The sequence below is a fragment of the Muscardinus avellanarius genome (genome assembly GCF_963383645.1).
Source record: "Muscardinus avellanarius genome assembly, chromosome: X".
NCBI lineage: Eukaryota > Metazoa > Chordata > Mammalia > Rodentia > Gliridae > Muscardinus > Muscardinus avellanarius.
Window position 1 is genome coordinate 120,363,432 of NC_137792.1, and position 144,179 is coordinate 120,507,610.

The window sequence follows — 144,179 nt, forward strand, 5'->3', positions numbered from 1 at the left end:
ATCATTAAGTCAAGCATGGGATGGAGGGATGGGGAGAAAATGGGCTGGGGACTGGGTAAGGACTAATTGGGTGATGTGTGCATGTATGTCTACACAAGTCTTTTATCCCATTAAGATGTATGACTACAATGCATCAATTAAAAATTAAAAAAAATAAAAATTATTGATAATCAACATTTATTTAGTATTTACTATATATGAGGCAACAAATATGCCTTAAAATATCATAACTTTTATCTTTAGAATGATACACTCTGATTCTTTATCCAATTATAAAGATAATACCAATCCAACTTAAAAAATATATGAAAGTCAATCTCTGAGCCAAGCATAGGAAGGAGGGATGGAGAGGAAATGGGATGGGGAAAAGGTAAGGGCCAATTGGGTGATGTGTACTTGTATGTCTACACAAGTCTTTTATCCCATTAAGATGTATGACTACAATGTACCAATAAAAAAATTTTAAAATGTTACTCTTTTGCAAGTATTGCAATTCACAGTAGTTTTATCATTCTACATAATATTGCAATCATAAATTTAGAGGTTTAAAAAAACCCACATTTATTATTTCACACTTTCTGTGAACCAGGATTCTGAGAATAACATAACTGGGTCCTCTGCAGGGGTGAAATCGAATAAACTGGACAGGACTGGATTCTTTTCTAAGAGTCTACTGAAAAAGAATTTGCTTCCAAGCTCCAGTGGTTGTGCGCTACATTCAATTTCTGGATGCAAGAATGAGAGCCTAGGTTGCTTGTTGGTTCTCAGTAATAGGTCACACACAATTCTTTGGTATTTGACCTTCCCCACAGTTTAGCTTCTAACAGATCAGGTTGGTTTCTCAAATTTAAGTTTATAAAGGAAGCGAGAGATTGCAATAAGATGAACACTAACAAATTATTATAAACTATAAAAATGTACATAAACTAAAATACAAACTACCACTTTTACTGTATTCTATTGGTTGGAAAATGTCACATATCATGCCCACTTTAAAACAGAATCATTAATTCCAGGATATAGATACCAGTAAGTAAAGATCACCTCAGATGATAACATAAAAATGTGTTCTTTATTTGCAGGTTTGTAAAATAACCTTTATTTTTTAAAGTTAATATGTGCATTGCAGGAAACAAAATACAAGTGAAGAACAGTTATCAAGTCACAAGCAGATTAGCTGTATATGGTCTTCAAATTCCTGACTGTACATATACAGCATCCCATTTTTGTTACTGAGACCATAGTATGCATTGTGCTTTTCCACACATAAAGAATATATTCACCAGTTCAAAATCCAAAAGCAACAAGAGTATTTCTGATAACCAAGAATATTGTAACTCAGTCTCCTAGAAAAAAATTGTAATCCTGCCTTTCTTGGGGGCAAAAATTTTTATTGACAGAAATAGCAACAGACCTCTAGAGAGACATATTATCAGAGTTAAAATTAAAATACTACATTCCCTTAATGCTTGATTTAAATGAGACATAAAACAAGAGTACACCAAGCATGTTTCTAAGAGAGTTATCAGATTTCAACTACTAAAATATTAGCTTAAAAGCATGTTCCCAATGAACTGAAGTATTGCTATGGTACAGCACAGAAGATGCACACATACCAATAACTCACATCAAACTGTAAATTTGAGACACTCTTGCTCCAATTTCTCCTCGTATATTTCATTCTTCTTGCCCACTGCCAGCCTAATGAACAAGTCCTGATTCACACTGCCCAGAATTGTAGCAATTCCACGCCCGATTCATCTTTCTTAACAATTATAACAAAAAGGTAAATACAAGTCGACTAATTCACTAGTTCTACTTTTTACTGTACACTGTCACTTCAGGATATCTGTAAAGCGAAGGTGTTAGGACATAAATACAAACTTTGAGCACAATAAACTTAAGTGCTTTACTAATAATGCACACAGAGGCCTATGGCAAAAATCTAAATTTGTCTTCTAGGCACAAAGATATTAACAAAGAGCTGTAAGTTTTCTACATGCTTAAAACTAAATAGTACATGGTACAATAAGTTATGTTCTTCATGTCTTTTTTACTTCATAGGAATAGTTGCATTTTGGAAATCAAATTATTAGACTTCGTTGTCTTGAGGAGTGTGTTATTTAAACTATTTGTGGGTATAAATGGTATGTGGGTAAGAATGGTAGATAATATAAATAAAGGCGCAACACTAATTCTTCTGGCTGGATTTAAAAGCAATTATTCATTTTCTGAAGAACAACTACAATTTCTATTCATTATTGTTGGACATAGTATAAAAAAAATGACATTTTGATGAGAAGGTAGAGAAGACACTTCCTAAATAGATATAAAAAGAGACATACTGCTGGGCGTGTTGGCGTACATTGGTAATCCCTGCACTTGGGAGGCGGAGACAGGAGTATCCCGCAAGTTCGAAAACAGCCGCCCTGACTTAAGAGACCCTGTTTCCAAATTAAAAAGTATAAAAAATAGGTCTGTGAGTGTAGCCCAGGGGTAGAAGGGTTTCCAGGAACCCCAGTACCACCCCCCAAAAAAGAGAAATACTTTACTCTTACTAATTGTAGCTATTTCTCTTTTTATCCATATGTACTTCTATTTATTCATCTAGTATCTGCCCCAGGAGCTTATTTTCTCTGCTTCCTATTTAAATGCCCTTCACATCATAGGATTTTTATTTCATTCTGTATTCTTTCTTCCTCAGGCATAGAAATTACCTCTCCTCATGTCTACTTTCAAAATCATTTTTCTCCTTTGCTACTTGTACTTCCTGTCTTTATTTTTACTTTCATTATGTCTATCTCAATATTAAATTATAATCATTTTCTATTTTTCTCATATGAAAAAGGCATACACTCTTTCCTCTGTCTCTCTTTTTCATGTGTGAAAACACACATACACACACGCATGTAAACACGCTTGATCCGCTTTTTTCTTCTTTTCTTCCTTTTCATTTTTTGCAATTTCTTTATTCTCTTAATTTACCTTGATATCTCTTTCATTTTCTTGACAGCAAACCAGAGTAACAAGAGTTGACATCATTTTTCTTCTTCCTACCCAATTACATCTTCCAATCCTCTCTTTCCCAGAATCATCTCAGTTACAACTATGTAAGTGGCCTCTTTAACATCTATGAGTCCAAGATATTTTTTTTTTGGTTGTTGTTCAGAAAGCCAAACATGAGAAGGAGGGGAGGAGAAAGGGATGGGTGAGAAATGGGGATGGGCTAAATAAGTGAGGTGTGCATGTTTGACTCTCCTATCTTGTACCCCATTGAGATGTATGACTACAGTGCACTGATAAAAAAAAATTAAAAATAAAATTGAACTGCCTGACAAACATCTTGTTTAATCCTAAAATATTCATGACTGAAATGCTGGTTTTATATATTCCGACAAATACAGAGTGATTATATTTCCAACTACCACTTTTTTGTTTTCAGCATTTTTTTGAGACTTTCATTTACTTCCAAATTTAATCAACTGACCAGCAGATGGCATTACTGTTATTTGAAAATGTTAGAATTAAAAAATTAAAAAGGGAGGAATAAATTAATCTCATGAAATGTTGTTTTATTTGCATTAAAAATAGAAATATGTTCAATTTTTGCTTGTAATTTATTTTACATATATAAAAAGTTCTACCTTTCACATTATAAACATATATATGCATATATATGTATATATATGTATATATGTGTATGTATGTATATATATATATATATATATATATATATATATATATATAACTTTTGGATAAAGTATTCTGAACAATAAAGCTCATGGTATGCAGCTACACACCAAGCCATAATTATAATTATACCAACCATTAGACAACCACATTAAGCCATTAAGCATATGACTTCATTTAATTGCTACAGTTAGTGGTCTTTTTAATTTTTCATTGTCAACATTCAGAAATATGCTTACCATTAATGGTTTTCTGCAATGTAGAAATGACAATGGAAGAAAGAGTTAAATATAACTTCTGAATGAGCAAATATCTTCACTAGTTCTGAATAATGTGAACAGACTGGAAATAGAACACCTCTGCTGAGATTTATAAGGAATGTTGATTTTAGCTGAAGTTACAGATGTACAAATTCCTGATTAGTTCTAACTCACTGCCAGGTATACAACACATATCAACCTTTGATAAGTAACTTTTTCATGGATGTTAAAAAATAGCACAACAGTCACAATAACAGATCAGACTAGGTCTGTTCCTGCCTGGTCCTTGTCTTATCAATTCATAACTTCTGGCGCCTTTCAAGTCTCCTCCCTACAACTATTTTTGGAATTCCCAGAGAGGAGTCCACATGAGTTAATGAGCAGCCCTCCTGGTTGCCATCTGGATCTTCACGTTTTGTTTCTTGAGGCAGCAGATGCTTTGATTTGCTTATTTTGATGATCTGTATCAAGGTTGGGGTCGAGAGTCAGACATCAATTAACAATGTCTCCTGTGCAGATGGCACAGAATATAAACATCTAATGGTGTGTCTAGCTTAAATATCTAAAGTGTGATAATATTTGTTGCCAAATCCTCTTATTTTCATGTACATACCAAGAAGTTGTCCTATTGCCACTATTGCTAGAGAGTATTCCCAAGCCACTGGTTCTGATGGTACTACAAATACTAAAGGCTCTCTAATCATAGATGCCATGTTATATGCTGTGATGAAAGGGAAAGAATTCTTCTCTTTCATGTTTTCTTTATGACACCTGTTCCCAATGTGGCACTACATTTTGCTCATGGATTTTTCTCTGTTAAGAATTCTTTCAATTTCTACTTACTATACTTTCCATAATCTTGGGAGTACTTGGTAGAACAGTACATAAATAAGACACAACTTCTCCATTTAAAGTTTTCCCTGAACTTCATTGCCAGGGCAATGTTATTGATAAAGCTTGCATAACTGACTCTCTTCTGCTCAAAAAATAATGCCATCCTGGCTAAATTTGTACTGCTGTTTTTTATTAAGTATCCTATTAAATGATTTTCATATGTTATCTAACTTAATTTCTTTGAGGTTTATAAAGCTATATTTTATAGATTAAGAAACAGGATATAAGAAATTAAAGGATGATCCCAAAGATATATGGCTAGTAAGTGGCACAGCTGGAGTTCAACTCACTTGTCTACATATAGTGCCTATGCTTATGTCACTAGACAGGGAACCCAATGGGCCTTCTCTGACAAGTATCAAGCACACACCCAGTGATTACAGATGTAAAACATCATTTTTAAATTTCTTAATATAAAGGTTAACGGCTGGTCAGACCTTAGAGATTATTTATCCCAGCCCCTCATTTTACTCATATAAAATTCAGACCTGGAAAGTGAGTAAAATAAATGGGAAGAAAATTGTTCCATCTGTTTAGCCTATAATTTTTTCAGCAGTGCTATGGTTATGAAAAGAATTGTAATTTCCTTGATGTATTCATTTAGGTGAAGACAGAATCATTCTCTATCATACCACATTATAGGTATTATATGCCAAAAGAAAATGTGGCAGATGGGAAAATATATTTCTGAATACAGAAGACAAAAGAGATGTTTGTGACTAAATAGGTTCCATCTATTCTCCCCTACCTCCAAATCTACTTGCAGGAATGTCAATTCAGGGCTCAGTTTCAGGAAGATAGCTCTAACCAGCAGGGGATAATATGTCAGTATAAAAGGGTTTAGCATTATTTTCTAAAAAACACAGCACTCCACTATAGTTTAGAGAAACGTTACTTAAAATGGTTCACCATATTTTCTTAACCTGTTGATTATTCCTGACCAATACATAATGTGCAAAAATAAATTTGACATTGTCAAAACTTTCAATTCACACTCATAGGTATCTTTTGGGTTTTCCAAGCTAGTAGCCCTTTGCAGAGTCTAAAGAAGAAAACTAACATTTACTGTGCACTAATCATGGGGTGAAGTGTAGTGCATCCTTTATCTCATTCAATTTCAATATCATTCTAATACAGTGGGTAATATTGTTATCTCTACATATAAAATTATGACTGAGAGAATTTAACTAAGTTTTTGGAACTGTGATTTGAGCCAAAGCTGGTCTCAGCAAAAGTATTACTTGCCACACTGCCTCTTATGAATGCCTGATCTAGAAATTAACACTAATCAAAAAGAGGACAGGTATGACAGGGTTAACTCCATTTCTTTATTGAGTACACTATATAGTCAGTTCTGCAACCAAGCTCCTAATTAGTGGCATGCACTTGCATTTTTACAAATAGTAATTCAACACTGAGAATGTTTTTCTTGCTTATTTCTTTTCTTACAAGCTTTGCACTTCTACTGATTATGACTTTGGAACAAACAACAGCCCTATTTTAATTCTGTTTCTCAATGCTAAATATATCTAAGTCATAAAAGAGTTTTTCTTTGTTTATTCTTCATTTAGAAATTGCTTCCTTGACAATATATTAAATTTATATATGCCCAGAGCTTTAAATTAAGATTTATTTCTCCTCTTGCTAATCATGAATCAAACCTCTTTTAGATCAATTAAGCAAATCACTGTGGAGACAGTCTACTGCATTCTTTATAGATAAAATCTTTCTTCTTTATAGTCTGCAAAGCATCCCCCTTCCAAAAATATCCAATTAATAATATACTTGTCTCTAGAGTGAGTAGCTTTCAAATGTTTGTGGGAGGGAACAATTCATTTTTTGCAGTTTGCTAACATAGATTTAAGTAAAACATCAATATATAAGTATTTGTATTCTTGTTGCTAATATTTTGAATATTTCTACTGAACAAAAAAATACTTTCCATGAAGTGATTTATGGCACTCTAAACACTAAATGACTAAATTTAAAAAAAGAAAGCATCTACGATTCCTAGGTGGTTCATATCACACAAAGAAAGAATTCTTGAAATGAAGATTTTACAGTAAGTTGCTATTTCCCAAACATCTGTGCTTAAAATAGCTTTGGAGAGGTACAGGAATTTAGACTACTCTTGTTTGTTAAAAAATTATTTAAAAACCAGGCATGGTGACATATGCTTATAATCCCAGTAGTTGAGAGGCTGAGACCGGAGGATCATGGTTCATGGCCAATCTCAGCTACTTGGTGAGGCCTTTCTGCAAATTAGTGAGATCCAGTTTCAAAATAAAGAATATAAAATAGGTTTGGTGGTGTAGCTCAGAGGTAGAATGTCCCAGGGTTCCATTCCCAGTATTGAAAAAGAATTATTAAGAAACTGTGGTTAAAATAAAACTGTAGGTATAGTGTTAAAGGCATAATGTTTAAGCAATAGACAGAGAACAAAAGCCTCATTCTAGTATATGCTGTAATGATGTTTCAAAGTCAAGCTACTATTTTCACTGTAATTATGCTTTGTTATAATAAGGATTGCATGTTGAATATCACTGATGAGTCTGTCTGATTTACTCATTAGTATTTTGGACCTTTGAATAATCACATAGCAACCATTTTTATTTTAATGTGAAAAATGAAAAAAGTTCAATAGAAGGCAACATCACGTGCATTAAAACAAACAGTCCAGAAAAATTACTCCAAGATGCAAAAATAACTCCAAGATTACCTCTGTACGTAAAGTCTGTTCATCAGGGACATAGTAATTTGACAATAGCCAAATTATAGACTTCATGAACTAAATGACATTCAATTTTATTGTAAACTCTCTGGAAAATAAAGAAAGCAATACACATCTTCCCTTGTTATCATCAAGTGGGACAGTGTTAACAGTTACTCATTCCGTCTTTGGAGTCATTCCTAGAAAGCTATGACTATGGGAAATTTAACCTCTGTGCATCTCCAGTTTTTTGATTATAAGATGTACCATTAGGGGAGATATTATTTGTAACGTGCTTAGAATATTGTTTGTAAAGTTGTTAAAGCTCAATTTATAATGTGTAATTATTTTGCTATAATAATTATAGTCACTGTATTCCTATGTTACTTCCATGTATTAAGTGAGGTAGATAAGAAAAACATTCACTCTTATGGACCACTAAAATACCAGAACTTAAGATAACTGTTCAAAGTTTATTTCGGAGGCTGATAGTCATCAAGATATTTCCCTAATCCCAAAATAAGTGACTGTTCAAGAATTCAGAAATGTTTTCAGAATTGATCAACATTACCCACCATACACTGCCCCACCGTACATTATATGCCTATGGACACAATGGTCTTTTTTCACGTAATTTTACATCTACTTTTCATACTTGGAAATCAATAATTCCTTTTATTTTCCCAAACAAAATAATCTTACTTCAAATAAATGACATCATGTTAACATTGTTGTAAAACTATAAAAATTGACAGACATCAGATAAAGTAAACAAAGTAATATTTTAATTTGAGAACTTTTACTCCTTGGGTTACTGACTGATGCTACAGTTTCTCTGTTGGTTTGTTGTGATTTTTTTGCTACAACGTAGACAAATAATTTGTTAGTGTTAGTTTTTCTCTAGATTTAGTGAAAATGTTTGGGTCATAGAAAATCCTTAATATACTGGTGTAGCAGACCAGCTAGAGCATAATATATTACCCTTCCACATTCTGTATTTCAAAAGTAAACTACTCAAAGATTTCCATGAGGAAACAAGGGAGTGCAACAAAGTGAGTCAGCAACCAGGTGAAATCCAGAAATTCTGGTTCTTGGAATGAGAAAACACATGATTGAAGTAGTCTGCCCAGTCTGTTGCAACTTTCTTCTGGTTAGTTGAAATAGAACCCAGGTGAATGCAAGAAACGAAGGCTCCACTATCCAGCAGTCTCCCAGTGTGAAGAGAAAATAGATTTGGATCTTGTATAGTACTCTGGAAGGGCAGAATAGATTATTAATTCCCTATGGTTTACAGTGAGAAGAGCCATCTTAAAAGTTGTTCATTGTTTGTTGTTCAAAAGTTCTGTGCGGGAGATCAGAAACTCCCTTTTCTGTGTCCTCTAAACCTGATGGCCACTTGTTTTTTGTTCTCACTGGACCAGCAAACTATTGCCCCAAGTCTCTGACTTGTCTCAAGTTTGAGACTGCCATGGATCTACTAAGAAGATCATGGTCAAGAAAGGCAAAGTGGAATTGCACTTGAAAGTAGCAATCTAAGCTCTATAATAAAGATCAAGGCAGGCTGGTTGTAGAAGAAGGATGAGAACAGCTAAAGAATAAATGTTACTGAGTCTTGTGAAAATCTTACTATTTGTGGCACCTATTTTTTTTCAGACCCCAAGGATGTGATTGCATCTCCCATATTTAGAGGTACTGGAGAATTTAATGGTTCAACACAGTCTCTTGCCCCCCACAACACAGAATGTGAGCATTAATGCAATCTGGATTGGTGTACAGGCTACAACAGAGAGAGAACTGGACAGAGGTTTCTACTGACGTCAACCTCCATTCCAAAAGACAGTGCAATTGAGGGTGAATTCTGCTCTTCAGGGAACATTTACTCAATGCTTATTGGTGTAAAAAGATAGATAGGACTCATTGTACGAACTCTTCTAAGAGGTTTGGCCAATCAGCATAAGAGCTGAAAATGAAGATAAGAAAATTGTACCAAATCAACTTCCTCATAGCTGTAGGGTTGAAACTTGAGCGCTGGAAAGAAATGTCTGCAATTTAAATATCTCAGGTATTAGAAATTTAAATCTTTTTATGATATTCCTTTCATTTTGTTTGCTCATAAGTTGTATTGCTCATAAGTTCCATTATCTTTATAGGTTTATTGAATTTTATATATTTTAATTAATTTATTTTTATGGCTACACCCTTGCTCATTTTTATTTCTTTGCCTTCTCTTTTTGCTTCTTTCCTTACTTTTCTTGTCTTCATTCTCACCCTCACATTTGTTTTTATTCTTCTTTCCCCCTCTTCCAATATAATTTAGTAGTACATATTATATTATTAATGTTAAATTTCGCAGCATGTTCTGTATTATTTCTCACACACTTTGCTCATTTGTAAGTACAGTTGCAGAGGTCATGATTAATTAACATATTTTATGTATATGTTGATAAATGGTTTTCCTTAAGTTACACTATTAAAGTAAGTTACAGTCTCTGCTCAAAGTAGTGCTTGTGATTAAATATAGTTAATTGGTTACACTGATTAACTGTTTTGATACCAAGATATACTTCTGCCCTAGGGCATATTATAAAAAGACATATGATCAGTAAAAAGATTCTCACATAATACAGAAAGAGAAATCTATCACAACAACATAATCTATGCACAAGCAACATAAAGTCATGGGAAACAAAGAAGCAAGGCAACAAGACACCTTAAAATTTTATAAACCCTTCCAGTAAATCTTCAGATAGAAAAATGAGTGAAGAGCCAGAAAAATAACTCACAAAAAGTTGATTGTTAAAATGATCAATTAATTGAAAGAATAACTTCACAGAGAACTAAGGGAGAAGATACAGGCACTGTTGTCGATAAAAGAAACTGAGGCATTCATTCTCCAATGCATTCACTTAACAAATATTTATAGAGGAACTAGTGAGTGACTGGTAAGTATTTTAAGCGCTTCTCTTCTGCTCCCTGGAGATCATCATTTATTTTTGGTAAATGCTGTCAATGAACATACAGCTATTCCTAGAGAACAAACTATAGCACTAAAGTCTTGGAAATAAGCGAACATTTGTTTTTAAATGAACAGTTTTTGGGTCCTTTAAGATTTTAATGTTTTGCCGGGCGTGGTGGCACACCTTGTAATCCCTGCGCTTGGGAGGCAGAGACAGGAGGATCACGCAGGTTCGAAGCCAGCCACGCTGGCTTAAGAGACCTTGTTTCCAAATAAAAATATAAAATAGGTCTGGGAGTGTAGCCCGGAGGTAGAAGGGCTTCCAGGAACCCCAGTATCACCAAAAAAAAAAAAAAAAAATTAAAATCTTAAGTCTATAAATCTTAAGGTTTCCCAGTCTGGATGGGTCCCAGAGGTCAGAAAACATCTTTTGCAGGATAAAAGTCAAATATACCCTGTAAAAGAAAGCTAGGTGATTCAGAAACTAGGTGATTCCTTATTTGAATATGTTTGGCCAGTCTCTGTCTTAGTGGATTGAATTTCCCTGTAAGGAATGATTTAAGGTGCTTAAAAATTCCACACCAAATCTCAGAAAACTGAACAAGCATTATCCTCAAATGCCCTGTGAGCCTCAGTTTCTCATTCTATGAAATGAAGAAGTTGAATAAGGCTTAAGAACAGACCTCAGTCTAGAACAGACCTTGGAAGAGTGAGCTAAAAATTTTACATTTATCAGCAGTGAGGGAAGCAGAGCTGCTATTACCCACATGAATGGGACAGTGAACTGTGACTTCGGCCTCGAGTAGGTGGCATCACCTCCAAGACTTTAGTACCTCAAAGTCTGTTTGTCTTTTGATCTGCCAAGATGATTTATTATGATTATATAATTGATTCCAATGTACATAGTTGCTATGAATTTATGTATAGAATTAAATATCTCATTTGTTCATTTATAAACATAATAAAAACAAATAGCAATTTCTCCTCACCAACAGATTTTGTTTGGGAAAGGGAAAATACATTAATATGTGAATTTTAGCAACATCAGAAATTTCACTGAATCTCGATGGAGGCATAATTCATAGTAGAGTTGAGTGATGCAATGGAGGAATCAGTCACAGTTTCACTTCTAGTCTTTTCAGGTACTGACAATTATAGTCCTCGAGTTGCAAGGATTTTATGTTCATGTGAAAAAAGATAGAATGTCCAAAGCTGATAGAAACTATGGAGAAACTCTAGGCAGCCAAATGGTATTTGTGTACTGTAGAGAAGGGTTTGCCACTTTTATTGAATTATTTCCAGAAAACACTGAACTAAGACAGTGGTATTTCCTTCAAGAATTGAAGGCAATGAGGCCGTAAGCCATGAAGATAAGGAAAGGAGGAGCTTTCTTGACAGAGGAATAATACCTTCAAAGTCCCTGAGTCCTTTGTTTGAAAAACTGCAAATGCTTAGTCTTACTGGAGAAGGGTGAGCAATTTAAATTGGTGGGAAAGTTAAAAAACTAAATTAGAGAGGTAAGGACAGACAGATTGTGCAGGGACTGGTGGGTCATTGAGAGATTTTTTATGAGCAGATTTAGACTATGGAAAACAATCAAAACACAATTTCAGTCATTTCAAGAATACTTATGGTAATTGTGACCAATACAGGTTATAACTCATTATTATTATTCTATGTAAATTTCATACAATTTATGATATTTTCGGGCAAGGAGAGAGAGAGAGAGAGAGAGAGAGAGAGAGAGAGAGAGAGAGAGAGAGAGAGAGAGAAGGTTGTGTTATGGTTGGAGAACTATTCCGGTGACAGAGATGTAGCCGTGGGTTCTTGTTCTGAGCTAGGTATAGAAAACACGAGCACAAACTCTGTAAGTTTAAGCATTTTTTATTCTTACAAAGATGGAAAGATAGTACAGAGTTAATAAAACCCTATGCCAGAGGTAGTATAGGGGGGTGACTTGAAAAAAAATCACCAAAGATTTCTGGATACAGATTCTTTTTATACCCAGTCTTCTGACCAGACTAGATCTGCCCCTTCTGGGGCAACTCTTTTGATGTGGGTATTCCTTCCTGTAGGTCTGTCCTGTCTCCAGTACAAATCCCAAGCCTTTTGTTATACCCCAAAATGTGTTAATTGATCATTGGAGTCTGGTATCTCTTGAAGGTTTGTGACATCCTCCAACAATGATCAGAGTCTGGTATCTCTTGAAGGTTTATGACATCCTTTCACATCTTTGGGAAGTCTTATCTTTACAATGAAAATGGGCCCTAGGACTATTTCTGTTGTCTTGCTAATCACTCTTGGTGCCTGGAATTCTGCAGCCCTAATCTGAAGCTTCTGGCTTTTTTTTTTTTTTTTAATACCAAAGTTATTTTCAGATTTTTTTTTAAATATTTCCCAATACTGGTACATTAATACATTTTGAAGCCTTTTCCCAATACTGGTACAGTTGGACAGTCCATTTGCCACAAAGCTCAGCTGACTGTGTCAGAGCCTCAGTAGTATGACAGTTGTTAATCTGGTCTGGATCTTCAGGCCTGACCTAAACCAGTGGGTGTTCAACCAGAACTGAATGTGAGGACTTGCCTCACAGCTATCAGCAGAGTGCCTGGATCAGCATTCAGCCTTACTATCTGTGGTCGGCATGGTAAGATGGTAAAGCTCCAGGCAGAAGAAGCTGCAAATTTGCCATCTTAAGTGCTGACAGTCATAGTCATTGGATTGGTAGCGAATCCATATGGTTGTTAATGTGTTCCTGGTCAGCCTGAGAATGTCCTACTAGGTCTAGGCCTTTGTACCTTGTACCATGTGCCTGTATGATGCTCCTAATAACCTGTGTGTGCTGGGTCATGTCATTGTTTTCTCTGAGTTAAATTTGTCCACTGTGCACCATGCTGGAGGATGATGAGCCACATCCACGTGTGCTTTTGGATTTAAGTTCTTCTTTGGCTTTAATGGAACTTAAAAAAAAAAAAAAAAGATGTGAGCCAGCGTGGTGGCACACGCTTGTAATCCCAGCACTCTGGAGGCTGAGACCTGGAGGATCGCGGTTCGCGGACAGCCTCACCTACTTAGTGAGGCCCTCAGCAACTCAGTGAGACTCGGTTTCAAAATAAAGAATAAAAAATAGGGCAGGGGGTGTAGCTCAGAGGTCGAATGCCCCTGGGTTCCATCCCCAGACCTAAAAAAAAAAAAAAAAAAGACAGATGTGCTCCATATGAGATTTAAGACGAAGAATTAAATGATTTGATGCATACTTTAATAAGTTCATTACATGCTTGTTTGCAAATAGACTGCAAGAAAAAGAATGCAGACACAGAGATCTGTGAAATAATTTAGGGGAGATATAATAGTGGCTTGGGCTAAAATGTTAGCAGAAGAGTTACTGAAAAATGGCGTTTCTAGATGCAGTTTTAGGCAAAACAAAAGCACTTTTCTAGCTGGTTGCATTGAGTTTGTGACAACTGGAACAATAAAACTCACATTTAGAAAAATGTGAATGTTTTTATAAGTAATCTTGTACTTACAGGATGAAGAAAAAACAGTTTTAAATGTGTTAAAAGCAGAGATTCCTATTAGAAACCCCAGTGGAGTAGGCAGCCAGATATATTGGTCTGAAGTTTGGCAAAGTAGTTTGAGCTAGAAATGAAAACTTTGCCATTTTCAACTTATAGATTGTATTTCAAGCCATTGAACATGAAGTCTTCAAGAGGTTGGGAAAAGATATAAAAGAATAGATGTAAAAGAAGTATTTCAGTCCTTCAGTGTTCAGAACCAGGGAAGATTAGGTAAAACTAACAATAGCAAACTGAAAAGAAGCTACCAACGCAATAGGAGTGAAGCCAGGAAATTAGTGTCCTTGAAGTCAAGTGAAATGATTCACCGTGTAGAGTCATATGCTGAGTCATCTGCCATTTGAATCCTGAAGATGGAAAATGAGAATTAACCACTAGGTTTTGCAATGTAGAGGTCATTGATGATTGTTATGAAAAGATATTTTAGTACAATGGTGAAGATAAAATCTAAATGAAGAGTATTTAAAAAATAATAGGAAGAAAGAATTTGGAAAGAAGATCAGACTCCTTTTTCTAAGTGGTATTATTGTAAAGGGTAGCAAAAAATGACATAGTTATAGAGAGATTTAAAATAGAGACAGGATTTTTAAAATATTTTAATATGGAAGAAATTAAAGATTAGTGTTAAATGGAAAAAGGAATGTGGAATGAAAGGAGGGAATAGAAAGAATATGAAAAAGACACTGATGATGGGCAGAGATTGAGGAAGAGTATAATCTTAATATTACATAGAGCAGTAATTCTACCTCTTCTCATTGTTGACAATGAACGATATACCCACTGATTCATCAAAACAGAACTTTTCCTGCCCAGGCCCATTACCCAAAGATTTTTCTTTCATATTTTTTTCCTAATTGTTCACATTAAACACTTTTAGTCACAGCCAATTTACTGAGTAACTTGTCCCTTCTTCCTTGAGACCTCTTAGTGTGCATGCAGAACTGCAGCCCTAATGTGCTACTATGATCACATTTGTTTTTAGTGACTTCCAAACAAAGCTATCAGTGCTATGAATGCTTCAAACCAGGAGAGACAGATACTATTCCTCAGACTAGGCAGGGAAACTGGTGCATGACTCACTCTGCTGTTTGCATTTAAAGGATGGGTCTCCATCATGAGAGGTACACTTGCAGGTCACTGCACTAGGTTGTGTTATGGTTTAAATGGTGGGAGGTCTTTTTCTTATTCACCTAAAGGTTGTTGAATAGAAAAATTAAAACTAATAGGGAGTTTGGTGAAAGTCTTATTACAAAATTAGTAGGAAATAGAGAAGAGAAGGAAAGCATCATCCTGGCATGCATGCTGGTGAGCCTAAATATTGGACTCTGGCCCCTTTGGGGACCCCAACCTTTAAATAGATTTTGTATTGGTATCTTTTTATTAGCATTACCAAGGCAATGGGTTAATAACGTATTTCTTAGGCAGGTGATACCTCTTTGTCTCCAGACGGTGCACTCACTAAGTGCAGGGGTCAAGAATCTCCCTGGCCCTTGCCTCTATTGTATTGGACAGTATTGGTTCCTCATCAGCTAGTGTGCTTTGAAGCAGCACATGGAGTTTACCTTTCCTATACTCAAGCCAAGTCACAGAGGAGAGGAGGTAAACAGAGGCACTGATGGCCATGTAGTTTTAGGGCTAAAGGCTTCCATTGACTCTGAGGCTTTTATTAGAGGTTAATCATTAGAACGAAGGCAAAGAGAGAGGGGAACTCTGCATTATAACAGCTGCTGCCCCTCCCTGCCTGAATGCCTGTGCAGCACCCAGGGCCTGACTACTTTTTACATCTTGGAAATTAATAACAAAGCAATTTCCCAATACCGGCACAGATTGGATGAAGATGATATCAGAGATAAGCATGTAAAATGTCAAAGTCTCCTACTTTCTTGCTGAACTCCCTTCTTAGCATTATGTTCATCTGGGTGCTATGACTTTTCAATTGGTTTCTATAATTTTTATAATTCTACTATATATATATATATATATATACTATATATACTATATACTATATACTATATACTATATACTATATACTATATACTATATATATGTTATATATATATTTCACTTAGTGTCACTATTGGGAGAATAAGTATATAAAGATTCATAGTCTATCATCTTGGTAAATTAAATCATTTTGGCAACTTTCTTAGAATGATTCTTTTCTCTAGTCGAGTAAAATAATGAAAGGGGATTGAAGGAAGAAGGTGGGAAGGGGAATAATAATGTTTGATGAATAAAATAGTTCAAATAATGCTATGCCTTACATGAAGATATCAGTACCAGTCTCACAAACACATGCAGGGAGGAAGGAAGGGGAAGTAGAGTGGGATGCAAAGGGAAATATACCAAGTCAGGTGTGCCTGCATTTTTGTATCACTTTAAATCTCACTATGATGTATAATACAATGCACCAATAAGAACATATAAAATAGCTGGGCATGGTGGCACACCAGTACTCCTAATCATCCTCCTCCTCCTCTTCCTCTTTTTCCTCCTTCTCTTCCTCCTCCTCCTCCTCCTCCTCCTCCTCCTCCTCTTCTTCTTCTTCTCCTCCTCCTCCTCCTCTGTCTCTTTCTCTTTCTCTCTCTCTCCCTCTCTCTCCTCTCTTCCTCTGTGCTTTACTTTTCTGTATAGCCTTAACTAATACAACCGCTTTCAGAATATGTATGACATTGGATAGGAGTTATATATCTGGTTATATTTTTGTCTGGTGGGTGAAAACATCAAGATATATGAACGTCATTTATTTTATAGACTCAGAGATGTCTGTCTTACTGCTAATTTAGTAAAGAAGAAATATTCAGCAGTAGGAAGAATAATAGCTGACCACATCAAGTGACTAGCTCTTTCTTTTCTACACTGGATTTCATTTTAAAGTTGTGCTCTGCTCTGTGATAGTTTGGCTGGTGACTTACCAAAGGAGTGTTAGTCAGTGTCATGATCTTTATGGAATCCCAAGCCAAATGTGGTATATTATCTCTGCTCAACATAGAATATATCTATAATAAAATCTTTGATTTGGACATGGTGGTACATGGCTGTAATTCAGTACTTTAGAGGCTGAGACAGGAGAATCACAAATTGGAGGCCATAGTGAGCAAATAAGTCATATCTTAAGCAATTGATTAAGACCCTGTTTCAAAATAAAAATAAAATGGATTTGGAGGTATGGCTCAGAAGTAGAATACCACTGGGTTCAATATCCAGTATCAATAAAAAAAGAAGGAAGAGAGAGAGAGAGGGGAGAGAGAGAGAGAGAGAGAGAGAGAGAGAGAGAGAGAGAGAGAGAGAGAAGAAGAAGAAGAAGAAGAAGAAGAAGAAGAAGAAGAAGAAGAAGAAGAAGGAGGAGGAGGAGGAGGAGGAGGAGGGAGGAGGGAGGAGAGGAGGGGAGGGGAGGAGAGGGGAGAGGAGAGAAGAGAAGAGAAGAGAAGAGAAGAGAAGAGAAGAGAAGAGAAGAGAAGAGAAGAGAAGAGAAGAGGAGAGAAAAAAGAAAGAAATCTTTGTTATGGATTTTCTTTCTGGGTAGATAGAGAGTTTGCATAATTTGCATCACAGTCTGATGACTCCCAATGTCTAGTCTTTTTTGTTTTCTAAAGATGTCATTTTCCAATCAACTATTTTCAGTCTTAACTCTAGCTCAGCGGTTTATTTTACAGATGGAGAACAATACTCTATGGCTACTTATTCAGTTTATGCAATTATTAGCAGCAGTTGGTTTCAGAGCAAAGATTAACAATAATACCACCTTGCACATGTATTGCAATATATAAAAACTATTTTCACATTTTCTCTGTTGGAAAAACACTCATTTTCATTCATTCAGAAAATATATATTGAGCACTTATACATTGATTGTTCCTGGTACAGCTGAGTTCACAGTGACCTAAAAAAGTGACTCATATAATTCAGGGCCAGAAAGAAACTCCAGGTATTCTGACTCCCTGTTACAGCACATTTTACATTTTATTATATTGTTTCTTTGTTTATGATCTTGATATGACAGTGCTGCTTGGATTACTTGTTTTCATTCAAGTATGCCCCAAAGTCAATTACACATTAAACCTAGAATTACAGATACATGTCTGAACCCCAAATCTTTTAAAGAAACCTTTTTTAAATTTATTTCTTGTTATTTTTATATCTTATTTTAATAAAATTTAATTTAGGTTTTTTTTTTTAATTGGTACAAGAAATTGAACCCAGAGGTGTTCTTCCTCTGAAATAGTTCACTTTTTATTTTTATTTTGGAAACAAGGTCTTAAGATGGGAGAGAAACAAAGCCTGATTTCTAGAAATGAGGCATTTCTATAAACAGAGAAGCCAAAGGCAAAGGGACTGGCTTTGTGGGGAATTCTGAGGCCTAGTGCACTCACCTGTCCCCCTGCCTTGCAGCTTCAGAGCTAGTGGGTCAGCCAGCAAATGCTACAGGGGTCTGCAGGCACAGCCCAGTCCCTCCTCCCCTGCTATCCTAGTGCCCACAAGGTGGCACCAGTGTTCCTGGCATCGAGCAGCCCCGAGAGGAGCCTCAGCCCCACTCTCCCTTGCTGACCCAGCACCCAATATGACCCAAAGTTGAAAGGCGCTGAGCAGAGTTCCAGCAGTAGCAGCTCAGCGAACCACCATGAACTCCAAGAGTATTCCCAGCGCTGAGTATAGCCAAGAGGGAAGAAATTTAGACCTCACTGCCAACACAGCTTAACCCGAGCCACAGAATTAGCATCAATGGAAGCCCTTGCAGGCTGGAATTACTTCAAGGAAGCCAGCACAGATGGCTGCCGCCTCTGGTTGGTCACAGAGGTCTGGTGATACAGGCTCAGAGGAGTGAACCATCAGGCCTTTTCATCAGCACAGCCTATGGAACTGCTGGGGACTCCCACTTCTTCAGGCTAGCTGGTATGGGAAGCCTTTCTACCAGCAGGGCTTATCTCCTATCTGGAATCCCAGACAGGAAGTCCTGCTCAGAAGGAAACTGCTTCCTAGAGCTAGAATGAGCAGTGGCAGCTATGACATGCCACCTTAAGGAAATTCCACCAGCACAGCTCATGGGACTGCCCCCTGCAGACCAGACCACAAAGTGCTGCTGGGAGTTGATGCTGGCAGGCATCCACACTGGTATGGCAAAACCACAAACATGGAATTAGTGTCAGATGCAACCTGACTTAAGCCAGGGACCTCTGAAGAAGCTAGCATGGGGAACAATTTTGGAAGCCACCAGGTCTTACTGAGGGAAAAACTCAAAGCACCACCAGTGCCGGAGCCAGCCAGCAAAAGTATGGGTTCCAAAGAGAGGAGTGAGGATTAAAGAATTCAATCATAGGAAGGCCACCAGCCACTACTGGGGGACCCTGGGGTTTATTCTCTCAAGGTAATTTATACAGTTTCTAGCTTCTGGTTACACAGGAATATAAGACAGACAAGTAAAAAGTACATACCTTGTGGGTAAGCCAAACAATACCCTGGTACAACACAAACCTAGTTTTATCTGACAGACAGAACAATAGCATCAATCATTCTGAGAGAATCTTAATTGCATGACAACATATCTTATTGACTCTGGGCCAAGGACAGTCAGAAGTACTCTTTTAGTAAAGATAAGGGGAAGACCTTAATGGCTCCCCACAATGGCCAAGGACATGGGGAAGACCTTAATGGTTCCCCACACACCAGCAGCTAGCCCAGGGTGGATTTCCCAGAAGCAGGGCCAACCACGGAAATGGAATCAGGTCCAATTGGCCATGTAGACCTTGATATGTAATACAGTGTGGCCCAGTACCCTTGAGGATCCAGCAGCAGCTGAAGATACTGTGCAGTCCCTATACCAGCTGTGCCAATGGGAAAAAGAAAGCTCTCCGGTCTCCTGACAGTGACCCACCACCTCTAGCAGAATGACCTCAGACCCAGGGGTGCCAGCAACCAAGAATCCCTGGCAGGCTTTCTCAGAAGAACTGCTTGGCTCACCTGATAGACCCACTGGGAACCACACAGACTCATTGTGCAAGGGTTCCAACTTGAGATGTAGGGAGTCTGAGGGCCAGTGCAAGATGGAGGCCCACTCCCAGCACAGAAACAAAACCTGTGCCAAGCTTCTGTAGGCATGGTCCATGCCCGGGAGTGCCTCCAGGTTTTCTCACCAATGCCCCCTGACTTCTAGATATACCACAGGGGGATAGGACCTATCATCTGCATAGGCCCCATGTGCTCTTCGGTAACACTCCCAGGATCCCAGTGTCTGCAGAGAGGGAGGGGGTTTTCTTCCTTCCCCCTATCCAATAAACCATCAGCCAAACAAATCTTAAACTAAACCAGAAACGAGTTGAGAAAAAGATTCACATGATCTCAACCCTCCCAAATCTAGCATGCTAAAGGATATAGACTATACCATGCAGAAGCAATACAAGCTTACAACCATTTACAGAAGGAAACTCTTTCCTTAAAATTTCATTAAAAACAAGACCAAGTCCTCATTCAAAGTAAAAAAAAAAATGATGTTGTTGTTGGTATTTTGTGGGTTTGGAGTTATTTTTTTCATTTTTCTTTTACCCTTTTTATTTTTATTCTTTTTTATTTTGTTGTGACTTTAGTTTTTGTATACTTTTGTTCTGTATGGGGTTTAATCTTTTTCTAATTTTACTCTTTCTTCATGTGGATATGCCCATGTATGAGGAAGTCTGCAGTCTTTTTCCATCTGGGTTTTCACCTTTTTCTTTCCTTTTATTTTTTAAAGATTTTTCTCTCATTCTTTTCCCAAGTGTTTCATTCATTAGTGATGTCACATAATTATTATTTTCCTATCCCACTTACTTTTTTCTATATTTTAAACTCTCCCCCTGCTTTCTCCCCATCATTTTACAAAATAGTAGATTGCCCACCTGTACACAAACATCCAAACGTCGTGTGAAAATGCAGAACTCCAAAGGTAGGACTCTGAGAAATTTATACTCCACTTAAATTCGCTTCAAATCATGAACAAGCTGGAGGATAATCCACCAAATCCCACTCATACACCCTCAATATACCACCAGAAGAACTAGAATAAAAGACTCAACTTCTTACAAATTCAAATTATGTCCAAATAAGATGGGAGTTCTACACAGAATCACATTGAAATTGGACTATCCTCCTGAATCGACAACAATTCCTGTCAAACCCACATTCCAGTATAGAGGAGGTACTCAGCCCAAATAACAGGAAAATATCTTATATGTGGCAGGTAATATGCCCACTCAGAGTCAGTGAGGGCTGAGTTTAAATGTCTGATCATCAAAAGCAGATGCTCAGAGACTAACTCATTTCTCACTTCAGGCCTCACAATAAAAAGGTGGCTACTGTCTCTACTCTCCACCTTAGGTCGTAACATTCTGGCACTTATAAATTCCTCTTACAAAATAATTCAAAAGTCTCACAATTCACATGCTGAGACTTAGATATAGCTGTGACTCCACGCTCCTGGTACCAAATAGTCTTAGTCAACATTCTCACTGCAAAAAATCAAAGAACTGACCATACAACTTAGATGAAGTAAAATTTCTTTGCTCATAATTTCCTTAGAGATTTTGAGTTCATTTCATGTAAGGAAGTTCAGTGTAAGGCAATGGACTGTGGATCTCAGGACATGATAGTGGGAAGCAGAAATAGGGAGACTGAAAGGCTTTGTTCTCACATCATGGAGGACAAGAAAGACAGACAGAGAGAGAGAGAGAGAGAGAGAGAGAGCAAGAGAGCGAGAGTGAGAGTGAGAGAGAGAGAGAAAGCAGGTGAGAGAAAACCAATATATAATATAATCCCCAAGGCCATACTCCAGGAACCCCCTCTTTAGCAACCAAGCCCTGCTTTCAACATTGCTACTTTTGCTACTTTTTTTCATGATGCCTAGGGGGATCATGAAAAATCATGATCCAAATCATTACACTAACCAACTGAAAGAAATAGAGAGCAGACCCAGATTTTTTGGAGAAGAGATAAAAATTGACAAATTTATTGATACCTGCAACCCACCTAAACTGAACCAAAGGTATAGAGAAAAACCAAATAGACCAATAGGAAAGTAAGATATCAAAACAGCAATAAAAGTCTCCCATTAATGAAGAATTCAGGTCTAGAACAATTCCCACCTAAATTCTACAAGATCTTTATAGGAGAACTAAGTCCAATGCTCCTCAAATTATTCTATGAAATATAAAAGGAAGAAATACTACCAAGCTCATTCTATGAAGTCAACATCACCTTAATTCTAAATCCAAATAGAGGTATCATGAAAAAAAATGCAGATCAATATTATTGAGAAACGTAGATGCAAAAATTCTTAATAAAATACTAGCAGTGCACATTTAAAAGTACATAAAATAGTTAATCATAAACATATCACTTATTGTATGCCTCTACCACCTTGTGCCCCATTAAGAAGTATGACTGCAATGCACCAATAAAAACAAAATTTGTAATAAAAAATAAAATAAATTGAAGAAAAATGAAACATTAAAAATTATACATATTGACTTTATTCTAGGGATGCAAGGCTGGTGCAACATATGCAAATCAGTAAAATAATCCACCACATTACTAGCACTTATGACAAAAATTACATGATTATATAAATAGATGCAACAAAAGTATTTGAAAATATCTACTACTCTTTCATTATAAAATAAAAACACAGTGATGAAATTATGAATAGAATGACCCTACCTCAGCATCATAAAGACTATATTGATAAACTCAAAACTAGTATCATAATGAATGGGGGAAAACTGAAAAAATTACCCTTTATATCAAGAACAAGAAAAAGAATCCCCCTGTCACCACTCCTATTCAACATAGTATTTTAAACTCTAGCCAAAATAATAAGACAGGAATTAAAGAAATATAAATAGGAAAAATAATTGTTATTTTTGTTCACTGATGACATGATTCTTTACTTAAAAGACCTAAACCACTCAACCAGAAGACTTCTAGAGGTGATAGCTTCAGTAAATTAGCTGAATACAAAATCAACTTATGAAAATCACTAGTATTCCTATATACCAATCGTTAATCATTTGAAAAAGAAATCTGGAAAAAATTATGTTCAAAATAACCTCAAAAATATAAAATACATAGGAATAAATTTAACAAAGGAGATAAATACCTTTAAAATGAAAATTATAAAATACTATAGAAAGAGATAGACTATCTTAGAAGATAGACAGCTCTCATGCTCTGAGTAGGCAGATAAATACTGTCAAAGTGGACATCCTACCAAAAGCAGTCTACAGATTGATTAAGTGCAATCCTTATTAAAATTCCATGATTATTCTTCACAAATCTAGGGAAAGTCAGTCATAAAATTCACACAGAAAAACAAAGAACCACCCATAATAGGCCATAGCAATAGTTTAAACCCCCTAAGAGCCAAAATCAAGATGTCCAGCAATAAGAATCATGCTGAAGGCATCACAATACCTGATTACAAATTATAGTTCAAACAATAACAACAAAAGCAACATGACATTTACACAAAAACAAACACATAGACCAATGAAACAGATCAGGATACTAAAATACAACTCATATTTATAGCTAGTTTATTTTTGCTAAAGTTGCTAAACACATATGCTGGAGAAAAGAGATTTTTCAACAAATAGTATTGGGAAAAGTGGTTATTCATTTGTGGAAGCAGAGAATTAAACCTCCACTTCTTACCCTGCACAAGTTAACTCAAGATGGATCAAATACTGAGAAATTATACTAGCAACTTGAAAATGTTAGAAAATAGCATAGTAACTGCACTCCAACATTACATACTGGCATAAATATTCTCAGTATGACAACAAAAATTCAGAAAATTAAAAAAATAATTTATAATTGGGGTGGCATTAAGTTAAAAAGCTGTGAAGTAGAGGAAACCATCAAGAATGTACAAATACAGTCTACAAAATGGGAGAAGATTTTTACCACCTACTTTTCTGATAAAGGACTAATATCTACAATATACAAAGAACTTACAAACAACATTAAAGAGACAGATAACTCAATAAAATTGGCAATATAGTTGGAGAGATACTTCTCAAAAGAAGAAATATAAATGGCTAATAAATATAGAAAAAATATTTAACAACTTATCAGGTCAATGCAAATCAAAACTACAATAAGATTCCATCTAACTCTAGTTAGAATATCAATAATCAAAAACACATAGAATCTGAAACGCTGATGAGATTGTGGGGAAATAGGAATATTTATACACATTTGGTGGGACTGCAAACTATATAGCCACTATAAAGATTAGTGTGGTTGTGTCTCAGTAGATTGTAATGGGACTACCACATGACTCAGAGATACTGCTCCTGGGAATCTTTTCAAAGAAATTGAAGTCAGAATATTATAGCACTACATATATATCCATGTTTATAGTAGCACAGTTTACAATAGTCAAATTATAGAACAAGCCTATGTGGCATCAGCAGATAAATGGATAGAAAATGTGATGTATATATACACACAGTGAAGCTTTTCTGGCTATAAAAAGAACAAAATTATGTCATTTGCAAGAGAATGGAACTCAAGAATATTATAAGTGCTATTAGACAGTCTCATAAAAATGAATTGCTGTATGTTTTCTCTTATATATATATATGAAAGCTAGATAGAAATTGAGAAACAAAGGTAGCATCGGGTAGAAGAGAAGAGATTCCAATGAATTCAGGAAGGGAGTTTATGGGAGGAGGAGGCAGGATATGGGGACGTATAGAACTTAACAATTGAAACAATTATAAAATGACCAGTTCAAATCTCAAAGGCATGTATGAAGTTTTTGTCAGCATTTTCACTGCTCTAAATCCCAAAACCTGACCACATAATTTAGAGAAAGGAAGATTTATTTGCTTAGGGTTTCCTTGTGGATTTAGTGTTCAGGCCATGTGAGCCCAGGGACCATAGATCTCAGTGCATGGTGACAGCAGAAAGAGGAGAGAGGAAGAAAACACTTTATTCTCACATAATGGAGTCTGGAAACAAGAGAGAATGAGGGAGAGGATAAGAAACTATATATAATCCCCAAGACTACACCCCCCAGAGACCCAGCTTTTTTATTCACACCCCACCAGCTCAGGCCATCACCTAAATAAATCCATAGTGAATGTATTCACTGCTGAGTTTACAACCAAGCCCTGGCTTAAAACATTGCTACCTAGATTCTGTGAAGACTATGAAGACATTCTATTTCCAAACTATCCCATTTGTGGCAGAGGAGTAAGTGGGTGGGACCCATAGGTAAATGCTTTAAGAGTTGGGTAGGCGCTGGGGCATGGTGGCACATGCTTGTAATCCCCGCACTTGGGGGGGCAGAGACAGGAGGATCGTGCAGGTTTGAAACCAGCCTCGTTGGCTTAGGAGACCCTGTATATATGTATATGTATATGTATATATATATGTATATATATATATATATATACATATATATATGTATATATATATATATATATAGTGTAGCCCCAATGTAGAAGGGCTTCCAGGAACCCCAGTACCACCAAAAAAAAAAGGGGGTTGGGGTGCATGTATGTATGTTCCTATTACTCCATTCCTCAATATAATGTATAATTACAATGGACAGAATAAAATTAATGAACAAACAAAACAAAAAAGAAACAGGACCTAAGCTTCTGAGGGTCTTTCTAAGTTGTTGAGGTGGACCTAACCCACAATCCTCCTCTATCAGTGTCCAAAGTACTGGATTACAGGAATGTGCCACCCTGTCCAATTTTCAGTTTTTGTTACCTCTTTTTAAGGGTACATCCTTATAATGATGAGAATACCTAATTAACTTTTAGCCCCATTGGAAAAAAAGTTTGAATATTTTCATATAGGAAATGACAAATTTATTGGGACTTTTCTTTCACTCTACCCATTGCTTCCAGAGCAATTCCAAGTTTTCAAAATTGCTATTACTACCAGTGAGCAGCAGCTGCTAACTGTTTTTTAAAGAAATTTTAATCTCTTTTCCTAAAAACAGTCTTCTGTCATGTAAGATTTGGGAGTTCTTTCGAATACTCATTAATTTTGTTAATTCTTTTTGGAACTGATTCTACATTTTTAATGTAGAAGATGGTAGACGTTTCAGGATATCTCTCCTTTTGGGTCATACTATTTTGGCTGAGGCTTCCGTGACCTTATTTTCTTCTTTCCTTGTGTGTACTAATGTAGAACATTTTTTTTCCCTGCACATATAAAGTTAAATTGTTTCAAAGAAAAATGTAAGTGACTAATATGCTTTTCCTGGCAGGATTTTAAAGTTCAATGCCAATGTTTAGGATAATTTAGAGTACATTAAATGTCAACACAGGGAAATCAATTCCTATTACTACATAAACACTGATTAGATGAAAAGTATACATCTGTTGTTTGATAGGTAGCTAGGCAATTAGAGCTGAAAGCTACTTTATCATTGAAAACAACTAGTGTAAAATATATAGGCATAATGAGTAAAACAAAAATCTAGGTTAGACTGATTCTTTTTGGTTAGCTTTATATGAGTTGCCAGTTTTAACTGCGTTCAGCCATAATAGAAATAAATACAATTTATTAAATGCACATTGATACATACTTATCCGTTTAATGAATCCATAAAATTATTTTTAACTTACTAATGTTGCTATAATTTTGGCACAGTGTAATCTTCATTATAATAATGAATTCTGTTCATAATCCTAGGAAGTATATAAGTACATTACTAATGAAAATTTCAGTTTGTTTGAGGAAACTTTCAAGTGTTTATTAAATCAATATTTATAGAATATCTACTGGGTACCAAAGTATCTGTTAAGATAGCACATTTTGATAATTGCCTTTATTTTTGCCGTTCACATTAAAATTATGTCACAGACTTGCATAATAAAATATATAATTATTACCGATAGAATGCATCTATACACTTATTGAATAGCAAACACATAGCAGTTATGTTATATACCACAATCAGAATATATAAATATCAGACATAGTATACAAGTTCATGAAATGTGGAGTATATTTGAAAATATAAGAAAAAATTATATTTCCAGATATGGCATGGTGGAAGGCAGGATGTAACTAAATTATGCATTCCTAGCAAAGTCTACATTAACACTGGATAGTTTAGTAAGCTTTGTGACTAAATGGAAAGGCATATTTATTTATGATAGTGTTCAATGGATATCTGTTCAATACAGAAGTGAAGAAATGGGAGAGTACTTATTTGGTTAGATATTCACATTTGCATTGGTTAGATATTCACATTTGCATATGAATTTAATGAATGATTAGATAATGTTAATCTTTTCATATAATGTAGCAATTACTTTTATTAGTAAGCTATTTATTACACTAACAAATGTCCTTATTGTAAACATCATTCTAAATTTTTCAGTGTAACAATACTGCATGACATTAACTCTGAACACTTGCTGAATTCAAAAAGGCGTAGGCATGTTTAAAGAATGAAAGAAGTATATATTTGTTTCCATGAACAACAGGTACTTTGGGTTTCTTATACTCTTAGTGATGCTTTGTATTCTCACCCCATAATGTAGTTCACATTGACAGTGACATGCATGCACACAGCACTTGGTGAGATTTCCCCCGGGTCACATACTTTGTTTAATAACATTCACCAAAGGGATAGAGAAAATATGAACAGATTGATTCAGTCTAAGGAAAATTTTAGTATAATAAATAAGTTTCTCAAATTATCCTTTTCTTTCTATACTTCCATGAGTAATTAATGAGGATGCAGGAAAGGATACATATTGAATTTCTAATGCAGGCAGAGATACATATTAATCTCTAAGGCAACATTATGTTTTAGCCTTACAAGTTCCAGGAGATCCAAGTGAACAATGTAACAAGTATTGGAAAAACCAAATGAATCTGTGCAAGTGTAATACTACTATGGAGCACTGTAGTGCCATAATAAAGTTGATACCTATATAGGCTGTTTTTCTACTCTCTCTATCCTCACCTGAACAAACGTCTGGTGCTTGGTAATTAATAACCTGATACTTATATGATCAATATTAGGAGCAATAGAAAAAAAATAACCTGTGTGAAACCAGCTGTAATCACAAATGCCTATGAGACATCTTTATCAGAAGAAAGAAGCTGGGACTGATGTTTTCACAATATGTACAAAGAGGTTTGGCCTTAGAAAATAGCATTGGCAACAACATTTAATGGTTCATTGATTCCCAAAGGCAATATGACTTAGGAAAGTTACATTTTCATATGTGGATGAGGCAGTTCAGCTAAATCTATACGGATGCCTACAAATCAGCTTGAATAAATTCAGTATTAAAACAGTAGCTAATTTTCATCAGGAAACATGTTTGGATTTAAATAAGTAATAAATATTTCATTGTTAGCAGTGGATTTTGTATCATATATAGCATGGGTTAGAAATTTTATTGATGTGTTTTGAAATTTGAATTTCATACAACTTTCAGGTATCATGAAATATTCTTTTGATTTTTCCAAAAATTAAAAATTATGAAAACTATTCTTAGCTCAAGGGTTATAAAAATGAGTCTGTATTTGGTGTGTGAACCAAAGTTTTCAGGCCCCTAATATAAATCATTGCCATCACTAGCAGAAAGCTTGCCTATCTTTCTTTCCACCCTCTCCTTCTCCTTCTCTTTTAGCCACATTAATTGAATTAAATAAAATCATAATGACTTTAATTGCTATATCTGAGAAGAAGTGAAGCAAGGAAAATACTTGATACCTTGACAGGTTTCAGAACTGATCCCGTCATTTTCTGGGATTCAGGGTATTTTTCTACCTAGGAGAACAGTTTTCCATATGCATTTTAATGAAGGCTTTATACTTAGCATACAATGGATCATTAGTTAAATTTTGAAACTTGTGCTAATAGTTTTAGGAAATATAACATGGGGAAAGGAAAATAAATTACTTGAAATTGTACTTGTTAAGTGTGCTATTGTTAAAGCATGTTTTAAAGGCTTGTATACAGTACAGTATGCAATATAAATTGTACAGTATGTATACTTTAATTTTCTTTTTGGGGGGAAGTACTAGAGATTCAACACAGGGGCATTCTACCTCTTAGCTACACTCTTTACCCTATTTTTATTTATTTTTTTTATTTTGAAACAAGGTCTCACTAAGTTGTGGAGGGCCTCACTCAGTAGCTAAGCTGGCTGCAAACTTAAAATCCTCCTGCCTCAGCCTCCCAAACACTGGAATTACAAGTGTACACCACCATGCCTGGCTTATTTTAATTTTCTGAATAAACAAACAGGTCATGGTTTGTTTTGAATTATCATTTCACCATTAGTCTGTCATAAAATCTATATATGTAATGAAACAAATGGATAGCTCAAGGTATCTAATTAATGTATGTTTGGCTGTAGAAAAAAAGTTTAATATCATATTTATTTAATTTAATTATCTGAAATGAATGTATTTTTCGATCCATGATTTATTCAAAATATCAGAGATGCTTCCTTAGTTATAATGCCTGGGTTCAGAGATCATGCAAATAAAATTACCGATTTCAATAGAAAGCTGTGTAGTATGATTAAACATATCCAAACAACTTTTAATATTATTAAGTGAAATGTATTTCACCTTATTCAAATCAAGTGGCATATACTATCTAAAAATTATATTCTAAATTATTCTAAATATAGATTCCTTTAACTCTACCTGTTCTTTATATTAGTTCAAATAATTCTTCTTAACCTGGAGCCCACAGTCTTTGAATTTAATTCAGTTTGTTAATATATTTGGATTGAGAACTAATCACCTTTTTTTTAATCTCATTGAAATTTAGTATCTCCTTCCATTATATAAATCTCTAAAACTACAGTAATAGTATTTGATAGTAAATATTACCATACTAGCACACAAATGCTTTACTATGAATTTTACAGTATCTGTAAAAGATAATTGCTTCATTTTACTGCCTTATGTTTTTTTCATGCATTTAGAAATATTATTTTGAAAAGAAGTTCATAGCCTTCATTAGACTGCAAATTGAGTCCATGACATAACAATTAAGGTTACAAGTTAGTAATCGTCCAAATCTTAAGTTAGCTCAAAATTGTCTTTTGGAGACTTACAAATAAAAGAAATAAGCCTTCTTTAGCAGCATATTCTCTACAACTAGAATGATGTAGAGGTGATTACCATAGATACTAACAGCTTTTTTATTGATTCCAAGATATTCTCAGCTAACACCATTCTAAATTAATGTAGTCTGCAACTGTGTGACTTCAAAAGACATACACACATGGATATTGACCTCCCTTGACTAGTCTTTATATTTTACATAAATATTTCATCTTCTCAAATGAGAAAGTCCTTACAAAATAAAAGTTAAGCCTTTCCAGTCAATAAATGGTACATGTACCTCTTTGGGTATTTTGTTGTTAGCAGTTTCTCTAAATTTCTGAAAATGGGCCTCATGTATTTTATTTATTAAATAAGAAGATTGGTATACATTAACTTTAAAGAGATATTCAGCTTAAAATGTATATGATTATTTAATTAAAATATCTGGTAATTGACAGGATGCTTCTACAATAAATTAAGGATAATCAATAATTAGCCAGGTATACATCTACAATTCCAACACTTGGGAGACTGAGAAAGGAAGATCTTCGGTTTAAGAGAGGTTTGAGAAAGACTGTGTTTCAAAACAAAAAAATAAAATAAAATAAAAAGGTCTATGGGTGTATCTTGGAGGTAGAATGAACTTCAGTTCAATCCCCAGTAATTCCATAAAAAAATTAATAATCTACATATCATTGAATTTGATGAGAATATAAGTATGGAGAAAATGCACCAAGATGCTGCGTCCATATATAAATGTGTCACTTTGAATCTCACTATAATATATAACTATAATGTACCAATACAATTTTTAAATATATAAATTGCATAAAGTTTGACAAAATATAATTCAAAGCTGACATCATAGCATAAGTTAGCAATAGAAGGTCCCAGTTCAATTTCCAAACTTCCCACAAGAGTAGAAGTTATAACCAAACCACAAAGGCAGAGGTCTTCTGTGTGGAAGTTGTTGTAATCCTTTAGTACTGAGAAGTGATAATGAAACACTCTGGAGGGCTTCTATTCAAGTTCTTACCAAACCAAATGTGTGCATATTCTTGAATCATGGAGGTAGAAATAATTCTCCTAGAGTATGTGAGAGTTTGTACTATAGGAGGTGGCCAGAAGGAGGCTATTTAATTTGCTTGGAAAGATGAATATGATTAGAAGGGCAGAGTAAATCTACTCTGTAAAAAAAAAAAAAAAAAAAAAAGAAGTAGAAGGCAGCTTGCAACAGGCTATTTTGAAAAAAAAATTAAAGCAATTTATTAGACAAATGTTTTCTCCTTATATTTGTTTTTTGGATTTAAAAATTTATCATTTCTAGACCAAAATATTTCATAGACAGGCAATTTATCTCTTTCTCTATAGTTCTGCAATCATCATTGTTCATAAAGTGAAGAAAGTGGATTTTTTTCATCCTGGGTCCTAGGATTATTAACTATAGAAAAGGATATTCAGCTGCCCTTCAAAAATAAACATTTGTTATTGCAAATTACTAACATTCTAGTGTTGTTTGAATTTGGAGGATAACATCATATCCTGACTGATAGATGCATTTAAAGCTGAGAAATATTCAAAAAACTAAATGGCACATGAGATTATTAAGGAACTATTGTAATTAATAAAGGTAATAAATAAGATTGCTATACATTAACTTTAAAGAGAGTTTCAGCTTAAAATGTATATGATTATACATTGAGCTTCAAAAACAGCTTGTTATACTTTGAGCTGTTCACCAAAATTCATTTCTTCCTCTGGGAATTTTATTATCATTATTCTCTCCCTTCTTAATTATATATTGGGTAGATTTTTGGGGTCTGGTAATATGGCTTTTAAAATGATAGAACACTAGAATTTGAGGAATACCATCTCGATCCAAAATGATTGAAAATGGATTAGACCTAAATCCAGTAGCTGAATGTAACATGTAATTGCCACTCTTGAGGAAGGAGTTAGGTGACATTGGGTCTCTCTGTAGCTTCTAGCACAAAAAGTCTAACCATATACTATGTTTGGGGATGATGATTCAACAACCATAGTTGAGACAGAAACAGAATTATGAAGGAAAAGTGATATGTGTTTTAATCAATGTGTAGAGGAAGGATATTATTATGAGGGGAACTTTTAGAGCCTTCAAACATAAGGATTTGCAAACAATTCAAGGAATATGTTTTATTGTGATATATATTTCTTCAGCTTAAAGTAATCTAGGTTTTTCTATAACATGAGAAAATAAGAAAGACAATATAGATAATAATAAAGGATGGGAATTATAATCAAGTGTAATTATTAATAATCTCTCTGGCTCTAGTTGCTGGTGGTATCATGTGAATTTGAGCAGAAGAACTGAGATGTTGTAAAAGTTTTCTGAGGTTCTGTATTTGTGTTAGCCCTTAAATGAGGTTTCTATAAAGGCTTTATCTGGATAAACACACAAAGTAGCTTAAAGGAGTCTAAACAATTTTAAAAAGTTATACACATCTTCATAGTAAGAAGTTTGAAGTGGACAATTCACATAAGAGCCAATATATTTGTGCAAAGGGTACAAAAAACAAGTTTTATTAATTGTATATGCATATACAAATTAAGTATATTTAGTAAAAAAGCTATATCTACTGAGGAACATATTCATGTTCTTATGATAAAAAAAACTGGCAAAATTCTAATTGAATGTGTGCAAATGTGAGTCCTTCCAAGCTCCCCAAACTTAGTGAATGTTTCTCCATCACAAGGAGGATTTAGGAAAAGCATAAGAAATTAGTGGTGAAAAAGCAATAGAGGAGGCTCAGAGCTTGCTGACACAGTACTAAGTAGATTTCTGTGAAAAAGTTGCCTATTCATTGTGAATTTAAGCATATATAAGAGGAGAAAAAGACTTTAAAGCCAAGTTTGATTTCCATAATCATGAACAGAATATTTATATATTCATACCTCATTATATTTAGTTGAAGGCACTGAGGAGTAAGAGTATGGCATTAGGACTGATAGTGGGAGAAATACATAGGAGGTAGCAAAAGGAAATTTGGAGGTTACAAAGATGTATTTGTGAGGGGTGTATCATAAATTGTAGCCTTTCAGAAAGTTCCTTCTGATGGAAGAGACTTGATTGGCCTGAGGAAATGCTGTTGTATTTCTGACTCCTTCCCTTGTCCGGTAGATAATCAAGTGAGTGTGAAGGCTTTCCTGATATAAATGGATATATGCTTTAAAGTTTTACACTACCTAATATACATGAAAATCAGAGAACAGAAAGGAAATTGAGCATTTCTCCCTTCTTATATCACCGATCAATGTCTTTCTCCATTTTAAAATAATTCTTCTTTTTTGAAGAATTTTAGGACTTGGGAGTTGTGAGTAGAAACTCCTATCTACATAATTAGGTGAGATTTTAACTGTGTCATTTATTTTTATTTTCATTTACTACACATTATTATCACATATTCATGTCTCATTGTATATTTTATTTTGTTCATCTTTGGATTTGAATGGGACATACTTATATGCTATATTAACATATTTTTGATTATTTTATTCAACATTTATATTTCCTTGGCCTCTTTTTTCATTGTACTTTAAATGTTCACTCTATATTTATATTCAAAAGCAGAAAAACAAGAAATAGAAGGAAACCAAAATATGAGGAACAAAGGGAGGGAGGGAGAGAGGGAACGAGGGAGAGAGGAGAGAAGGAGGAAGGATGGAAGGGTAGAAAAAAGACAGCATGTTTTGTTTTTCTTTTTTGTTTTTGGTGGTACTGGGGTTCCTGGAAGCCCTTCTACCTCTGGGCTACACTCCTAAACCTATTTTTATATTTTTATTTGGAAACAGGGTCTCTTAAGCCAGCCTTGAACCTATGTGATCCTCCTGTCCCCGCCTCACAAGCGCAGGGATTACAAGCATGTGCCACCACGCCCAGCAAAAACAGGCATGTTTTGAATGTTAATAGTATAAAGAAACAGCTGAGATTGTTTTAACTACTTTAATAAAATCTGTGCACTTCCAAATATGCCTTTGTTTCAGTTATTTTACTTTAGTTATTTAGGAAGCTTTTATGTTTTATTACCTAGTTTTAAATTTGCTCCTCCTACTTCTGGTTGATCTACATTTTATATTTCAAGATGATTACTCCTGTTTTCCACTTTAGTTTACTTCTGGGATCCCTTGTTATTTACATGGAATCATCAATAAGCCTCTTTTGTAACCATTAATTCAGCAAGGACTCAATATTTTAAAATCTAGCATAATATCTATAAGTTATACCACTTGAAATGAGTTCATATAGTATGAGGCCACCAAAAGCCAGAAGTGCTAATCAGGTGGGAGCACTTAAAGTTTATTTCAGCTGTTAGACACACATTTTATCAAGCTTCAGAAAAGCCTGGAATCTGACTGAGTTTGTGCCTTCTTTTGTCAGGCTTGCCTCAATCTTCAATCTCTAATAGACTGAAGAAAGCAGGAGATGCCCTGAGAGTTTAAGCTTCTCTTTCAATTCTAGCTGGTATCACTCACTCACAAGCCTTAGCTGAACAAAACTTCAAGTGAAGGGAGTTAATGTGGGTTGACACAGAGCTGAGGGAAACTCAGCCTCAAACTAATGGAAGGTAAATCAAATTAAACCATAGTGTAGTGTCAGCTTGAGTTTGGGCTTTTACTAGATTTAATGCAGATATCTGAACCTTAGCTAATATCTAATTCATCTAAATTTCTGAGGATAAGGATATGAGGTTTATATATTCTTTTAAAAATCTGTCTACATTTTTTTTCCTCTTCTGTGTTCTTAATTCTATGGTATTCCCTTCACACAGGCTACTGCTACTTCTGTCTATCTTCCACGAAGGATCAATATGTACTCCAAAAATTTATACCGCCTAAGGCAAAGTTTTCTTTTTCTATATAAATTTCAATGCCTCATGCATCAAAACGCAGACTTGTATAGATAAAAGGTAGTGATAAAAAGATAACTGATGAAGGACATTAGCAAGACCTACATATATTTTCTTTCTTTCTTTGAATTATTTCCTCTTAGGTGATAAAACTCTTCTGCCAATTTAATTTGTTTGTGGAAATTGATTAGCTCAAGATTTTCCAATCTTATTTTACATACAAAATTATCTAGAATATCTTACTAAGAAAACAAATTTCTGGAACCATATTCCCCAAATCAGAAATTTTGAGGGAACACACACACACACACACACACTTCTTCAAAGTTACTACTGAAGCTTTTAAATCTAGGAAAAATTTGCTTTGCAAATAATTCAATTAAATATTAACATGTTTAGCATATTTTACCTATACTAGTATATATATAAAAGTATAAATATATACTAGCATTAATAAGAAATTTGGGTCCAGTATAAAATATTAATCATGTTTTATCTACATAGACCTACTGTACACATGGGAAGCCTATTCTTATTTATTTTGAAATGGATATATGTCTTCCTATTAAAATAACTTCATGAGTCAGGTGTGGTGACACACGCTTGTAATTTGGGAGACTAAGACAGGAGGATCACGGTTCCAGGACAGCCTCAGCTACTTAGTGAGGGCTCCGCAACTCAGTGAGACACTGTTTCAAAATAAAGAATAAAAATAGGGCTGGGGATGTAGCTGAGAGGTAGAATGCCCCTGGGCTCCATCCTCAGACCAACAAAAAAAATAATGATAATAACTTCATAATAAATAAATAACTTCAAAATAAATACTGAGAAATATGTTGAAGATAGTACAATTTTCTAGACTGAGAAGTCAAAGAATGTAAAATTGTAAGAACAGCAGTATTGTCGATTTATATTATTATAAAAGGTAGACAATTAATGCCAAATATTCAGAATTTTAATAGATAAGTTCATGTTTCTAGAGGTCCTCAAATAAATGAAAAGGAAATAGCATAAAATAAATATCTTCAGAAAACTTGGTATTGCAAGTAGGTTAAGCTCATTGAAATTTTAACTCTTTTAGTATTCAAGTAAAACATTTAATTTGTTGAAAAAATTTACCAAGCTAAAATTCCACAGCCAATGAAAGCATTTGTCAAAACTTAAGTCTTTCTCAGACAAAATTGAGAGAATGTATTGCTGGCATATGTTCCCTGCCTTTCATTATAGACATTAAAAGAATTTTGGAAAGAAGGAAAATAGAGTAAGTCAGAAACTGAAAGGTATATCGAGAAATGAAGACTATCAGAGGAGGGATAAATAGAGGTATTTGCTGGAGTCAGCCGGCAAAAAAGGAGTGAGGATTAAAGAATTCAACATGTGAGAGCCACTAGTCTCTACTGGGACCCTGAGTTTATTCTCTCGAGGCAATTTATACAGTTTCTAGCTTCTAGTTACACAGGGATACAAGAAAGACAAGTACAAAGTACATACCTCGTGGGTAAGCCAAACAATATCCTGGTACAACACAAACCTAGTCCTATCTAACAGAACAATTGCATCAATCTTTCTGAGAGAATCTGAATTGCATGACAACATATCTTGTTGACTCTGGGCCAAGGACAGTCAGAAGTACTCTTTTAAGTAAAGATAAGGGGAAGACCTTAATGGCTCCCCATATGTATTTTCATTTTTATTCATAATCTAAAAGATAACTGATTGTTTAAATATAATAAAGTATACTCATAAATGAAGTGTAGGACAGTGGTGATAATGGATTGGGGTTAGAATACGTTATTTGCACCACACATGAAGTATCAGAGTGTTATTTGAAGCCGTCTTCAACTTTGATCAGTTGAAATTCATCTCAATAGGGCTCAAAAATATTTAAAGGTAATCAATGTACTAAGAGATGAGTAAGATGGAACTGTATATGATTAAAATGAGAGAAAGAAAAAAGAGGGAAGTGGGAAGAAACAAAAAACAAAAGCATTAAATAATAATTTACAAAAATGATATAGAATTCAAATATATCAACAATCATTCTAAATGTGATTGATCTAAATATGTCAATAAAAGATAATTTTCAGAGAGTATTAAATAGACTAAATGTCATTTAAAAGAAACTCATTTTGATTCTAAAGTTATCAATGATATAAAAAATAAATGCATGGATAAAAACACACCTTACACTAATTAAAGAAACTCGAGTAGCCATATTAATTTTATATAAAGAAGACTTTAGAATGAGGACAACATTTAAATATAAAGAGGAAAATTACATAATGATAAACAAATCACATTACCAAGAAAACATAGCTCTCCAAGAGGAGAGCATTATTAAATATTAGGCAAAACTAATAAACAGCAAGATGAAAAGAATAAATTCACTATTATCGTTGAAGCCATCAACATCCCTTTAAACACTTTCAATACTTAGTAGATTAAGCAGGCAGAAAATATATAAGGATAGAGTTGACATGGTTAACATTATAAATCACCTTGATCCAATTTATATTTAGAGAATATTCCATGTAACACAAATGGAATACTCATTCTCACAGGATTATATTGAATAGTCATGAAGGAGAGAGAATTATATCTGGTATATAGACCATACATTAACAAATTTAGAAGAAATATAAATCAAAATGCTCTTAAATCACAATAGAAACTGGAAATCACCAAGACCAAAAATTGATTCTTTGAAAGGTCTATAAAATTTATAAAAGCCTAGGTATCCTGATCAAATGAAAAGAGAATAGGTACAAATTAATAACATCAAAATAAAAACAAATCCCCACTGTGGATCTCATTGGCATTAACAATAATGTAATGCAAACATGTGAAACCTAAGTTAAATGGACTTATTCTTTGAAAGTTTCAAACTACCAATATTTATATAAGAATTAACAATGTGAATAAACCTGTATGTATAAAAAAATTGGATCAATAATTTATTAAAAAAACTTCTTAACCAAATGGTCTCATTGGTAAATTCTATAAAAAATAAATAATACAATTTTCCCCGAATTTCTTCTAGTAAATAGCAATAAATAAAATACATGTGTTTTCTGTTTGTTTTTGTTTCTATTTTTGCAGTAGTGGATATGTAACTCAGGAATCCTCTACCACTGAGATATATCCCTAGCTCTTTATCTTTCATCCCTTTATTTGATTACTTTTTTTATTTTTAAACAGGATCTCACAAAGTTGTCCTGGTTGACCTTAAACTTGTCATCCTCATGACTCAGTTTCCAGAGTCACTAGGATCATAGGATTATATGCATGTGCCACAATGCCCAACCTGACTTATGTTTGATAATATGATTTTCTTAATGTTTAAACCAAATAAAACATCCCAAGAAAATAAATCTACTTACCAGTATCTTTCATAAAAATTGTAATAAATATTTAAAATATTAGCAAATTAGATTCAGGAAAATATAAAACATATGATGTATTAGAATCAATGCAATTCATTTCTTCCAGAAAGCAATGTTCATTCAACAATGATAAATTAATCAATTCAATTCATTATATTAACTGACTAAACAAGAAAAAAATGATTCTATGAACATATGTAGAATTTTTTGGTCAAAATGTATTACTCCTAAGAAAAACTTTCAAGAAACTAGAAATAGAATTGATTAGTTAACATTGCACATAATCGTTAGAGATTAAATACTTTCTAATTGGGAATAAGACCTAAATAACCTTTCTTACCTCTTCTACTCAACACTGTACTAGAAGTACTGGCCAGTGTAATAAGACAAAGGAAATGATTATACATATTGAGGGGAAATTTTAAAACATTCTTTGCTTAAAGATGACATGATTTTCTTTGTAAAACAAAACAAAAATATGATTACTTAAAATGAAAAAAAAACTACTGAAAATAAGAAGAAATAATAGGCATGATATTAGATATATAAAGATACAAAAGTCAATTGTTATTGTATACACTAGCAAATAGCAACTAGAATTTGAAATGTAAAGAAACATCATTTACAATAGTCCCCTAAGTTAAATTGTAATATATATAAGTATAACAAATATATTCAAAATCCATTTGTATGTAGGAAACTATAAAATTCTGAAGATGGCATATAAAAGTGGAAAGATATTCCATGTTCATGGACTGAAAGGTTTGACATCATGATGTAATTATTTAAATATATCAATTTAATGTAATCCTCATCAAATTTTCATTTAGCTATTTTTAAATATTGACAAATACATATAAAAGTTTAAATTGAAAAGTAAAAGGATTCATAGTGCTAAACTCAGCATTTGAGAGGAACAAGGTTAGAGGGCTATTACTACCCAATTTTAAGAAGTAATATCAAGACACAATAGTCATGACAGTATGGTTCAAGTGAAAAGATAATCAATGGAATAGTCTAAGAAACCCAGAAATAGATCTAAATGAATATAGCCAAATGATTGTAAAAATGCACGACAATTTAATAGTAAAAGATAGCTTTTTTTCACTAAGTATTGCTGGAGTAATTCACCATTCATGTGCAAAAATTACAAACCAAATCACAATGGGATTTTAGTTAATAAAACAAAAGGGATGAGCTATCAAGTAACACAAAACGATGGGTTTTTATTATTTGTTTTTATTAATGCATCGTTGCATGTATTTACCATCATAGTATCATAAGAATAGTTTTACTAACCTGTAAAATATCTTTGTTTCAACTATTCAACTTTTCCCTTCCTTCCAAACAGCAGATCTTTTTGCTATTTCTGTATTTTTATTTCTTTCAGAAAGTAATACAAGCCAGGTGTGGAGGCACAAGCGTGTAATCCCAGCATTTGGGAGCCTGAGAAAGGAGGATCACAGTTCACGGATAGCCTGGGATACTTAATGAGAACCTCCATGACTCAGTGAAACCCAGTCAGTAAGCCAAATATGAGAAGGGGAGGGAATGGAGTAGGATTTGGGGAAGGGCTAAATAGGTGATATGTACATGTATGCCTCTAATATCTTGTACCCCATTAAGATGTATGACTACAATACAACAATAAAAATAAATAAATAAACAAATAAAAAAAAGGGCTAAGGGTGTAGCTCAGAGATAGAATGGCCCTGGTTCAATCTCCAATACCTCACCCCAAAATGTAATATGAGTGGAATTATGCATCTGTGCCATATTTGGACTGACTTCTTTCACTTAGTAGCATGTTGCTATCGATTATAAAACCATCTCTTTTGAAAACTATGTTTGTACTTAAAATTTCAGAGCAATGTCCATGGTATTTTTAACCCTTCCTAGACAGTGGCTCATATGTATTTTGCTAATAACTTAGTGTCCTAAAAATTGACATTAAAAAGTCAATTGACCTATATCTTCCACCATCTATGTGGTGGTGATGAGAAGAAAGAGGCAGAAATATCAGGTCCAGGTACTGATTTTATATCTCTCAAAGTAAAACATTTTTTAAAATAACATAGAACCAGGAGATATATGTCAATTTGTTAGTATGACTATAGAGACTTCTAATAAGAAAAACAAAATAAATTCATTCTGTTGTTTTCAGATTCAAGAGGGCTTAGAAGGCACATTGTTAACTATCTGAATTGAATATGGAAGTAATGGATTTTTGCACTTAATATTCAAAAGGAATACATAGTTTTAACCACAGAGTAGAATTTTATAGGTATTAAATTTTTACCTAACTTCTTCACATTCAGTTCAATAAGGCTCTCCCCCAGCCCACCCAAGTACTCATTTTAAAAAGATTACGTGGCTTTAGCCTACCTTAATTACTTCTTTTTAAAGGGAAGCAGGAAATACCTCCTGATGGAACTAGTTTTCATGATCCTTAGGAGGCAATGGTAGGAGACTGAAATCTAATATGTGTCAGGGATTATTTTACTAAAGTGTTAAATCATGTGCTTTCAGGAACTCAGAAGCTGTATTCAACACCAAATCTCATTATAAGTATTAGAACCCCCGTGGCGAAGTGGCAAAAAATGATCAGCGACCCCCTAGGTATACGGAGAAGTTGACAGGCAATAAAATGAATAGAATCAGCATTCTTTTCTCCTCATGCAGAGAAACTTTGATTGACCCCAGGCTAGTGGCTATTTCCAAAGATGTGACATTTGCCTCATGATTATTTTCAAGCCACAACTTTTCTGCTCTTCTCATTATCATATATTTGGTTCAAGATGTTAGGATTCTTTTTTCAGGGGTGGGGGCATTTAGATTTCCAGTGGCACCTTTTATCAAATTGGGTGTGTTACTGCAAACTTTATTCAACTAGACTGAAGAACTTCGGAGGCATTTCAAACTTTTTCTTCAAACTGAAGAAAAACTGAAGAAAAAGTTTGAAATGATTTAAAGTTGCTTCTATTTATTGTATTGTAAAGAGATTGGAAATGCAATTTTTAAAATGGTCAGACAATTGGGCTAACCATTATCAAATTCCTACTTGGTGCTCATCAGGATGCTACCAATGTAATAAAACTCATTAGTATACAGATCTATATGGGGGTTCAAAATGCCAGGCAGAGAGTAAAAAGTTAATACTTATATTTTGTTATTATAATTTAAATCTTATTCTTGAAAAAAATGAGAATACAGAGGTCAAGTAATTTTTCTAGATAGTAAAGCTTTCCAGATAGCAAAATCTTGACTTGAATCTTTTAATCCAATGATTTTTTTTACAGAATATAATTCTGTCCTCTGCTTAAAATGCAATGATCAAAAAATAAATATCAAACTGCTTTTATGTCATGTGGTATCCTAAAAGACTGTTTTTTTGCATCTAACTTTTTAGTCTTAAGGACCTCTTAACTCTAAGCAAGTTAAGGGTTCTTACTCATTTCTCTTCACTTAAACCTGATGGGTTCCTTGAGTCCAATGGGAAAACTTTCAAGACTCTGCTCAATTTTAATCTTTTCAGAGCATTTTCTGATATTTTCTAATACCCTGTTCTGACATTGTACTATTTCATTTTTCTACCTTTGTAATTTTCAACATTTTCAGTGCATGTTTTTATATGTGGATCTTCATACTTGACTACAATGTTTGGGGAAGCAAATTTCTGTCATAATAGGATTTGGGCTCATAGAGCCTATCACAGAGTTTAGCAAAAATGGGAAATTAATGGACCAATAGATAAATGATCATTAACGTTAGTCACACTATATTGAATTTCTTGGTAAAAAATCCTATTTCAAACTTTCGTAAGTAAGAATTTTAGTGAGACAAACTTAATTTTCTTTAATAAAAATGATTATCCGAAGTTCTAAAGTCTACTCAGTCTTTGAAAGTTTCACTTACTCACCGGGAATAAAGCATCTTTTTCTGATTATCTCTATAAAAGAGAAAAATAAAGCAAAGATCCTGAAAGTTTCATTTTTATAATATAATATTTCACTATGAACAAAGAAAACTATAATTTGAATTTTGGATACACAAAATTGTTCACACTATACTTTCCTAAAAGCTTGTTGCTATTGTTTAAAATTGGTATTTTTCCTAATTAAAAAATACATTACTCTTTTGCCTGGTTAAAATGTATTTTATGTCTATGACTACCTTTTTATTAAATATCAGTCATTTGAGGAAAATGTTTCTCAGAAAAAAAATGATTATGCAAAAAAGAACCTGATTTCATTGAACTCAGGGTAACACATTTACACTTTAACAATATGGCTTTTAAGTAGATTGAAAGAACTACTCAATCAAAAGTTGAAGTAGCCTACTACATAAGACCAAAGTGCAAAATGCTTTGCAATTGTTATGTAGACCAAAGAGAAAGGTGCATTCTTTCTTATCAATGTCAGTTACAGTAAAAACATGGTTTTGGAAGAGCTTTTAGTTTGTTGGGGCAAAGAAAAATATTTTATCAGAAAATAAATTTTATGTTTATGAGCCAATAAAATGACTGACTTTATATTAGAAAGGTTTGAACTCAATCTACAATTGGTACCTTTCTTTCTGCATATCCTAATAAATTCTGCACTAATTTTCAGGGAACTGGTTAAATTTAGATAAAAGAAAAAGAGACAAATCATTTTCTGTTAAAGTGTTGATCTTCATTTTGATACCATAAACATGTGACAGTATTCACAATCCTAGGGTTCCACAAACAATGTAGAAGAGTTCATTTTCCCTCACATCTTGCCAGAAATCATCATTATTTGACTTCTTAATGATTTCCATTATGATTGAGATTAGATGGATCAAAGACCTGAAAATTAGACCAGAGATTTTAAAGCTACTAGAGGAGTGTATAGCTCCAATGCTTCAACATATAGTCACCAGTAGAAATTTCCTCAATAAAATGCCCAGAGCACAGAAAATTAAAACAAGAATTAAAAATGAGATGACATTAATCTAAAAAGTTTCTGCTTATCAAAAGAAATTATAAATTGTGTATAAAGATGACCTATAGAATGGGAGAAGATCTTTAACAACTATGCCTCTGACAAAAGAATAATTTCTAAAAAATACAAAGTAAGACAACAAATAACCCAGTCAAGAAATGGGCAAATAAACTAAATAGACACTTCACAAAAGAATAAAAAAAAGTAGCTAAAAAATACATAAAAAATGTTTGACATTATTAGCAATCAGAGAGATTCAAATCAAAATTACATTGGGATTCTATCTAATCCCCATAAGAATGGCAACCATTGGTTTGTATTTGAATTTTGAATTTTTTTAGATTAATGGAAATAAGATACATCCTGTATTTTTCCATTTGTCATTTTACTAACTCAAAAGTTGTACAGTCCTATCTACTTGATTTTCAAAGCATAACAGTATTCAGGCCATAGAAAAAAATCTTTTATAAAACTTGCATCTTTCTGGATTTGATTTGTTCTCAAAGAATTCACAAAGACATGTAATTTTCCAGGCTCTTAATCTATCAGTCTTGTTTTAGTCAGCTTTTCCATCACTGTGAACAAAATACCTGACAAGCATAACTTAGAAAAGAAAAAGGGTTGACTCACAGTTTCAGAAGTTCAGTCCGTGCCGTGGCTCCAGAGCAGAAATTATGGTGGCAGGGTGCTTGGCAGAGAAAAGCTACTCTCATTCATGGCAACAAGAATTAGAGAGGGTAACAGGAAGGACCCACACTCTCATAGATTCACCTCTTCCAATCATGCCCTACCTCTGAACCTGGCTGTATTTTGGCCATGCTTTCAACACATGAGCTTTTGGGGGTCATTCAAGACTCAAACTGTAACATCTCTTTTCTTGAAATGCTTTAACAAATAAACTACATAAATAGAGAAATCACAGAAAATATAATAGAGTTTATAATTATAAATAATTATGCACAAAGTGAGGTATAATATTTATTGAACACTAGCAAGATATATTTTTCAGTTATATTATTGGAAAAAAAGGAGGAGAAAAATTTAATACAATCATTCACTTGCTGAGAGGGTGAGGGAATAGGCATTCTTACAAAATCTTAAGATATATTTTAAATGTGCACACTTTTTATAGAGTAATTTTGAAATATCAATCAAAATTTTAATTGAATATATCCTTAAACTCAGTAATGATATGTGAATAAAATCACACATGTGAATAAATGCACACACCTAAATACGTACATATATATAAACACAAATAAACATAAGATGGTAGTTTCAGCATTATTTGGAAACACAGCAGAACCATAAATACATACAGACAAAGGGAATGAGACCCTGTTTTAAAATATAGAATAAAATTGGACTGCAGCTATGACTCAGAGGTAAAATGTTCCTGGGTTTCATCACCAGAACCATAAAAAGTATTTTTAAAAGAGCATATATTCATGTGCTCATTTTATAACAAAGATTGTGATGAATCAAATAAACATGTTGAATGTTACTGGAAAATATGATAGTTACATTTTGTGTATATGTTGTTATAAAAAATTTACACATTTAATTTCAAGATAAGGAAAGCTAAAAATTTGGGAATTTTTATCACAAAAAGTGAGATGACAAACAAGATTTCTTTTATACATAAATTTAAATAGATAAGATATCCTATTTACAAGTAAAAAGTTTAACTTTTTTATCAGTTTAGTTATATGTTTTATAAATATTTCTTCTGGCCTTTCAATTGCTTTTTCATGTTCTTGTCATTATTTTAATGATTACAAATCATCCAGTCAATTAATGTGGAGTATTTTCCTATTTATATCTGCCTTATTAATTTCCACAATGTTTTTCAGTTTTTGGTGTATAGACCCTTGCACATATTTTTTTAACTATTCTTATACATTTTTATTTGTGATACTTTATTTGTGATATCATAGGTGAATGATAGTTTATTTTATTTTCAGTCTTTTATTGATAGCATTTAGAAATACAATCAAGTTTCATATATAAATTATTTACTTCATGGGTACATTTTAATCATACATCATGATGCAGTTCATAATGATAGAGGCATACATGAACAAGTCACTCAGCAAACCTCCAATAAAACTCCCCCAATTCCCACTTTGCTCTCTCCTTCCTCTTCCATGCATGATACTGAAATTGGCATTGGTAATTTTATGTATGTGTATCATATCTATTGAAGTATTTTCTTCATTGAAACTTCTTTACACAACATGCCTTCCTTCCATAGGCCCCCTCCATAATTGCACAAGGATCTCTCCTTTGTTTAGGGTCCCTTTTGTATCCCAATTTCTTCCAAGTTCTACATATAAGATAAAACTTCATTCTGACCGTTGGTTTTTTTTGTAACTGGAGAATCTCACTTGACATAATATTCTCTACTTCCATCCATTTTTCCTACAATGACAATTTTTTCTTCTTTATGGCTGAGTAAAACTTCATTGTGTGTATACCTCATAATTTTGTAATCCATTATTTCACTGATAGATACCTAATCTGGTTCCATAATTTTCAATTCTGAATTGTGCTGCTATAAACATAGGTATGCATTACTATAGACATCTAGTTTTAGTTCCTCTGATCAGATACCTAGGAATGGATTATGTGTTACCTTCATATGATGGAGCTGAATCTTATGGTAGTTCCAATCCCATTCTTTTAAGGAACCACCACACTGTCTTCCAAAGTGGCTGTAGTAATTTACAATTGTGCCAAAATTGCATAGGAAATACTATTTCCCCATATTCTCATGAGCATTTATTGATATTTGACATTTTGATGATTGTCATTCTAATTGGGGATGAGTGAAGTCTCAGTGTAGTTTTCATTTGCATCTCCCTGATTGTTAATGATGCTGAACATTTATTCATATATTTACTGGCCATTTGTATTTCTTCTCTTGTGAAGTATCAGTGGTTTCTAAGTGTTAAATGAATGAATACATTTAATTTATACTTTTTTACTTATATTTATTTTTTATAATATGATTTTGTTAGTGCATTATAGTCTCACATCATAATGAAAACTATGTTGACAGTGATATACATGTACATAGCACTTGATTTTTAAAAGTTCAGTTTGAGTATTTTATATATACTATGTTGTTCTTAGCATTTAATTTTACCTATACATTTTTACATTTTTGGTGCATTATAATTATGCATCATAGTTAGATTTAAAGTGATACAACATACATACCATTATATATTTTTAAAAGAGCAAATGTATTTATAGTATCTTCCTTAAAATCCTTGACTACTAAATGTATTATCACTTCCATTTATCAGTATATTTGTATTGATTAAATTTTCTCCTCCTAGTGAGTTATATGACTTGTTTCTTTGAATACCTGATATTTTTTAATCTAGACATGAATTTTACAATATTGTGCAATAGATTTCATTATATATTCTCAAATATTATTTGACTTTGTTCTGTAATGTAAAGAAGTTAGTTGTAAGCAGTTTTATTTTTCTGAAGCTTATTTTGTTTTATTATGGCAGAGAAGTTCTTAGACTAAGTCTAAGTTAGCATCCATGTGAAGGGTAATACTTGTCTTGGGGAGTTTTCTGGAAGTTCAGCATATTGGGACTGTTTTTTTCCATTCTGATTGGACTGAATGTAAATTATTCCCAGCTCTGTGTGAAACTCAGGAATTATTTTAATTAATTCTTTTCAAGCATTATTTCTTGTCTTTGGGTATTTTTTTACACATTTGTGGCTTTACATTCAGAAAGGCTCTAAGAAATGCCTGTATAGATTTTCAGAAATTCTTTTCATAGGTATCACTGCCTTCCCAGGTACTTTGCAAAGAAATTTAATCATTCTTGCTTTGTCTTCTCAATGGAATCATATCCCTTGTCTTTGAATTTTCTTTTTGTGTGCTGAACATAAGCCTGGCCTCCATAGAGTAAGCTGAGAAAATAAGAGGATTATTTTACTTTCTTCCCTTTTCTTAGTGGTTGTGCTTTTGTATTTAATAGTTCTTGATAATCAGCTGAGTGTGGTGGCACACAGTTGTAATCCCAGAATTTGGGAGGCTGAGACAGGAGGATCGCAGTTCGCGGACAGACTCAGCTACTTAGTGAGGCCCTCCGCAGCTTAGTGAGACCCTGCTTCAAAATAAAGAATTAAAAAATAGGGCAGAGGGTGTAGCTTGGAGGTTGAATGCCTCTAGGTTTCATCACCAGACCTGCAAAAAAAAAAAAAATTTCTTGATAATCATTGTTTAATTCATTTTGTCTTACTTTCTAGTTGTTTATGGTGAGAGTGTAAATGTCCCAGTTACACTATGATAGGGGGAAGTATAAGTTCATGATGAACTACATATTGAATGAAAAACTGTTTTGAATTTTATAAAGACTTAACAGAATCAGTAGTCTAGACTTCAGGAAGATGGCAACCAAGGGAAGCAGCACTTATCAGTCCTGCTGAGACCTGCTCTCCATTGCTTCAAAAACATCGTTCTATGAAGCCAGAAAATACTATCAGTACAGGATAAAACTGATAAATACAAGGGACAGAGAAAAAGATTAGAACGACCAGAGAGCAGAAAAGAAACCCACCCATGTGGCAGCACCATCTTGCCTCACAGCACTGGACAACAGAGACAAAAAGGAAAAAAAGGACCTGAAATGATCAGCTGCAGATCAACAGGCTTGTAAACTATCAGTTCTTCCTGCATACACACTTGGCACCGGCTACAACTTCCATTGGCCAAGCTCACCATGCTCTCCAGGGATCCAGAGCAGAGCTCAACACCAGGAAGGAACCCAACCACCTTGCAACTGAGGCCAAGGGCGCCCTGGCAGCTCCATCTTACCAGCGGCAGCCAAGCTCACACGCCCTCCAGAGATCCAGACCAGCACACAAGAAAATCATCTCAGGCCGCCAGCCCAAACTGTGAGTGCCCACTCTGGCCAACACCGGTGTGTGACAGCCCCCCAAAATTCAGAAAAATATACCAAGAACTTGAAAGCAGCCACAGAGCTCCAACATCTTAAGGACCGGTACCATGCTTCAGGGACTCAGAAAAAGATCCAAAAGCTTGTGCACTCACCATTGGCGGCACATGCCGCGGTGCAGCAAGCCCTCCAGAGACCTGGCAGCAGTACAACCAGGTAACTGCTTGCATTACTCAGTACTCAGTGGAAGACCACCCAGAACAACTGCGAAACACAGTGGGGTGGTTCAGTCAGAACTTCCAGAGACACAAGAAAGGTGCTCAAGGCAAGGTACCTGCATAGGGTCACAGGGGGTTGCTCCAAGACTATACTGGATGATCCCAGACTGTGTTTTTAGGGAAGAACAGGTGCAGATCAGAGGGCCTGAGCCCAGGGCAGAGAGCACAGAAGCCCAAGGACACACAGAATTCTGAGTGGAAGAACTCAGAACTCTAGACTTACACAAAATAGTGACACCTGATGCCCTGACACCTAAACACAAGCTGTCAGAGGTAAAAGAGGGGTGCCAACACTCAAAGAGTGGGTTCAAAAGCCAGGAATAGGTTACAGAGCAAATAAGAAACATTGGAATATACTCCAGAATCTACCACAGTGAACAGTCATACAAATATTATACAGGCCCAGCTGTATCTATGTAAATTAGTAGGACTGTTTTTTTGTTTGTTTGTTTTCTTTTGTTTTTCTCTCACACTGTCTCTAGTTATTTTAATTTAATTTAATTTTTGTTCTTTTTTCTTTTTTGTCTCTTTATTCCTTTTTTTCTTTTGCCTTTTTTGTCTTTGATTTATAATTGTTAGTTTTTGCTACTTGTTTTCTTACTTTATTAGTATTTATTTGCTTCTTTCCCCCATTCCTTTTTACAAGCTTCCTCACTCTAGCTTCTTACTCTCTTCTCTCAAAACTTTTCTCTCGTCCCTTTCTGTATCTCATTGTTTTATATTCAAGGTTTTATTTCCATACTTAAATATTCTACTAACTACAAGAGTCCTACTATCTAACCTTCTCTCATTCTCAACCAGATACTACCTTATTATATTTAAATTCTTACTCAACCTAGTCATATCATCTACTTTACATGACTCCTGTACTCATCACCCCAGCTCCTCCCCTATTACCCAATCCTCACCTGAAAAAAGCACTGCTTACCGGCTGACACCTCTAAATTCTTACTACTAAGATTGGATTAGACATAATACCCACAAAAGACAAGATGCCAAGACATCAGAAAAAAAAGCCTGAGAACCCTGAAAATATGAAAACTAGGAACAGTGAAGAAGTAACAGAAATCACAAATACTTTCCTATAAGAAATGCAAGAAGGAGAATTCCAAATTTTAATCTTCAGTATGATGAAAGGCCTCACAGCAAGTGTATAAAAAATGAAAGAGGGAATGGAAACACTAAGAAAGAATCAGAAAGAGGTCTGAAATAAATGAAAGAGTCAAAAAACAAAATGAAGACATCAATAGAAAGAAATTCTGGAAGATTAGATGAAATGGAAAGTAGAATATCATTGTTAGAAGACAGTTCGTTCAAAACTGAAAGCACAGTCAACAGCATACAGAAGTCATTATAGCAACCAAACTGAAACATCTAACAACTATGGGACAACATGAAATGTCCTAACTTATGGATAAAAGGCATTGAAGAGGGAACAGAGGTACAGACCAAGGATATTCATAATCTCTTCAGAGAAATAATTTCAGAGAATTTTCAAAATGTGGAAAGAGAGATACATGTTCAGGAGACATACAGAACACCATTAAGAAAAGATCAAAGAAGGAGCTCCACATGCTATGTAATAATCAAAATGACCAACATAGAGGTCAAGGAAAGAATCTTAAAAGCAGTGAGAACAAAAGAACAAGTGACATATAGGAACAAAACAATAAAAATCACCCCAGACTATACAACCCAAGTCATGAATGCCAGGAGAAACTGGTACGATGTGATCCAGACCCTGGAAGAAAACAACTTTCAACCAAAACTGTTATAGCCAGCAGAGTTTTTATTCAAAATTAATGGAGAAACAGAAGTGTTTCAAGATAAGCAGACTCAAAAATTCATGAATATAAAGCCAACACTAGAAAAAATACTTAAATAATAAAAAAGAAGTAAATTTCAGAACAAGAAAAGAAATGAAGCTGATCAGTGGGGCATCTAAGTGAAGAAGAAATAACATTATACTAAACAGAAGATAAACACAAAATGACAGGGAACAAAAATCATATTTCAGTAATAACTCTGAATGTCAAAGGACTTAACTCACCAATCAAAAGACATATACTGGCGATGTGCATTAGAATCCTCTCAATCTGTCAGTAAATGATGCTTATCAGAAGCTTTACATAAAAATAATGTCTTACAAAATACAAGAATAATATGCTTCATTTCATATTTGTAATGGTATCTTTGTCATATTTTATATTTAGAAACTTTGAAAGCATCCATTATTTCATTTGGATGAGAAAAGCCTTGACCAGATACTTTGTGAAAGTCTTAAAAATTTTCCAAGCATTTCATACTTCACCAAGTTTCTTTAGAAGTGTTAAGTTAGCTAGATTATCTTCAAAAGAATATATCTGCACTCAGATATAAAGGATGTAGATATTATTCTGAGTATTCTGACAATAATATTGCTCAGCATTTTTTTTTTGTTTGTTTATGTGTGTGATACTGGGGTTTCTGGAAACCCTTCTACGTTCAGGCTATACTCCCAGACCAATTTTGTATTTTTATTTGGAAACAGGGTCTCTTAAGCCATTGCGGCTGGCTTTGAACCTGAGCGATCCTCCTGTCTTCACCTCCCAAGTACGGGGATTACAAGCATGAGCCACCATGCCCAGTTTGCTCAGCATTTTTAATAAAACTTATTTATATTACTTAAAATGTTCAGATAACTGCCCACATTCTCCTGAATTCAGACAATTTAATTTATATTGGAAGAAAACAAGAATGTGAGAAATTATGTGCTAGAAAAATAGCAAGACCTAAGGCCTAATCTGTGTTGATCATTTAATAATAAATTTTATATATTTTTCTTTACATTAATACCAATAAAATACAATATTATTCATTCTAAGAAATGTGTTTTGCCCAATTTTTTTATTATTCTTGAACTCTTAGCCTTTCAGTGACTTAATGTCTTCTACCTTTCTGTTCTATTAAGACTTAAAAATGTAAGCAATAGACTAATATTTAGCATCTTTAATATCTACAATTTATTAAAAAATAGGTCATGCCTTTTGCTGTTTTGCGGTAATGAATAATTATATTGTAGGTTACAGTAAATATAAAAATTATTGAGAAATAGAGAAGGGTCAGCATTTATATCATCTTTGCTAAAATTTGGGACTCTGGAATAACAATTCTTTTCTGGGTATATGCAAGCCATCAACAAAAAGTTGATTTGTTTAAATTCTATGCAATAGTAGTTAATAAAACATTTAATATGTTGACTTTTAAAATACTTAGAATCTATAACATCAAGATTAATTATGAGGTTATGCATGTCAAAAACATATTATTACTGGAAATGAACCATCATTTTGATTCTGCTATAGGCTAATCAATTTCTGTCCCAGTCTGTGCCAATTATAAAGGAGATGCATGTGATGTAAACATTTTGGAGATATAAACGTTAATTTTCTTTACCTATAAAAATGCATGCTATAAGTACATACAAAATAGGGTGCACATCAAAATCTATGGGTAAAAGATATTCATTAACATATGGAAGCCTCTTATTTTAATATATTGATATTTATTTATTTATTTATTTATTTATTTATTTATTTATTTTGCGGGTCTGGGGATGGAACCCAGGGGCATTCGACCTCCGAGCTACACACCCTGCCCTATTTTTTTTTTTTTTTATTTTGAAACCGGGTCTCACTGAGTTGCAGAGGGCCTCACTTAGTAGCTGAAGCTGTCTGCGAACCGCGATCCTCCGGTCTCAGCCTCCCGAATGCTGGGATTACAAGCGTGCGCCACCACGCCCGGCTATTTTTTTAATTTATTTTTATTGGTGCATTGGAATCATATATCATATTGGAATACAAGACTTGAGAGGATATACAAGCACACATCATCCAATTAGCCCTCATCCAGTCCCCATCCCATTTCCTCCCCCTCCCTTGATCCCATGCTTGTTTGGTGATTAACTTTGATACATTTTTTTATGTATCTCCTGCATTTTAAAGAGGCTCCATCCACCCCTATTCCATACCCTCTGATGGGTCACCTTAATTGCTTCACTATAGGGCCCTTTCTATAGCTCGAACTCTTCCTGTTGCCCCTTTCCTCCTAGTTATTGCTGATTAGGAGAAGCATCTGGTTTTTATTTTCTGTGATATTTCTCTGTGAATGCCGCATTGCAAGTACTGATCCCACTCTTGATGGCCCCAATAGTGGCCTGGCTACCCAGTGGACTGATCCAGACCTTGTTGGCTCAAGCAGCGGCCTTGCCTCATGGGAGGCCATGATTCTGGTCTCACTGGCCCCGACACTGGCCTAACCCCTTGGCTGGCTCCAATCCCAGCCTCGGAGGCCCCAGCACCGGCCTTGCCTCACGGCAGGCTCCGATCCCGGCCTTGGAGACTATATTGATATTTTAAATCTTTGTAGTTCAGCAATTTTTCTTCCTGTGTTTTGATCCTAAGCAAGATAAAAGGTATATCTAACTTTGATAGTTTGCATAAAGAAGAAAAACAAGAATCTCTCAGCTCAAATAAAGGCTTTCTCAAAATGTTCTTTTTTTAATATATTTTTATTGGTGCATTATAATTATACCGCATAATGGAGTTCAGAGTGATAGAAACACACATACACATGGTACTCGATGTGTTTCTCTCTAGTGTCACCCCATTACCTCTCCTTTCCTATATATATTTTTTAGATTAGTGAGTAATTTCATATATGTACATGGCATTATTTGAAATGTTTCCTTCATCAGATCTCCTTATCCCCACTCCAACTTCCATCTCCAAACTCTCTATACCCTTTGGCTGGAATTTCTCCTCCTTTATTCAAAGTCTGCTTTCAATGCTCTTTCTGAGTGAAATTTAATAGTGTTCATATTATAGTTTCTAAGGCTTAACTCAGTTGTTTCAAATGTGGTTATGCTGAAATGAATATAGAATAATTGTAATTTACACTTAAGCTATATTTTTCTATTGCTTTGTGAGGCAATAAATGAGACAAGGAAAACATACTGCATGCAAATGCCTTTCAAACATTTTTATGTATAAAATCACCTGGAAATTTTGTTAAGTCACAAGTTGTTGAACTTTGCACCTATAGTGTCTAATTCAATAATTGTTGAGACTGAAAATTTGCATTTTTACATACATCCAGGTAATGTTGATGCTGCTAGGCCTAAGACTATAATATCACCACCCATCTTTTGGATATAGTGTGCAGAGGTAAAGCTAGACCCTGTATCTTATGCCATATACAAAAGTTAGTTTAAAATGTATGGAAAGTTGAAAGTAAGATTATAAATAGTGTCTAAAAGATATTTATTTACTCATGACTTTTAAACTGACAATAGTTTATTGAATGTGACAACAAAATCACAAAGAGAAAAAAGAAAAATGAAGCATATTAAATTTTATCAAAACTATTCATTTAAAAATTTATTTTTTAAAAAGAATATTTAAGCTGGTATGGTGGTGCACACCTATAATCACAGTGATTGGGAGGCTGAAACATAGGAATGCAGGATCCGGAACAACCTCAGTAACTTAGTGAGACTCTCAACAACTTAGACTATGTTTCAAAATAAAAATAAGTTAGGTCGGGGTAGCTTTGTGGTAGAATGACCCTGGGTTCAATATCTAGTGCCACAAAATGTAAAATGCAATGAAATATATAAATATACAATCTTAGAAACTCACCAACTCCAAGCAGAATAAACCCAAAAAATCCATCCTGAAACACAATATAGCTATATTATAAAAAGACAGGCAGAAATTTTTACATGTTATTAAGAGAGAAGTAATTCATAATATACTGTGACTTCTCAAAGGATTAATACTTGATTTGTCATAAGAAATTATGAAAGTAAGAAAGCAGTACTCACAATAATATATGTATTGTTTGCTACTACTCCAAAGAAATAGAATAAACCTAATATCCATCAACTGATAGATGGATAAAGAAGTTGTGATACATATATGCAATGTAATAGTCTTCAGCCCTAAAAGAAAGAAACCTGTCATTTGTAGTAGCATGTTGAAACTGGAAATAATTATGTGAAATGAAATAGACCAGACACAAAAAGCCAAGTACCACATGAATTAATTCATATGGAATCTAAAAAAGTTTATATTACAGAAGTTTTAGTACAAATATGATGACCAGAGGATGGAGAACTCAGAAGACAGAAAGAAAAAAATGATTATGCATGCACAATATTACCAACATAATAAAATCCACTGAATTGTGCACTAAATAAAAGCTGAAATGGAAACTTTTGTTATCAAATATTCAATCACAAAAGCATAAAGCTGGTCACAGGTTCTTTTCAAATATTATCCAGCAAACTACCTAAGAAAGTCTCTAATGCACATGATGTACTGAAACAAACATATCAAAGTCAATCACTAAGCCACACATGGGATGGAGGGAGGAAGAGGGAATGGGGTGGGACTTGGCTAAGGGCTAACTGGGTGATGTGGCATGTATCTCTCCACCATCTTGTACCCCGCTAAGATGTATGACTACAATGAACCAATGAAAATTTTAAAATATATAATACCTAAAACCACATACCAGAACAATCCTGTAGCAGGTATCATTTGCCAAAATTACTGGTCCTAGACCCTAAATTCCATAGATAACATCACTCATAACAGAAATTAGATATAACTGGAAGTGTTTTTTCTGAAAATTATATAAATACAGCCATGTGTTTCCAATTTGTTAGATATGATGCTATATGATCCCTGTTCCTTAGCATAATTATTTTATTTTACATGTTTGGTACTGAAAGTTGAACCCAGGGACATTCTAACTTTGAGCTACGTCCCAGTATTTTATATTGTTTATTTTGAAAGAGCATTTCAGTAAGTTGCTCAGGGAACCTCAATATATTTCTGAGTCTGCCTTTATACCTGTTATCCTTTTGTCTCAGCCTCCCAAGTGTTGATATTACAGGCATGTGCCATCACATCCAGCAGCATAATTACTTTATTTATTTATTTTTTTTTGTGGTACTGGGGTTGGAACCCAGAGGCATTGTATCTCTGAGCTACACCACAGACCTATTTTATTTTTTATTTATTTATATTTTTTTTGCAGTTCTGGGGATGTAAATCAAAGGCATTCTTCCTCTGAGCAACACTCGCCGACCTATTTTTTCTTCTTTTTTTATTTTGAAACAGGATCTCACTGATCTGCTGAAACTGTCTGCGAACTGCAATCCTCCTGTCTCAGCCTCCAAAATGCTGGGATTATACACATGTGCCACCACACCTGTGGTATAATTACTTTAAAACTAAGAAACATACTTTTAACATTTTAATACCTAGAATATTAAATGCATATTAACCAAGCACAAGGCATATTTTAAAGGTAACATGATTTTTCTTTCTAATGGGACAAAAAAAGTCTTATATTTGACAAAATAAGTGACTTCTAGATGTGTATGTAATAGACATATCTGACTGCCAAAGCCTGGGTTATGTGACAACAAATTCAATATAGTCAATTCAGGGAAAAATGAAAAGTTGAGTAAAAGATACTTTCTTCTTTTATAGTAGGTCAGTAGTGCCTCAAAACAAGAATTTCTTATCTGTGGGATCAAGTTCCAATTAATGAGCAGTATTCTCTTAAGAAAACTATCTGAGATTGTATAAAGCACATATTTTTGAAAGGTTCCGTTTAAAGTAATTGTCAATAGATGAACAGGTAAAGAAAATGTAATGCATATACGTGAATGAAATGAAGCTTTACTCAGCCATAAAGAAAAAAATTATGTTATTTACAGGAAAATAAATGGAACCAAGTAGAATTATGCTAAGAAAAATAGGCCAGATTCTGAAAGTCAAGGGTTGTATGTTTTCTTTCATATGTGCAGGATAGAGAGAAAAAAGGAGGCAAAAGGATATCATGACGATAATAGGGAAACAGAAGAAAGGGATCATGAAGAGGAAGAAGGAGCAGAAAAATGGAGAGAAGTACTGGGGAATAAAATTGATCAAGTCATGTGATGTGTATGTACAAATATGTCATAATTTATCCCACTATTATATATATATATAATGTACCATTAACATTTTAAACTAAAAATGGCTCTAGTAAAACAAAGAAGGACTTTAACTACCAAACACATCTGGGTGTGGCTCACCACACTCAAGCATGATGTGTAATGCACAAGTATATCTCTAGGTGTGGTACAACACACCTAGGGTATCTGGGATAACACACAAGGTACAATGGCCAATACCTAATAGGAAATGTACAGCTTCAAGGCCTGCTGACCAGGAGCATCTTGACAACAACATGGAATTTCTAGAAACCTGAGGACTATAATTTTCAGAACTTAAAATGAAAATTTTATTTATTTATTTATTTATTGCCAAGAACCCTTGCTACCTTGACATTCTGACCACAATAATGAGACTAAAGGCAGACCCGGTCAATTGTGCTGGTAGCTGTCAGACAATTCCTCAATTCCTCATTGTCAGATCTCATTGAGTACTGTTAAGGTCAGGCCTAAAGACACAAAGCAAATTCACAACTAACCCAGACCTGAGATCCCAACACAGACAGCTGAGCTCCATGCTAAATTAACTCCCCAACCTGCTTTCTAGATTGTACAAATCTTTTTCTCTCTTTTCTAAAATATCATAAACCATATAAAGCTTTTGTGAAGTGTTCACGAATAAGAAACTGTTTTGGTCATGACTGCAACAAACATTTTGAAATGAATGAGACTTTTTACTATTTGTTATCTACAATCTAAGTCTGTCCAGAACAAATATACTTAAAAATATTTGGTAGGCCAGAGAAAAGAAAAATATCTAAAGAACAGATTTGGTTTATGTGACATGCACTGTGATTAGTGATCATACTTTCAGTTACTTACTTAATAATAATAATGACTAGAAATCATCACATCAGGTTCAGTGCCCTGTGGTTTTCAAGGGAGTAATATAATTTAATGTTATTGTTAATGAATTCATTAGATTAAAACTAAGAAATTCAGTATTAACATTTCAGCTGTCCTGAGGAATATGTTCTACAAATTTAAATGAACAAACTTGCTGCTAAATTCCAAGGATAACTTACACCTATTGATTGTAAATGAATGTTTGCCTTATGAGATGTTCTAAATTGACTATGTGCCTCCTAGTATTTCCAACATCAAACTACTAAGAAAACTAACACCTTTAAATTAGGGTTACTGCTTTTAACAATGTACCTCTAGCAAAATATTAGTAATCAATTTTTACTGGATAGACAAATTTAGAGGGCAGAAGAAAATTGGAATCAAAACTTACTCTAGAAAGCTTAGGAGCAAGTAACATTGCCACCAAGGTGAGAGTAGGCATTCTCTTAGTGAAAATTGGACTTTAGGTGACCAAGTAGCTAGAAAATATTAAAGAAAGCTAGTGTAGTTAATTAACACAAACACCAAATATTATATTAAAATTACACTAAGGAAGTAGGTGAGTATTTCAGTCAGCATTCTCACTGCTGTAATCCAGAACATCTGACCACCACAACTTAGAATATGGAAGATTTATTTTTACACAGTTCTAGAGATTTCAGGGTTTCTGTCCATGTTAGGCTAAATGAAGCCTGTAGACTTCAGGGCAAGTCAGCAGGGAACAAGAAAAGCATGAGCAGAGAGACTCTGTTCTCACAACATGGGAGTTGGAAACAGAGAAAAGAAAGCGAGCCTGTGAAGGGGGTTCAAGGACATATACACAGTCCATAAGGCCACACCCCAAGTGAACCACCTCCTCTAGCCACACCTCACCAGCCTAGATTAACACCCAATAAATCTATTGATGAGATTAGAAACCTCATGATTTAATCATATAAACTCTGAAAATTAATATATGAACTATTTCAGGGACTTTCTATATCTAACCATAATGGTAGCCAAAAAAAAAAATCTTTCTTTTTTTTTACTTCTGGCAGGCCTAGACTGCATATATTACTTACTCCATTGTTCTTTTTAATACAAAGCCAATTTAGCTTGAATTTCTCCAAGAACAGAAAACTTAGGATGACTAACTGTGGTAATTTTTTTTTTTATTGTATTTTGAGGATATGAAATAAGAGAATTGGAAGGAAAAGCAGTCCAGGTAAGCAAGTGTCTTCTAGAAAAGGGTTTGTGGATAAATCTACCAAAACTAAGGGAAAAAAATCTCAAAGAATTTACACAAAGTATCTTCTCTTTCAAGTGCCCAAAAAGTTGCATAAATGGAAAACATTATGAAGCTACACTATCATTATATTCTCAGGACCTTGGATATTAGGTGAAAAGATGGCTGGTTTTGCCTTCTACCAAATGTCCTGACTGACTAGCTGGTCAGGTAGCCTGGTCTTGTGTATTGTTGCAAGGCCTCTCTATATAAGTAATTACACAAATGCTCTATAAACGCCAAAGAGCATGATTTAATTATATCTTTAATATGTCATTTTCACTTGTCACTTGAAATTCACTTCATTTTATTGCTGTCTTTTCTAATTTTCCCCTTGGGTTAAAGACAAGTCTGATAATAGCAAATAATTAAATTGCTTTCAGTTCAGAATGTTAATGTGATTTGGATTCAGAATATAAATGGGCTTTCTAAAAGGAAGAAACCAAGCACAGGAATTCTAGAAAGGGTAATTATTGCATATTGAATTTGTACTAAGCTTTAAATGCTATATTCTAGCTCTTTTTTTTTTTACAATTGATACATGTAAAATATACAGAATAGTGAGTTTCATTGTGGCATATTTTCATATACATAAAAGCACAATATGATCCCTAATTTTAATGGTATTTAAATGCTATTTGATGGCCTTCTATACCATCAAGTAATGTGATTGGTAGTAAAGTGAACTAGATCTAGAATAAGTTTAATACACTTGAGCTAACTGAAATATATATTAAATAAAACCATTTAATTTTAATTTTTCTGATTGTGTATGTGTGTATGTATGGGTACAAGTATGATTGTAATGCAAATCATCCTTGATGATTATTAGGTTGCCTTTATTATTTCTCACTTAGTAAAGAAATTGTGCTAAAGAACACATTAACCACCATAGCACTCAATCAACAAGCACTGCTGTTTTTTTATCTCTGTGAATATCTGTAGCTATGAAAATGTAAATAGACTGAAATATCATTAGCTAAAAAAGTCTAAGGTATGTATATAAAAGGAGACTTGCCAAGGTTTAAACTGTTTCAGATACCTTCATATAAGAAAGTTGGTCATGTCCTTACTAAAAACTGGAAAACTGAGGGAAAGATACTAGAATAAAAAAAAAAATTCTACCAGCACTTCTCAAGAATGTTAATTAAATTTTTAAAATTCTTAATTACATATTATTTCTTTCTGGAAGGTTCTGATACTGGTGGATAAAAGTGAAGAATGCCTATTCAGTACAACTCTGAGAGTATATATATATATATATATATATATATATATAATTTATATTAACATTGTATTATTATATATTTATTATATTTATATATTGCTCCATTCATATTAATGCTGGCAAGCTTATGTATATAAGCTATTTAGGAAATATTTATTGAGTGCCTAATCTATGCTGGACACTGTTCTTGATTGTGTGTGAGAATTATTAACCAGGAAATATTTATTTACTAGAACATTCCATTACTAATAATGTTAGATAAGAAGAAGTTATACTGTTGATAATTTCAGTTCTAACAATGGGTGTGTAGAACAAGCAAGTTGATATATATTTAATTCTGTTACATTTAAGCTCACCATAACCTTTTCTTGTGTTAAAGTCTGAGTGAGTTTTAGTCTAATTTGCTTGATTGCTCTGTAGCATAAGATACTTGTTATGAACCCACTCAACCAGAAACTAATAGGTACAACATCCTCTCCCCTTTTAAGTAGTATATAGGTAAGATGGATCACCATAGAAGCAGGCATTGAGAAATAATTTATTTTTTGTTTCATTTTTTTGTCTTTTGATACTGGGGATCAAGCCCAGGGCATAGTGCATGCAGAGTAAGTATTTTGTCACTGAGATATAGTCCAGCCCAATTGCAAGTAAAATGCTAATATTCCCCCAGCTATATGAAAAAGAAGGTGGATTCTCTGAATCAGGACTGATTTCCACAAGCAAGAAAGCCCTCTAATGGTATTCAGCCAATCCGAGGAGATGGACACTTCCAACAGTGTTTAAGGAACAAATAAAGGACAGGAGCTGTTTCAGTCAGCATTCTTACTGTTATAATCCAAAACACTCTAACACCTCCACTTGAATAAGAACAATTTATTTTCTGACAATTTTGGAGAATTCAGGGGTTCAGAATGTCTATGTTGGTTCGTGTGGAGTTTATAGAGTTTAAGAAATGGCACAGGGAACAGAGGAGTAGCATGTCTCCCCCAATTGAAAGCTATTATATTCCAAGAATATATAATAAGAAAAACTAATTTTGTATTTATATTTATATATGTATCCACAACTGTACCTCTGTATCATTAACCTTCTGGGTCTGAGTTTCCTCCTGTATAAAGAAAGGGTATTTACAAAGGGTTTTTTTTATCACTCTTATTTTAGATAATGCTTTATATATTTAGCATTTAGTTAAGCCTGGCACCTTTTATTAACTAAGTTATTCCATTAACATATTTATTATCTATAACATGCTACATATTATTACCTTGCAAGATCTCTCTTCTTAGACTCTAATTTGTATAACTAATAGCTATGATGTATGGATGTTCCAAGGACACCTTACACTTAACACTGAACTTTGCATGTTGCCTCTGAAATCTCATTATTTTCCTCTAATAATTTTCACATAAATGATTTGCCTCCCATACAACCAGTTGCACAAACATCATTTTTTACTTATCCCCTGAATCTTAGCTGAACAGTCACTGAGTTTTGCTTATTTTGTTGCTTAAATATATGTCAAATCATCCCCTTATTTCAATCCTTAATGCCACTATTCTAAATCAATGTTCTGCAATCCCCAACATGAATTAATTTAGCACACTCCCTATTTATATACTCCAATATTTTACTTTTTACTCCCCAAAGTAAGTCACCTTCTTACCAACAAAATCTAATCATGATGGCTTTACTTAAATTGTTTCAATCATTCCTTAATGCCCAAATGACAAACTCCTCAATATCACAACTAATCACCTGCATGATAGACTCTGTGAGATCTAAAGTCAACTTTTCTTTTCAGATTCATCTCTTTTACTGCCAATTCTTTATACATATTGTTTGCTTTTAAATTCTAATTTCTCAATGTAATGACATGAGTTTTTTTGTAAATAATACTCACTCTAGCATCTACTTACATTATGATTTGTTTAGGTATTATCTCAATAAAAATGATATATTTGAATTTCCTACTATAAATTATTGTGATACCTATGTCTAAGTATCACAATAACATCACTAATCATTCTGTCCTGAAGAAGAATGGGACAAAATTATCTTCATTTTTGAGGATTGATTTATTTATTTTTATGTGGCTCATATTGAAAATGGCATACATTCAGACTGTGCTTGATGCCCTCTCTCCCCACTTCCTCTTCTCTTGTCCTAACAATGAGTGTTCAGATTAACCATGCTACATTCATACTTTTACACATATTCAGATGTAGCTCCTCCATTAATCAACCTCAGCCTTCTTCCTCTCCTCTCCTTCCATTCTAGCTTTGCTGAGGTTTCCCCTCCATTATCTGGAGTCCCTCTAGTATCCCCAATACTCCCTAGTTTGGAGTAAACATATGTCCCTTTTCTTTCTGTGCTTGGCTCATCTCACTTAACATAATGTTCTCCTGATCTTCCCATCTTCTTTCAAATGACATGATTTTCTTCTTTTTAGCTGAGTAGAATCCTTAAAGCTCAAAATGTGAAGAGGATTAGGAGAGGGAGGTGGTAGGGGTAAAAAGAGGCTTGGTAAAGAAAACAATTCAAATAATGCTATGTCCACATAGGAAAGCTTCATGACCAATCATTGTTCTAGTTGGCTAACTACATAACTGGAATTCCTAAGCATTTCAATCAGCAAATTTTTAGGGAATATCTTATGTTTACACTTTCTGGTTAAATTAAGATTGCACCATATTTAAAACCTGTACAATGTCAGAGTTTTAGATGAAGTCCTGGACATAATAAGGAAACTTTTTATAATACCACAATAAGCACATTTTTAATATCACAGAGAATAATATTGCATGGGAAAATATTTACTTGGAGAAATCTAAACACAGATATTATCCAAAATAGGCATCATGGGATATAAGATTAATGATAAAAATTTTCTTATCCATATAATGATCAAATAATCTCTGGAGAAGGTCACATCCAATTAGATTATTTGATGAAAATAGTTTTGCCTTATGAGCAATAATAACCACAGTACTATATCTCTAAAATAAGCAGTTTGGATATTTTAATTACAACAAGTATATGACTCAATCTTCCAAGCAGTGCTACTGTTTTCTGAATCATTTTGGCCTTCTAGAACAAGCTCTTACAAGGATCACATTGAATAGGTAGATATGCTAGCTGTTGATTTTTTTCAGAAATGAAAATCACTGGAAATTCAAATGAGAATTACAAAAAATAAAGGTCATGAAATGATGTGAATGTAAAGACAAAGTCATGAGATGAGATATGAAGGTCAACTTTCAATTTAGTATGGAGTGTCCTAGAGTGATTTAAGCAACTAGGATAACTGGGTTTGTATTTATTTGAGTGCATTTCTTGAAAGGTGTTATACTAGTTTGGAGGAACCAATATAATCTAGAAGTTAGTCATCTGGCAAACATTTTGTGGAAAGTTCCCAGCTAAATGTCTCCAAACTCAGCTTCAGTCTTATTATGTGATACTCTTTAAATAACCAGACTACGTAGTATGAATAATGGAATGTGTAAGCCAATACCTTTTTTTATTTTGCTATTACAATGAAAGATAAGATGGTGATAATGATCATTAATTCCTAAAGAAATACTTTCAATAAGCAATGGAATTATACTATTTCTTTAGTCTTCCAATTATCCTTAGCTATGTATGGATATTTCTCATAAGAATTCTGGTGGATTCTACTCATGGAGTTTGTATGGTTTGTAATAAAATATGTTTTGTTTGTTTGACTTTTATTTCTGCTGACTAACAAGTTTTATATCAGAAGTGCACCCATTTTTTAAATTTATCTTGAAGTTAGACCATTGGAAAGTTAAGTAAGTTTATTAGAGTGCAATAGATAAAAGTATCTTTATATTGGAGAACTGTATGTTATCTCAACATTCTTAGTAGAGTCTTTAAAAATTTTATCTTTAGAAACATACACATTGTGGCATGGTGTATACTTTACAATCTTTTTAATTCTCTAAAATAAATTGAAAAACTATTATACCAAGATTATTAATGATCTACTGTATCGGTTTAGTTACTGAGCTACCAGAAAATTAAAGAGCTATAAGAGAAAACATTTAAGGGGCAATGTACCTAAAACAAAGATTTTTTCAGGCTACGGATATCAAAAAAAATGCATCCTATTACACAATACCCTCACCAAGACAAAGTAGATTAGTGTTCAAAACTCTAATGAAGATAATTTTGTCAAGGTCATTAGATGCTCAATAGTGTTTGGAAAAAGCTGTAAAAGAATTGCACCTGGCTGCTCTCATAATGGTTTGTATATCTGAAAATGGGAAATGGTGTGCAGATTGGTTACCGATTATTTTAGAAGATTAGTTACAGCACTTGCAGATGCTTTTGAGGCATAATAGCAGACAAAGAACAGGTTCGGAATCATCTGTTATAAATTCTAGTTTTACAACAGGCACAGGCTCATCAATTTGTGTCTAATTATACTCTTCCATGTGAGATATAAAATACCTCAGGGCTTCTCTAATAAAGGTTTATTAAAGCAGATGAGAAATAATTTTGAAACTCTTTCTTTCAGGGCTAATATTAATACAGATGCTAATTGCTCTGATAGGCTTTTGAGAACCACATTTGGCACAGAGTCCTTTTTTGGTTTACCTGGCTTCTGTAGTCACAATTACCTACGGATGATGCAGATTCTATTGGAAACTACTTTGTTTTATTTTTGAGAATGAAAATTAGACAGCTAGACAACTATCATGAGACATAAGAATAATGATGGGGTATTCATAGTTTACACAAGAAAGAGAAAATATGACTCTACTTCCAAAAAAATCTAAAGATATAGTTAAATTCAATATCTTATCAGCAAACACAAACGAGAGATCATAAAAATTGATATAATTTAGTTTGATCTAGTCATCCATCATTTTTCATTTTGCGTCATTCAATTTTTGTCAATTAATATTTATTAAATGCCTAATAGGTTCAAGGTTCTCTGATATAGGGATTCAACAATGAGGCTTTGTCTCGGTCCTTATCCATGAGGCTTCCAAATAAAGGGAAGTGACAGATAAGTGCTAAGTAACTGGTACAAAGCAGACTCTATGAGAAATGTTATAATGTAATTCTAAACAAAATAAAATAGATGAACATGAATGGAGATGCAGACTAGGTACTAACAAAGATCTTGTGGAGGAAATCACAGTTAAATAGGTTTTGGAAGTATATATTCAAAGTCATTTGAAGAAATGAAAAACGTTCAATATGAGCAAATGCATGAATGCAGGAAAAAGAGCACATATATGACATAGTAAGTTTGAAGTACTGAAGTGTGCTGGAAATTCATAGCCAGATAGATGAGATGTTTCCAGATTGTGATGTGCAGGCTGAAAATTTTGGTTTGGTTTTGCATACAGTGAAGTATCACTGAAAACTTTAGCTGAGTAGAATAACAAGTTGCTATTTCCTTTGTTGGCAATACTGAGAGCATGTGTTAGAGGAGGAAAAGATTGGAGATGGAAAGGCCAGTTATATGGCTGTATAATGAGAAGATTAAATTCAATGGCAGTAAAATAATTATGAGAAAAACAATTTTGTAATTAAGATCAAATAATAAGTAAATAATTGAAGGTCTTCTAATTGGCTCTTAAAGACCCTGAAAGCATTATTATGATCATTTGTTTATGCTTTGAAACATATTACAATATGTATAAAGTATAAAATAATCAGTTTTATACCACCAAGTCTCATAAGGAACCGTAATTAGTCACCAAAACCTTCAAGTAAAAAAAATCACATTTAATAATAATGCAACAGAGAAACACACACTGTCTTTCAGTTTAATACAATATAAAATTATGTCTAATTGTGCTTTAAGCGAAACAAATTGTTTGGTGGAATTGTTTTGGAATAATGTGTGTCCTTCTCCCAAATATCATGTGTTGAAGTCCTCACTTCCAATATATCAGAATGTGCCAGGTAGAGTTTTGTATTTTTTTGCAGGTCTGGGGATAGAACCCAGAGGCATTTGACCTCGGAGCTACACCCGCTGCCCAATTTTTTATTCTTTATTTTGAAACAGGGTCTCACTGAGTTGTGGAGGGCCTCACTAAGTAGCTGAGGCTGTCTGCGAACCATGATCTTCTAGTCTCAGCCACCCAAATGCTGGGATTACAAGCATGTGCCACCACACCTGGCTCAGGTAGGGTTTTATAAAGAAAAAACTTCAGAAAAATGAGATCTTTTTTTGTGTGTGGTAGTGGGAATTGAACCCAGGGATATTCTACCTCTAAGCTATACCCTCAGTCCTATATTTTATTTTTTATTTTGAAACAGGGTTCCACTAAGTAGCAGAGGGCCTCATTAAGTAGCTGAGGCTGTCTGTGAACCCCAATCCTCTTGTCTCAGCCTTCCAAGTACTGAGATTACAAGCATGCACCACCATGCCCAGCTAAAATGAGATCTTTAAAGTGACTCCTAATCATATAAGCTTGTTGTCCTTAAAAGAGAAGATTTGAACACAGACACACACCTAACAAAGACAATGTGAAAACAGGAAGTGTCGCGGTTTGAGATAATATGGTTTTGGGGAGACTGTCCCCTGTTAGGGTTCTGGACACAATTTCCCTCAAAACTTAAAAAACAGAAAAATTACGGGTTCTTGTCCTGAGCTAAGGGTGAATACACATTATCCCGGACTCTTGCTGAAGATTTAAAGAAGTTTATTGAAAAGATAGAAATACAGAAGATAGTTACAGCCCCATGCCAGAATGGCATGGGGGGGGTGTTCAAATGAATGCCCCACCAAAGATACAACAAATGGGCCGGACTTTTTATACCCATGACCTCCATCTTGTTTACATAATTCTGATGTAGCAAAAACCCTGTAAGGTTCCTCCCGCACCAAGGAGTCTCCTTTCATGAAGGTTGAAGGTCGACCCCCTTCTCCCATCCTAGCTAGATTATCTAATCATGTAGATCTGTCTTTAGACAGAGAAAGTCCTAGTTCCCCTCTCCTATCAACTTGCTAATTACTTTTAGCTAAGTCAATCTAAGTTTCAATAGCTGTTTGCTTCCTGACGGAAGCCAAGCCTTTCTCCAGGTCTGTCATTTTGACACAATTATTTCTGAAATATATCTATTAATAATCAGAGCTTTCTCAAATCTTCCTAAGCCATTCCCAACACTGGTAAAGGAAGGAGGTCACCATCTACAAGCAGAAAGGCCCTGAAATAGGTCCTTTCTTCATGGTCACCAGAAGCAACCAACTCTTTTTTGATAATTTTATTGGTGCATTATAATTTTATATCATAGTGAGATTCAAAGAGATTTATTCATATATGCACACATCACTTCATATTTTCTCTTGGAGTTTTCTTTTTCTAAAATTCTATCATATCATGATTAGCCCATTAATCAGAAGATATATGTACCAGTATTGGGAATGGCCTAGGAAGATTTGAGAAAGCTCTGATTATTAATAAATATATTTAAAAATTGGGTGAGGGGCAGATCTGTGAAAGGACTTGGTTTCTGCCAAGAAGCAGGCAACTATTCCAATAAAAATTAACCTAGCTAAAGGTAATTAACAAATCTATAGGAGACGGGAACTAGAACTTCCTCATCCTCTTTCTAAAGATAGGTTTACAAAATTGGATAATCTAGCTAGGATGGAAGGAGGGAGTCGACCTTCCTGAAAGGAGAAAAATGGGTATAAACTCAGTTTGGCAGGAAAAGTAAAGGGAGGAACATTACAGGGACTTTTTATTATGTCAGAAGTACGTAAAACGAGATGGAGGATATCATGTATATAAAAAGTCTATTCCGTGTTTTGTACTTCGGTGATTTTTTTCGAAGCACCCCCTTATGTTAACATGAGGCTGTAACTATCTTCTGTATTTCTATCTTTTTAATAAACTCCTTTAAATCTTCAGCAAGACTCTAGGCTATTGCATATTTATCCTTAGCTTGGGAAAAGAACCTGTGTTTTTTTTCCTTTTGTGGGGAATTATTCCCAGGCTCTAACAAAGGTCCTTGGAGACAGTTCCCCCAGACAGTAACAGTCACAGTCCAAAGATTAGTAACTTTTAATTATTTTTAATTAAAATTTAATGATAAATTTTCTATTTACTTTCAAATTTCCCTTTTTCTCACTCTTTTAAATACTGTGGTTTCAATCTTTTCAGAAATTAAGAAGATGATTTCCTGACCACCTGGAAAACTGAAATTATACTTGCATCCTAATAGCCTGGTTTTGCTTAAAGTCTTATTTTGCCTCATACAGAAGTCACTCTAGTTTTAAATTCAAATACTGAATTCCATGGGCCAGTAGGGACCTACTGTTTCCAGTTAATTAGAAATGGTATACTCAGAGTGAGGGGCAATCATTTTGACTGGTTTGTGTCGTCACTACTAATTAAGAACTTTTCAGTGCTTAGCAACAAAAACACTTTAGTTTATATACTGAATATAATAATTTTGAAATATGTAATGAATAAATCACTTTCAATAACTCCTTATTTCCTGGTTGTCTTGTGGTACTCATACCCAATGAACCAATAAAAGAATATGCATAGGTTATTTTGTAGAATTCAGCTGGGAATCCATTTGGACCTAGGCTTTTTTTAGATGGAAGGTTTTTATTGCTGATTCTATCTCTTGATTTACAATTGGTCAGTTTAAGTTTTCTGTCTCTTCTTGGTTCAGTTTATGTAGGTTGTATGTATCACAGTAGCATTTATAACTTCAGTGGGCATTTAATATGAGTGAAATAGGGTTTGCTTTTCATACTATTAGCAAAAAGAATCATTAAAACATCAAAATGATGAGACTGGAGGATCGCGGTTCGCGGACAGCCTCAGCTACTTAGTGAGGCCCTCTGCAACTCAGTGAGACCCGGTTTCAAAATAAAGAATAAAAAGTAGGGCAGGGGCGGTAGCTTAGAGGTTGAATGCCCTTGGGTTCCATCCCCAGACCCTCAAAAAAATAAATAAATAAAAATGCTGCTGCACAGTAAACACGAAACAGTAGTCAAGGAAATTATTTGATTTAATGCATGTAACACCTCTGAGGTATTGTCAAAACTCTTTGGGAGAGTTCTGGGAGAAACTGAAACTTTCAAAAAGCACATAGAGAAACATTTAGAAAAATAGAAGTTCATAATAATGATTGTCACAAATTCGCTCTCAAGCTGATAGAACCTGAAAAGCATGGGGAACTTAGTATTGAGGAAATCCATTCCATTAAATAATATGGCATTCAAGGGATACGATTTAAAAATATTAGATTAATCACAAAAAAAAATCTAAAAGAGCCACAAGATGCAGTGATTTCCGTCACTTTCCACTAGCATGAACCAGATTGCCCTTAAGGTGATATAGTAAGACTATTAGGCATGCAACAATTAAAGAGCTCACAGAAGCAGCCAGTCACCATAGAAAATATCAATGGCCTAATTATAAGTTAAATGCATTTTATCATTAATGTGCAATGTATATTTATGGATCATTATGTTTCCAGTTTTGAGACCTAGTCGTAAATTGGATAGTTTAAACATTTCTTACTCAAAAAGAACAAATAATGGAGATTAAAAGCAACCTCCATTGAAAGAAAGAAAAGCAAAAGAATGTCTTTATTAATAAAAGAGATGAGTTCATATATCATGCTCTAAGTAGATCGTGACATTTTTATTTTTTATTGGTGCATTGTAGTTATACATCTTAAGATGGTAGAGGCACACATACACATATCACCCAGTTAGCCCTTACCCAATTCCTGCCCCATTCCCTCCCTCTCCCTTCTTCTCATGCTTGGCTTAGTGGTGTGATATTTGTATTCATCCAAAAAAAAAAAAAAAAGAGCAAATGGTTGTCAATGGACATTGGTAAAATATCCAAAGTTTTTAAATGTTATATGTGAGTATTTGTAGTTGTTTTGAAAAAATAAGTATAATTTTATATTGCTTCTATTATAGGTTAAGTAAGAAAAATGATTAAGTTTCAAAATACTTAGGCCTAAAAACTTATCCATTTATCAGCGCATTATAGTTTCACATCATAATGTAGCTAATCGTGATAGTAACATACGTGCAAAAACATTTGTACCTGGGAATATGAGATAGGAAGATCACAGGTTTGAGGCCATCGATAGCTGCTTAAGTTCCTCAGAATCTCAACAAGACCTTGTTTCAAAGTAAAACAAACAAACAAAAAAAGTGTGTAGTTTAGAATATCTTTTTTCTACTTCTTCACCTTCATTTTGTGAATCTCTCTGCCTATAAGGTGTGTTTCTTTCAGGCAGGATATAGTTGGATATTGAGTTTTCATCCAATTTAGCAGTCCACATCTTCTAAATGGGGATCATAACACCATTGAGTGTTATTATGGAAAGATGATGTGCTGGTATTGGGAAATGTCTTTGGTACTAATTTTAAAATGTATTGATTTCAAATGCTTTGGCATTAATTTTAAAATGTAAAAGTAGTCAGAGGAGGCACTCTGGCAGGAAAAGGAAGCAGCTGTTAACCTGCAGAGTTCCCCTTTACAAAAGTGATTAGCAAAAACACAAAAGAGTTGTAGTTCAGGGTCTTCATATTTTAAAGACAGGTTTACATAATAAATAACTTCTAGCATATAGGCTAAAATTCCCCAAGGATGCAGAAGGATTGTAAGGGCCTCTGTCAAAGAGGACAGATACCATGTGATCCAGGACTGTGTTAAGTAACCCAAGTAACACTTTCTGGTCTTAACAAAGACCTGGGCGGACACCTATAGGAAGAAGACTTTTGGTTAAGCAGAATGCAAGATAGTATAGTGAATCCTTATAATCACATCAAAGGGCTTTCCCCAGAGAATGGGAAGATCTACTCCTAGTCAGGAAGTAGATCTGAGCAGGTCAGAAAGACTATTAGTTAAGCAAAGATGAGAGATAATAATCTTTATAAAAACTGTTTGGTATTCAAAAACTTCAATAATCTTTTTTTTTTTGGGGGGGTTACTGGGGATGGAGCCCTTCTAACCTCCGGGCTACACTCCCAGACCTATTTTATGCTTTATTTGGAAACAGGATCTCTTAAAACAGCAAGGCTGGCTTCCAACCTGCGCGATCCTCCTGTGTCTGCCTCCCAAGCACAGGGTTTACAAGCCTGAGCCACCACACCCGGCTTTTCTTTACTTTTTTTTTTTTTTTTTTTTTTTTTTTTTGCAGGTCAGGGGATGGAATCCAGGGGCATTCAACCTCCGAGCTACATCCCCTGCCCTATTTTCTTATTCTTTTATTTTGAAAGAGGGTTTCACTAAGTTGCGGAGGGCCTAACTAAGTAGCTGATGCTGTCCAAGAACCTCGATCCTCCAGTTTCAACCTCCTGAGTGCTGGGATTACAAGCATGTGCCACCACACCCAGCTTAGTATCTTATTTTCAAGGCACTCACTATATCACTTTGATGTAGTGATTTTCTGTACCTTTTATTCTGCCTTTGCAATAATAAAAATTGCTTAGTCTTACAGCAAATAGTTCTGGAATATCTTTTCTAAAAATAGCTAAGAATAAGAACCCTCGGTTCCATCTGACACCTTTATAGATGAGTTTTATTTTCTGTTTTCTCTTTGAAACAATGTTAGTTCTCCTTTGCTTAAATGCTCATCAGGTGATTATTTGTCCCTTCTGTGGTTCCAGTTTATTTTTCCTTTCGTCTTTGTGTTACATTTCTTTGAGTGTTTTTTTGAGTGCCAGTTTGGTTGTCATGAATTCTTTAAGCTTCTGTTTATCATTGAAGATTTTGATTTCTCCATCAATTCTGAAGGATAGCTTTTCTGGATATAGCAATCTTGGTGGAAATTATAATCCCTCCGGTCTTGAAGTACATCATTTTTTGTCTACGTGGATTTTAGTATTGGCATTGAGAAATCTGAAGTGATTCTTACTGTTTTACCTCTGAATGTCAACTGGCCTTTTGCTCTAAATGTTTTTAGGATTCTTTCTATGTTACACATTTTGACTATAATTTGGTGAGGGGGTAGTTTTTAATTTTGTCTGATTGGACTGCTGAATATCTCCTAAGAAAAATAGAGAAATTTTCTTCAGATAAAAAATAGTTGTGGTAATAAGCATGGAACCCAAATGCATTCTATTACCAAATTACACCCCCAGCCAGATTTTATTTTCTATTTGGAAACAGATTTCACCAGGTTGCTGAAAGCCTCACTGAGTTGCTGAGTCTTGCGTCAAACCTGCAATCCTCTTGTCTCACCCTCCCAAGTACTGGAATTACAGGCATACATCACCACGCCTGGCTTAGATTGATTTTCTTATGGCTTTGCATCTATCCTTTTCACCATATGACTATTTTATATTTTTAAAAGAAGAGTTTTAAGAGTACTTTACCTTTTCATGCAGTGTGGTTGGCAGAGAAATTAGGTATTGTAATTCTTAAACACCAAACATATTTAAACTTAAGAGACAGTATTTTATGTGTCTAATATTTTACTAACCTTTGAAGCCATCATTTTTGTCATCAGATGCTTACTTTGAACATAAGCAGATGGAGCCTCGAGTTGGGCATGTATCTGTGATACTCCGATAATTTGGAAAAATTGGTTTATTTTCAACTACCTATAGATTTTAAAATTACAAGGTTTCAAAAGCATTCTATTATAAGAAAAATGGGCCTCTGCAAATGGGACAACTCTATCTTTGAGAATTAGATCCTCTACATTTCACTGTCATCAATCAAGGTCAAAGTGAGTTTTTGTCATTTAAGTGCTGATTTTGTTTGTGCTTTAAAATAGTGGGATACTTAACACACCACTGAATTATGTAGCTATAATAACAGGATTCAAGAACCACAGCTCACTTCAAATTATAGAAAAGAAATGGATGTGATGTCATTGGCTAGATAAGGTACTTAACATATGTATATCACAATATGTAGAAACTCACGTTTTCATTCTCTGAACAAAGTCTCCACATTTAATGAGGTGCAGACATTTTGACAGTGAATGCCATTTGCTAATGAGTGTGGATAACTTGTACTCTATGTTAAACACAATATCAGGTAGCAATCATTATCTCCATTTTTCCATATGAAGAGAATAAGACGGGGCTGAGGATTTAATCAGTTTGCTCAGTTGAAAAATATTAGAGCAGATATCAAAATCTAGACTATCTAAATTCATTTTTCTATATTATTCACTATACCATGCTATTTTTTCTTATTTTTGTTTAGGTACAAAATTGGTATTTGCTATGACTAAAAACTTAAACAAATTTCAAGAACATTGACCAAAATTGAAAAACTCCAAATCCTCAAATATATATATATATATTTTTTTTTTCTTTTCCTACATGCAGTTGATTACTTTCTTGTTTATCTTTCCAGAAATTTTCCAAACATATTTATTTCCTTATATGTATCATAATCTATAACAATTTATATTTTCTGAGGAACAAATGTAAAAATGATATTACATGAAAGAAGACTTTATGGGGGAGACACCAGTGAAATATGAAATAAGAGGGGAGGGGGAAGAGAAAAGGAGAAATGTTTACCTCAAGTGTAGTCTGACAACTATCAAAGAAGAGAGGAACATGGAAAGTATTTGAAAAGAATAGTCCCAAACTATACAATGCATCTCTGAAAATGTCCTTATTAGACTAACTGCAAATTCCTCCCAAAGAGTTGCCTATTACAGAAATGCCAGATAAGGAAGGAATGGCCTGAATCTTGCAGCTCCTCACCCTGTCAGCCATTTCCTTGCAGCTTCCCAGGGAAAGTGAGCCCTCAGCACATTAGCATCACATTAAATCCAAATGTTTGGCAGCTAAAATCTTTAGGTCAAATTTTCTTATAGGATTTTTAGGGAGGCCAACCCTGAACCTGTGATCCTGTCTCAGCCTCCTCTGTACTAGAATTACAGGTGTGTGCCACCATGGCTGGTTTGTTTATACATTTTCTTAAGAATAAAAGGAAGACTTTAATGACCTCCACAGTCATATTCTACACAATGTTTTACAACTTTTTTCTCATTATATATAACATTACTATATTTATATGTGTGGATCATGCATTAAGCATTTTTCATAAATGTATTATTTAATCATTATTACAAACCTCTGAGGTATGCACTATAATTGTGATCTTTATTTTACAGATGAAGAAACTGAGGATCAGAGAGATCAAGGTCACACAACTAATAATCACTTCTGACTAATGAGATGTGACTCCCTGATAATTCAAAACAGCAGGTCAGGATTTTTATCATTGAAAGATGAGGAAATTTTATCATTTACCACTGTTTAAGTAAGAGTCTAATGGAGGTAGTAGTATTTACTTCAAAGCCCTCTAATTATTTCATCTTTCCTTTTGAAAGTGACTTGAAATGACTCACAAAAAGAATATATATATATATATATATATTGATTTCATTTGTAAAGAGCAGTAAAGAATCATGATCACTTAAATTGTAATATTTGAATGGAAATGCTAGACTAAACTTTCTTTTGAACATAGAAGGTTGCTCAAACATCTTTATTTTTTGCTTTATAAACCCGATAATAAAAAATAAATTGTATTAATCTTTAATAATAAGTATTATGGCAAAAAACAAGGTGCTTAGAGCAAGAGATTTAATTAGATTTACTAAAAAGCTATGTGATTGAAATAATATAAACTGATTTATCAAAATATGTATTTCATGTTTTAGTCCTTAGAAACATCTGATATCAAAGAAGGTGGGAGTTGATGCAGACAGAAAACAGAAATTGGTTTCAGGTTTCTGTATATTGCAGGTGTTTTTTTTTTTATATAAATCTTTTGGACCTAGATCTCTGAAGAAGCAAAGCTTTCCTTAATACAAAATCTAAACCAATTAATTAATGGATTTGTATGAATATTGATGGAGAATTTTTCTAGTATAGAACATGCATTAAAATGTTGCATATGACTCAGAAAACTTTGAGAAATATCAGAAACTTAGTATGAAGATGCAATTCAATGAAAGCAATGTAAAGTGATTTGGAGGGAGTCATAGTATATAAACTTGCTATATATTCTCCTGATGTATTAGTTCTCTCCAAGGATAAACTTTAAAAATTATTAGGAGGAACAGGCTATATCTGAAAATTTTCCACTCTATTATTTATTTAAGCTTCATTTTTTGATAAAGAACATGTATATTTAGATCAAATTTGTCCATCAACCATTGTCTTTTAAAAATGTACCTATGCGTCACAATACAACTTAATCTCTTTGTTGAAGCAGAAATTTCTACAATTTATTCTATAATTTATTTTTACTACTGTATTATTTTTTAGCTCATCAATAAATCAAGTTGAGGAAAATACATGTAGCCTTATTGGTAAATAATAAATATCTTTGTTTATTATCTTATTGTATCAATAACATTTTTAAATTCTAAAAAAAAAATCAAGTTTCTAATGCAATAATACCTTCTACCTAGTATAGCAAGACCTATGATCAGATGATCATTATGAGTATTAATGACTATAAAATTATGTAGTTCAAAGATTTCTTAATATATTTGAGTACCTATTTGTAACTGAGAAAATTGTAGCACATCAATGGCACATTGTATTATAACTCTAAGAATCGATTCTTAAATAAAAATATTCAATTCTAAAGTTGGCTACTTTTAACATTTTAGGGGGTATTTTGTTCATTTTTCTAAAAAAAAAAGAACAGCGGAGATATCACTTAGTTTGGATAAATATGTTTGTGCATTTTGCTTTCCAATAAGTATGTGACAAAATAATTTTTTCAATTTTGCATCAATGGAGGTCATTTGCTTGATATTTATTTATGGACAAGCTATTTGGGGTTACAAAATTATAACTTTAAAAGTCCATTTGTCTTCGGTATATAGAATACTTCAATAAGTTATTAAATTGGTCCTGGCAGAGTAAGTAATAATAATAGGAAGCCATAGAGGTTAGTTCAATCACTTGTCTCAAGTTATATCAGCCATGTAATCTCTGCAAATAAGCTATAAACTACCACTGGGTTTTCAATTCAGAAATAAAACTATCATTACTTGAGCCAGAAAAAAAGATAATTGAATGTGTGGTATAAAGAAAATATAATTTGTTTTATTTATTTATTTTTGAATAGTTTGATTTTATTTATTTATTTTTATGTGGATCATATTGAAAATGACATACATTCAGAATGTGCTTGGTGCCTTCTCCCCCCCACTCCACTTCCCCCACTTCCCAACAATGAGAATCCAGGTTGACCATGCTACATTCATACTTTGACATATATTCAAATGTCATTCCTTCATTAGTCAACCTTAGCATTCTTCCTCTCCTACACTTGCATTCTAGTTAAATTTAAAAAGGAAGAAGAAACTTCGAGCTTCAGACATGCTGCAGACACAACCGGGCAGCTTGCCTGTGCCAGCGCGGCTGCCGGCCCAAACTGCATTCCCTAGTCCTGACTGATACCACCTTGGCAAATAACCCAAGAGACTGAAAACAGTCATACAGCCTCATCTTAAGCAGTGAGAAGCGCCCACACCAGAAGCCTGTGTGCTCACCAAAGACGGGACCACAGCGGCACAGTGAGTCCTGCAGACACCTGGATCAAGGAAGCCAGTTATCTGAGTGCATCCAGAGAAGCTGCGGGTCTTAGCATGCGCCCCAGGTCCGGCACTGGCCCTGGGCATCTGTCCCCTGCCCCAGAACCCAGCACTGTCCTCCTGCGCCCTGTCTGTGCCCCAGGACCCCCGCTAGTTGCCTGTGCCTGTGCCACCCCCACTTCTAAACTCGGTGCTCACCTTGTGTGCCTAGACCCCGCTCCCCGCCATAGCCTGGGCACTTACCTCAGGGACCCTGCCTGCTTCCCGGGCAGCCAAAGCTCTGTGCGCCAGTGAGATATCCTCGGGCCCCCAGCTCACGCACCAGGACCACCACCAGCGTGTATGCCTGCCACACGCTGTGGACCCTAGTGCTACTGTCATGCACCCTATGCACCCTGCCAGAGCCAGAGACCAGTACTGGACCCTGCGCTGCGCCTGTGCCCCCGAACCCGTGTGCGCCCACCCTGCACCACTGGGCAACTGCTGGGTGTCTATGCCCGCGCCATAGCTGGAGACTCAGTTCTAGTCTAGAGCACAGCCCTGTGCACCCTGGCCGAGCCCAGGACCAGACACTAGGCATCTGCTCCCACCCATGCCAGGGTCCAGTAACAGCAGTGCACCCTGCCTGCACCCTGGGAACTGGCAGTGCTCTGGAAGTAAGTGTGTGTGCCCAGGTACCAGCAACCCTTTGCCCAGAGGGTGCATCTTGGGACCACACGAGCTAGCCCAGTTAGAATTTCCAGAGACACAGGAAAATTCATCAAGACGCAATACCTGCACAGGGCCTCAGGGGGAGGTTCCAAGTCTACATTGGGTATCCTCCACTCCTGCTGTAGGGAAGCACAGGCCTGCGTCTAGGGTGGTGAGTGCAGAGATGCTGACTACAGGTTGGAAATACACAGAAATTGGGAATTGTACAGATTTATTAACAGTGACACCAGACATTCTGACACCTAAGCCCAAAGCTGTCAAAGGAAAGAAAGGTGCCCAAACACCCAGAGAGTGACTTAAGAAGATGAAAAAACATACAAAATAAATTAAGAGACATTGGATTATATTCTGAAAGCTACCACAGCAATCAGACATTCAAATATTTTATGGACCTGACCCCATATTTGTAAATAAGTAGGACTGTTTTTTCTTTTGCTGTTGATGTTTTGTTTTGTTTTTATATTGCTTTTGTTTTGCTATTGTTGTTGGTGTTTTGTTTGTTTTCCCCATCCTTCTTTTACCTTTACTTTTACACACACACACACACACACACACACACACACACACACACACATATATTTGATAGTTTGCTTTGTTTTCTGGTTTCATGCAGTCGCTAGTTATTTTTATTTTATTCTTGTCTTTTTTCCTCTTTATTCCTTTCTTTTCTTTTTTCTTTTTCCTCTTTTGGTTGGTTTTTGCTTTGATTACATAACAGTCTTAGTATCTTGTGTTGATATTTTATTTATGTTTGTTTGCTCCTTCTCCCACCCCTCTTACAAATTTCCCCACACTAACCTATCTACTCTTTTCCCCCAAAACTTTTTCCCATAATATACCTCCTTGTTTAATACTCAAAGTATTTCATATCTCCATACTTACTCTACTAACTACAGGAATCCTACTAATTAACTCTCTCTCTCTCTCTCATTCTCAGCAAGATATTACCTTATCATACTTAAAGTCTTTCTCAACCTAAACATATCCTCTACCTAATCCAACTCCTATACCCATCACCCCATCTCCTCCCCCATTACCCAATCCTCAACATTTGAAAAGCACTGCTGACCTACTGATACCTCTAAACTCCTAATCCTAAGATTGGACTAAACATAATGCTCACAAGTGATGGGTAGAAATCAGAAAAACAGGACTGAGAATGCTGAAAACACGAGAACTAGGAATAATAAAGAGACAACAGAAATCACGAAAACAGACCTACAAGAAAACAGAAATCACAAAAACTGACCTACAAGAAATGCAAGAAGGGGAGTTCAGAATCTTGATCTACAATATGATGAAAGGTTTTAAAATAAGTCTACAAGAAATGAAAGAGGAAATTGAAACACTAAGAAAGAATCAGAAAGAGGTCTGGAATAAAATACTTAAAATTATTTAAAGTCAATAAATTTAAAGTTAAGAAATTATTTAAAGTCAATAAATGAAATGAAGACAGCAATAGAAAGAAATTCTGGAAGATTAGATGAAATGGAAAGTAGAATATCACTGTTAGAAGACAATTCATTCAAAACCGAAAACACAGTCAACAGCATACAGAAGTCAGTACAGCAACAAAACCTAAGCATCCAGCAACTATGGGACAATATAAAGCATCCTAACCTATGGATAAAAGGCATTGAAGAAGGGATAGAGTTACAGACCAAGGACATCCGTAATCTCTTCAAAAAAATAATTTCAGAGAATTTTCCAAACATGGAAAGAGATTTGGATCTTCACGTTCAAGAGACATACAGAACACCACTAAAACAAGATCAAAGAAGAACATCCCCGCATCATATAATAATCAAAATGACCAACATAGACATCAAGCAAAGAATCATAAAAGCAGTGAGAACAAAAGGACTAGTAACATATAGAGGCAAAACATTAAGAATCACTCGACTACACATCCCAGGTCATGAATGCCAGGAGAGACTGGTATGATGTGATCCAGACTCTGGAAGAAAACAACTTCCAACCAAAACTGCTATATCTAGATAAACTATTATTCAACATTGATGGAGAAACAAAAAAGTATTTCAGGATAAGCAGAACATCAAAAAATTCATGAATTCTAAGCCAACACTAGAGATAATACTTAAAGAAATAAACCATAAAGAAGAAAAAAGAAGCAGACTCCAGGACCAGAGAAGAGATGAAGTTGATCAGCAGGGCATCTAAATATGAAGAAATAATACTATATCCAACAGAAGATAGAACACAAAGCAACAGGAAATAAACAACACATTTCAATAATAACACTGAATGTCAAAGGATTTAACTCTCCAATCAAAAGGCACAGACTGGCAATGTGGATTAAAAAATATAATGCAAATATATGGTGTTTGCAAGAAATACACCTTACAGAAAAAGGCATTCACAGACTGAAAGTGATAGGATGGAAAAAGATATATCATGCCAATGGGGACCAAAAACGGGCAGGAGTAGCAACATTGATATCCAACAAAACAGACTTTAAGCTAAAACACATCAGAAGAGACAAAGAAGGGTACTTCCTTTTATTAAAAGTAACAATCCACCAAGAATATATAATGATAGCAAATGTTTATGCCCTGAATGTGGGTGCAGCCACATTTGTAAAACAAGCCTTCTTGGACATAAGATCTCAAATAGACCCATATACAATAATATTGGGAGACTTCAATACAGCTCTCATGCCACTAGATAGACCTTCAAGGCAAAAGATAAGTAAAGACTCTGCAGAACTGATGAAAACTATAAACCAAATGGACTTAATAGACTTAAACAGAATATTTCAACCAGGAAAAACAGAATACACATTCTTCTCAGCAGCCCATGGCACCTTCTCCAAAATAGATCACATTCTGGGGCACAAAGAAAGCACCAGCAAATTCCAAAAAATGTAATATAATTCCCTGCATCTTTTCAGACCATAATAAAATGAAAGTAGAAACCAACAACAGGAAACCCAAAATAAACTATTTAAATACATGGAAATTGAATGATACACTGTTGAACAATGAGTGGGTAAGAGCAGAAATTAGGGGAGAAATAAAGAAATTTATGGAATTAAATTAAAACAGAGAAACAACTTACCAGAATCTATGGGACACTTTGAAGGCAGTGTTGAGAGGAAAGTTCATAGCACTAAGTGCCCACATAAGAAGAACAGAAAACCACCAAACAAACAACCTAATGACACAACTCAAGGACCTAGAAAGACTGCCACAGTCTAATACCAAAGCCAGCATAAGGCAAGAAATTATTAAAATCAGAGCAGAAATAAATTAAAGAGAGAACAAAAAAAACAATTCAAATAATCAACAAAACAAAAAGCTGGTTCTTTGAGAAGATTAATAGGATTGACAAACCCCTGGCCAACCTAATCAAAAGAAAGAATCAACTCAAATTATTAAAATCAGAAATGAAAGAGGAGATATTACCACAGACAGAGGGGAAATTCAAAGGATTATTAGAAACTATTTTGAGAATTTATAGTCCAACAGACTGGAAAACATGGAAGAAATCGATAGATTTCTAAGCACATATAACCTACCTAAACTGAACCAAGAGGACATAGCAAACCTAAACCAACCAATAGCAAACAAAGAAATACAAACAGCAATCAAAATTCTGCCAACAAAAAAGCCCAGGCCCTGATGGGTTTCCAGCTGAATTCTACAATACTTTCAGTGAAGAACTAATACCAATACTTCACAACTTGTTCCAGGAAATTGAAAGAGATGGAATTCTAATTTCTTCTATGAGGCCAGTATCACATTAATCCCCAAACCAAATAAAGATACTTTAAGAAAGGAAAATTACAGACCAATATCTTTAATGAACATAGACGCAAAAATTCTAAACAAAATACTAGCTATATGCATTCAAAACCATATCAAGAGAATTGTACACCATGACCAAGTTGGTTTCATCCTAGAAAAGCAAGGCTTGTTCAACATATGCAAATCAATACATGTTATTCACCACATAAATAGAACTAAAAACAAAAACCACATGATCATTTCAATAAATGCTGAAAAATCATTCGACAAAATCCAACACCCATTTATGTTAAAAACACTGCAGAAAACTGGAATAGAAGGAACATATTTCAACATCATTAAGGCTATATACAATAAACCCAAAGCCAACATCATATTGAATGGAGAAAAACTGCAAGAATTCCCTTTAAAATCAGGCACAAGACAAGGATGCCCATTATCACCTCTCCTTTTCAATATAGTTCTTGAGACTCTTGCCACAGCAATAAGACAAGAGAAGGAAATCAAAGGAATTCAAATAGGAAGAGAGGAGCTAAAACTATCCTTATTTGTAGATGATATGATTCTTCATCTGGAAGATCCAATGAACTCAACCAAAAGACTTCTGGAGCTGATTAAGCAATTCAGCAAAGTTGCAGGATACAAAATCAACCTATAGAAATCAAATGCTTTTCTTTATGCCAACAATGAATCCACAATGAAAGAAATAAAGAAAACAATTCCATTTACTATGACCTCAAAACCAATAAAATACCTAGGAATAAACCTAACCAAAGATGTAAAAGACCTCTACAGAGAAAACTACAAAACATTAAAGTAATTGAAGGAGACCTTGGAAGATGGAAAGATCTCCTGTGCTCATGGATAGGCAGAATAAATATCATCAAAATGGCCATTCTGCCAAAAGTGATCTATAGATTCAATGCAATCCCCATTAAAATACCAACAACATTTCTCATAGACCTGGAAAAACAGTTATGGATTTTGTATGGAGGAAGAAAAGACCCAGAATAGCCAAAGCAATTCTCAGCAACAAGAACCAGGCAGGAGGCATCACAATCCCAGACTTCAAATTATACTGTAGAGGAATAGTAGTAAAAACAGCATGGTACTGGCACAACAATAGGCAGACTGACCAGTGGAACAGAATAGAAGATACAGAAACAAACCCACACATCTATAGTCAACTGATCTTTGACAAAAGGGCCAAACTCATACGCTGGAGAAAAGACAGCCTTTTTCATCAAATGGTGCTGGGAGAACTGGCTATCCATTTGTAGAAAGTTGGATCTGAATCCTTACTTCTCACCATGCACAGGAATCAACTGGAGATGGATCAAAGACTTAGAAATTATACCAGAGACTGTGAAGTGATTAGAGAAAGGCATAGGATCTACACTCCAACATATAGGTACAGGGAGTAACTTTCTCAATAAGACTTCCAAAGTGCAGGAAATTAAAGCAAAAATTAATAAGTGGGATCTCTTCAAATTAAAAAGTTTCTTCTCATCAAAGGAAACCATCAAGAACCTAAGGAGGAAGCCTACAGAATGGGAGAAGATCTTTACCAGCCACCACTCTGATAGGGGGCTAATATCCAGAATATACAAAGAGCTCAAAAGACTACACTAGCAAAACAAATAACCCAATCAAGAAATGGGCAAATGAACTAAATAGACACTTCACAAAAGAAGAGATACAAAGGGCCAATAGATACATGAAAAGATGTTCAACATCACTAGCCATCAGGGAGATGCAAATCAAAACTACGCTGAGATTCCATCTAACCCCAATCAAAGTGGCAAACATAAAGAAATCAAAGAACAACAATTGCTGGTGAGGATGTGGGGAAAGAGGAACTCTTTTACACTGTTGGTGGAAGTGAAAAGTAGTTCAGCCACTATGGAGATCAGTATGGAAATTCCTTAGAAAACTGGGAATAGATCCACCATTTGATCCACCTATACCACTCCTAGGTATCTTTCCAAAGGGGTTGAAATCAGAGAACTACATTAATATATGCATACCCATGTTCATAGCAGCACAGTTTGTAATAGCCAAAATATGGAACCAACCTAGATCTCCATCAACAGATGAATGGATTGCAAAATTATGGGAAATACACACAATCAAGTTCTATTCAGCTGTAAAGAAAAATAAAATAATAGCATTTGCAAGAAGATGGAGGGAGATGGAGAACATTATGTTAAGTGAGATTAGTCAAGCACAGAAAGAGAAAGGACATATGTTTTCTCTAATATGTTCAAGCTAGGGAGTAGTGATAATACCAGAGGGATTCCAGATGATGGAGGGGAAATCTCAGCAAAGCTTGAACGGAATGATAGGATAGGAAGAAAGCTGAGGTTGTTCAATGGAGGAGCTACATACGAATATGTGTAATAGCATAAATTCAACATGATTAACCTGGACACTCTCTATGGGGGGAGGGAAGGGAGGGGGAAGGGCATGAAGCACAATGTAAATGTATACCACTCTCAATATGTTCCACTTATAAAAAAATAAAAATTAAATTTAAAATAAATAAATAAATAAATTTGAAAATAGGGTCTTGCTAAATTGCTGAACCTGAGATCATCCTGTCTCAGCCTCTCAAGTACTGAGATTATAGGTGTGGTCACCATACTATGCCTTGTTTATAATTTTAAAATAAACTGGAAGGAAAACAAGAACCAAAAAATAAAAAAAATAAAGTTAAAAAAGTAATGTATTTGTTTTTTGCTTCATGTAAGTCTTACATATTAATACAAGAAAGAATTATCTAATGACCTTTATTAAACAACTCTAAATAAATAAATCCTTGTTTTTTTTTTGTGTGTGTGTGTGTATGTGTGGTACTGGGGTTCCTGGAAGCCCTTCTACCTCTGGGCTACACTCCCAGACCTATTTTATACTTTATGTTTGAAAACAGGGTCTCAAGCCAGCGCCGCTGGCTTTGAACCTGCGCAATCCTCCAGTCTCTGCGTCCTAAGCGCGGGGATTACAAGCGTGAGCCACCATGCCTGGCTTAAATCCTTGTTTATATCTTAAAAATAAAATATTTCTCTTCCATTTCTCTCTCTCTCTCTCTCTCCTCTCTCTCTCTCTCTCTCTCTCTCTCTCTCTCTCTCTCTCTCCATATATATATATATATATATATATATATATATATATATATATATATAATTTGGCCAGACAAATTCCTAGGAAAGATGAAAGATGTGATAGACATTAAAATCGTACAACTTCCAGAGAGATTTAGCTGAGATTCAACTTTATAACAAGAAGCTGGGTTTCATTTCTTACTGAAAATAATATATAAAGACAAGAATAGATTAGCCAGAGAGAAAGAGGTACCTTTCAGGACAAAGATATAGCAGGTAGAAATAAAAAGACACCAAAAACTATTTAGAATAGGACATTTTAAATTCCAGAGAAGGAATCTCTGGAAGTACTCAGGCGGTTAGTACAATAAAGTTAGCAATAGAACTTTCTAGAACAGAAACCAGAAAGGCATATAGAAGGAGAAATTTTAAAACTCCAGAAAAAGATCATGTGGGTGCAGTCCTAAGAAATATGGATTTAACATTTTGTATATCAACCATATGCTAGGTATCTACAAACATTGTTTTATTTATCAGAAGAGTAAAGGAAGTATTTTTATTTTACATTTAGGAAAACTAAGTTGACAGGTTAAGGAACTTGTCTAAAGCACATAAATAGTAAGTGATAGAGATAGGATTCAAGAGTCTTGAACTGAAAGCTTTTTACCATCCTTTTTCTGTTATTTAAAATATATATATACTGTTAGCTTATGGAAACAACTATACAAACTTCTTGGACCTTATAAAAAAAGTGATATTTCTTAATAATGAATTTACTATTTTATACTATCCATCTAAACATAGAATAATACTACTTAAAAGAAGTTGTTTGGGACTTGACTATTAGGTTAAACTGTATTTTAGGGTTAGTTTTCCAGATAAATATCAATTACATAATTTTACTAATTGAAGTGTGCCGTTTTAAATTTCAAATGGTCCAGACGGGCGTGGTGGCGCACGCTTGTAATCCCCGCGCTTGGGAGGCGGAGACAGGAGGATCGCGCAGGTTCGAAGCCAGCCGTGCTGGCGTAAGAGACCCGGTTTCAAAAATATAAAATAGGTCTGGGAGTGTAGCCCGGAGGAAGAAGGGCTTCCAGGAACCCCAGTACCACCAAAAAAAAAAATAATAAATAAATAAATAAATAAATTTCAAATGGTCTGTAGAGAGCATTTTTCTTTAGAACTGACTAATTTGTTAGCATCGTCAAAATATGAAAGCTTCATAGAGCCTAGAAGGAAAATCATTGCAATATACACATTAATATTCTTCTGATGACAAGGATGACTTCTAAAAAGGCATTTCTATTTTGAATAGCAGCATCCTATTTCCATTTTGAAATAGTTTGTACAAAATATCAGAGGGAGAATTTAGATAGGGAAAGTGGACAAACTGTTTCTTAGAATCCTCTAACACATGCTTTCAAAATTCTTTATCATTGCCTGGCATGGTATTGCACATTTGTAATCCCCACGCTTGGGAGGCTGAGACAGGTGGATCTCACAGGTTCAAAGCAGTCTCAGCTACTTAGCGAGGCTCTCAGCAACTTACTCAGACCATGTTTCCAAAAATATATAAAATATGTCTGAGAGTATAGCTTAGAGGTAGAAAGACCCTGGGTTTCACCCCCAGTACCACCAAAAATAAAAAATAAAAATTCTATATCATTGATACATTTAAAATTATTAGAAATACATGGCATTATAACAAAAAAAATTGTGTGATGGAATTATTTGAAATTTTATTTATTCACATTACCATTGCTTTTCATGATGAGTTTATACACAAATTTAGCATTTTAATTTTAATTTTGAAATTATTATATTAAATATGAAAATATATTTGTTCTGATGTAAAGTATAAACCAACAAATTTTTAATTCATGGTATTTTTTACTAAATGGTATTTTTTCCTTTCAATTATTTCCATTAATTTCAATTAGTAATTGAAATTAGTAAACAAAATTATTTTATTATTTTATGCTTTCAAATACTAAGCTTGGGTTATTGTGGGTACTAATCTTCATATCCAACTTGGAAATTTCAGAGCATCAAAGAAGCTCTTGGAGATGAAAACAAAAAAAATCTACTTCTAGGTTTAAAGCACTGAGCAATGGCTATATTTTGCAAGTGTCCAGTAGCCTAGTATTTAGGGTATTTATTCCAAAATTTTTTTTTCACGAGCCATAAATATAGAGTCAACATTCCTAAAAAACATGTAACTCTAGTGGCCAAATGACTGTCAGGGAACAGTAGGGAGATTAGTGACAGCACGAGTCTACATGCAAATTATCAAAAGCAGGGTTTGCTAGCATATGGGCTGTGGGCACATATGTCTTTCTAACATATATTCTTTGACCCACATAATAGGTTAAACATACCAGTTAAACACAAAGCTAAGAGCTCTGAAAATGCTCCCAATATTTCCCAAACTATTTCCTATATAATTTGTTTCTTATGATGAATTTGTAGTATTTTTGTTGGAAGAGACAGTTTCATTTTATAAAATATAAAATGTTTGAGGAATACCTGATGAGATCCCCAGATCTCGTACATTCAAAATGCATAATAGTTGTACTAAAGGGCCCAGTAATTGTGGTAGTAGAAAAGAAAGCAATCATTTCATGGCTTTCACATGTTTTGGAAAAAAATCTCAGCTGATGATTTAGAAATGGACTCAGGTGATAACAAAAGAAGAGGAAGAATAGACAACACGTAGGCAAAGGGACAGAAGCATTTGTTCTTACAGAAGCAATTAGAAGCACTCTAAATAGCATCAGTAGTGGTTGCAAGAGAAGTGACAGTGGACACATTCCAGATTGCCAAAAATTATAAAAGGGAGAACTCTGGGGGTTTTGTTATACTTTAATGCAAGTGTGTGGGACTAGAAAATGAGTAATAACATAATTACCACCTATAATTGTTCTACAGGCTTATATACTCCTGGAAAGTGATGATAACATTAGTACATGACACACTACTACCATATTGCCAGAAGACAGTATAACACACTGGTTTAAGGCATAACTGCTGGAAGCATATGGTATGCTGTGAATCCTAACTCCACTATTTAAAAACTTTGTTATTTTCATAAAGTTTTAAAAGTTCTCGTTTCTTCAGTTTTCTCATTTGTACAATGGGGATATTTATAGCTTCTAATTCAATTTTATTGAAAGAATTAAATTATATAATACATGCAAACTTCTAAGATTAGTACCTATTATATAGATATATAATAGTGAATTGTGGAGTTTATTTATTTATTTATTTATTTATTTATTTATCTATTTAGTGGTTGTTTGATACAACTAAGCCTAGGGTCATTTTACATCCAAGCTCTACCCCCAGACCTTTTTTTTATTTGTTTACTTTTTAAATTTTATTTATTTATTTATTATTTTATTTTATTTTATTTTTTATTTTTGTAGTACTGGGGTGAAACCAAGGGGCTTTTTACCTCTGGGCTATACTCCCAAACCTATTTTATATTTTATTTGGAAACAGGGTGTCACTAGGTTGCTGAGAGCCTCACTAAGTAGCTGAGGCTGGCTTTGAACCAGGGCAGTCCTCCTGTCTCAGCCTCCCAAGCGCTGGGATTACAAACCTGTGCCACCACGCCCGGCTACTTTTTAAATTTTAAAACAGAGTCTCAATAAATTGTTGAGGCTGATCTCCAGCCTGCAATCATCCTGTCTCACCCTCCCAAGTAATGGGACTAGAGGTGTGTGCCACCATGCCTGGCTTCTATTAGTGAATATTAAATATTGTCAACTGTTAATGTTAACCGTCTTTGTAGTTTTTATTTTATATGTGCTTCTAATTGTTAAAAAGGACCAAGAAAAGTAATCAAGAATTTATCATAAAAGTTTATTTGTGATAAGTAATAAATTTCATCACAAAAAATTATTTTCACCTTGTCCTTCAATACTATTTACTGTACTGTTTAATTTTAAGCTTGCACTCACTGCTGAACATAAGGCAATTTCATAAGTAGGCCATTTCTAAGGAATTATTCCTTTTTGGTTTTTATATTTTTATTTTTTATTGATACATTGTTATTATGTGCCATAGAGAAATTGTTGAAGACCATCATTATAGACTAGTAGAATTATTTTGGTTGTATGCATTTTTCTTGCTTCTCCTACATGCTGTAAATTGGCATTATCTTATCTATTTACTATTCAAGATAGACGGTCGATGCTTATGGGAAAATTATATTTTTATAGTGTTATATGGCAGTAAAAGTATCTACTGCAAAATTTGAATACAGCTACTTATCATTAATTTGGAAGCATAATAAAAATAATATAAAGACAGTAGTAATCCTACCACATAAAGTGCACATTGAGCTTCTTTGCTTAACCAGTTCCGTTTATATATTTTCTTAACTACCCCCCATGAGAGACTTTAGCAAAAATGTTTTGAAACTTATGTAAATTAGTAATACTAGGTCACCTTTATGTGATAAGAATGTATTTTAAGCACTCAGTATCTGGAGTCTGGTTGAATTGGTTGGTTTGCTTCTAAATGTATTATTCCAAGGAAGTGGCAATGGAAATTTATAACTAATTTTGTTTCTCCCAAGATATCATTACACATTCCAAGAGAAACTGCCAGTTGGATAGCAATATCTCCATAAGAATAGAAAAAAGCTATTTTTTACATGCACCAAACATTAATACTATACTTGATTATATTCGGGGTTTATTTTTGTGTGTGTGTAGTACTGGGGGTGGAACCCAGGGGCTTTCTACCTCCCGGCTATACTCCCATACCTATTTTATATTTTATTTGGAAACAGGGTGTCACTAAGTTGCTGAGAGCCTCACTAAGTAGCTGAGGCTGGGTTTGAATCTGTGTGATCCTCCTGTCTCAGCCTCCTGAGCGTGGGATTACAATAGTGCGCCACGACGCCCAGCAATACTATACTCGATTTAATAATACAACTCATATTCCATTCATTGCCAAGCCATGTCAGTTCTAATTCCCAAATCTATCCCATACTCATGCAATTTTCTTCAACCATCAAAATATATTGCTTAAAACACAAAAACTATTGGATAAGCAAAATTCACCTGTGTTTGATGTCAAGTCCAGGGGAGGTGGGTATAAAAGGTAGGAAGAAAGAGAAAATTTGATATTTGATTTTGGTTTTAGCGTTAATATAGGTTAGAATTGACATGACATTCGATACAATAAAATAATTCCTTTGCTTTTTATGACTTTTTTCCAATATATAGCTTGCATTCCAGTATAAAACCATCTGTGAGCATAACTCAGCTCTTCTCAGGTATGAAAGAAGATGCAAATCTTTTGTTTAAATGTATTTTGCTTCCCAGAAGAAACTGATTACAATTGATCCATTGCCACTGTCACAAGCCCACTTGCTGACAAGGACCATTAAGTTCTGATAGTTTTATCAGACATCTGCACTGACACCTATGCTAATGCGTTTCTACCCTATCTGCTCTTCGCTGCCTTTGTCACATAGATCAAAACATACCAATACAGCACTAAATAATAACCCCAGTAATCTCTGCGACCAACAACAAGAACAGATAATCCATAAAGTGAAAAGAGTCCCTCTTGGAGTAAAAAGATTTGTATTTCCTTTTCTTTTTTTAATTTTTTTTTCCTTTTTCAGTTTTGTTTTCTTATTCTACACCCCTGAGGAGCTGATCTGAGTATGGGCTCTTTTTGAAGTTAATGGGAATTGGAGGCTTGGTTCAGCTCCGTGGGGTATAAAGCAAGATGAAAATCAGAGTCTTAGGCTCCTAACAGAAAACACCATAACAACCCTTGCTGTGCTATTAGGGACCGCTTTCCTTTTTTGCTGTTTATTTTGAAGTGATGACACAAACTGTCGAAGAGATTCTGTAACCAGCTGCTATTCAACATGGTGTACACAGGTGGAAAGAGATATACGATAGAATCTGTGGGTAGATCAAAGGACACAGAGTTGATTTAAAGTAATACACACTTCGCTGTAGGTTTTTATATTAGATTGGGATAACTTATTTGAACTATGTGAGAAATTAAGTCCTTTAGCAGTGTTACCACCTGCACCCAGTGTCATACTACCTGCATTTATTTAATTCTTGCATATGTTGTTGACATGGACTTGAGTTTATTTTTAGAAAATATTTTACTGTTTTTGTTTTAAAATATTTAATAAAGCAACAGAAAGTATATAAGCAAGGTGTAAAATATGTTTATTTTATATGCATATAAATTATTTAATTTTTACCATAATCAAATTAACACTTGCTCTGCCTCTGAGTTATAACTTTATATATTACATATGTTCTTAAGGACAAGCACCAAATACTCAGTCAATACCTCCTCTAATCCCAAAGGAGATCATTTGAGTTTTTACTGTCCTTCCCAAATATCTTCAATTCTTCCTCTTACCCTCTTACATTTATCAGATGATCTCTCATATTACTTTACAAAGAAAACAGAAAAAATTCAAACACAATTCTCTCTCCCTTCCTCTTCCTCCTCCACCAGCATGTCATACCTCAAAAGACATATTTTCTTCTCTTTGCAAATTAGTATGCAGTATTTAATGATATAATAGCCCTGGTCTCATGCAGCAGGTGCAGCAAGAGACTGAGAACATTATTACTGAGGGAGCTGAATAATTGTTCAACATTAAATACCATAAATTTGCTCTATTATTCAAACATAAAGGGAAAGGGGCAAGAAGTCCTTTCAACATTACTCAGAAGTGTCTTTTAATTTCAAGAAGTGGTAGTTGGACACTTTAATAAGTGATATTTAATTTGCTAGTAATTTTCTATTTCTATATTAATAAAATTAAATATTGGATATTACAGAGAGAAAAACACCTCTTTTGACGAATTAATCATAGATCCACTAGTGCACCTTTTTTTCTCCAACTGGCAAGTAACTTTTAAAAGTGATTTTTATTCTCTTCTCCTGAGAAAAGAAGAAGAGGGAAAAATATTTTAAGCTGCAAATTTTACCTCAGAACAAATGGTAAGTGTAGTGGAATAAAGAAAGCACAAGATGCTTCACAGTAAAGCTTAGGCCTGAGAATATCAGAACTGGAAGGGAATGTAGAAATCACCAAATCCAAACTTCTCATTTGGCAGATGAAGAAATTTCTGTTGTGGTGTCATAGGATGTTGAGAAAGCAAAGTACGTTCACTTCCCTTTTCATTATTATTCTTTCACCAAATCAAATCTGTATGTTTTGATCTTCAACAATGAGTTGCAGAATAATCAAGTTGATGTGATTTGGCATTTCTTATTCATTAAAGCTTAAAAAAAACAGTCATTGAAATGATACTTAATATATACCTTAATTGAACTTCTAAGATTTGTGATCTGAGTGTGGGGGTGCATGTCTGTAAACTGAGTACTTGAAAAGCTAAGAGAGTAGGACTGTAATGTAAGTTCAAGGACAGCCTCAACAAAGTACAGAACTCTCAGTAAACTAGCAAAACTTTGTTTCAAAGCAATAAAGAAATAAATAAATAGGGGTGAAAGTATCACTTGGAGATAGGATGCCTCTGAGATCGATCCTGATTGTCACCAAAAAAAATTGATGTTTAAATAATCACCATTCTGAAAACGTTAATAATATGTATTTAATATCAGAAGAATATTGAACATTAGAAAAATAGTATCTAATGACTTATTTTTTAATCAAACAAGGACCTCAACTATAGCAGAGAGGGTTTTGGTAGAGGACTGTGTTTTGCCTTTTGTTATAAAGCCAACATCAAAATGAGTATTCAATCAGCAAAACATGAAACAAGACTTCAAATAGCTAAAATAGTAGAATTTTTATGTAAAATTCATGCTTTTTAGATGTTCTAAAAATGATGAATGGCAGCCCACAGAGTGCTGCTGAATCATTTAGCGCATTATTTGGGATACTGTAAGTCTCATCCACAGACATGCTGACCTTCATTGTGCCCCTGACAGATTTGTTTATCAAATTCTAGCATTTGGACATTCATTCCAATCTTTCAAAGTCATTTTTAAGGCACAGGCTGAGTCTGCCAAAAATTCTCTTGTTTACTCTTCTGTCACTATTTTTTCCCCATCAAACACAAGTAAGAGACATAGTCTAAAAATCTCAGTTTTGGGCACTGGCAGAGGAACATTGAAGATGGCAGTGGCGACAGCTGGCAGCATCTGAATAGGACATGTATTCTTCTGAGAAACCCCAGACAACAGATTTTGGTTTAATATCTGATTGGGACAACATACAAAGACATTTCCAGCCATGAGTTCTGACCTAAAATATAAGAGAGAAGAGACAGACCAAGATGGCGGCGGTAGCGGTAGCGGCAGCGGCCGGTATTCGGGAGAGGCAGACAGATCCAATCCAGCCCACCATTAACTGTTGGAGAAATATCCCCCAAAATAGACTGCTCCTGCCCCACATGCTCAGAACTCTGAACAACATACTATGTAAGAAAAAGGTTTGGGGCGCATCAGAGGGAGTGCCGCATAGCCAGGTCGACCAGCACGCCAAACGTTCTGGGAAACAAAGGCACTTTTGGCCTCTGTGCCAAAAAGAAGGCTGGGGTATACTTGAGCAGCAGAACCGATCTCCCAGGTGAGGCTGTGGGCCTCTGCTCTCAGTGGGGAGACAAAATCTGTTGATGCTAGGGAATTGGGCTCCCAGCTTCTTCAAATGGCATGTGCTATTTTCTCCTACTTAAAAAAAAAATATGGAAAGAAAAATGGGAACCTTTGTAGACATCCTGCCCATGGTGACAAGGACTGGAACCGGTCATGCAGGAAGGCTGGGTCTGGAGCCAGTGAGGCCGGGCCGAAGCCTGTTGCATGGCAGGCCCGGGACTGGGGCCTGCTCCACAGCAAAAGGTAAGCAGGTCCCTGTAACCCTGTGGCCAGGAAGCACTAGCCTCACTTCATATCTCAGCAGATTCCCAGATCCAAGTGACCACTATTAAAACAACTGGTTGTGAGTGGATCATCTTTTCAAATTTACTCGCTTTCTGGCTTTCAGGATTTTAGTAAGTGGGAATCAGTGCGGCAATTAAAAAAAGGACTTTCAAGGAAGAAAAAAACTGTAATTGATTGGGTGTGGAGAAATAGCTCTAATACATTGTTGTTGGGATTGCAAATTGGTACAAACACTTTAGAAAACAGTATGGAAGATTCTCAGAAGAAGGAAAATGAACTGACCATATGATCCAGCAATACCACCTCTGGGTATCTACCAAAAAGAATGAAAACCAAAATACCAAACTAGTGCATGAACAACCATGTTCATAGCTGCACAGTTCACCATTGCCAAACTGTGGAACCAGCCAAGATGTCCTTCAATGAGTGAGTGGATTTCAAAACTATGGGATGTGTACACAATGGAATTTTGCCCAGCCATAAGGGAGAACAAAATTATGGCATTTACAGTGAAATGTCACAAAAAATAAGAAATCAGATGTTTTTCCTAATGTGCAAAATCTAGGGAGAAATGGGTAACACGAGGAACTCTAGATGAAGAGGATATTCTATAGATGAGCAAATAAATTACCTGAGGGAATGGGAGGGAAGAAGGGGGAAATTCTTTACAGCACATGATGTACTTAAACATATCAAAGTCAATTAGGAAGCCAAGCGTGGGTAGGAGGGAGGGGGAGGGAAGGGGTTAGGGATTGGGTAGGGGCTGACTGGGTGATGTGTGCATGTATATCTCCACAAGTTTTTTATCCCATTAAGATGTATGACTACAATGCACCAATAAAAATTTATTTAGAAAATAAATAAAAATCTCAGGTGCATTATAAATAAATAATTAATTTCAAGTAAAATGAATAAAATTCTTTATTAATATAATTTTATTATTTTTATCATTTTATTATTATTTAATATTATTTATTATAGTGCTAAAAGAAAATTTGGATATATTTATTCATTCATTTATTAAAGAATTATTTACCCAGAATTGATTAGGAAACAAAATACTGGGAATATATTAGTTAGAAAATAGGTGCAGGCCCAGCACAGTAGTGTGTGTATGACACTTGCCACAAGGGGTAGAGGACTATTGCCTTGGGATGGAGACCTATTGGCATAAATGTGAGAGAAGAGAAAGCATTTTGGTGGAGTTTGGTCCAAGACCACTTATGGCTCAGAATGGGCTACATAGCCCTGTCCTATGTGATGTAAATGAGAAAAAATTATGAAGATTAGCTCTTACCTATGTGAAACATCTGTGCTCAGATTGTGAACTCCTATTTGTCTCCCAATATCCAGACCCAGTATCTTCTCCTTCAGGAAACACTTTAGTTTAAGCATGTCAGGAATGTGCATGATGTACAAACATATCCAAGTCAATCACTAAGCCAAACATGAGAAGGAGGGAGGGGGAGGGAATGATTTGGGAATTGGGGAAGGGCTAAATGAGTGATGTGTGCATGTATGCCTCCACCATCTTGTACTCCATTAACATGTATGACTACAGTGCACCAATAAAGAAATTTTTTAAAAAAAGAAATCAGCTAATAGGAAAGGCACTTGAGGAGGTGAGGATGCCATCACATTCTCATTCAGACTTCAGACACTTTCTTGACTCCTTTACACTCTGTCCAGCCTGCTTCCTAATATCGACTCAGAGTGCCTCAATTTTGTAGCCTACTTTGAGACATTTCCAGTATATACATTAAAGATTGAAAGGACAAATAAAATAACCAGTAATTATAAACTGGATAATTTCATCACCAGCAAAAGATGTTTTCAGAGTTGCTCTAGGATAAAGACCTAAATTTTCTTCTTCTTTTTTTAAATTTATTTCTACTTCGTGATACTTGGGGCTGAATCCAGGTTCATTGTACCCCTGAGCTACACTTCCAGCCATATTGTAAGTTTTATTTTGAACCATGGTTTAACTAAATTACTGTATGCTGGCCTTAAACATGCAATTCTCCTGTCTCAGCCTCCCAAATACTGGGATTATAGGTGTACATTACCACTTCTAGCCCGACTACTTTAATCTAAAGAAGTGAAAAGATATTTTTCTATTGTTTTAGAACCATTTTTATGGTATCTAGGGATACCACAAATAGCTTCAGCCAGAGTAAAAAGTGAGAATTCAGAAAATGAGAAAAAAACTTGATGAATTAAAGAAAGATCATGTCCAGCTCTGAATAAGAATGCTAACCAGGTGATGCTGAGTGAAACCTTTTTGTAGGTGAAAAAGAATATTCAGAAACCTTTCCCTTCTTTCATTAAGTAAAGAAATAAAACTATATAACTTAAGGATAATACTATAAAAGTTTAAATGTTATGATAAAATATGTAAATAATATTTAAGTAACATTTAGAGTGAATGAATATCATGTTATATTATCTCAAAGTTTACTTCTCAGATATACATTATTTCTAAGCCATAAACGTTGGATTAATTTGTAATGCATGCCATTCCTGTTCATTACCAAATTTAAGAATATAATGAGAGTATGTTACAAGGAAAATAAAAGTAATCCATAAGTTTCAGTTGGTAGGGAGGAAGTGTATGTATAAAAGGAGAATCCTTGTAATCCAAGGTTAGTACTTGGTTTTGTTGCTAACCAAAAGTGAAGGAGGAATGGGGAATCAGAGTGGGATCTTAAAGAAAACAGTCCAATGAATGTGCACAAATGTAATGTATCACTTTGAAACTTATTGTGATGTATAGTTACAATGCACCAATAAAATTATAAAATAAATAATTTTTAAGTGGCAAATGACTAACAATTCCCAGGGAAGAAGCCCAATAAGGTGCTGTGTTTAGAGGATCATTTCAGTTCCCTGAGATCAAGATTTTAATATGTTTAACATCCTTAATATATTATTTTAAATATCAATGTAACTTTTCTGAATTTGACTGTCCAAAGAATTATCTTTGATAATCCAGTTTTATGACTGTGAATTCATAGTATATCTAGGGCTCAAGTTTGGAAACCTGAAATGAAATAGAAATCTTATCCCCAAATCTCTTTAATCTCTTTGATCTCTTAATATATTTATATCTCTTCTTTCTCACTATGAGTTGATCCACTTTGGTGGATTCTCTTTACTAGTTACTGCTAGAACATCCTGATTAACATAGTTTGTTATCATATTCTTGACTTCCATATGTAGTAGAGTTTCATTCAAATATTATCCCAAAAGGGAACTCAAATTACAAAGCTCTCTTACTTGTCCTATAGTGGCTAACTTCTTTTCTTCAACATAGAGAGTTTGCAAGTATTGCAATTATACAATAGTGTTAAATACAAATGTTCTTTTTATTCATAATAAAATTCAGTGACCATTTGTAAATGGCATTTCCATATTTGTTACACTTACTTGAATAGGAAAACATATGCCTTTGGTAATTTGTACTAAATAACAATAAATGATTATCAAATTCATAAACAAATGCATACCTGTTTTCAAAACAATTATAGATTCACTCCCAGTTAGTTATTGCCCATTACATCATATAATAATTGAGATAATTCTTTTTTTTCTTTCTTTTTCTTTTTCTTTTTTCTTTTCTTTTTTTTTTTTTTTTTTTTTTTGGTGGTACTGGAGATTGACATTGAACTCAGGGGCATTCAGACAAATAAAAGTTAGATGAAGAAAGAAAGACTGAGCCTTAGAATTAGAATCAAGAACTACTAGTTGTACTTATACTTCATGATTTGCTTTATCTCAACAATTTCTTGTCAAGCAGTCTTTTAATGGCTTGCAGGTTAATTTTTCTGCTACCTGTATGTATGGCACAGCTGGTAGGAAAAATTACTTATTATTCAAAGACATAAGCAATATTTTTACCAAACCAGACCACTTATTGCTGATTGGAAGTTACTTTCCCTTTCTTCTCAGGTTTCCAGACATTTACCTCTTCTCAATTTTTTAATCTTACATCAATAATGTCTAGAATTAAGAATCCTTGTGGCACAGAAAGGAAGATTACTTATGGTTTTACAACTGTTGTGGGATCACAGACAGACATCTCTGAGAAATTGATCGAAACTATGCTCAATTCTCCTGGAACACTCTGGACAGAAAACAATACACATGCACAAAATTTTGCAGTTTTAGGCCACTTTATAAACTTATTTGAAGGTCATCGATGGGCGCTTTGGGGTATTAAACCCTCAGGTCAGAAACTCCTGAATCTGAAGTTCTCACAAATGGCAACATGAGGTCAAGTTAAACGGGCATGCCTAACCGTTATTTCTGATATGTAACTTCTAAACCACATGCCAGTGAGCTCTGCTACATGACTTTAAATGGTTGTTGTCCCTGTCAATGCTCCAAAGACTGCTTACTGCCTTGCTACTTGTTTAATGGTGATCTCTGCATCTCGACCTACAGTTTTTCCTTTTTCTATACTTAACAATGGGTCTTCATTCCAGTTTCACCAGTGTAGAAAGTGTCCAAAGGTTTACTTTTATTTTTATTTTTTCTTATTTTGTAGTACTAGGAATGGGACACAGGAACCTATGCTTTCTAGGCAAGTGCTTTACCACTGAGCTACATCTTCAGCCCTCCAAGATTTTCTGTTTATTCATCTTCTCATTTCTTTCTATTTTTACTTGAATATATTTCTATGTGGAAGATGTCTAAATTGAATATAAACAGGAATATTTTGGCCAAACCAGGAGTACAAATTTACCAACTTTCTCAAAGGCAGAGTTGTCTAAATAGCTGTCCATTTAGAGGCAACTTTTGTTGTTTAAATGAGGCAGCCAAGTAAAATGGATGCAAAGTACTGGGAATATCTTACAATTGTACCAAATAATGACCTTTAACAAGCATTTTCAAAATATAGTCTGTGCATCTGAGTTACTTATCTGTATTGTTTTCAGAAGTCTGATTTTAAAAAACACCTCAGGTGATCCTAATGCTGGAATGAACTTAGACACGCATGGGTCTATGAGATTCAATCCTTAGGCAAAAAAAAAAAAAAAAAAAAAGTGGAAAACCAGGGCATAATAGGGGAAACAACTTGTCTATAAAGATAGATACAGGAAAGTCACTTTCTAATTTGCTAAAGTTGGAAAAATAAGTGTAGAGTTTTGCCTGGGAAATGCTCCATTGTGTCCACTGAAAATTATACTGCAACTGTCAGTTACAAAAATCTCTAGTTGACATACACCTAACTATGGTATTCATTAATAGGCTTTATATCACAATAAAATACTATAATTATTTGTGGCCTTATAAAACATGTTAAACTCATATAAAAACACCATATTTTCCTTTTAGTAGATATTATCACTGCAATATTATAGTAAATATTATTCCATTTAATATATTGAGTAAATTAGTCCAGAGTAATCTAAATATCAAACTGGGATTGAATAAAAATTTGCCTTGCTTATATTTTCAATTTTTTCTTTAAATAACTTTACATTTACAACGATTAAAATATTTGACAAAAGGCCTAAGGTTAGGCTTTAAGCCAAATTGTATTTATTTTAGGAACGTGAGAAGAATACCCCATAAAAATTATTGTGAGTTTGGCATGGTTCCTTGTTTATTTGGGATTTTCTCATATGTCTGAGGAGGGAAAGAAGAGATCTTTTGCAGTAAAGAACATGCTGGTCATTAATTTACTGTAATGGCATCTGACATCTAACTGGGCCATGAAAATACAGTTTCACAGTCCATTCCCTACACACTCCCTTGTACAAAGAATCAGTCTGTTTAAATGGGGAGAGAATGCCATTCTCAAATGCTGTGTCTTTCTCAATGAAGCAATTAAACAGAAAAGGAAGATAAAGTCTCATATGAACAGTTTTGCTGCTTTTATGGAGCATCGTGAACTCTTTGCTCCCTGTTCCAAATCATCTGAATTATTAACAGGTGGTCATTAACCTATGGTGAATTGCAATTGGAAGATACTTCATTTCAGTGAGGGGGGGTGAGTTTTGCCTCTTAGGAACGTTTCCTAGTCCTTTAGGCAAGGTAGATACATAAAATTTGTTTCAACAGTGTCTCATCTGGTGCTGTCCCAGAAGTCCATGGAAAAATCATTTATGAGAGAGCATAAGATGCACTAATAAAATGTAATAATTGCTTAGGGAATTGGCAGCCATTTGCTTTGTCAGTATCAAAGATTCATGCTGTCCTTTACAATTTCTTCATGTTTGTGATTTCTTTTTCTTTTCGAAAGGAATGATGTAAATTTTGTAATGGTCATGCACTCATTTTCAACATATTCTGCCTAAGGGAAGATATTTGATATTGACTTTTCTTCAAATATCCTACAGTAAAACTATCTCTATGAAAGACAATACTGTATTATTGAGACTAAAGTGGGCATTTTTCAAATTTTAAATGTGACTGTTTCTAGGTTTGGTTTTTGAATGTTTTAACTTACATGCTATAAGATCTATCTGAGTTTCCTTAATACAGTCAGCTATATATAGTTCATTTCCCTAGACAGATCATTATACTTGTTAATTATAAAAAAAATCTTCTCCGTATTTAAATTCTGGCATAGTTTCTAAAAGAAAATTTACTTGTAAAATTTATTGTACACAAAAAATAAATAAAGAAAAATAAACTTATACCTTATAAAACATTAATGCCACTACTTCTTGCTTGTCCAGGAAAGTAGAAGGGAAAGATTGTGGAAAAAATATACATACATATACATATATTTATATTAATATTATATAATTAGAGTCAGTGTCATGTACCCAAGTTTCAATTTTCTAAAATTAGAATAAAACTAGCTCTTGTCATGTAAATTTGTTGTGCATTGTGAGTTTTAAATGTGATAAAAATTTGAAACTGCCGAAGTATATGTATCTATGTTTTCATTAAGACATTATTCATTTGTGTATTAGAGTTATGCATTTAAGCAGATCATTTCTTTTTATCTTTTTTATGGTTTTATTGGTGCATTTTAGTCTCACATCATAATGTAGTCCATAGTGATATGCAAACATTTGATCATTTTTAAATGTCTATTGAACATTTCCTGATTTCATGCACTCTGATTAAGTCTCGTGGTTCCAAAGAAGAAAATATTTTTTGTAATCACAAGGCTTACAGTAAACTCTAATAAAAGTAATTTGGTAAATATACATGCAGGTAGAAATAGAAATGTGGTAAGTTTACTTTCAGCCCTATGATTACATTCAAAAGAAGAAAGGGAATAGGTGAAGGTCCCAGATGGGAAACAGTGTGGTGAATAGGAGAGGTCTGAAGAAGACCAGTGGTCCCTTCATTGTAGATAACAAGTCTTGTGTATTAGTGGTAAAGACAAGAATGGAACCATGAGTAATGTTGAGGAGGTAGAAAGGAAATAGGCAGATAGGGAAAAGGCCTTGGTAGAAAAAAGCTAATTTCCTGAGTTTCCTGAGGGGCGACAAATGCCTGAAACTCCAAAGGCTCAGGAGATAAGAAGGCCAGAGCTTCACAAAGCCATCCTGAGTTTCCTAATCAACAAACCCACCAAGCAAGTCTGGCATTCCTGAAAGGAGACCCTTCAAAGAACTTGCAAATGTCCTATGCAAATTCTCCTTGGAGTCACCCTAACCACAAACGGACTTGCAAGTGGTCAGGCATCGGCCAGTCAGATGGCAAAAGGGGGACTTTCCCGCTCGGGACCCCCCCCCCCCTTTTGGGGAGCTGTTCTCTCTCAGGTCAGGTCGTGTTGGCCCTGAGAGAAGGCAGAGTGCATCTGAGGGCACGTGGCTTGGGTGACTCTCGAGTAGTGACCTGAAGGCCTCTGCTGGACATCATGGCTGACCAGGCCCCTAGGGGTGACCTGTACCTCTTTTCTGGCAGATCGCGTGGACTCTGGGAGAAAGTAGTTTGCAACTGATGGGCACTTGGCTCGGGCGACACTTGGGTAGTGACCCTGAAGGCACCTACTGGACCCCGAAGTTCCGACCGCCCCTATGGGGTGTTCGACCACTTTTCTCTATTCCCTTCTGGCAGATCGCGTGGACTCCGGAAGAAAGCAGCCTGTACCTGAAGGCAATTCGGCTTGGGCTACTCTCAAGTATTGTCCTGAAGGCAGCTGCTGGACCCAGAGTTCCAGCCCCTTTGGGGGTGTTCAGCCACCCTTGCCCCATTCCCTGCTGCTTCCAATAAACCTTTTACTCCCCTTCCTGAGGTCTGCGGGTGTCATTCTTCGCTCTCCGTAGACAAGAACTCGCCGGGGTTTTCTCTCAAGAAACCCCCGTTTCAATGTGATAACAGGCCTTGACGTATCTGGTAAACAGTTTGTTTTCACACTAATGGGAAACAATAAAGCATTCTTTTCTTTATATGTGATATGATTAGATTTGAGTCCCTTTATAGTAGCCTAGAGAATCTTTTAATGAAGGACTTGAATAGAAGCAGAAGAACAATTATGGGGATATTGTACTAGTCCAGATTAAAGAGAATGTGGAGGTGATGAGAGGTGAATCCATTAAGTAGTGCTGCAGGAAAGATTAATGGCCCTCTAGGGTGATGAAACATATGTAATCCTTCTCTACCTAGGCCTTGTCTGGAGTTTCCTGGAATTAAACACAATTTTAACAAAAATTGTGTACTTTTGTTCATTGAATACCGGGTATCAATAAACCAGTGACCATGTATAGTTGAAATTTGAAATTTATCTGATTACCATCTCAGTAGCATTGCATATGCTAGCCACTACAGCCTTACGCTATTACAAATGTGTATGGGTTAAAAAGAAACCATACTTGGAGATAGATTGTGTGTCAGTGAAGTGAGATAAAGGGAACCATCCAGGATGACTCCAAGACTTTTGACCTGTGTACATGAATAGAATGTGGTATATTCTATAACAAACATGTTTGACAGAAGATCATGTGCTCAATTTTGAACACAAGTTTGGTACCCATGCAAGATATTCAAGAAAATATATCAGACTAGCCATTGAATTTATGGACCTATAGATTAGATAAATAGGCTGGACTGGAGAAATAAATTGTAAGTCATTTTAGGCAGTTGATAATTGCATTATGAACATGCAGGGATACTCAGTTTTGATTGTTTTTATTTTTTTAGTATTGGAGATTGAACTCAGGGATAATCTACTCCCAAACTACATCCTCAGCCCTTTTTTTTTATTTTTTACCTTATTTCTGAAGTTCTTGCTATGTTGCTGAGGCTAGCCTAGAACATGTAATCCTCCTGTCTCAGCCTTTCAAGTACAGACATGCACCACTGTTCACGGTGGAGGAATCTCTTTGATAGCAAATTATAGAAGTAAGAAGCAGCCTCGGATAGAGCATTGAAGAATTCTAATAATTACTATATAAAGCCTGCCAAAGAGGAAACAGTGGGCAAAGAAATCAGAGGAAAACCAAGAAAGGGTTACTGAATCCAAGAGAAGAGAGTATTTAAAGGAGGGGACTAGTGAACAGCACTGAATTCTACTGAGAGTTTAGTAAGGAGAAGACTGAATAAGATTCACTTAACAGGATGTCCTGTGGATCACTGAACAGAATGACCTGTGGGTCATCAGCAAACTTGAACTTATCCAACACTCTTTCAATGGAGTATAGATTTGGAAGCCAGAGGATTAGTAACTGGTAAGGACTGGGTGCTAAGTAGAGGGGAATGGCTAGATATAATGAAAATAAATATGTCAAATTCTCAATTACTCACCATGTTAAAAAAAAATTCTTCCTATGAAAAATGTTAGCTTCTCTAAATGACTTTAATTCTTATTCTTATTTAGAACTTCAAAGGTTTAATAAAAGTACCTCATATCTAAAATAGATGAGTAAACTGATTTGAATTCCAACACACATTTGAGGCCTGGTAGTAATCCGACACTATAGAAAAGACATTTGTTCTATAAAAATATTAAAATTATTTTTAACCAACTTTATTATATGATTACTATTTCTTGGAGGCTTAACTCTACCTGAATTCACTCCTAAATAAATAGTACTGTTTAAGCCATTGACTATAATTTGATAATCATTGATACAGAGAATAAATTAATTTTACTAAAACAACTGTATTAGACTATTACTTGTTGAGACCTTTGCAAATTGTGGAGTTTCATCTTTAACATGAGTCTAGATAATGTAGAATTGAATTCAAAGTTGTGTTGATCCTGAAAAGAGTTTCATTTCATTTTACATTTCAAAAGGTACAAGTAGACTCTGACTATTGAGCATTGCTACTTCTAATGGATCCTACATAATGATTGGCCCACTGCCTATGTGGATTACAGAGCAAGTGACAATGTATTATAAAGTTGAAAAAAGCTCGAGGACAAATTCATATCAGGCAAAAGTCTCCAACACCATATCACTATCATATTTGTATAAAATTGGTTTATTGGAAAGAAGGGACAGTAATATTAAAAGATAATGTGACAAGGAGAAAATAGACAACAAAAACTTCTAGAAATGCGTGGGAAATAGGCAATTTTAAATAAATGAGATTATTTTAGATTAATATTTCTTTGATTTTTTTCTCATATTCAGTCCTACATATTCTATCATTGATCTTTTCTAAAAAGCATTTCACTCTAACATCCTTAAAGGTTTTCCTCAATTTTCAAATATATATTTAAATTTTACATTTCTCTTATGCATTTTCTAAAAAGCATTTCACTCTAACATCCTTAAAGGTTTTCCTCAATTTTCAAATATATATTTAAATTTTACATTTCTCTTATGCCATGGGCATATCCAAACCATGCTAACTCTACCTATTTATGTTTATATATACTGTGATTGCCCTACTCTACTCCTGTAATTATCGTTGCTTTTCCACTGTGACCATTTCACCCCAATTATGTTGCTGAGTAATTTTATCTAACAGCTATGTTCCTTTCTTAAGTGATCATTATGCTGAAAGTGAAAAGAAATATTATTATCTTCTTTTTTACCACCGAGAATCTAGTAATGATGCTGAGTTTACAAAAATAAAACAGCATCAGATTTATTTTAATTACACATTTAGAGCACTTCATGTTTTGTGTTCTAATTAAAATTTGAAAATGTGTCATATTAAAAACAAATTCTGGTAATGGTCTGAATAAGGCTTGATATGTACTTTTTTCAGTAAGGTCTGTTTTTAACCTTCACATTAGAAATAGTAACAACCTCATTAGTAGCCACCTGTTTTTCACTTTTATTAATAAAATGAAAAATGGTAGCAATAAATGTTTTGTTATTATTAAGCTAGTCAATTTTGGATGCTTCTCAGGAGAATATCATTTGTAGAAGCTTCATTTTCAAAATAAAATTGAAAAAGAGCTGATGAAAATTTAAAAGATTAAATTAGGTTAATTTGCACTCGCATTTTTCTTTAAAATCACTGTAAATCTTTTCAACAAAACTCTTAGATAAATATAGTGATAATACAGTTATAGGGAAGTTAAGGATAATTTCATCTGGGAGTCTCAGAGGGTATGCACTACAATTTTGCATCTGAACAGTAATATAGTTGCTTTTAAAGACCAAGTACAGTGACCAATACAGATAAGCTCATGGGCTGAAAGTAACAATTTTCTTTTCACACATGATTTCAGTGTTATAAGGAATTATTATTTTTGCAGTCTGCTTATTGAAAAGGGTGCAATCATGCATTTAGAATGTAACCCCTCAGACATTCTGATAGGTGAGAAGGATTTCATGTCTTTGTTACTTAGAGCAAAAACTATGTACATGTGTGTATTAATCATTTTTAAAAATTGTAACTTCCGTAAAAACATAGTGTAACCTCTTCTATGCATAATGACAAATGGCAGGTAATTTTTAGAGGACATATTGATTTTAAAGTAGAATCTTTAAAATGGTAGTTTCATTAAAATGCATGCTTTTTAATTAAAACTGACTCTAATAGGTTAAAAAATTAAATGTCAAATAAATCAATCAAGATAAATTACCAATGAAAGATACTCAAAAAATTACTGTAGCTTCTAAGTCTCCATCACTTCCTGATCGGAAAAGAGAAAAAAATTCCCCAAATTTTAAAACAATATACAGACTTAAATACACTTTTTTAGAGGTTTACTTTTCCCTTGTCATTGTAATCTATGTTTGCAATCTCATCTTCATTACAAACTCCTTAGCAGTGGAATGTGTGGATTCATCTTTGAATTCCCAGCAAATAGGTTGGTCTGTACACAGATGCTGCATGAATTTGTTGCCAAGTTAAATTGAAAGTGACAAAAAAGAAGAAAATTCAAAATTGCTACCGATTTCCTGATAGTGTGTCCTGTTTAAGGCAGCCAAAGAAATAATAAACAAAAACGCAGACATGTTGGAGGAGTAAAACATAACTGAAGTGATAGTGTTCATTTAACTTTGATAATGTTGGCAGTTAGGTCTCCAAATATCTTTACTGGGAAAGGCCATAATGGTAGAAACCTGGAAGGAGACTGGGGTGTGTGGGAGAGGAGAGGAGAGGAAGGAGCAGCTTCAGGAAGGAAGTGATTCAAAAAATTTTATGTCCATATATCAAAATATCACTACAAATCTCACTAACATGAACAGGAAGGAAGGAGGTATGTATAGGGTAGGATGCAGAGGGACATACATCAAGCAATGTTTGCATGTATAAATGTATACTCTGAATAGCACTATTGAGGAAATAGAAAGGAAATAGGCAGATAGGGAAAAGGCCTCGGTAGAAAAAAGTTAATTTCCTGAGATTCCCGAGTTTCCTGAGGGGCGACAAATGCCTGAAACTCCAAAGGCTCAGAGATAAGAAGGCCAGAGCTTCACAAAGCCATCTGTTTACTAATCAACAAACCCGCGGAGCAAGTCTGGCATTCCTGAAAGGAGACTTAATGGGGTGTGTCTATACAGCACCTAAGGATATTTGGCCTGAGCGGCCTACGGCCTAAGGCAAAACTTTAAGTAAAGTGATTCAGCAAAAAAGGGGCAAAGATGGCGCCTGGAGGAAGCTAGGAAGGCGTGGTTTTCCCATTCATTATGGGTGGGGAGACTGAGCGGTTTTTCCCTTTCTACCTTTAAAGGAGCTTTCCGCACACATGAATGGCTCATGTACTGGCCTGGGATTGGCTGTAAACTACGTGCTAGTGATCTTTATCCCGGATAGGCTAGGCTATTTCTCATGGAAATTCCCCTCGTGGCTTGGTGCTATATAAAGAACTGCTTGGAGAGAAATGAATGAGATCTCGCTTGACTTGACTCCCGGCTCATGGGTTTGTGTTTGGTTCTCATCATCTCCCCAAGCCCCGTCAGCTGTTGGGCTGGATTCCCGACAGAGACTCTTCAAAGGACTTGCAAATACCATATGCAAATTCTGAGAACTACTTCCCAGAATTCTTCTTGGAATTCCTAAAGTCACCCTAACCAAAAGAGGTCGCAAATGATCAGGCCTTCCGCCTTAGTCGGATGACAAAGTGGGGCTTTCCCTCTCGGGACCCCCTCCCCTTTTGGGGAGCTGTTCTCTCTCAGGTCAGATCGTGTTGGCCCTGAGAGAAGGCAGAGTGCATCTGAGGGCACGTGGCTTGGGTGACTCTCGAGTAGTGACCTGAAGGCCTCTGCTGGACATCATAGCTGACCAGGCCCCTAGGGGTGACCTCTACCTCTTTTCTGGCAGATTGTGTGGACTCTGGGAGAAAATAGTTTGCAACTGATGGGCACTTGGTGCGGGCCACACTCAGGCAGTGACCCTGAAGGCACCTACTGGACCCCGAAGTTCCGACCGCCCCTATGGGGTGTTTGGCCACTTTTCTCTATTCCCTTCTGGCAGATCGCGTGGACTTTGGAAGAAAGCAGCCTGCACCTGAAGGCAGTTCGGCTTGGGCTACTCTCAAGTATTGTCCTGAAGGCAGCTGCTGGACCCAGAGTTCCAGCCCATTTTAGGGTGTTCAGCCATCCTCCCCCCCATTCCCTGCTGCTTCCAATAAATCTTTTACTCCCCTTCCCGAGGTCTGCGGGTGTCATTCTTCGCTCACCATAGACAAGAACTTGGTAGGAAACATTGAGTTCCTTCTTAGGGAACTCCGTGCCGGGTTTCCTCTCAGAAAACCCCCTTTTCACTATGATGTAAAATTTCAATACATAAATAAATTTTTTTACAAATTTTTATTGGTGAATTATAGTCATCCATCTTAATGGGGTACAAGATGGTGGAAGCATACATGCACACACTACCCAATTAGCTCTTCCCCAATTCCCACCCCATTCCTTCCCCCTCCCTCCTTTTCATGTTTGGCTTAGTGATTGACTTTCATGTTTGTTACTGTATATTCTGTGCATTAAAATTTAAAAAAATAAAAAAGAATATAGGAAACCAAATAAGAGATGTTGGTTAGGTCCATATAATAGAAGGATCTAAGTAGCTGAAAGAAGTAAATGACATAAAGAGTTGGTATTTAAGAAATGTTATCTTGCACATTCATGGAGCAAAGAGTTGGTGCCAGACAGTCATATTCAGAACCTAGGTGATGGGTCCTGGACTCCGCTTAAGAGCAAACACAGGGCCCAAATTTTGATCCTATCACATACTACATGCATTGCATAGAAAACACTTCTCATTCACTTTAATTTAAATTTCTCATCTGTTAAATGGAGAAGATAGTAGTACCTGTTTTTGAAGGTTGTTATTAGAAGGTAACATAAATACTTGGAACAGCACCAGGCACACATATTGTCCTAGATAAATCCTGGTGATTGCTGTGGAGGTAGAGATGAATCGAGGAAAGGCAATAACTTGTTCTCTAACCCCCTTGCTGACTTCCACTTCCCTAGGCTCGAATTGCTACCACTTGCCTCCAACATCTTCCTTAGGCACCTTCTCTGGATTTTGTTCTTTCTCCCTCAACAATATGCCTGCCATATTTTATCAATACCATTTTTCCTCACACATGCTCATTTTAAAAACAAAGATGAAGATCAAGATTTCTTGCCAAGGGAGACTTGTTTTTTGCAAATTCTGTACTAATTGCTTAAAATTCAGTTATATTTCTCCATTATTTGTTAATAATCATATGATTACCCAAAATTTATGCTGCTCATCTATACACAGGTTTCAGTGCACTTTGTGCAAGAGGAAGGAAAGAAGAGAAAAAGGCAGAAAAGGCAGGCAGGAAGGAAAATAATACATTTGTAAATTTGTATAGCATTTTACAGTTTACAAAGTGCATTCACATATATAATTTTAATAGAGACTCACAACAATGCTGTTAGATAGGAGGTATTTTTAGAAAAAAGAAAATGAGAACATTTTCCATCTTTCTCAGCCTTAAATTAAAAAAAAAATAAGATGATAATCTTTTCTCTGTCATTTTTGGTTTCAACCAAAAAGAAACCTATGTTTCTGTATTAAACTATTTTGATTTTGCTTATCTGCTTCATCTGTTTTTAAATAGCTGTCTAATTCCTAGATATACTTTCCTCTACAGTTCCCTATTTTAAAGGAATCAAAACAAAAATCAAAATCTATTGCCTTGCACAGGCTGCTTTATCCTCCCACCTTTATCTAGATTTAAAAAGAAAGAGAAGAAAAAGAAAGAAGAAAAGACTACAGCAATACAAAGAAGCACCCAATATATACTTATCTACCCCACCATCTTCTTTTAGAATATTCCCCAAAGAAAAAGAAAATCCAAAATCTTCCTTTATTCAATTTTCTCTTGCTGTTACTACTAGCATTTTTAAAGATAAGCTTATAAGAGAACATTTAATGACACATAAAGTTGTATATGATCTATTAAATGAAAATTAACAATCAGGTTCAGTATGATATTCCCAGTTTGAGAACTTTGATTTTGTTGTCATTAACAATTCAGGCCAATGTACATGCATGGACAAAAGGACTTGGCTATATTTTTCCTACCGAGGGGATAATTGATTGTCTAGGCTCATGCAATAGTGAGTGATTTGTATTTTATTCATATAGCTTATTCTATATTTTCTAATATTTCTAGTGTTGATGTATATTTTCTAATAAGAAAAAAACAATAGAATATTAGATTCACATAAAATGAAACCTCAAATACAATGTTAAAATTAATGCAGAGTCCCTGTTGTATCAAATTTTTTCCCTAGCTTCCACATCTGAGGAAAAATATTCGACCTTTCACTTTTTATGAAAAGTGAAAAGTTACTTTTTATAACTAAGGAATCACACTTAGCATAGTATTCTCTAGTTCTATGCATTTCCCTGCACATGACATATGTTTTTGTTCTTAATGGCTGAGCAGAATTCCATTGTGTATATATCCAATGATTTTGTAATCTATTCATCTGTTGGTGAACCCTAGTGAAGTGATGGAGGGGACCTAATGGAGTGAGGCTTTATGAAGGAAACACTTTAATGAACATGATGAAGAAGCACAGATTTATAAATGCCAATCACAATGTCATACAAGAGTGGGGTGGGAGCTGAGGTGCTGTATGCATATATACCTCTATCACTCTAAAGCATAACATAAAAGATAACAATAAGGTAGGCAAACACATATACAGATAAAAGAATCAGCAATTAACAGCCACCATTTTAGCCTCTGTTCCTCAAATTTGGATTTAGATGATTTTACCCAAGAAAACCTTACATGTGACTCTCAGTCTAGGTTTCTGGCTCTACCATGTGCTTCCAGCGAAACTTCTGTATATCCCCTTCTCAGCACTTACCATTTTGTGTTGTAGTGGCACAGATAATTATCTGTCTCCCTAACTACAAACTCTGTGGTATTAGGGGTCAATTTACTTTTTTGTCTATTCCTGTGTTAAGACAATGTTTAGCACCTTGTAACTGTTCAACAAATAGCTATTGAATTTGATGCATTTATTTACCATTACAGTAGAGCTTCATCAATAAACTAGAGTTTTGGAGTGGTGGTGGAGGTTGCAAGGACAGGGCTTAAGCTTAGAGATTCTCTCCAGTAAAACTAGGGTGAGATTCTCTCACTCTGTTCCTCTGCATGCTGAATTGACCAGTGAGGAGAACATACTCTTAGTCATATCTCTTTGTAAATAAATGGAATGATTAGGTCAGCAGGCTTACCACTACTTAGTAGGATGGTAAAAATAATTGTACATAGACCTTAGTCATGTGAAGAGGCTCATCTCAATATAGTCCTGGTAGGACTAGAATCCATTTGGCATTTTATTTGCTGAGTAAAAAGGTCTGTTAAAATAACTCTTTGATCTCTAAAAACATTTTTCATAATGCCTGAATACAAAATAGAACCCAGTTAGAAGATAAGGTTCCTATGTTTTGTTTTGTTTTCTTGATTGGTTGATTGGAGTTTGCGAATGAAAGAGCCACTTTTGACTGGGTTGCATTTACACCAATTGCATACCTACAGAAAATCTGCTCATCTTTTGTATTCTTCAGTGCAAGTGTGTTCTCCAAAGCCTGATTTTTCTGGTCTCTATACCTCTCATATCAGCAGCTGTCTCTATTTTACCTCCCACTATCATACAGTGTGACATGATTAAGACATCAGCTAGACATAATCAGCACCTGAAAAAAAAGCCTTTCATGGGTATTGCAGGCAAAAAACTGAATTTTTATGTCCAGGAATAAAACTGATAACTCATATCATGTTAGAAGTCAGTGTGGATCTAGAGTATAGAGTCTACATAAAAGTGCCCCCATATCCATCACCATAAGAATACCTAAGCTTTTGTTAGCATATGCTGACATTCAAAAGAGAGACAACCTTGAATGTGTCAACATTTATCCCAAAAGGTGACCTGAAAGCACGAGTTCTTCATATCCATGTGTAAATATGAGGAAAATCACTCAACTGTCCTATACCTAAGTTTATCTATAAAATGGAATAGTAATAGTTCCTGCCAGCTTATTCTGAGGATTAAACAAATTCTATATTTTAAACATTCAAAACAGTGAATGCTACATAGTAGGAGTTTTTTGTTACTGTTATTCAATTAGGACTAACTTGAATTTTTTTGGCAGAAATAATTCTTCCCCACAAAGCTCTCTTTCTTCTGTTACAAGCTAGGATAACGGCTATATTTTAGATCACATAGAGAAGTTAACATTCTTTGAAAACCTATGTTGTAATATATTCATTCATGTATATGCATATGTTGTGATATACATACATATAATAGAAATACATAAAAGAGCAAGTTTTCTTCTCTCTCTCTCTCTCTCTCTCTCTCTCTCTCTCTCTCTCTCCCTCTCTCTCTCCTTTTTCTTTCTTTAGTAAAGAGCTAAATGTTGTAATCAACCACAGCCACATCCACCACAGTAGTACCATACAATTATAATGGGGCTAAAATATTTCTATAGCCCTGTGATATTGTAGCCACCATAACATTATAGTCCAATAGGTTAATACATTATTATATCTGGTGATGCTACATTACTCTTTGTGATGATACTACTGCACGTAAATTACTATGCTATCAGTAGTAAAAAAAAAAAATACCACATACAGTTATATAGTTCATAATACTTTTATTGTTATTTTATTTATTTGTTTATTTACTTATGTCAGGGATTGAATCCAGGGCCTTTCACTTTCTATTCAAGCAGTCTACAGCTGAGCATTACCTCCAGGATATATTATGATTTTAGAGTATACTATGTTTACTATACACCAGTATGCCATATTTTGCTGATACTACATTTATACTTCTCAAGTTTACTCTTTCTCCTCTCTGTCTTTTTCTCTCTTTATGTGCAGTACTAGGGATTGAATCCAGGGGATTTCTACCTCTGAGCTACACTTCCAGTCCTATTTTATTTTTTATTTTGAAGCACAGTCTCTGTAAATTGCTGAGGCTGTCCTTGAACCTGTGATCCTCCTCTGTCAGCCTCCCAAGTACTGGGATTACAGTCATGTACCACAAACCTTGACTTACTGCATCTCTTGATTGAATCATTTGCTTTGGGGCTTCACTTAATTTTGTGTTTTGTTTTTTTTCCATCACAATCCTAAAAGAAATAGACTGCATCAGATGTATATGCATATATGTAATTAAATATACAAATATATATATACAATATATCCTAGATGTATAGTTGGGTATATGACCTAAATTTTGATATGCACATTCATTGATGTTTATAAAATCAAGTCACCTGACACATTTTTCAGTAGGCATCCCCATCGTTAATGAATATATGACTGTATAATATATGTGCAATATATAATACACATATTTATTTTCTTAAACAAAAAATTATTGATACTCCCAATCTAGAAAATAAAATGACTTAGCAAATATATTTGAATTGATACTATTTTATATATATCGTGACTTTATAAATTTTAATCATATTTCATTTTGCACGTATATATCCAGATAGGCAAGGCCCAATATTTTTATCTTGTCCTTTTATTGTATGTTTGTTAACATAGCTTTAGGGGAAAACTAAAATAGATGCAAAACATTCTAGTTTATATTTAAAACCACATGAGTAAGGTAAATCTTGCCTAAAAGTAGTTGCTCTAGACAAAAAGGTGGCTTAAAATGATCAAAGATTATTCCAGTGTTAATTCTTGTTAGTACATTCTTTGAACACTGACCTGATATGATACATTGCTTCAGTAATTATGAAGGGATGAGCTGCTGAGCTTCATTTATAAACCAGTATCAACTAATGAACCTTCATTTATTTAACAAAAGGACAGCAGGGACAATTGAGAGCTTTATTGTTTAGCGCAAAAGTATTCACACAATCTCAAAATGAAAAATAAAACATAAATGAAAAGCAGAGATCAGTCACAAATAGAGAATATTTGTTGTGAAAATGTAAATTTATTTTCTAAATTTGTTTACAAAAGTTTGTGAAAATTTTAGGGAGCTGGAAGTTTATTCAGTGATGGACTGTATAATAATTGGTCTTAATACTTTGGAACATGTTCACAGGATTCTCTCAGTATTTTGTGAAAGTGGCCTGCCTCGACTTGTTATATAAACAACTCTTATTTAAAAACTGTAAGTGGTAAAAAAGACAATTTGGAGACTGCACAGGGATCTTAGGCAATATATTTACGGAAGGAGACACTGTGCTGGTTTCTGAATTAAATTTTAGTATCTTTTATTTTGTTGAGTGATTTAAATAAAAGGGTTAAAAAGAATGCTCAGTTGATTTACTTCTCAATATTTCCACTAGTTTCTTTTCTTTTTTTTTCTTTAGTACTGTGGATTGAACCCAGGGGCATTCTACCTCCAAACTACACTCCCAGCCCTATCTTTCATTCTTTACTTTGAAACAGGGCCTCATTTGCAAAGGGCCTCACTAAGAAGCTGAGACTATCCAGGAACCACAATCCTCCAGTCTCCGTCTCCGGAATGCTGGGATTACAAGCGTGCGCCACCACGCCCGGCTAGTTTCTATTTTTCACAGCCCTTGAAGCAGTGGAGATTATTTTGTACAAGGTAATCATGTCAATTATATAAACTACATGACTCCATAATATTAACAGCTCATTGATATTTAAGAATGACAGTTTTTGAATATTCTTCATGTCCCAGACACTACTCTGCATATATATATATATATATATATATATATATATATATATATATATATATATATATATATATCTTCAATCTTACAATAATCCTATGAGGTAAGATATAATTGCTACTATTTCTACTTTTATATGTAGAAAGCAAAGGATACAATGATTGAGTCGGGGGTTATAATAATTTGGAATCCCACCAACAGTGTATAAGAATTTCTATTTCCCCATACTCTGCCCAGCATTTGTTATTGTTTGTATTCTTCATGATTGCCATTCTAACTGGAGTTCGATGGAATCTCAATGATGTTTTGATTTGTACTTCCCTAGTTGCAAATCATGTTGAATAATTTTACATGTATTTGTTGGGCTAAGTTTTGTTTATATTTCTTCTTTTGAGAAGTATCTATTCTGTTCAATTGTCCAATTTTGATTGAGCTATTTGTTTTATTAGTGTTAAGTTTTTGAGATTTTTATGTAGTATAGAGTCTCCTATCAGAGAAATAGATGGCTAAATTTCTTTGATTCTGCAGACTCTCTTTTCATAATCTGGATCATTACTTTTGCTGTGAAGAAACTTTTAATTTGATACCATCTTATTTATTGATTCTGTTTTATTTTCTGAGTTTAAGGGCCTTACTGAGAAAATCTCAACCAGTGGCCATATGTTGGAGAGTTGCCCCCATGTTTTCTTATAAAAATTGTAACATTTTTGGTCTAATTTCCAAGTCTTAGCATCAATCTTGAGTTAACTTTTGTGCAGAGTGAGAAATAGAGATCTAGTTTAATTCTTCTTTATATGAATGTCCAATTTTCCCAGAACTATTTGTTGAATGACCATCTTTTATCTAGAATTTGTTTTTGGCGCCTTTGTGAGCAATTAACTGATTATAGGTGTTGAGGATTTGTCTCTGTATCTTCTATTTTGTTCTGTTGTTCTACATGTCTGTTTTTATGTCAATGTCATGTTGTTTCTGTTACAATAGCTTTGTTGTCTAATTTGAAAACTGATGTTTTAGTGCCTCCAGAATGTATCTTATTGCCCAAAATTGCCTTGGATATTCTGGGTCTCTTTTTTCTTCCTTAATAATTTTAAGATCTTTTTTTTCTTCTAGCTCTGTGAAAAATGACATTGGTAGTTTAATATGGACTGTATTAAATATGTATACCAAACTTGGCTGGCAGTATGGCCATTTTAGCAACACGTACTCTGCCTATACAATAAATTGGAAAGTTTTTATATCTTCTAAGGTATTTTTCAATTTCTGTCTTCAATGTTCTATAACTTTTATTGTAGAAATCTTTTAAATCTGGCAGATTTTTTTTTCCACTGGATTCACAGCTAACGTACAGAAAAGCTATTGATTTTTAAAACTTGATGTGGTAACTAGGAACTTTGATGAATTTGTTTACGAGCTCTGGAAAGCTTCTAGTTGAGTTTTTGGGTCTTTTAAATATAAACCATATCATCTGCAAAGAGAGGTAATTTCAGTCCTTCTTTCCCTACTTGTACCCCTTTAATTTCCTTTCTCTTGCCTAATTGTTCTGCCTAAAGTATAAAGTGCCATATTAAATAGGAGTGGTAATAGTAATAATATTTGTCTTTTTTCTGATTTTAGAAGAAATACTTTACATTTTTCCCACTTGGTATGATGAGGGCTTCAGTTTTATAATATGTTGCCTTTATGATGTTGAGAGAGTTTATTAGATTCATAATTTATTCAGTGTTTTTTACATGACTGGGGTTGGGATTTTATAAAATGTTTTTGCCACATCTACTGATATTATCTTGTAACTTTATCCTTAGTTTATGTGGTGGTTTTATCTATTGAATTTTGTTTCCAAACTTTCATACCTAGAATAAAACCTGCTTAGTTGTGATACACAGTCTTTTTGATGTGGGTTTTAGATGCAAATTACTTGTATTTTCTGAATCTATGTTCATCAATGATATTGTTCTGTAATTTTTCTTTCCTTAGGGTATCTATTTAATTTTGGTATCAAGGTGATATTAATTCATAAAATGTGTTTGGGAATATCTTATATCTTTTTATTTTATGAAGTAATTTGAGAAGCAATGGGGTTAGTTCATCCTTAAAGTTCTTATAGAATTCAGCTAGGACTCCTGTTCTTCGACTTTTCTTTATTGGAAAGTATTTTTTATTGTTCATTCAATTTCCTTGCTTATTATTTGTCTGTTTAGATTGTCTGGAGCTTGAACCCAGAGGCATTCACCTCTGAGCTACACCCTCAGCACTGTTTTTTATTCTTTTTTTAAAAAACAAGATCTCACTAAATTGCAGAAGGCTTCATTAAGTAGCTGAGGCTGTCTATAAACCCATAATCTTCTTGTCTCAGCCTCTTAATGCAGCCTCCTGTAATCCCCTTCTTGGGGTTACAAGCATGTGTCACCATTCCCAGCTGTTTATATCTTTCTATACTCTCTTTGTTTCAATTTATTTAGGTTGTATGTAAAAAGTCTTATATTTAAATCTCAGTTCTACCACTTATAAAGTTGAGAAACATAGTTTTAGCTTTTATTAACCTCTATTTATTAATCATATAAAATATAAACATGTTATTTACTTCTTTCTGTTTCTGTGATAACTAAATAGGAATAAATTTTATTTTCTCATAAATACTTAAGCTTTAAATGTAATTATTATTAATATTATTATTATTATTATTATTATTAATCACTCAACCTGTCACCTAACCACATAGAATAACAGTTTTTAACTCTTTTATTTACTAAACATATTCACTAACTTGTCTATTTTAAATACTGTTACCAGACTAATGTAATTATAATTACACATCACATAATTTGCTATACTCACAAATCAACTTATTTTCCAGTAAGATTGTCATCTGTTTAGGATTGAATTACTGTATAGTTTCTGTTTAAGAAACAATAATGATACATTCCATTGCTACTAAATTTTCTTGGAGTAAAGGTACGATCACATTAAACTAATATTTTAAATAAAATGTTCTCCAACACCATTTGTTGAAAAGGCTGTCTTTCTCCAGCATATATTTTTGGCACCTTTGTCAAAAAACCAATTGGCTATAAGAGTGTTGATTTGTTTCTGGAACTTCTACTCTGTTCCATTGGTCTGTGTGCCTGGTTTTGTGCCAGTATCATGCTGTTTTAATTACTATAGCTCTGGAGTGTAATTTCAAGTCAGGAATTGTGATGCCTCCTGCATGTTTTTATTGCTGAGAATTTTTTGGCTATTCTGGGTCTATTGTTTTTGCTCATAAAATTTATGACCAATTTTTCTAATTCTGTAAAGAATGACATTGGTATTTTAATGGGGATTATACTGACTCTGTATATCACTTTTGGTAGATTGGACATTTTGATAATATTTATTCTGCCTAGTCAAGATGATAGGAGATCTTTCCATCTTCTACAATCTTTATCATTTTTTTTTCTCCTTAATGTTTTAAAATTTTCATTGTAGAGGTCTTTGCCCTCCTTGGTTAGATTTATTTATAGATATTTATTGCTTTTGAGGTTATTTTCAATGGAATTATTTTCTCTAAAAAACCAAAATTAAATTCCTACCTCTCACCCTGCATAAGAGTCAACTCATGATGGATAGAATATCTTGAAATTAGACCAGAGACTTAAAAATTACTAGTGAAGGGCATAACGCCAACATCCCAACATGGGCACAGATGAAAATTACCTCAATAAGATCCCAAGAATCAATATATTAAAAAAAGAATTAATAAATGTGACTTTTTAAACTAAAACATTTCTGTTCATCAAGAGTCTAAAGAGAGCCTATAGAATGGGAGAAACTATTTCCCAGGTATTCCTCTGATAGAGGGCTAGTATCTAGAATATACAAAATATTAAAAGACTTAACACTAAAAATTTAAGTAACCCAATGAAGAAATTGGCAATTAAGCTAAATAGACACTTCACAAAAGAAGAAATACTAATAGTCAATAAAGATATGAAAAACTGTTTGTCATTACCAATCATACAGATGCAAATCAAAACTATCCTGAGAGTCCATCTAACTTCAATTAAAATGTCATCATCAAGAAGACAAACAACAATAAATGCTGGTAAAGATGTAGGGAAATTGTAACTCTTCTACACTCTCATTGGGATTGCAAATTTGTGCAGCTGCTATGGACATCATTGTGGAGATTCCTCAGAAAACTGGAGATGGATCCAACATATGATTGAGCTATACCATGCCTGGGTTTCTTTCCAAAGGGATTGAAATCAAAATATTATATTAATACATGTAGAGTCTTGTTTATAGCAGCATGATTCATAATAGCCATATTATGGAACCAACCTATGTATCCATTAATGGATGAATGGATTACAAAATTTTGGGAAATACACACAATGGAATTCCTCTCAGCAATAAAGAAGAACAAAATTATGTCATTTTTGGGAAAATGTATGGAACTGGAGAACATTATGTTAAGTGGGATTAGGCAGTCACAGAAAGTGAAGGGTCATATATTTTCTCTCATATGCAGAAGCTAGGGAGCACTTGAGATACCTGAGGGAATTACGATAATGGGAGAGAAACTCTGGTGGAGAAGGTGAGAGGGAAGAGTAAGGATCATTGAAAGAATCGCATCCACTGACAGTATGTACATACGTGTGACTATCAGTGTCAATCATAGTATTGAGGAGATAGAAAGGAAATAGGCAGATAGGGAAAAGGCCTTGGTAGAAAAAAGTTAATTTCCTGAGTTTCCTGAGGGGCGACAAATGCCTGAAACTCCAAAGGCTCAGAGATAAGAAGACCAGAGCTTCAGAAAGCCATCCTGAGTTTCCTGAGAGACAACAGATACCTGAAACTCTAAAGGTTCAGAGATAAGAAGGTCAAAGCTTCACAAGGCCATCCTGAGTTTCCTAATCAACAAACCCACTGAGCAAGTCTGGCATTCCTGAAAGGAGACCCTTCAAAGAACTTGCAAATGTCCTATGCAAATTCTCCTTGGAGTCACCCTAACCACAAACGGACTTGCAAGCGGTCAGGCATCAGCCAGTCAGATGGCAAAAGGGGGGACTTCCCGCTCGGGACCCCCTCCCCTTTTGGGGAGCTGTTCTCTCTCTCGCAGGTTGTGTTGGCCCTGAGAGAAGGCAGAGTGCATCTGAGGGCACGTGGCTCGGGCGACTCTCGAGTAGTGACCTGAAGGCCTCTGCTGGACATCATGACTGACCAGGCCCCTAGGGGTGACCTGTACCTCTTTTCTGGCAGATCGCGTGGACTCTGGGAGAAAGTAGTTTGCAACTGATGGGCACTTGGCTCGGGCGACACTCAGGTAGTGACCCTGAAGGCAGCTACTGGACCCCGGAGTTCCGACAAGAACTCTCCGGGGTTTTCTCGCAAGAACCACCCCCCCCCCCCCCCCCCGTTTCAGTATTCTGTATAAAGAAGGCGGAAGGGGTGGGGAAGGACCTAGGGGAAACCCCACCAAGTGCTATGTGCACGTAAAAACTGAATAGGATGGGTGTATTCATTCAAGTCACCCCTCCATTCCAGTCTGGTATGGAGCTGTATTTCTATTTTCTGTATTTCTGTCTTTCTAATAAACTTCTTTAAATCTTCAGAGGAAAAAAAAACTGAATAGGATGTTTAGAGCTTGGTAAAACAAATGTTACTTTTATCAAATGCTAATAATAGAGAAATAGAAATATTCATATGAAGATATAGAGATATAAATATGTGTGCATATAACTATCACTGTGAACTACGTTATGATGTGAGACTATAATGCACCACCAAAAGTATGAAAATAATGAATAAAATGTTCCTGAGTAAAACCTGAAGCAATAAGTTTTAATTGGCCCAAAGATGTGGAAAAATGAAGGCTGAGAGAATGATAATCAGTGTCAAACACGTTTTGGTATTCTTATTAGAATATCAAAAAAGAAATACCAGCAAACCTGCAAGCCAGGTCTCTAATACCTATAGTTATTCATCAGTATGCTCTGAAAATATCATGCAGGATAAATTAGGATGGGCAGGCAGCTTATTCCTGTTCCATGTCTGACATGGTCCTTAGTACATATATCCCAGAAAGTGAATTTGCTCGTCCATCCCTTATCCCCAGGTTTGGGCACAATTTTTAAATTTTCCTCTATTCCATTCAGGACTTTATGTAGTTAACCACTCTGACTACTACCCATTTCTGGGAAAAGTTCTTGTAATTAGGGAGAAAAGCAGAGGAAATGACAATCTTTCCCCAAATTTCATATGTTTTGGTCATTTCCTAGTAATTTGATTTTAGAGGATTCCTAGATATAACTATTTGTTGATACATGTACTTAACATATGATAGCATTCAGTTCTCAGATAGAAATTACATCTGGGTAGCATAAAACATTTATGTCAAAATGTTCTTTCAGGTAGAAAAAAACTGAATAGCAAGTTTAGAGCTTGGTAAAACAAATGTTACTTTTCTCAGTGCTAATAATAGAGAAATAGAAATATTAATTTGAAGATATACAGATATAAATATGTGTATATATAAAAAATGAGTAAGTACTTTATTTAAATGACTATTCTACCTATTATGTATTTTATCTAAGTTTTTGTATTTATGCATTTAATAATATGTCCTATTTTGGCAAGAATAAGAAAATAGTAATTCTACATGTTGTTAGAGAGTAAGTGGGACAATGGATATTATTATATGCTAAAAAAGAAAGGCTAAGTTAGTATAATGTTATTGAATGTTAAATTACCATTGTATAGCTGGATGTGGTGGCACACACCTGTAATTTTAGTACCTAGAAGGCTGAGACAAGAAGATCACAGCAAGTTTGAGGCCAGCCTCAGTAACTTAGTGAGGCATTGTTTTAAAATAAAAAAATGAAAAAAGCTCAGAGTAAGAAGAATGCCTCTGGAATCAATACCCAGAACCTACCTATCTATCTATCTATCTATCATCTATCTATCTATCTATCTATCTATCTATCTATCTATCTATATCTATCTATCTATCTATCTGTATATATATACACACATACACACACACACACACACACACACACACACACACACACACATTAAATATAAAGGAACAGCAGTTCTCAGTTTCTATAATACAGAAAGTGCAAAAGTGACTCCTGGCGTGGTGGCACACACTGGTAATCCCAGTACTTGGAAGACTGAGACAGGAGGATCGCAAGTTTGCACTTATTGAGGCCCCCTTCAACTTAGTGAAGCCCTGTTTGAAAATAAAGAATTTAAAAGAGGGCTGGGGCTGTAGCTTGAAGATAGATTGCCCCTGGATTCAATCCCTAATACTACAAAAAATAATTAAAAATAAGTACATAAGTAAACAAATAAATATAAAAAATAAAGTGCACAAGTGTATACAAACAAGTATATTTGCTGAAGCAAATATTGTAATAAGAAAAAAAAAGAATGACAGATTAAGTATATATAAATAATGTGATAATTGAACAAGTTATGGTATCTACATTTGGGGAAAACTATGAATGCAAAGATATATATGCATTGAAACAGAATATTTGTGTTGTTAAAAATGATGCTGAGTAATATAGAAATGTCCTGTTTTGTGTAAATCACTGTATCTCTGTATTCATTTTCTAAGTCTGGAAAGATATGTTCTTTGAACTATTATGAGTACTTACTCCTGCAGAGTAAGAAGGATAATGAGAGAGGAATCTCTCTCATTTTAAACTGTATATCACTTCATCTTTTGAGCTCTTTACAAGTGTTGCTTTAGTAATTACAAAAAGAAAGAAATTCTGCTTGCCATTCATAATTGCCACATACACAAATTTGCATGCATTATATTGTAAATGTTTGCACAAGAATTTGCCTTCTGATTTTGCAGAGTCTCATTTTGTGGGTTATTTGAAGACCCTAGTGGATGTCTTATTCATCTTGAAATGTACAACATTCCAAACACAGTAGGTGTCTATTGAAATTATGTGAATGAGAGACAGGTCTGTGTAAATAGGCTAAATGCTACTGTTGAACTCCATGGTGAGCAGAAATTTGATTTAGCCTTTTGCTACTCAAGATTTGGTCCTTAGACTAGCTGCATAATTGCCATCGGGGCATGTGTTATAAATACAGTCTCCGAACACATTGAGACCTAGAGAAAGGGATGATTCTTATGCACATTTAAGCTGAAAATAAATTGAACTAGAACACTGAGTTGGAAATATAGCTCTGCTGCTTGCAAGAATATGGAGTATTTGCAGTTGAATAACAAAATAACACAAAAGCGGTCAAACAAAGTCATCAAAGAGAGGCAGAATAATACGGGTCAATGATATATTTTCTTTCACTCTCAGATTCTTCAGTTGGAAAAACAAGACACTAGTTCATAGTATCTAAATAAAGTTGGGAACATTATTTTCAAACTACAAGTAGTTGGGACTTTAAAAAGATGAAAAAATGTTATTTGGAAGAAATGACAGCCAGAATGCATATTTTTGCGCTTTCATTACTCTTCTAAGTAGAAGCATAGTTAAATACATGTCAAATGATTTCTTGACAGCATATATCTAGCATTCGACAGTGCAAACAAAAAAAGACAATCTCTATGATAGAAATGTAACAAACTTTTTTTGCAAAAATATTAATCGAAGCCTCTTTTCTAACATTGTGCTAATTGTCTTTAGTTCTAAGATCCTACCACTAAATATAATTGAATTTGATGTCATAATGCTCATAATACATGTGTCACAAACATTCATTCTAAAGTAATACCAACACAAAATAAATACACTGAAAGGGAAAAAATTAAGACACCTGATAGGTTGTCAGTGGGTGAATCTATGGCAATTTTATGATTACAAGCTTTGATAAGTAGGTGTGTGCAGGTGTGCACAGGCATCTGCAGAAAAATGTCAAAATAACATAAAAAGGATTCACCCAAATTAATATAGAAAGTAGAATTACACTATCATTAAAGCTTTGTTATCTAAAGGCATTTAAATCGGTATTCAGTTTATCACCTGTGTGATCTTCACAGAATTTCCAAACTCTGTCTCCTTATCCTCATCTCTAAAATAAGTGATAAAAATACATCCCATCCTTTGTCTATGTTGAAAATTGCATGAGACAATGCAATTATTGTGATTGTTCAACACACTATACACACATTTTGTGAGCCATGTGTGGTGGCCTATGCCTATAAATAAACCCAGTATTTGTGAGGTTGAGATAGGAGGACCACAGATTTGAGACTAGCCTCAGCAACTTAGTGTGACCCTAATCAACTAAAACCCTGATTCATAATAAAAAATTAAATGGTGCTGGGAGTGTAGCTCAGAAGTAGGATACCCTGGGTTCAATTCCCAGTACCAATAAACCAAAAATAAATAAAATAACAAAAATGAATATTATATATGTATATATAAACATGAGGAAAAATAATGTATGTAGGGAAAATTATCTTGACAGTGCAGTTTTGCACCTGATATTATAGGATATGATTACTTAGCTTGGAGGTAGATATATTAAAGTGGTTGGGTAACTTGCAGCAAAAATCTGACTTGTGCCTAGATTATGGATCCAAACTTTTAACTGCTTACTAGTTATCTTCCCCTGAATGGCAAAAAGGCATCTCAGAAGGAACACATCATAACTTGAGCTCCTGATATTTCCACTTTAATGAGATTCAGTTTTTTTTTCCCCTTTTGAGTTAATGGCAACTCTTTCTTGCCATTTACTCATCCTCAAAACATGGTTTTATCCTTGACCTTTCAATCCTTTCTGCACACATAAAATCTATTAAAAATTCTATTTTATATGCCCTAAGAATATAGTCCCTAAAGTTGGTCATTTCCATAATCCTGAATATTAAAAATTGATGGGCATGTTGATTAATCTTAGCCTTAGAGAGTTCCAATTAATAAAAAAAAACTTTTTTATTTGTGATAGGAAAGTAGAATCAAGTGACTAATGAAATATTTAAAAACCTGAACCCTAGTTTGAGAATTTTTTTCTTTATAATTTTCAATCAAAGTATCCTCAAAATTTTAAAGATTTTTATTCCTCCAAATATCCTGGTTGAAAAAAATTTTACTGTGTTGTAAATTATGAAAGAGATGACCAAGAGGATCCTTTAGCCTTAATCTAGTTTCTTTCCTATCCCTTCGCATCGTTTGCCTAAATTATTCCAGACAGTAGACATAAAATTGAACATGATTCTCAAAGATATGGAATTTAAAATGTCTCCAGGGAGAGATGGCCCCAGTCGCTCTTAGTAATTCATTCAAATGATAGCCAAGTTTGAGTGTTTCGACCTGATAATATATTCTCCATCTAAGGTTCCTTTATGGCTCAATTCTTGTTTCTCATTCATTCTCAGGTGTGTGTTTCTGAGTGTCCATTATAAAACATTTGATATTGACTTTATCAAAGCAAGTACAAATAACGACTTGTTTCCTTTTAGCTATGTTCTTTTTATCACTTAATGAATCTATAGTAATCACAGAATCTGAACCTCAGTTTTACAGAGTGGCTGTGGGCTATGATTAGTTTGTTTTTTACTTTTTAAAATTTTTTCCAATAAAAGGGTTTCTGAGATAATTTCTGTGACAGAAATTGTGAAACCTTAACTGAGAAATTAATTTCATTACAACTACCATAGACTTAGAATGTCATTTAAGATGCTTAATGTGTCTTTTCTATTTGTCAGCCATAGCAGAATGAAAGTACAATTGCCAGAGTTGTGTTTTGTTCATATAAAAAGGCAACTTATCTTATAATTACCATAAGAGTTTGAAAAACTATAGTAACTGTTGATATTCAAAATAAAGTTTTGTATTATAATAAAAAAACTTTTAGAGAGCCATATCACACTTTGAATGTTGATCAGCATAGCCAGGGCACTAAAACAGCCTTTGGGCAGTAGAAAAAAACATGTACTCTACTTTTAGCTATCTTGAAGATTCATTCATGTAGTCAATAATTCCTTTACCAAAATTATTGTAAGATAATTAAATGTTTTCTATTTTATCCATATGCAGGTTTAACTAAAAATGAGAGGCATGGGAATCCAAAGGAATGTGCCAATTGAAGCCTTTATTAGCTGGCCAGCAAAGGTACCCCTCAGTCTAGAAATCTGACTAGAGGGGTGCCCCTGACTGGCTGGGGGTAGGGGTTTATAAGGGAGAAAATCACAAACAGTGATCCATCTATTAATACTAAAATAAGCATGCAGTTTTACAGAAGCAGTTAGCTCATCTGATATGCAAAGTCTTTCTATTTTGGTCAGTTGCTGCTCAACCTAAGATCAGTCCTTTCAGAGGGATCCTTTATTTATCTCAAAACACTGGAATTTCAGGTGGGGCAATAGGACTTCAAGATTTTAAAATTATGGGCCTATTGAGTACTATTGCCCAAGGGGGGGACAGGCCAGATGGGCTATTGTGATTGAAAGTGTGGCCTGTTAAAGGCTTTTGTCTAAGAAAGAGCCAACCTTTCAGGGTGAAGATAATGAAGTTTCTTTTCTTTTCTGCCCCCCCCCCTTCTGGGGATGGGACGGGGGGGGGGGGGGAGGGGGGCATTCTACATCCAAGCTACACCCCCTGCTCTATTTTTTATTTTTTATTTTGAAACCCGGTCTCACTGAGTTGCAAAGTAGCAGAGGCTGTCCACAAACTGCAAACCTCCTGTCTCAGTCTCCCAAATGCTGGAATTACAAGCCTGCCACCACGCCCGGCTGATAATGAAGTTTCTAAATTTTAAAATTATATTTTTTCTCCTTTATTTACAGTTTGCCTCCTTTTTACTTTTGCCATTACACATATGTATGGGAGGTTGAAATATATCAAACTTGGAGCAAAGAAATTTTGTGTCTACTCAAAGTACCATAAAATCACTAGCTGCTCGGTGGATGGCATACATTAGTTTGTAATCCCGGTACTTGAGAGGAGGAGGTCAAAGGATCATTTAGGTTCAAGGCCAGCCTCAGCACTGTAGTGAGAACCTTGGCAGCTTAGTGAAACCCTGTTTTAAAACAAAAAATAAAATAGGGATGGAAGTTTAGCTGTAGCTTAGAGGTAGGATGCCTCTGGGCTTAAACCCTTGTATAACACACACACACACACACACACACACACACACACACACACACACAGAAAGATTATTAGGAGCAATTTGCCTATTCTCCCTCTCTTTTTTTTTTTTTTTTTTTTTTGTGGTACTGGGTCTGGAACCCAGGGGCATTCTACCTCTGAGCTACACCCACCAGTCCTATTTTTTTTTTTATTCTTTATTTTGAAACAGGGTCTCACTGAGTCACAAAGGGACTCATTAAGTAGTAGCTGAAGCTGTCCATGAACCATGATCAGATCCTCTTGTCTCAGCCTCCGGAATGAATGCTGGGATTACAAGTGTGTGCCACCATGCCCTGCTTAATTTTTTTTATTATTGCTTTAATAAACCACAAATGGTAAGGCAAATTTAAAAGATCTTTCTTTTTTAATCAATATGCCATAAGTACTGATGCAATCCTACTTGTACAATGGTACTTTACTTCCTTACTTATACAATGATACCTGGAGAATGCATCTTTTACAATGAAAAGTCATAGCTTCTCACTTGCTGTGTATGTAAACTGTGGTAATTTACTCAGTTCTTTTAAGCTTTATCTTCCCACTTATAAAGTGGGGTAAAACTTTTAATCACATAGAGATATTTTAGAAACACCATAAGGATACTTCAGTCCTCTTTGTATTACACTGATTTTCTTTGATATACGATGCCAATTAAACGGTATTTAATTGATCTGACCTATGTGCTTTGAAACTTGATTTGCGTTTGGAAATTTTCCATTTATCAAAATCTTAAGGGTTAAATAACTGGCCTGTTTAAACACAATCATCATCTATCTTACCACTAGATGGCAGTGTGATTCTTCTAGTAAAAATTGAATAATGCCTAATCATTTGCAAATATTTAGGATTAAAAATAAATTAATGATAAAGCAATTATTGCAAAAGAAGTAACACAAAGAACCTCACTTTCTACTGCTAGGCCAGAATGAAGCAAATTTTTACACATTGGATCCATTTAATTAGCTTTTTTGACTCTACTGTCAGCCAGTGTTAGAGGAGAGGTTTTTTAATATTATTTCAGAAAGAGCTTCATATAACTTAGCTTTTCTTTACATCCTTTTTCTGTACTCTGACAGGCACTAGAAGCCTTGAACATTACTTATTAAACAAACATTTTATGCTATTTGAGTCTAAGGAAAAGATCGTTGTGTTTTCAGGAAAATATATGGGCAGAAGGAAAAAGAAAGCATACAGTGCGGGTGTTCTGATTACTTAAGATTTTTGTTATCTTTCAGTTTTAAATAATTTTAAAATAAATTGGATGCAATCATAGACATAATTTTGAACTGTAGGAGACTTCAATGATCATTTTTATTTTGTAGGTGAAAAATATTTTTTTTCCAAACCAAATATTAGCAAGTATAAAGAGTCATGAAATGGAGCTGTTATAATTGTAGAGGAGGCTGACATGGAGGATGAGGCATAGAGCCCAGGCAGATCCGTGCTCACTTACCCCTGTGTCCTTCTGTGGAAGCAGAAGAGACTCCATTTTGTCTCCCCTGATATTCTCCTGCAACTCCCTTAAGCTCCCCCTCCTGTTTTAAGCTGCCAATCTAAAATTTAACCTTGTATCTCTAGGAATGATCTAGCTAATTGCAGCTGAGGGACCACTCCCCTGCCCTATGCAAATGGTTCCACTACCTGAAATTGCTGTGTTTTGTGCTATCCCTCCTCCAACACTTCCTCCGCCCTTAGACCTTGAGTGCAGCCTAGGCCTCACCCAGCACCTGAGCACCTAGATATGCTAACTTGTGAGTTTTTGCTTCTGTAAACCTGCTTTCTTATCCCTAATAAGTCCCTAAACCTGGTCAGTTGGTGCAGCCCTCTAGTCTGATTTCTAGACTGAGGGCTCCACCCCTGGCCAGCTAATAAAGGCTTCAATTGGCACATTCCCGTGGACTCTCCAGTCTCTCATTTCTCACTAATTCTGCATATAACACCTCATGTGGCTTTGAGGAGAGAAGCTTGATAATTTCTGGCACAGTTTAACTTCTTCACTTCTTTAGTTTCCCAATTTCAAAGATTCAAAAAATATTAAGAGGAAAACCAACCAACCAACAAACAACTCTACTGGGCCCCATTCAAAGTGATCCTTTTACTAGGAGCACAGTCTTTCCTGGCCTTCCTTGTACCAGTATTGGGAATGGCCTAGGAAGATTTGAGAAAGCTATGATTATTAATATATTTCAAAAATTGGGTGAGGGGCAAATCTGTGCAAGGACTTGGTTTCTGCCTAAAAGCAGGCAACTATTCCAATGTAAATTAACCTAGCTAAAAGCAATTAACCAGTCAATCAGAGAGGAGAACTAGGCCTTTATCTAAAGACAGATCTACATGATTGGATAAGCTAGCTAAGATGGTAGGACAGGTCGACCTTCATGAAAGGAGACACCCTGCCACACCTTGTTGGGAGAGGTACCTTACAGGGTAAGGGGAGGTACCTTACAGGGAAGTTCTCTATGTCAGAATTACATAAACAAGATGGAGGTTATGGGCATAAAAAGTTCGGTCCACGTGTAATCCCTTTGGTGTATTCATTTCGAGTCACCCCTCCATGCCAGTCTGGTATGGAGCTGTATTTCTATCTCCTGTATTTCCATCTTTTCCTCTTTTTCTGTTTTCCTGTTTTTTCTGGTTTTTTATTTCTTTTGGGACTTTGGGGGGAATTATTTCCAGGGTCTAACAAAGATCCCTGGGGAGTTTCCCAATCCGTAACATTCCTTACCCAAAATTTAATATTATTTCCACCTGATCATTAAATCTTCATTAATCCTAGACTCAACTTCTGGTAGAAAATATGCCTTTAAGGCTGTGTGTATTATTACAATGCTGTTATAAGTTTAGAGGATTCTCATTTTTATGCAATTTCTATGTATGTCCAAGATTTCAATTAAAGCTACAGATATATTTTACAGTGGATTCTATAGAATACAGCATGATTTCAAAAATTTTGTAATTAAAACTGCTCTTATTTTTCATAAAACAATATCACTGAGTTGTACGTTATATACTTTATGTCAGCCTGAGCTGAGTCAGACTGCAATGGGAAAAGTAAAGAGGAGGCAAACTGGAAAGAAAGAAGAAAAAAATATAGTTTTAAAATTTAGAAACTTCATTGTCTATACTGTTACACTTTGGGGAAACTGTCCCTGGGGACCCCTGTTAGGGTCCTGGACACAGTTTCCCTCAAACCACAATAAAATAAAAAGATAAAAAAAAGGCGGGTTCTTGTCCTGAGCTAAGGATAAGTATACGATAGCCTGGACTCTTGCTGAAAATTTAAAGAAGTTTATTAAAAAGATAGAACTATAGAAGATAGTTACAGCCCTGTGCCATTCAAGAGTGGCATAGGGGAGTGGATCAAGCAAATGCACCAAAGACACAACATGTGGAGCATTCTCATAGGCAGCCTGAGCAGATCTGGGCAGGTGTTTTGATATGTAGATGAGCTGCCCTATCTCTAGCCCAGGTTTCAGGCTCTATCTCCATAGGGGGGGGGGGCAGCTCTGTCCCAGGCACAGACCCCCACACCTTTTGTTACACTCCCAAAATGTGTTAAGTTGCTTATCCAGAATCTAGGATTTCCTCAAATTCTTGAGGAACTCTGCCTCTCTTTAGAAATGTAAAAAGACCCTTTTCCCTAATGCTCCTGGCTTTCTTTACTACCAAAGATATATTTTAAAATTGGAAATCTTTCCCAATACTGGTACATTAATACATTTTGAAACTTCTTCCCAATACTGGTACATATACCCTGCAAGGTCTATTATTTCTTAGAAAAAAAGCCCTCCTTAGGCCCCACTTGTAATCACAACAGCCCATCTGGCCTGTCCCTTCTTAAGCAATAATACTCAATAGGCCCATACTTTTAAAATCATAATGGCCTATCTGAAATTCCTGTGATTTATGCTAAACTAAAGAATTCCTCCCAAAAGTTTGAGATATTGTTACTCAGCTTCTTTTCCAGGGGATTCAAAATTAAGCCATGAGTTCTGACTGTGCAACTAAGTCTTCCAAGTACTGGGATTACAAACCTGCCCCTCCGTGCACGACTGAACCCTCGGTCATTCTACCTCTCAACTACACTTCCAGCCTTGTTGTTGTTGTTGTTGTTGTTGTTGTTGTTGTTGTTTTGATTTTGAAACAGTCTCATTTTGTTGCTAAGGGCCTTCTTAAATTGTGAAGGCTGAAATTGAATCTGCAATCCTCCTGTCTCAGCCTCCCAAGTACTGGTGATATAGGATAGAAGAAATCAGTAGGTAGAAAGAAGACAGACAGGAAGGAAAAGTAAAATATAACTGTATTATAAGAATCTGAAGTGCTTCAGCCTCTTGTCCACAAACCAGTTCTCTTTCCTAGGCCTGATTCTCTCAAAAAATTCCTGGGAAACCTATAGATCTTAGAGTTAATATTTATGAGAAAACTATAATTTATAATATGCTAGTTTATCCATCAATCAGCTAATGAGGACCCCAGTCAGCCTGAAGACCCTAAGGCTGACCAGACCACCAGACCAACAGGAAGCACCTCGGGACTATTGGACTGAACTCATCCACCCTAAAGCTGACCAGACCACCTGCCCACCATAAACTGCCTTGGCACTACTGGACTGAGCTCATCCTAGCATACCTACTGTAGCCCACCCCTCATGAAAGTCCCCGATAAGAAGAGAACCCTGAACTCCCCAAAATGCCTTCCTCATCTTGAGGGGCCCGCATTCTCTCTTGAATGTGTATTTCCTCCCCTTTTCCCCAATAAACCTCTGTCTATGTCTCTTACTGGTGGGTGCTGAAATTCTTTTCTGTCATGTTAGCCAAGGACCCTGCAGACCCCGAGTTCCTGAGCTGAGGACTCACCCCAACACTGGGATTATAGACCTCTGCCACCACTCCTGTCAAAATCCATCTTCTGAATGCAGGTTGAAGAAAAATGAAGCTAGTTTTGACATCAAGGGTGTTTAATTGGTCTGCCCCCAAGTAGTAAACAATGGGGAAATGGTTTTACTGAAACTAAGACAGAGATATGTGTTTGGGGGGTCTTTGGGACCAGTACCTTACAAATGACATTCCCTAGAGGACTTGAAAAAATTCCTATTTCCTATCAAAACATGGAAGGAGGGTAAATGGTGGACTTTCGAAAAGGATCAAGAGAGTTTCGGCAGTAAGCCTTCTGGTGAATAACAAAATGGAGTAAAGGTCACAGACATGTTCTATGAATTTTCATCCATTGCAGGAATCTAGCCTAAAGAGAGGGGGAAAAAATCTCACTGAAATTGGTGATATCCTTGCCCTGACATGGTGGCCACCCAGACACAGATATATTCTGATTTAGGAAAGAGTAGAGAAATGAGGCATTTCTTACAGCTGAGGTTTGTGGAGCAAATGTCCTTTATAGATTACAAAATGAAGATCTGTTCATTTCCCCCCTCTAACTGTGTATATATATATATATATATATATATATATATATATATGATTAAAATGAATCCTTTAAACAGTGCATTAAGTGCTAGTATGAAATATATTTATTTTGCAAGTAGAAAGTCTTCCACTATGTGGCCGAAAGCTGACCTGACCCATATCACATTGATTCCATTATATACTTTCGCAGCAATCACCCAAGAGAGAAATTTGCTCTAAGTAATGCAGACAGTTTTATCTGTGGGGTTTCCATCAAATCAATGTAACTTGAAACCAATGCATTATTTTAAAACACTTCTTTATTGGAGTCTAGGTAATAGGGTCACTACAGAATACTTACAAATAATGGTATTAAGACTATACAACAATGCAATTTTCAACTGTTACCGCTCTGTTTTCGAGCTCTCTTTACCAGGAAAATAACAACAAAACACCATGGTACTGGCAGATAAGAGAATAAGGGGAATGACATGGTCAATTAGATCACTATTGTGCAATATTGATAACATTTTAATCAGTAACAAAAGCAGCTCCTGCAGGGATGGGTATGCAGGGGAACATTTCTTAAACTATGGAATTATTTATCCAGCATTCTGCTCCTACTCAGTTGTTCTGCCTGAAATTTTTACATTAAGGCCTTTTTTTAGGTAACGAATATGGAGGCAGAAAGTGAAAGATATTCAGACACATGAGCCATCATACTCTTCCAGAATACAAGAGGTCCTTCATTTTCTTGCCCCATCCTCTTAACATGCATAGAAAGCTCAAAATAAATGTCCTGCAAAACTTTCCACTAAAAGAGTAGAGACAGACTACGCTGAAGAGTAGATAACAACAAAGAACAAACTTCTCACTTTGTCAAAGGATTTGTCTTTTTTGTCTTGAGTAAGTCTTAAACATCATATTTCAAAAATGCCTGAGAATGATTTTAAATGACCTCTGTCAAGCCAATATAATATTCAGAATCTTGTCCCATTTTCCCTGCCTCTTAGTCACTGGCAACTGTTTGTATGAATAATTTATAAACAGCATAAATACCTATAATAAATGCAGACATGGGGCATATGCTGTGATATAAAATCTTTGAAACTGGTGATATGAGCTACTGAAAAGTTGCCTGTAAATGTTAAAACAGGTCTTCTTGTTCATTTATACAATTCCATCAACAGCAGTGTACAGAAAAGTAAATGCCTTAATTCTAATTATTTTTTTAGTTATATGCTCATTTTATGCAGATGCTAGAAAATGCCTTTCTCAAAGAGGATATCTTCCAGAAATTCAGCTTTCATGATGTGTTCATTAAGGCACCAGTGGCAAGATTTTTTAAAACAATAAAACAGTAAGTGTGTGTGTCCATGTGTGTGTATGTTTATCTTTTTTCTATTTTTCCACATCCTTCCTACTTTGAGGGTGCACTTTGTTTCATCTCTTAATACTACTCCAGTGTGAAGATCACATAGAAGCAGTCTGTGTATTACTGCTGAACATGTCTGAAAAGAGATTCAAAGAGCTGTTTTTCTATTGCCTTTTCAGTTGGTTAGAGTGTGAATGCTTCATTAACACTTCTTAGGCAGTAAGTGAAATGTCTTTTTGAAAAATGATGAACAATCTGTGTCCCTCAGTTTCCCATCTAATCTGGCCCCCCAAATCTTCCCTGTTCTCCCCCAGGGAACAAATCTATGTTACATTGTTGGCTTCCTTTCCCTAAAGAGCTGAAGAAGAAATTCGATATGGGAGCCTTAAGAAAACTAACAATCCCTGTCTCATTCCAAGATCAGGAGCAGCCCTTTTTTTCTTGTACTCTGTGACAGGTATAAGCCCCAAAATGTCTGTTGCCAGAAAAAGATTCTATTTTTAATCATTTTGTCCTATTTGTCTATGCAAACATATTTATGTAATTGTAAAAAGTACAGGAAAATCTTGTGAATATATGCAATAAAACAATCTGGTTATAATTCAGAGAATGGGGTAGGGCGATTGTTATTTTCTATTCACATCTCCCTAAATGTAAATAAGGAGCAAAAGAAATAGGAAAAGTAATGTTTCAGTATTATCACATTGCTCTGCTTTAAGCCCCAAAAGGTATTATGATAGAGTCTACATTTCAATTATTTAACTGTATTCAGATGGCTTATAAATTAGTTTGTACTAAATGCATACAAAAAAAGAAAACAATTTTAATACCATATTATAAATACTATTGAACCTGTGCCTGCATTGTTTTATTCAATAAAGTACTATTCACCATAGATTCTGGATCCAGGTTGCCTTAGTTCAAATTCTGGCATTTTCAAGCTCTGTACCTGTACATTAGTCACTTCTCTGAGCCGTACGCTTGTCATATAGACAACTTAAATAATCAAAATACACCCACCTCATAGAGTTTTTGAGGGAATCAAAAGTCAAGATATGTAGAGTATTTTTAAATCTCCTTACAAATAGAAGATACTATGTGTTTGTATGTATGGTGATATCTTTAAATTTTGTTAGGAATGAGTAGAGGAGAAAGCATATCATAATTATTTAAACGTTTCAAACTATACACTTCTCAAAATCATAATAAACTGTCTGTCTAGGGTAGATAGTATGACCAATCCAAATGTAAATCACTGTTGTTCTAAATCACTGTCATTATGTCATAATCCCTATATATGCTGGGGTTGGAAAATAAGTCAAAAGAAGGGTATACAGAAGTATACAACAGAAATATAACAAAAGAGATATACTAAAGGTTTAACAACAAATAACTTCTGGCTCAGTGGCTTTATATACACTGTGTTAAGCCTCAAGACAACCTGGCAACTCTTAAGTATTTATTACTCTTAGTATTTTACACAGTAGGAAGCAATAAAGGCAGAGTAGGTGTAAATTTTCTGAGTACACTTAGATAGTAAACAACAAAGCTGAGATCAGAACCCAAGTCTCTTTTGTCTCCAAAGATTTTGTTTTCTTCTCCTCCTTCCCTCCCTCTCTCCCTTCCATTCTTTTTTTTTTTGTACTGGGGGTTGAACTCAAGGCATTTTATCTTTAAGCTTTACTCCAAGCCTTTTTTATTTTTTATTTTGAAACATGATCTCGTTAATTTGCTGAGAATCTCGCTAAATTGCTGACGTTGGCCTCAAATCTGTGATCCTCCTGTCTCAGCCTCCCAAGTATAGGGTTAAAAGCATTGCCACCACACTTGTCTTGTTTTCTTCTTCTTTTTAAATCCCACCAGAATACTGTGTAAATATTCCTGGTGAGCAAAGCCTAAGAGTATGCAGCTGGGAAATAAACCACTGAACCATATTTGGATTGTGACTCCAAAGAAAGCAATGCCCTTTAGTTGGTAAGGGATTCAGGGTGAGCAGGAGTTTTAGACATAGCGGCAAAAACAAAGTAAACTCTTTAACTAACCGCAGATATAATTCCAAAGAACTGACTTTATGTATACTATGTACAAAGAACTATTGGTATGGCATTTTCAGTCACACCTATACACACAGATGGTAGGACATCAAAATGTAAATAGAATCATATGCTATTGCTAAACATTAAATTGGAGCTGATGTGTATAGCAGAAAAACAATGAGCAAGTGCACACATCAGAGCCTTTTTTACATTTTATCAAAAGGAAAAGATTTGTGTGTGTGCTCATGAGAATTTGTTTAAGCTGAAATGAGACCTGCAATTTGTTTACAAGTGTTATAGTTTACTAACCTGAACTAATGGATAAGTACTGCAGGAGAATTCAAAATTTTGGAGCCTAAAACAAAAAGGAAACATGCAAAATTATGAATTTTCAAGTCATTATTTCATGCTATGGAAATCACAAAGAATGTGATCTAAGATATGTATCTACATTTAGTGGGTAAAAACTTCTCTGTTTTATTTAAATTTTCTTTATTGTTGTGGTGGTGGTAAGAAAAGTGAATTTTATTTAGAGTAGTAAACAAATGGGAACTTAATAAAAAGATTTTTGGTGGGCATTTCAGAGAATCCAAAGTAAATGTAACCAACCAAGACTATTCAAGAGTAGGGATTAGGGCAGCTCTGGAAACTTAGCCAGAGGAATTTTTCTTATAAAATATGTAAAAGGCCCTGACTTTTTGAGAGATAAAGGCTGTTTTTACAATAAATCCGAGTTTAATAACACCCATTTGCTGTATTTTTTACTAAAAAAAATATATTTTCAGCCTTTGTTGGTGCCAGACATATATATTTTAGAGTTTTTACTAGAAAGTGGGATGGAGGTGAGACTATTGTGTGTGTGTGTGTGTGTGTGTGTGTGTGTGTAATATTTGCAAAAATTTCAGTTATAAATACTATTGCATTTAGCTATGTCATATTATCTTTTATTTTTCTTACGTTATATTTTAAAATTTTAAACAGACTAAAAAGTTGAAAGAATTGTATAAGAAACATGTGCATATCTGCCACTTAGTTTCCATAATTTAATAAGAATTCTCAATATTTCACCTATGAATATAACACATGTATATATGGCACATTCGTACTTTGCTAAGTCATGTAAAAGTGGGTTACAAATATCATAACAGTTCAACTACAAATAACTGAGCATTGACTCAAGAAAAAAAAACATTTATCTTGCTACTTGCAATGCCATTATCTTGCATAAATAAATTAACAATATCATATTATTTAATGCCTAAACCTTGCTCAATTATGCAAAAAACATGTTGGAGGAAAAGAAAAACAGCCTTTTCAACAAATGCTACTGGGAAAATTGTATATCCAGTTGCAGAAAAATGAAATTAGATTCCTACCTCTTATCGCAGACAAAAGTCAACTCAAGATGTATGTATAAAAGATCTAGAAATTAAATTAGAAACTTAAAAATTACTAGAAGAAATCATAGGACCAACTCTCCAACTTACAGCCACTGGTAGAGAATTTATCAATAAGAATCTCAAAACACAGGAAACAAAACTGAGAATAAAAAGGATGGCATTAAATTAAAAAGTTTCTCTGCAGGCAAGAGAAACAATCAAAAGTCTAAAGAGACAACCTACAGAACATGTAAAGAACTAAAAAACTTAGCACTACAAAAAAGGATTTAAAAAATGGACAAGTGAAATGAATAGATATTTCTTAAAAGAAGATATGTAATCAGCCAATAAATATATGAAAACACGTTCAATATTATTAGCAGTTAAGGAAATGTGAATCAAAGCTACACTAAGATTTTATTTAACTTCAGTTAGAATGCAATAGTCAAGAACAGAAACAATAACAAATGCTAGTGTGGGTATGAAGAAATAGGGGCATTCCAAGCTCCTCCAAGCTCCAACCCTAGTTCAAACAACAAAATTATTTGTACGACTTATGATCAGCGATGCCTGGCCTTTTAAGTCCTACCTCATCCACACAATTTACTATTCTTTTTTACCATGGCACTATAGAGAAACATTTTATTTGTATTTAGTCCACCTATTTTTTTAAAAATAAGTTTTATAAAATTTAGGATACTTCAAATTTTATTACATACATACATATATACATAAATTTGGTGTACAAACACACACATATATGTATGTATATGTATATATATCTCCAACACATGCATACCAAAATGTATATTCATTATATCTCTTTATTCCCAGTTTTATAAAATAAAAGTAGTTACTAATTCATTCACAGAGGAGCAGGAAATTGAGCTAGTCTCTTTGTATTTAATGACATAGTTAGGTTCCTTAGGTTGGCAGCAATGATGAGCAGCATGCTGTTTTCAGGTGTCCTGCCAAATGAACTGTACCTTAGAGACATTGGACATGGCAGAGGCACAAATGGTACCATGTTCCCTTCACATAGTCCTGGTCGATGAACCAAAAACAATTGCTGTGACAATGAAATCTATGCCAATTCTATCAAAGACTGGAAAGATGGGCAACTAGTACAATTCAGTATACATTCCCTTTGATTACAACTATATTTAGGTTTTCTATGCAATCTTTGTATAACATACTAATATTAGACAATTCCTGATTCCCAATAGGTGTGGTGAGAGTTGAATTTTGTAGTCAGGCAACAACGGAAGGAATTAAAAAGAGCTACATATCAAGATGGGATACTGGAGCTCTTTATTCTATTTTGGAGGAGATGAATGTAATTTTAAAACATTTTCTTGAGGTGATTTTAAACAAATAAGCATTACAATGGCATAACGATTTTCTTTTTTAATCATGATGGTGGCGTTAGGATTGCTTCATATTCTAGAGAAACAACAAGTACAATTTTTAGACACAGAATTGTTTAGGGAAAATGCCAGTGAATTACAAAATAGGGTGTATGAAACTGTTTTTCTTCCAGCAGACTCATTATAGTCAGTGTTTCACTAAAAAAGCAACTAAAGCCACAGCTGAAGGAGATTGGAATTTTAGCCTGATTTTGAATTACTGAGTGACAAACAAGTCTAAAGAGACTGTGAGTCATTAAAAACAACCCTTTTTATCAGTAAATAGATTAATCATTCAGGTCTCTTTTTTATTTCTTGCCTTCCTTTTTAATTTTTTCTTTTTCTCATTTACTGATGGATTGATTCATTCATTTGTCCATTCTTTTTCTTCATATACCTTTATTGGTGCATTGTAATTACATCATAGTGAGTTTTAAAGCAATACAAACTTACATGCTCACAGCACTTAGTGTGTTTCCCTCCAGATTCCATCCTGCTATCCACCCCTCCTGATATATCTTAGTGAAATGGGTAGTGATAACTTCATAGATGGACATAGCATTATTTTAATTGTGCCCTTCATCAATTCTCCTTTTTCTCTTCCTCTTCTCTCTCCAAATTCCTTTCCAGTATTCGAGTAATCTCTGTCCTCATTTATCTGAAGACCACTTTGTTTCCTATTTTCTCTAGCTTCCACATGAGAGAAAACATTTGGCTTTTGACTCTCTAAGACTGAATGATATCACTTAGCATAGTATTTTGTAGTCAAATTCATTTCTCCGAAAATGGCATAGTTTTGTTCTTCTTTGTGGCCAAATACAATTCGGTTGCGTGTATATGCTGCAGTTTTGTGACCAGTCATCAGTTGATGTACACCTAGGCTGGTTTCATAATTTGACTGTTGTGAATTGTTCTGCTATAAACATAGTTCTGCATATGTCATTATGGTTTCTGACTTTAATTGTCCATCCCTCCTCCTCCTCTTCCTCCTTCTTCTTATTTTTGTGGGGGTTGGGACTAGAGATTGAACATAAGAATGTTCTTACTCTGAACTATATCTCCAGCCCTATTTTATTTTTTGAAACAGAGTCTCCCTAAATTGCAGAGGGTCTTACTAAGTTCCTGAGGCTGGCTGTGAACCTGTGATCCTCCTGTCTCAGCCTTCTAAGTGCTAGGGTTACAGGTGTGTGCCACCACACCTGTCTTGTCCATTCCTTCTTATTTGTCAATTTGTTTTATTACATATTTATTTTTCACTTACTTGTTCATAGCCTGGACCGGTACAATAATTAGTAAATAGCAATGCAAATGGTTTCACTCTCACATGAATGCAAGTCATTTCTCAAACAATATGCAGTCACCATCAGAAAACGTAAATTACATCTCTTCCCTCTTCTTCTAAAGGTATCACTTTGAATTTCACTACTATGCATAAATATATTGCACAATAAGCATTTTTTAAAGAAATTTCTACTATGGTCTATTTAATCTGACCTCTTCTTCTGTCTCTAATTTTATCTCCTTCCCCTTAAATGCATTTATTTAGTCATGGTGGCTTTCTGCCATGGCTCAAAATCATCAATATTTTTTTAACATAGAGATTTAGTTCTTTTTTCCTTCTAACTAGAATGTTCTTACATCAAATCTTAGCATGGATGGCTGTTATCATTTTTTACCATTGCTGAAATACCATCTCAAAGATGCCTTTCTGAATACCATATCTATCTCAAATTGCCTCCTTTCCCTCTCTATTTCATTGCACAATCTTCTTAACATTTGTTGCTATTTAAAAGTGATTGTGTATATCCTTAAATGGAGGCTGAGACATGGGATTGATTGCAGGTTTGAGGCCAGTCTCAGAAACTTAGTGATGCCATCAACAACTTAGCAAGAACCTGTTTCAACATAATGTGTTGGTGATCAAATAGAAAGGCAGCTAAGAAAAAGAAGCAATTGTGATGTACTGAGGGATTGAGATAACAACAACAACAACAAAAAAAAAAAACCCAAAACAGAAATACTTGGCTTATTTGAGCAACAGTAAAGAGGTAAGTTTTAAGTAGAATGAGTAAAATACTATGAGGTCAGTGATGGGCAGAAGCTTAGGCATTAAAATAAACTGTATTTATGGAATTTGAGTTACATCTTTTAAAAATGGAATAAATTAAACATCAAAAAAAGCAATGCTGAGAAGTTACTAAGCTCCTTGAAGAAAAGAGCATCTCTTAAACTCTTTCTTCGTATTTCTCAAAGTGTCTATGGGAGCATTAAGGATAATAAATAGTCACTGGTAACATATGATTGGATTGGTATAGACATAAGTAAATGTGATACTTAAATATTCTATCAGTTTAATGGCTCCTGAATCCCATGTCCTAGGATACACTTTTGTCTGAGACTTGGTCAACCTTCTATAAGGATAATTCATCTAGCCAATAAAAGAGGAAGAATTCAAGATCTATTTCTCTTTTAAGATATCTTTCTGCTCACATGGCCCTGAAGAGAGTAGCGCTAGAAGACAAAAAACATATCTCCTGTCAGTTGATTTATTTAACTTACTTTCTGATTATTTTTGCTACATAACATATTATGAAAAAACTTAAGCAGCTTACAGCAGCCATTATATTTTGCTTGTGATATATTGTGTGTCATAAAATTTCTCAAGGGTACCTCTAGGCAATTCTCCTGTGAGGTTTACACTGATGTTGAGGTAGATGTCACTATGAAGTTATCATTCCAAGGCTTACCTTAGCTGGATCTTGGAATAGCTTATTCACATTGCTAGTAGTTGATGCTAGCTGAGACCTCAACCAGGACTAATGACTAGAGCATAACCTCTTCATACAGCTTGTGCTTCCTCATAGCATGGAGGCTACAAGACAAGCGGACTTCTTTAATGACAGCTCAGAATTTCAAATATGAGTCTACTAGTAAGACAAATGTAAATTATATTGATTAGGCTTGGAAGCCAAAGAGGAATTGGGTGATGTGTGCATGTATGTCTACACAAGTCTTTTATTCCATTAAGATGTATGACTGCAATGCACCAATAAAAAAATTTTAAAAAGGGAGTGAGTATAACTTCTGATTTTTACTAGGAACAGTTACAAAGATTATAGACATGTTTTAATACTGCCACAACTTATGTTAGTAACTAGGCTACATTTGAAGTGTTTTTATATGATCAAAACCTGTCTTGCACTAGCCCTTTGAAATCGGTCAACTGCTTTTCCTCATCCTCCTTCTCCAGATTATTATTATTATTATTATTATTATTATTATTATTTTTATTATTAGTGGTAGTATTAGTAGTAGCAGCAGCAGTAGTAGTAATAGTAGTAGTAGTAGTAGTAGTAGTAGTAGTAGTAGTATCGAGATTGAACTCAGGGCCATTGTATTTTTTATCTATATTCCCAGCCCTACTTGTTTTTTGTATTTGGAAATAGTATCTTACTAGGTTCTTGAAAGCTTTGCTAAATTGCTGAGGTTGGCTTCAAATGTGCACTCTTCCTGTGTCAGCCTCCCAAGTACTGGAGTTACAGGCATGTGGAACCACTCTCTGTTGCTCAATCCCTTTTTTGATATTCTTAGCTGATCAGAACCAACACTAATGATTAGCACTTCAGCTAAATTAGCCCATTCAAAGAAAATGGTGTAGGATTGAAGAATGGAAAGAATAATGGCCCCACTAATTTTTATCTTGGCTTGCTTTCACTGCACTTTACTACCAAAGCAGATAAAAGGAAATGAAAAAGATATATAAAAATAAAAATGACAAGAAGCAGTTCCCCAGTGTAACCTAAGTTCTATCCAGAGGCATACCCAACATTTAGCTTTTCATGCAGCGTAAGTGGCATGAGGAAGTTTTTAGCATTCTAAGTTTTATACTAATAGACTTGGTGAGATGCCATAGTAACCCTCAGGGGTATACCTACAAGACATAGGGAAATCATTTGCTGTGCTCAGTTATGTAATTCCCTATTATATTTCTTCACTGCATTATTGGCCTGTAGAAAGGTCTGGCCATGACAAATCATAATCCTGTAATTGTTATAGGAGGTAATGGTAGCTAAAATTTATCAAGAAAATTTGATAGTAAATTTGATAGTAAGAGTTAATAACACTTTTTCTGACTTATCTCCTATTTCACTTAAAATATTCAGTTTTTAGCTACACTAAAACCTGCCATTTCCCAAAATGAACTGAAATTTCCTATTTGTAAGACCTCTTCCCTTATGCCTGCAATACCTACTAGTTCCTTTCATGGCAACAAAAATAATACCCATCCTTTAAGGCCAACTTAAAATTCAATTTTATTTTCCTTTTGCGATCTCTCCCTTTTATTCATACTTCTTTTTTTGACACATAGCACTATTCCTTGTAATAGTGTTATTTATTAGCTATAGATGGCCCTACAATGAGAATATGAGCTCCACCATATTAGTGACCATTTGTTTTTATTTTACTTTCCTCATCATCAGTACACCACATTTGCATATAACAGATAGACATTTTGATTGATTTACTTTGACAGGCTTGACAGGCTTGGCAAGTTAGGCAACTGATCAAGAACAAACTTAACCTCTGTAAACACTTCCACAACTAATTACCATGAAATAAACTTGTCATGTGTTGAACTATCTTATAGAATAGTTGGACAAATTAAAGCAGTGTTTTTCATAGCACCAAGTTCATTAGTCGATTTGGTTGGAAAAATACATAATCTAACCAAGAACTTTACCAAAATAATTAAAATAAGGTTTTGATTGTCATTTTTTAGCTTTTTAAATAAATTGCATAGACAGTATGTTGTTGTCCATTCAAACTTTAGAAATGATATAATACTGAAAACAATTTTCTATCTTTTGTACAAAATAACCTTCACTTGCTTAAATTAATAAATCTAATTATGTAGGGATTATGTTTGTTGAAATTTTTATGTCCATATAGTTTAATGTCTTTCCCTTATTCTCCCTAGATTAAAACATACTTCTTTGGCTGAAAATTCAAAAGCATCTAAAAATTCAAGATTATAATTTTCATCTCATTTTTCTCAAGGTTTAGTTAGAGGAATTGTGGTCTACATTTTTCTCTTTTAAGAAGAGCCATGTACATCAGGATTGCAATAAAAGCAGAGTCATGACAGATGTGACAGTGACTAATTGTAGCTGATGCTGGCAATATGGCAGAGGGATTTTCTCATTAAAGGTAAGGGTCAGAGGAAGATTTGAGAATGAGAAAGCAATGTAATGGGGTCAGGGCAAAATGACCACCTCAGGCCTGAGTCAACCCAAGTGGAAAATTGCTTGAAAAGCAGGTTAGCGATTTGAACCAGGAGTGAAATAAAGTATAAAAAAGCTTTTAACACATGCATAGGGATGACCACCCACATTCTCAGATAGCCTGAAGCTCATTACATGTTTTTAACCAATGAAAGAATTTAATAATATTTCAATGCTATTGATGTGTAAGTAATTATATGAAGAATTAAACTGTGTTCATTCTCCATCTATAGTACTTTTGCATGTGTGTTCTCTTCTCCATTTCTACTTTTCCTATCCTAATAAGCTATCCGTCAATCTCTCTTGGGCCAGAGCAAGTCTTAACCCCCAAAAACTATTCCACAGAGCCTCTATGCTCCAGCTTCAAGGAAATACTCATTCTCCATATGAATTCCTTGAATTTTTTTACTTTATTACTTTTTAGTATGTTTATTTTCATATCTTTGTGTATTCAATCACCTATCCTTTAAGGTATGAAACAAACACTAAATCCTCCATGATGGTTTTACTGATTCTTTCCATACAGAAATAACTTTTTCCTCCCATAAATTCCTAGAGCACTTCATATATAATTAGATATATTATAATAACAGCATACTATAATTATAATTGCATCTGTTTTATCTGATCTTCTGTTGTTCTCTTTGCTATAATTGCAAATATAATTTACTCAATTTCTATCTTATTTGATCTTTAGTATTATTTAATATTGTTGACAAAATCTACTTCCTGAAACATTCCCCTGGATTCTAGGATGACATATTCTTTCCTTTTTAATCTGTTCTGAATGATTCTTGCCATCTTTGATGAGTCATTTTGTCCAATCAGCTATTAAATATCAAACTTTTTCAAAGTTTAGTCTCAGTTGCTCTGCTAGCCCTTACTCTCTTCCTAAGCAACATTTTCCATACCCATAGTTCTTATGCATATTACTTGCACATAAATATTTCTTTTTTTTGTGGTACTGGGGATTGTACCCAGGGCCATTCTACCTCTGAGCTACAACCCCAGCCCTACTTTATCTTTTAATTTGGAAACGGGATCTCACTAAGTTGTTGATCTCACTAAGTTGTTGAAGCTGGCCCCAAACCTGTGATCCTCCTGTCTCAACCTCCCAAGTACTGGAATTATAGGCATGTACTATTAGGCTGTGCTCCAGATTTATATTTTCTAAAGAGGTTTGTAATGTAATTTCTAGATCTTTATATTCAACTGACTATTTTGAGTATTACCTTGAATATCACAAGACATATTTAAACCCAACTTAAATAATATTGTTCGTAATATTGTTTTACCTTAAATAGACTTCTTATTCAGTATTTCTTAACATATATTTGGTGAACTTATTTCTTATATATATTTATTGGTGCACTGTAATCTCACAATTGCACTTCAGAGTGATAGTGACATGCATTGCACACAGCATTGAACACTTGTTACTTTCAATCCACTGACATGTTTTAATCTATCTCTGTCTCTTCTGTAATATTTTGATGAAGGAATGAATGACTGAGAATGAGTCTGTTCTTCTAGGACCTTTGACTCTCAAACAGAAGACTACATAGTGTCAAAAGTTAAGAATACATAGATATGTAACTTCCATCTTCTGAAACTTTTTTTACATTTTATTATAATACTACTTTAATCAATATAAATATCATTATATAATTTATAGCTATTTT